The sequence below is a fragment of the Leguminivora glycinivorella genome, chromosome 1 (genome assembly GCF_023078275.1).
Source record: "Leguminivora glycinivorella isolate SPB_JAAS2020 chromosome 1, LegGlyc_1.1, whole genome shotgun sequence".
In the NCBI taxonomy this organism is placed as follows: Eukaryota; Metazoa; Arthropoda; class Insecta; order Lepidoptera; family Tortricidae; genus Leguminivora; species Leguminivora glycinivorella.
The window spans coordinates 17,125,235-17,269,413 of record NC_062971.1 but is presented as its reverse complement, the minus strand read 5'-3'; the positions used below and the strand labels follow the sequence as shown (position 1 = coordinate 17,269,413).

Genomic DNA, 144,179 nt, shown 5'->3' with positions numbered 1-144,179 from the left:
AAATTTCATGGCTTAGTCTATGGTTCGTAGTCATTCACTATAGGTTGACAGTGACATATGACAGTCAGACATACCGGACTGTTTGAGCTGACAGTTAAAACTATTTTTTTTAGAAATGATTTTGTCGTTTTCTTAGGTGTATGAAAAATTGTAGATGAGAACACAAAAGAAAATTGCTCGAGTGAAATCAAATGTAGACTAGCTGCGGTACCGCTTCGGCCACGGTCAATTAGCTGAATTTAATGTCGATGATTGATGAATGCTTGATGATGATGAACTTCAAAGATTTATCGTTATACTACCGAGTCTAGCGAACCGCTCCGGCTTCGTACGGGTAGCGGGTAGTAAAGCACATAAAAATGGGTATTCCCATTTCATATGGGTTAGTTGTCCTTCAGATTCAGATGATTTATTTGGGTCTATATTAATTCGCATAACTGAATACTCCTAATATGAATTGGCATACCGTTTATTACGCATAACGTTTAATACGCATATCATTATTTCGCATAACAGATTTCGTATAATGCTAATGCGCATAATGTTAATTGTTATAACGATGAATTGGTATAAGTATAATAAGCATAACTTTGTTTCGTAGAATGTTTAAATGGCATACAAGAAAATTATATTTTCACCAGACTAACGGGTAACGGCTTACTTTTCTGTTCGAAAACAGATAGCCAAATTGCATTTTAAGAGTGCAAAGTAATTTCATACAAATTTTAACTTGATGTCTTAAGCTAGCTGATAGAATACCTATAAATGATGATTTTGAATCATAAATATTGAAGAAATCGATGGATCTGATTTAGTTTGATGTTTTATAGTCAGTATTTTGTTCGTGTTGGGGTGGTGAAAAATTTGGTTTTCAAACTCGGTGGCAATGTTTAACGTGCCGTACGAAGGTTAATGTGCCTTGAAACCCTCGCAACGCTCAAGATTCCACTTGGAATCTTCCGCTTGCTCGGGTATCAGTATTGGCACGTGCGATCTGCGAAAATCTGTACGATGAAATAATATTATTTAAATACTATCCATTTTCAATTTCCTTAGTAAGGTACAGCGGGGCAAATCTAGACTAAAAGGCAATTGTAACTAATCCATTTTTTCCATTATTACCCTATTTCCATTATTACATGTACCCACTGAACACGTTTACTACATAACTGGTAGACACTCTATTTTCTGAAAAACACTTATGAAAAACGAAAAAACTTAATAAGTAATGTATAAATAAAATAAAGACTCCTTAACTCAAATAATCTTTTTAATTTAAGATTCAGAGAGAAGGTGGGGCTCAGTCAATCTGTGTAAGAATGTCCTATATAATATTTATTTATATTTATTTATATTAGCAGATAAGTTCATAAATGCAAGTATGTTTCTTAAAAATAAACAGTTTTTTTTTAATAATGCACACATTGTAAAACATGGAAGAAATTGACCAGTTACATTTGCCCCCCACTCGAGATTTGCCCCGCTGTACCTACCTTACTTAACCCTATTTTTTTCATGCTTAATAAGTGAGACAGTATAAAATTAAACACTCAAAATTGAGCGCTCGAAATTGGAAAATCAGCCCCTGATTGATCCAATCGCTTACTCCATACAGTTAGTAAGTATGGCAATTCATTTTAGGATAATTAAAGATATACGAAATAATAGTATGCAAATTTCAATTATGCAGATTCATTGTTATGCGAAATAAGAATTATGCATTTTTAATATTATGCTTATTCAATGTTATGAACAATTATGTTATGCCAAATCTGTTATGCGAATTCAAATTATGCGAATTAATGATAGGCGAAATAGAGGGCACCCGATTTATTTGCCATTACAAGTATAAATACATGCAAATATAGTTACAAATCATACTCTAAGTCCTTACGTGCTAGGATTACTTATTCTACTTATGCTGATGTACAAGATCATGAAGGTGTCCATTAAAATATTGAAATTATTACATATAATGTCATGTTACAACTAAATAATTACAAAAAAAGTCAATAAAGATTAATTAAGAGCATTAGCAAAATATTCATTAATTGAATAGTATGGCCTATTAGTAAAATAATCATTTAATTTTCTATTAAATATTCTGAAATTTGTGCAATCTTTGATGTCATTACTTAGTTTATTAAAAATTTTGATTGTCATTTTATTAAAACTGCGATCAAAGTGACAAAGCTTGATTTGGTTCGGGCTAGTCTATTGCTGTTCCTCAAATTGAAATTATGACTTTCACCATAATATAGACATACCATCGCTAACGTTTTATAGGTCAATAAAAGAGAGAAAACTTTACCATACACTGTGCTATATTGTTTTTATATCAAAAACGGATTAGCATCGTTTTCGTTTTTAGGGTTCCGTACCAAAAAGGTACAAAAGGAACCCTAATGGCGCCGCTCTGTCCGTCTGTCTGTCTGTCTGTCTGTCACATTATTAAATATCTCGAGGACTACCTATGCTATCGCTTTGAAATTTGGAATACTTATGAAAATCGTTAACCTCTACAAATTGAAAGTATTACTTTTTTTAATTTATTAATATTAATTACAGAAAATGCCCAAAATGAAAGGGGGGACAAGTAACTAGGTTAGGTATCGTTTCAAAAAATTATTTTTTTTGTTTAGGAAAAAAAGGAAAATGTAAAAAAAATACCCCCCCCCCTTATCTCCGAAGTTTATCAACATAAAGTTATGAAATTTTCACCAAACATGCCTATTATAATGAATATTACAGGTAAAATAAAATCGTACACGTGTCTTGAAAACTTTTTTTATTTATAAAAAACCTTTCAGATTTACGTTTTCAATTTCAACACCCTTGCGGGTGTTTATTGTACCTTTTTTTTTAACAAAATAACAATGAAATTACCTGCTTTCAAATAGAGGTAAAATGGTTACAATCGGTTCACGCAATAAACAAATTATCCCATAAAAATCATCTTCCATACTAGCTCGCGCGCATTAGTTTACTCAATTTGCCGATAGATGTCGCTGTACGTTGAACGCTCATTTCCTACATCGCGTTTTTCCTGATATAATGAGGTCGGTTCAGGAGCGTCCTTGCGACATGTCGTAAATTATTGAAGTCGAATAGTCTTGATTTTATTTGGACGTTGTCTAACAATAAAATTGTATATTAAAATATTACTCGTTATGTGGGAAATTGAGTCTTGAGGGATTTAGTCAAGTTTGTAGAGTTCTATGAATAACATTTTGATGATTCAACTATTGAAAGTTTGTACGGAACCCTCGGTGAGCGAGTCCGACTCGCACTTGACCGGTTTTTTTTTATATCGTTTTTATGTCATAGAAGGTAAATAGAGTCGCCTAATAATAAGTAATTGCTGTCGCACGTAGACATCCGGAATCCCCGAATGGTTATGTGTTGCCGGCATTTAAGAGTTCTTTTCTTAAGTCGAGTAGGTTCCAAAGGGTTTACGTATTAGCTGCGTGCGGTTGCGACGTATGTCAGACGGGTTTTGGGAGCACTTGTTGCAGCGACCCGGGAATGGCTAAGTGGGGCATCGAGCGACCCGGCCCCTACAGGTTGCAGGGCGCCATTGCACAGTTGCAGACTGCGCGGCAACCAAAACGTTACCGATTGCGTGTGTGTCACGCATGTGCGATGCTTACGAAGCTAGTGCATCTTTTGTTGATAACTTTTGAAATGTAATTAGGGGCAAAAAAATGTTGATTTATTTAACATTTAGTAGTAACTTATTAAGTAAGAAATGTAATTCACTATAACTTGCTATACCCTCATTAAGGTCCATGAGAGACTGTAACATTATTTATAAAAACTGTATGAATACCATGGTTGCAATAAAGAATATTATATGTATGTCTTTCCCATCACGGAACAATGGTATTCCGGACCTTTGGGAGGCGTGCGCGGGGCCGAAGCCAACACGTAGAGGCCCTTTCGACACTTTAATGAAATGTAAGGGGTACACCGAGCGGATGTTGCCCTTGCCCGTATCATGGGACACACGCAGAGGCAACACCCGCCAGGGTATAAGGACTATTTGAGAGTTAATGGAATCTAAAATGAACTGGTCTATTTTGATGAAAGTGATGGACTAAATACTGGGCTATGGATAAAAAACCGGACGCCTGCCTAATAAAACGGTATTCAATTATAAAAAACCTAACTTCTCGGCTTTCACGAGATTCTCATCATGGGGGATGGTGATGTCGACGAGCACGGCCCGGCGTTGCGATCAATCTATTATGACAATGTCAGGCTTATTGGCTACAATAGTCCTGTCAGTGATAATAGATCGATCCCAATAGAGCGTGGCACGACCATTTTCGAGAACTGGCGCAGGTATGTACTTGTAGTACGGTACTTCGCGGTCCACAAGACCGTATTGAAGAGCAAGCTGCTGGTGAATGATCCTGGCTACGAGATTATGCCTGTGCAAGTATTCACCGTTAGCTAGATGAGAACAACCGGAGATGATATGCCTGAGTGACTCTCCGGGACGGCGGCATGCCCGACAAATGTCGACCGTACCGTCCTTCAGGATATATTTCCGGTAGTTGTTCGTCATCATAACTTCGTCGGCAATTGCACAGGCAAAACCCTCGGTTTCTCCGAAGAGGTCCCCGAATCGTAACCAGTTCACCGATACGAGCAGATCTACATCGGGTCCCGTGAGGGCCTTGTAGAACCGCCCGTGTAGCTGCTTGCTCTCCCATATCGCCCTGCGGTCCGCAGTACTTAGTACCACAGGTTTGCGCCAGTTCTCTTTCGCCAAGGAGAGCGGCGTGAGGTTTCCGTCCACTGCCACCACATCACGATGCATCCCACACTCGTTGTTAAGGAAGTAATTCCTGAGATTGTACACCTCACGGTGGAGATCTTTGGCGTTTAGGAAGCCTCGACCTCCGCACCTCCGTGGGATGTACAATCTCATAACAGACGAGCGCGGGTGTAACATACGGTGTGTGGTAAGCAGTGAGCGGACCCTCCGATCCAGGGCGTCCAGCTCAGTCTGGGTCCACCGTAGTATGCCAAAGGAGTATGTGAGTAGAGGCATTACCCAGGCGTTAAAGGCGCGCAACAAAGTGCCTCCTGACAAAAGACTGTTAAGGACTTTTGTGAGCCGACTGAAAAAGCGCTCCTTCACCGACCGTCTAATGCCAACATTATATTATTATTATTATATTGATAGGTATAATATTGGTCGCATCGATAACAATTAGTGTCTCAGCAGCAATACTATTTTATTTTGCCATAACATTTTTAAAATTAACTTGAGAACATTCTCAATTTAAAGTCTTACCAGGAGGTTATTAGACTTGGGAGCAATGCAATATGTATTGTTACTATAGCGCAACCCTTATTAAAGTAGGTAATTGTCTGTATACATGGCCAAATAATATGCCATACTGCCTTGGAGGTTTAAACTAAAGCTACAGCCCTTTAATATTCGCCCCCAGGGCTTGACTCCCGGATGATTGAAACCTGAGTAGGAAGAGCTCCGGGCTAAGCAGAGGATCAAACCGAAACAAATGTTGTACGAGTAAATACCCAAAATGAAAAAAAGAAGCTTGAGTAAAAGGAAATTACTTTCTCAATAAATCAATATCATTCTCGCTTTACTTATTTCTACAAAGGGAAATGTTATTGCCAATTCGACATTTTCAAATTTGAATATTGTCCTAATTGTATCTCGCGTCACAGGGATACGTTTTTCACCACTGCTTGTAAAGATTTAAGGGCTGAAATCGAGTAGTCCGACTGGTAAGTGGGCAAGTCAATATTTGCTGACGGAATTGATTTCAGGACTACTCGAGAACTTTGAATAGTATTTCTCCGGTAAATTGATGCTGAAATCTGAGATGAAAAACCTGCACAAATAATAGCCAATATGAAGATACTGTTATAAATTAGTAAATGCATTTATGTAATCATGTCGGCGTTAACTAATACCCTGTCTTCGTCTATTATGTTATGATATGATAGTATATCGATTTGGACTCTTTCCGCAAATTTTGATAGAGAAATTGGTTAGATAGCGATCAGTTCCTTTGTCTACATCTGATTTCATTGATTCTTGCCAACTCTACTTGCAGGCTGTAGACAAAACTTATTTAAAACTGCTATAAAAATATCTAAAAATAACTCCCAAGATTTCGAATTAATTGAATTGGCCCGCCTCGAAGTTTTCTTTTGAAGAACGTACCGGCGAAGTTTTTGACCTTTGCCATTTCGACGCTGACGTAGTTACACACGAGATTTGAAATCGTGTCTAAGTTAGATAATCTGCACAAGTTAGATACATAATGTGCTGTTTAAGCACATAAAAAGTTCTGTGCTTAATAGTTTGGGATAGGTAACTGATGGGACTTTTGATATAGGTTTTTTTTACTTAGCCTATTTGAGTATCCCACTGCTGGGTAAAGGCTTCTCCACTGACTCTTAATGACTCCCTATTCTCCGTTTCTTTCGGCCAGCTGTTCAGGAAGGCGTCAAGGTCGTCCCGCCATCTTTGTCTGGGCCTACCACATGTATAAAACATTTGTATATGTCACAGAGTGACATGCTTAGACAGAAATTTCAAACTTTGTCATTGCAAACTCCATTCAAAGTTAGTTTGGTTCGTCTCGAATATATTACGCGCATAGTAATTGAAGTTGGCAGCATTATTCGCGGGTAATCCGCGGGTTACATCGCACCATCGCGTGCGGCACGAGCCGCTATGTTTACGAGCTCGGCTCCTCCGAGATTCCTATCTTCTAAGGTATTAGCTTTTTAATGGCTAAATAGAAGCTGTTTTAGTGCACTTTTACACGCTTACCTTAAGGTAACGTAGTGAAATATACTTAGTTAAGTACTTAAATACTTTATGAAGTATAGTTCATTGCAAACTGTATCACTATGTACTATGTACTTACAAGACCCAATTCATCATGATCCTCTTTGCGTTATCCCGGCATTTACCCCGACTCATTCCCATGATTTGGAGTATGCACTAATAGTTTTATGAAAGTGACTGCCATCATGACCTTCCAACCCGAAGGGTAACTAGGCCTTATTGGAATAAGTCTGGTTTTCTCACGATGTTTTTCTTCACCGAAAAGCGACTAGCAAATATCAAATGACATTTCGCACATAAGTTCCGAAAAACTCATTAGTACGATCCGGGGTTTGAACCCGCGACCTTCCGGATCGAAAGTCGCACGCTGTTACCGTTAAGACTTCCAGCGCTTTTTTTTCTATGAGACCCAATTAAACATCCGAATTGCTTGGCATGTATTATGAATGGATGGGATTACGTACGGGTAGAAAAGAGGAAAATTATGTCTAGATCGTAAACATAGCTTTTTAGAACGCTAAACTGCTACGTAAAGTGGCACTATTTAAACAATTGTAGTCGTAGCAACTGTACCTTTAAAAAAATGGTCTGTTCTTTAAGTTTTCCATGTTTATGACACTATCACATTACCAAGCTTAATAACAAAAATACATAAAACGCACACATATACAAATCTTGTAATTTGAAGAAAACTGGAGATTTTTACGAATTCAAAAACATTCAACGCTCGTTCAAGATAAATAAAATCTTGAAAACTCAAGTTTTCTTATTACGCGTCGACGTTTTATTATTTTCCCAAGCGCTTGTTTATCCAGTTTCATCGGACAAGAATAAAGTTTTACAAAGAAAAACCGTTATCATAATTCCCCGTAGAGACCGAGGTGAGGAGTGGCGGTCGTTAAGTTGTAACTTACTGTAGCGGGACAAAACTGTTTGTTATTTTTATTTTAATAAACAATTTTTAGTCATTTTATATAAAATTATAAAAAAAATATGAAGGTGATATATATGTTTACCTTTAGATTGTGTCATTCACGAAGAAACGCGTATTTTAAAATATAATTCTCTAATGAGATTTTATCAACCTATTCTGTGCTAATCACGACACTTGGTCGTTCTGCCTCTACGACGCATTTTCGCTACGTACGGGGAATTCATCGGCTACGACTTTGTGCTACGACCGTAGCTCAGCGGTGAATGTGTTAAGTGTTAACTAGCAGGGGGTTACCATGATGTACCAAAGTCGTTCAGTTTAGTTCGAGAAAAAGCGACACAGCTATACCAGTTATATGTATAGCCCCGTCCCTCTCTCTCAACCTATACTGAACAGCTTTAGTACTTCATGGTATCCCGCCAGTTCTTGATTTTAGAAGCTAGCTAGGCTAAGCGCCCAGAAAGTTATCACACGTGTTTTCATATATCCGAGCTAGCGTCGCGTGTGGCACGAACGTTTATACATAATTTCATGCTCGACATACGTCATACGTACCTAAAATTACGAAATAACGAATATGAATATTAAATATGTACATGGAAGCTTAAGGGCATGATGTAACAACAAAATGTAGTATTTTCTGTGAGTTCTGTGACCCTTCCGTATGAGGAGTAATTCGGTGTATTGTGAATAAATGAGCCCAGATTTCTCTCTTATATTATAGAATATCTCATATATTATGAATATTATGATATATGGAAGTGTTGTTCATCGCAGACTCTCAAGTAATTATTAAGTGCTCAAATTTCACTTGGTGAAGACAGCTTTATGATAATAAATGGGTAGAAATGTTTGTTTCTCTGTTTTAAGCAAACTACATGCGTAATAATACCTAACCTACTTACTTAGATCACTGTGCTGTGCTGTTTTGTAAATAATTATTTAAGTTTTTAATATTTTATTCCTAGTCCTATGTCTTCGGAATGGTGTCAATATTACATTATAAATGGCAACCCCGATTTATCGAGAGTTTACTGGTGAAACCCGATAAATCGAGTAATTTTTCTTTGAAATGAGAACATTGTGGAAATTGCACATAGTTCGAATTTCAAAAACCAGTTTGCTCAACTTATCGGGTTTCACCAGTAAACCCTCGTTATATGTAATACCTACCAAAGCTAGTAACTTAAACAATAGGTAATAGATAACAAGATGACGTTACGTTCTATATCTCCACTTCTTATCCCGCCTAATGGAACCTTTGGTTCACGATACTCTTATTCTCATCTGATTGAATCTCGTGTTGCCACCAACCACTATTGGAAATCTGCTTTTACGTATCCAACAGTTGTCACGGTGGCGTGTGATATGTTATTATGACGCTAAAGTAAATGCATTAACAAGACCTTTTCGTGGCATGTGGTTTTCGGCGTGTCTTCAATTACTCAGTAACTGCCGGGCCAAGGTGAAGAGTTGCCGAGCAACAGGCTGCCAACAAACCGACTTTTAAATTAATAACGCTGCATAATTATACCCTTTCGTTAAGACGAGAACCTCTTGACTGTGTAAAATCTTTATTTGATTGAGAATTTTTCTCTCTTTACACTTCACTACAACCTCAACAACCTCGGCCTTGTCGTCACTTTCCAATCAGGGATGTAACGGATGTGGTTTTAACGGAACCGGAAGCGGAAGCGGAAGTTTTGAATTTAGTTTAACGGAAGCAGAAGCGGAACCGGAACCAGAAGCGGAAGTTATAGATGTTAAAAACGAAATGAAAAAATACCACATAGTTATAACATAAACCAAAACTAATTAAATTACCTAGAACTTTTAGGTGTTTACTGTTCAGCCTGTAATCAGCAGTTTGTAATCAGCCTTTAGGCCCACTTAGGTTTTAAAAACGAAAAGAAAAGTTACCTGATATTTTATCTTAAGTATATCATTCATTACAATCCAAAAATTTAAATCACCTTGAACTTTAAGATTGTTGTTTAGGTAATCACTAAAAATCACATAAGAATCCTTTTAAACCTTTATTATGCCGTAAAAGGTTTTAGAAACGAAAAGAAAACTTAGCACACAATTAAATTTTTAAATTAAATGGAGTGATTGTAAAAGAAGTAAACTGTATTTAATAAACAAATCTAACTGCACCACTGAATAGTTGTTCACTCGCTACTAACTAGGTGGACAGGACAAATATTGGCGCGCAATGGAATGAAGCGATTAATGTTTAGTATCGCAGCACGTGGCAAGCGGAGAGATGAGCGAATGATAGGTATAGACCTGTTGGTCTTTGATGTACGCCGCTCATGTCCCACCGTCGCGCTAGGTTCCGACATCCGTTATAACTTCCGTTTGAAAAATAACAGAACCGGAACAGAAGCGGATGTGTAAAACAAAACGGAAGTTCCGCAGTAACGGAAGCAGAAGCAGAACTCCGTTACATCCCTGCTTTCCATCAGGTGCGACTAAGGTCAATCACTGGCCAGTTTATAATAAAAAAAAAAACTTGACTTGATTTTTATGTCGTATGTGTCTACTATCGTATGTGTGAACGCATGTGTGTAATAAATGGTAATAATATGCGCTTCATGGCATGATGTACTATTCAAGTAATCGCATAAGACCACAAATAAGGGATAACACAAAATGTTTATCGGTTTTTGATGTTTAAGCAGCTGCTATTATAGTTACTTAATATGGAGCGTTTCTCGTAAAATTAACGTACATTGAATTATTTTATAACTTTTATATTAAGTAAGTAAAATAAATCTTAAGGCACAGTAACACCCATAGGTAATCATATTCCCAGCCACAATATCCCAAACAAAACAGAACGAGTATTTGTTTTTAGACTCATATATCAACTTATTATTGTCAACTTTTACAACGCCACAGCTCTTTGCGCTTTAACAAAGAAACCGCAATGGCTTTGAAGAAATTTAACGACGAAAGAGCGTGTTCGCTTATAATTTTGATAAATTTGTGCTTTTCATAGAAATTTCCTTTGAATAGTTTGACTATAAATATCTTTCTTCTTCTGTATATGTATACGCCCTCTGAAGAGTCTGAAGTAAAGTTGTGCTATTTCATAATTTCAGATGTGGTAAAGTGACAATTTCTATGGTAGTAATGAATGTTTCCAACGGCATTATAAGTTATTATTCTGCTAAGTGGACAACAGGCGCCCCCAGTTAAATCCGCCTGACAGCATCGGCCTATCAGTGCTTCAGCACTGTCACTTTCTACTTCTAACTGAACCGCTGTTCGGAGCGGACTGATCAGCGCACGTGAGTAGTGGCAAACTGCCGGAGCGATGCTGATATCCAATTATCCACAAATTCTCATTTGTTGCAGGCATATCCACACTGTCCGGCTGCGGGTCTCCGGAGCAGTTCGAGCGGCTGCCGGAGTTGCCGGCGGCGGAGGAGCGGCGCCTGCGCCGCGCCGCCCAGGTGCTGCAGCAGCGGCTTGTGCTGCGCCAGTGGCTGGCCACGCACCGCCTCCAGCATGCATATACCAAGTATGTACAGTGGCCCTTACAGATGTAAGAAGCGTTTGGCATCCGTTGCCTCGTTGTGTGGACGACATCCGGAAAATTGCAGGCTCGCTAGCTCAGGACCGGGGCAAGAGGGGTACTAGAAGAGAGGCCTATGTTCAGCAGTGGGCGATAAAGGACTAATATGATGATGATTTTGATAGTATTCTCTAATAATCGAAGCGTTTCCAGTCGGCATCCTTAAGTCACTCCAGTCCTTGCCAACTGGATAAATCAATAGGTGAATATTGTAAATGTGTAGATTCAGGCGAATATTCCGCTGTGGTGCCCGGGGCTTGTGTTGGATCGGCATGACGGCACAAGATTCAATCGCGGGAGGAAATGACGGAAATTGCTGAGAATGCAGCAAAAGAATAAATGTACGGTCGAATTCAAATGTATAATATACGCATACATATGCGCTCCAATACAAAAATAAATATTGGACCCGATGTAACTATTGTGTGTAACTATTTGTATTTCCCGACGTTGTTGAAAAATGTAGGTACAAAGGTGTTCGGCAGGATAGCGATTCAATATGTATGCAAATGTAGCCTTTAGAATAGTTCTTTTCCCCTCACTAGCTCGGAAACACGTGTTTTGTCCTTTAATACCAGCTAGTAAAAACGTATTTTATCCACTAGTGGGTAAAGTAATTTGACCTTGAATAAAGTCAAATTAACTGGTTTAAAATTGACAAAAATAGGTGAATCTAGTAATTAAGATGATTTACTCGTACCACCTGCGGAACTACTGGAAGCAGTGATAAACGCATTTTTTGCTTGTAGTTTCCTCGCTACGTAGTGAGGGGAAAAGTTTTGTGTTACACTCGGGTGCAAATGTATTTTACTTCTCGTGTGTTAAAAAACTCGCAAGATCAGGATTCTATTCTCGAACCACTCGCTTCGCTCGTGGTTCAACTATAGAATCCTTTCACTTGCTCGTTTTTCAATTCCACACTCGGCGTTAAAATACAACTTTGCCCCCTTGTATAACAAATAACTATTACTTCTCGTGTGTTAAAAAACTCGCAAGTTCAGGATTCTATTCTCGAACCATTCGCTTCGCTCGTGGTTCAACTATAGAATCCTTTCGCTTGCTCGTTTTTCAATTCCACACTCGGCGTTTACAATTGCCCCCTTGTATAACACATTACGATACAAGTGCGTAAAAAGGAAGTTCGAAACGAGTGGCGAAATAAAACACGACGAAGGGAGTGTTTTTGACACGAGTTCCCCTTTTCGCACGTTTATGACGTTTTTCAGTACAGATGAGCCTCCGAAGTTTTGACCTGGCATATAATGAACCACTTCTCGCACTAGTGCGTAAAAAAAAACAACATCTGTACTGAAAATAACTATTGTACGAACTTGCGAAGGTAAAATAAGTCTAATCAGAAATATTATTATACTGTTGATAAATCTCAAACTCGTAATAATTATCATTAGTATCATTACTACACAAAGTACTCGAATTTTCATAAATGTAATCCCACAGCGGGTCGGGGTTCAAATCCGGGCCATGTTTAAAAATTGAATCGCCGCGCCAACTGGCCCGAGGAGGCTATTAAATGTAAATAGGAGGATAACCAGTCAAGAGCGAGCTGGGCATAAGAGCAGCGTTCCGTATATTACGTATAATAACATTGTAAGTACCTAAAATTTTTCATCCACATCCATGTGCAAGCATTTTGTACTCCTACATAAAATATCATGCATGTGTCACGGACGCAGTATCGCCCGCCATAAGCCAAAATGTTATTACACGGTGAAATTTATTCATCCATCCTCCTTGCGTTATCCCTGCATTTGCCACGGCTCATTGGAGCAGGTCTGGGGTCCGCTTTTGACAACTACTCTCATCTCAAACGGCAAAATTTATACAGAAGTTGACATAGAAATTTCCAACCCTTAAAGTAATAATTATATAAGTACATACCTCTGGCTTGCCTTGGCTGGCCGTCCAGAGTGGGGTCGTTAGGGCTACATGCCCCAGGGGTGGAAGTGAAAATTTGCATAAGACGCGAGTTGGTACAGTGGCTTAACGGCCACTGGGCAGAAAGCGGTGTACACCTCTCGACACCCTTGAGTTCTCACATCGGTGTTGCCCTTGAGCCATCTTGGATGTCGCTTTTTGTGGGGGCCCATCTTGTGGGGACGAGTCACCGTCTGCCGGAAATAAAATTGGATACCGTTTTATTAGGCAGGCGTCTGGTTTTTTATCCATAGCCCAGTATTTAGTCCATCACTTTCATCAAAATAGACCAGTTCATTTTAGATTCCATTAACTCTCAAATAGTCCTTAATACAGTAATAATTTACATAATCGCGCCAATCTGAAGAAAGCACGACACGTCTTACAGTGTTGCTTCCATTTGCTGTCAGGCGCCAGAACTGCCACCATTAACTATTACGAGGTGGTCTGACCTCGGTTGGCTGTGTATGTTAATGGTGCCTAGACAGGCGAGCTGCCAGTCACTATTCATAATAGTATTTACCTGTTGTTACCTGCTTCTTAATATGTTTTGTTTTTGTACTGAATCTCATTGTCAATAAGTGGTGTACAATAAAGTATATATTATTATTATTATTATTATTATTATTTTATGCAACTGGCGTTTAAGTGAGGTCAAAAAAGACGAGTGGCGTGAGTAACAATTTGAGGCGAAGCCGAAAATTGTTAATAAAGATGCCATGGGTATTTTTTGACTCAGTTAAACACCGTTGCATACAATACTTTTTCTACGACCATGCACTTACTTTTTAATAGTTTTTCTAGAATAACTTTCGTGAAATTCGCACTATTTCCTGTATTTTGACTTGTCGGCCTCCCCTCTGTTCCTGCCTCACCCTGTCGCTCGCACTCGCACCCCGCGCCGCCGCCCAGCACTCCCCCGCGCCGCCGCCAGCCCCGGCGCCCCGCGCACCCACGCCATATCCCTTAAAGGCTTCCTAACAATGCTTTTAAGGACGGGTACACCGCTCGTAGAAGCGTAGCCGATTACATGGGCGTAGCGAAAATGTCGTAGCGCCGCGTAGAGCCCGGTTTCGAAAGTGTTAAGGACTATATCGTATGCGTGGGTGCGCGGGGCGCGGGGCGGGGGCGGGGCATCTTTTATGTAGGGTTTTAACGATCTATGCACGACACTGTAAATGAAGAATAACAACACGGGAGTAGAAAAAATATATTTCATGTAGCTTAAGTTTTTAGTCTAACAATATTAGACCCTTCGTAACCACTGTTAAAATGCAGAAAGCAGCTATACTGGTTTTCAAACGTAGCAGTCATCATCAAGAATCGTGAATACCCATGCGAATGGCTGTAAATCTACCACCCTCTATTATTACCTACCGTGAAAACAAATTAAAGAACTAAAATAGAAAAGGTGTAACTTTCATCGCCCGATATTATTTGGTACATAAATACGACCTATCTATATATCGAGTAGCGATCGAGTTAGATATATTCTCTTGTTCTCTGAACGAAGTTACTAAGGCTACGCTATATGTTTCGTGCTACGGCAATGTATAAAATGTTGTGTAAATTTCCATACTATCGTATTAGGATGCTCTGTTATTGATAGTTTATGTGTATGTAATAAATAAATAAAATAAAAACTACTGTATCTTTGGATTTGATTCTCATCGTATCTTTTGCGCAAAGGGGTGAATTGTGATTTTTGCATACAACTTATGTACTTAACGGCTCGTTTATGTTTGTTAGTAGTACTTACCTACTCAATTAAGTCAATTAAATATACTTAACCATGAATCTAAAAACGAATACTTACATAAATATTTTAGATGGAGGTAATTAAGATTTTTTGTGACCTGTTTTATATCAATATTAGGTACGTGATATATCCCTCGCCGCGGATCCTTGAAAAAGAAACAATCCGCTTCACGTTGCTTTTATGACCTCCGAGCGGCGTTCTCGTATTCATTGGTTTTCTCCCTTCTTTATTGCTATCGTTGCATTGCTATTCTTTTCTAACTTACTCGCACTCGCTAATGACTATTCACTTTAAGGTTACATTACAGTTAACTTCACATTTGCAGGAACTAAGTTTACGCTAATTATGGGCTTGACTATCACTTCAATATATTATATTCAAATAGACAAAAGCATAATAGTTATTTGTTATACAAGGGGGCAAAGTTGTATTTTAACGCCGAGTGTGGAATTGAAAAACGAGCAAGTGAAAGGATTCTATAGTTGAACCACGAGCGAAGCGAGTGGTTCGAGAATAGAATCCTGAACTTGCGAGTTTTTTAACACACGAGAAGTAAAATACATTTGCCCCCGAGTGTAACACAAAACTTTTCCCCTTACTATAGCGAGGAAACTACAACGCAAAAAATGCGTTTATCACTGCTTCCACTATTTCCACAGGTGGTAAATCATCTTTATTACTAGATTCACTTACTTTTATCAATTTTAAAGCAGTTAATTTGACTTTATTCAAGGTCAAATTACTTTACCCACTAGTGGATAAAATGCGTTTTTACCCGCTGGTATTAAAGGACAAAACACGTGTTTCCGAGCCAGTGAGGGGAAAATGAACATTTTTAAATTGAATTATGCCCAAAAATATGACTGAACCACCTCTAGGTACGTACATATATGAACTAACTAAATTAAAACAAATATAATCTATTTTTGTGCAGCTAGTGGCCATTTAACTTAATGTTGTTACAACATAAAGCAACCTCTTATAAAGACTAGGTTGTACAAAGTTACTGGATCTCGTTAATAGGATTTTAAAGTTTAATTTATTAATGTACAAAGTTCGGCGTTGGTCGTTAAAGGCTATCCCGTTACGCGGGCTTTTTAAGTAGGTTTGGGTAAGTAGTTACTACTTTACCATCAGTTCATTTAAATTCAGGTTGCGATAAGATCACACAAATTACGTAAAAGTCACTTGAGACACTGAAGCTAAAAACAACTTATTTAATACACCTAAATATTATAATTTATGATACTTATGAAATACAATCAATAGTTGAATATTATAATAATGCTTTTTTATGCTACGCCGTAGCCTGTTGCAAAACTGTAATAGGGTATTATTATTTTATTATAATTAGCAAAAAAGAGGATTATAAATACATACACATAAGCCTCTTTGTGACAATTATGTTTCTATGATTTGTTAGGATCGGTCTTGTATTGATAACAACCTTTGAACATGTATGAAATTATGACGTTTACTTATCTCTTGTAAAGGTGGGGCTATCAAAATCGCTGCTAACTGAGTTCGTGTGGCAATAGCAGTATCTTGCTATCCTGGCTTAAAAACTAACCTCGTGTATTCCAAGCATAACAAATAGGTACTTTGGTACATTCACAGATATGTAGATAGGAATACCTCTATAGGTAGGCTAATTAGTGCATAAATACAGCTTTGTTTGTGTTTACGCCGTAATGAAGTGGCATCGACGCGGCTCGGCATCGATGACGTTGCCTAGGTTACCTGTAACTGGGTCAACCTGGGACAAGAATCACATAAAAGAGAGTTTTGGTACTATGAATCTCATCTCATTTTGTGTGGTTGGGCACAGCACAGTGGATGTCATTCCAGTAGGCCTAGCACATGATGGCCTCGAGAGTATGTCGCCGCGAGATAGATGACACGTCTTCTTCTAACTGTATTAATGACATAAGGATGGGTAAGTCTATCTCGCGGCGACATACTCTCGCGGCAATCATGTGCTAACCCTGCTTAACCCTGCTTATCTTAGAGGAGCACCCAACTGGGGACGTACGCAACTATCTCCCTGCACCTTACAGAAAACTGCAGTCAAATAACACTTGATCATACGCGAAGTGTCATACCTACTGCTGTGTTTCTTTTCTACCGAGTGAGATTGCTAGACCTCAAAGTTGTGTCCAAACCGAAGATATCATTGTAAGTCCCCGATGTGTGTAACTCTTTTTGTAAAAATAGGTGGTTCATGCACGTTCAGCGAGAATACCGCAGTTTCATTCGCACTACACCGCGGGTAATGAATCGCCGGAGCATCGCGCCCATCAATAACGTTACCTGCAGCGAAATGGGTCAGCTCCGGACAGTGCTGGGACATCGCACATCCTGCTGAAAGTACTCAATACAAATAGTATAGGTTATATTTAAAGGTGACCATTCACGACTGTTCATACAGCAATGTAATGTACATAGCCTCAGTTTCATTCGCACCGCACCATGCGCGGATATCGACCTAGGATAGCCAATGACCACACCTGGGACCTAGAGTATGTATTATGAGTTTTTGAGCGCAAACGTCACGAAAAATGACATTCATTGCATGAAGAAAGTGAACATTCGCTCGCAAACGGTTACTTACAAGAACCAAAAATTACGTTCAAAGTCAAAACGTCAACCTCATTTTTAGGGTTCCGTACCAAAAAGGTATTTTTCTGTAAGTATAAATAACAAGTCTGATGAAAACCACATTTATTTAGTCACATGTAGTCATACCTCAGCGCATGAATATAAAGCTAAAAGGGACAGAAATGTAAATAAGCCAGACATTCTGGCCGCTGTGTTGCGCAACTTCGCGGCACCGACATCCGACCACGAAAAGCCGGAAATTCGCCCTCCTACAGCGAAAAATCTCGTTGTGTCGAGTACAAAGAATATTAAGAATTGTACTTACGTATATGAGCATTGTTGATATGATTCATATGTCTAAAGTCTCTTCTGATGAATAAATAATATAAATTGCTCAACTGGAACAAAATAGGCTACTTACTTACATATTACTTTTCGTCCATAATATTTTATTTATGTAGTTAGTGAGATTTACATATCCATATTTGTATCAAGTCGGTATACCTACTTTCATAGCAAGTCAGGCTCGTTAATACGAGTAGCTATTGTATCGATATTCGCTGGACATTATTTGAAGACGCTGGACTGGCTGGCTAGCACTGAAAGTGTTATACTTTGTAAGTAGTCCCTAATCTGAGAGAAGCAGTCCTTATCGACCTAGTTGAGAAGACAAGGTTTCTAAATGCTCACTAAATTATGATACTGTCTTAAAAGCGCTGCCCACCAAGCGCGGTGTTGTAGGTGTTATTAATGTACTTACAGCCAAATAGTTGATGTGCAATCCCCAAAAGGAAACCACGGCATTTGCATTCATCAATAATGCTACCTGGCGCTTGGAATCTGGGTCACCCGGTCCGATATTCGGACATTCGCATGAAGGAAACTGTATTTCATGGGTGCAAGTGTTATGAGAGCTTTTACTCAGGTACACTACTTTGCTACAGTTCGTAGAAGTAAACTATATCGGACACCACTGACGGCACTGACTGCCGTGTACTTACCATTTTTTTGACGTGAAATTTGAAACTCTGCAAATTACTCACAAATAAATTCACTTATAGGTATATACCGAGATTTGAACCTAAGACCATCGGCTTCGTAGTCAGGGTCTCTACCACTAGTCATTCCGGTCCGGTCGTCAAATTAATACAGTAAACGAATTTGGAAGTCTCCGATTAGGCAGCATAGAGTAATCCATACTCGTATTAGCTATTACCGTAATGCATTGGTCTGGCAAAGCTCTTCTCTTATCTACTTAGATACTTGTCTATTCTACCCCGTTTGCATCTCGAACTAATTTCATGAAGTAGGGTTTGAGTAACGAGTTTTATATAACCACGCGCAATTTCATAACAGCTTTGTTTCTAGTTTTGGTGTAAGGTCCATAGTCCATACCATATCACTTAAAATAAATCAAACTAATGGTTTAAAGGATGAGTTAACGATAGGCTAGATATATACGAGTACACTTAAATTATATAGTACGTACACTTAAATTAGTTATATAACAAAAGTACAGGTATTATAAAAAGTACATCAAACATTCTGCCAATTTAGTGGCTGCATCATTGTCCGTCGCCGCTCCATGAAGCAATAACGCGCGACACATTTATTATGGCCGTGGCCAAACGACTGTTTTTTATCGTGTCATTTTTGTTTCTGTTATGTAGCTTGATTTAATTTTGTTTTGTCGCTCTCATTAAGTTTAAATACAGAAGCTTTTATACATATGTGCAGTCTACCGAGAAGTGTGTGGCTACAAGAAGGCAGAGAAAAGAAGAAAGTTGGTTAAATAAATGCACACTGGTATTGGCTACTCTTAGCAGCAACACGGACGACGCAGCTGCATGTGTCCCGTCTACTTTACGAAGGTCGATGACATCGTAAAAGGAAATACGAGTAAAGCCCAGAATGCCCAGATTCATCCCGAGGGTTGCGAGGTTGGAATTTCAACATAATGTGAATTATAATTATTTTGTGGTCAGTGTTCCGAGTGTTCCGACTGAATGTCTGTAGCGGCTCAGTTACGCAAGCTTACACAAGTATTAGTACTTTTAGTAAGATGTATATGAATATAATTAACCATTAACACATTTTTAGAGATATCGCTTGTTTTAAACGCACGCCAAGTCGGACTCGTCAAATTAAAGCCGCAATGGAAAACTAGTTTGACGGCCGTACGTCAGCTAATGTTTTGATGATAAAAATAGGAAAATCGTGTTTTTTATTTAATAAAAAATATTTTAGGACAAATGGTACTTACCGATGATAGGAAACACTTTGTTTAACACTCTTGCTTTTATTGGTGGTGTTTGAACAGTTAATTATCGAATACCGACCCATTTTGTATTTTTCACTGTATGTCACTCGCGGGCAGCGGTCGGGAGCAGACTGACTTGCGCGGCGAACAATGTCGCTCGCTATTTAACTTTTCCGCACGCGAAGTAGATACACTTTTTCCTTCTATCTTGATTTAGTTCTGTGAGGTAAACACAGGCTCTACTGAGTCAGGTCAGAGCTGATAACGAGTATAGTCGTATGTTGGCTGAAGGTAATAATGGTTATCTTTCCGCTCGCGCGGCTGGGCGCCGGCGTCGGCCATAAATTACGACCTGCACGCCAGCTTATCTGATCACCCTGTTACCTTGCAGACCTAGTAGGTATAGAATATTTTTTACTTCTTATTGTCGAATACAGCTTTTATTGTCTAATGTAATTAGGTACGTACGTGTACAGTCAGCCAAAAAAGTGGTTTACCACTTTTCGACCTTATATGTTTAAAACAGAGTCGAAAAGTGGTAAACCACTTTCTTGGCTGACTGTACACGTACATACCTGACTGGCTAGAGCAAAAATGGATTTTGGTTCACATCATCTCTTGAAATAAGTTTTCTTACCTGATAATAGAACAGGACTGAATTTTAGTGTCTGTTAGATGAATACTTTTTCTTTGGGTTTTAGGTTTAAAGATGTTACAAAAATAAAATATTATTTCGTGAAAAATACACAAACAGCTAAATGCTAAGTCCTCCGTAATTCTTAAAAAAAAGACATATCTGGCAAACGTTCTACGAGCTACGGCCTACGGCGTAGCACTCCCGTATAAACATATAAACCACAAAATTAAAATTTTGAAAAAACCCCCGACCGCGACATGGTGGACCGATTTTCATGAAACATGGCTAAGAACACTCCCGACTAACACTTTACTTTTTTTTGTCAGCTTTCAGACAAAAAAAACTAAATCAAAATCGGTTCATCCGTTCGGGAGCTACGATGCCACAGACAGACACACATACAGACAGACAGACAGACAGACAGACAGACAGACAGACAGACAGACAGACAGACAGACAGACACGTCAAACTTATAACACCCCTTCGTTTTTGCGTCGGGGGTTAAAAATTTATTTTCGCTATATTCTTTCTTTTATTAGGAAATGCACTACTAGTACTATGTAGTGACTAATACATTCAAAAACAAATTCCCCAACTTAAACACAAAAAAAAATGTAAATGCGGATTATAAAACGCCCACCAAATGCTTTCAGAATTTTCAGATAGTTTTAAGCGCGGTAAGAATGACAAAAAGGCGGGCGGTCCATTAAATCTGGCGGATGCTGGCAAGAGATTCCCATTGGTTACGTGAGAGCGGTGACTCCAATTCTTGGTCCAAGGAGCCAGCATAATGTGACCTCTAGATCCGTAACAGCGGTATAACGCAGCAGGCGCTGTTGTACCTACTGGTTTATTCTATCAATTCGCCCAACGATTGAAATAACACCTGGGTTGCTCTAACGCCTCTAACTACGGCATTGTTTCGGAACGTACAATGATTCTCATTTGTTCTGTTTCATTGGAGAAAATATATTGAGAAAATAATTCACATTTTGTAACTATTATTCTATGTAACAAATGAGATGGACCCACGAAAGAATAATGTTGAGTTGTTATTACTGTCTTATTTTGCTTTTATTTACTTACATTTCGAGTCGAAGTTGTTAAAAAAAATGCATGGGCTATAAGAATAATCTATGAATAAAAGGACTGATTATTCATGGAATACCGATATTTAAAGATTCTCATAGCGGTCTCCTTTAGATAAGAAAACAAAAGCTGGTGAAACTCTCTCACACGAGATCTGGTATTGTCAGTAAACGTAAGGTGAAAGCCTCCACTCGGCCGACAAGCGTTTTGGAACGCCGCCAGGTTCGCGCCCCGCCATTCGCCTTTGTATGTCTACAACTATTGCACTTCGGCGCCTGATGTATACCTACATTTGATATTCCAATGAATACATATCTGTGCTCGTTTCTTTAATATGTTACTTGATATTAGATGGGTGTCCGAAGGATTATGCCGATGAGGGTCGGTTCGAAACCTCCATTGACCATGACTTGTTAAATATGTCTTTTGATATTTACTCACTGGCTTTTTATCGGAAAATAAACCAATATGTAAAGACGATTCGAAAGGATATTTATGAGCAATCTGTTTTCTACACCCAGCTCCAAAGTTGACAAAGATAATAATTTAAACTTATGTGCCCACAAGGTTGAAAAGTCCACGAAACACACCGTTATTGATATATATGAAACTCTAAAAACTAGCCAGGGTTTACTGGTGAAACCCGATAAGTTGAGCAAACTCGTTTTTGAAATAGTACGGATATAAACGATTTATTCATTCTCCAAAAAACTTGTATAAGAATATTAGCGAACATTAAATTTCCCGATAGCTGCCACCCTCATTTCATAAATATGAAAATCTTAACCCTAACTTCAATCTATATCTTTGAGCTCTGTAAGTTTGTACGAAAATACCCCGAATTATTCAAAAAAATCGGTGACCAGCCTAGACGATACGAATCGAGATATAAAAATAACCTCGTACAAACATCAAACTCAAAACTAAAACTGCATAGCACAAGCCCACAAAATATGGCAATTAAAGTGTATAACCAGTTACCGAATGACATGAAAGATATCCAATCGAATAAAATATTTAACAAAACCCTGAAACAATATTTAATCGAAACATGTTATTACAGCTTACAAGACTTTTTTAACGATAATGAATAAACAAAAAAAAAAAAATAAGCGAAATACCTCCTACCTACCTACATTAATTATTGCTGCGCCCCGCAAAACCTGTAATGTGTCATTTGTGTACCTACCTATACTTTTAAGTACTTGTAAAACCTGTAATGTAAGGGCTTCATGTGTCATGTACCTACCTATACTTTTAAGTACTTGTAAAACCTGTAATGTACATGTGAATTGCAATAAATAAATACAATACAATACAAATTCGAACAATTGTGCAATTTCCACAATGTTGTTATTTCAAGGGACAAATTATCTCAATTTATCGGATTTCACCAGTAAACCCTCGATATTTTCCGTATGCACGAGTATACGAGTAAGAATCTACTTATAAGAAACGGTATTGTTGGTGAAACGTTTAAGGTGAAAGCTTTCCTTGGGCAAGCGTTCTGTTCTGGAACTCCGCCAGTTTCGCGCGTCGTCGCCACACGACTGAAAGCATTTTGAATGTCCTTATGTCATTAATACAATGTTGATAAAAGACGTGGTGGCATCTATCTCGCGGCGACATCCGTTAGCTCGCTGGGTGAACGACATTTGAAAGACTGCGGGACACCTCTGGATGAGATTAGCCTAGGACCGGGATAAGTGGCGTACACGAAAGGAGGCTTATGCTCAGCAGTGGGCGATTAACTGCTGAAATGATGATAATAATCATGATAATTTCATACTTCGGGCTTAAACTTTGTTAGTGCCTACCTTGACAGAATCATGCAAAAATGTTGAGGCTACCCTACGAAGATAATCTACTTGTCATTTATTTATTTCTTACTTCATTAGAAGGTGATAGTATGAAGATACTAATTAACACTTCGCTGTTCAGATTAAGGCTACTAACATTGTCGAATGTTCTGTTGGAATAATCATTTCCACTATAAAGTCAAAGGGCTTCGGTTAACGATTATCCTATCTATACCACAGTCGTTGACAAAGCCTATGATAAAGCTGAACTTGGATGGGATAACCGGATGGCATTGACGAGGCTTAGATACCTGCATTGAATGCCGATGTAATTGTATAAGGGGCCGGGCTTTGGCGGCGCGCCTTTGTTCTGGTTGAATGAGATGCACACTTAAGAGCTTTGAAAATGGATAACATTGTATGTTGTATGGCAACCACAAGGTGACCATTTTGCTCCGAGTTGACTGATATTTATCTGTTCGAAACTTCGGGATAGGCCCCTGAGGCATTGTGCCAATTGTTGCTGGCGGCATTTCGTCGCCGTTCCCTTATTTTTATATTTTCATAAGTAGGCAAGTATCGCGGTATTTCATGTCTGTCATAACTCAATAAGACGGTGTACTTTATAAGTTATTTTTAATATAAGGCAACTGAAGAATGACAGTGTCGGGATAAGGGTTAGCCAACATCGCTAGCTAACGCCGTGTCTTGCGTGGGCGACGGTCGCCGTCGCGTCTCATACTTCCATATCGATAAGGTTTGATTTCGTATGAGTCGCATCGCCGTCCGAGTCCGACCGTCGCCCACGCAAGCCACGGCGTAAGACAATACGCAATGTACATTAAGGAATAAATCAAACGAATCTTTCGGCTCATTTGCTAAAAACCCTTGCTAATGGATATCTCGGGCACGATAAAACCAACATACTTGTAGGAAGTCAGTATTCAACGCAGCTAAACGAGGCACAACCTCGGGTCAATGGTAATGGAGCGGACGCGAATAGACTAGGAGTCCTACCTAATACTTAGTATTCAACTTAGGATATTCCAGGTTGAGATTGCCACAGGAATTTGCAGCCGATTTTATAAGCCTTTGTGTTAGGACTGCGCCGTAAACATCAAAACCACAAATTAGATCACTACATCGTCTTACATCATACCTTCAATCACCATGACACGGAAACACCGGCAATTATCAGGGTCGCCGATTAGAATCCCAATGACTTCCCTCAAATAAGTATTCTTCACATCCTTTTATCTAATAAAAATCTTGCAGTCTACTGCGTGTGACTAATGATGCTCGATAATAATACACTCGTAGACTCCTACCAGTCGTACCTCATCAATAGTAAAATTTCGTAATTGCGGATACGATCAATGTACCTAGTCGGTATTCAATGAGCATGGCTTAACAAGAATTACGAGGGTCACGGGGTAATGGAGTGGACGGCTTTACATAGGCTCCCATCTCGCATTGGTCACAGGTGCTTCAGAAGAGGCTTACGTGAACAATGTTACATATAGTCTATGTAGGTAGGATAATGTTGTCTTTAAAATTAGGGCGCTCGCATCATTACATTGATTTTGTCTCAAGTTTTCAATTTTATTGTCTGTCGCTGAATATGTGTTTTTTGTAATTAATAATTAATATGCATGTTATCTATGTACATTTTATGAAAATAGGTAGGTATTTAATACGTCTTTGTAACACTCATAGTAATATTATACGGTTAATGAATACATACCTAAATATATTATTTCTAGAATTTTTTTTTCACATTTAATTTTCAACTTGTAAAAGGTCAATATTGAATGGCTTAGTTCATATTTTTTTGTTTAGATATTGCATGCGTTTATTTAATAAGCCTACGAGAGAGTTTTGTACACGTGCATAGTATCTAGTATCAAATCTATTTATGTACCTAATCGCTATGTTTAAGAACATAAATAATAGAAATTGAAGTTGTTCAATGCTGCTCTACCTCTCGGTCTATACCATGAAGCTACTACAAAAAGAAACGTTTTTGTGACACGGGATGATAAATGGCCCGCAAAAGCGCGTTTCCGGCCGATATTAAATACACGAGGGACGCAGGCTTTGGCGGAGCTTCGGACAGTTGGGACGCGCTCAATGCCAATTATAATATCACGCTATGATACCTACATTTACTAGATACCTCCTATAATTAGAAGCAAATACTAACGTACCTACTCGTACATAACTACATAATTATAGCTAAATTTGCTTTATATTGGTTATTATTTACTATCTTTTTCGTAATACATATAAGTGAATCTGAAGTGGAAATATATTAAACTTCATCAACGGGGCGCGTCATTTTGTACGAGGACTGCTTTCATATCTTCATAATATCCATAAACAACAATACCTTCTATCTAAATATTGCGTAAATTAGATATTAAAACATGCCTATTTACAGTTAATTAAAATAAAAAGAAACTAATTTACAATTTTACAAAAACCTATAATTATCATATAGGTACATTATTCACAATACACTTACATAATAATTACATATTCATATTGCTTCGTATAACTAAACGACATGCGACCTTCAGGCCCTTCAAGAAAAGGGCGTCAACACACCTCCAACTCCTCCGGTATTGCAGGTGTCCATGGGAGGAGAAGATGGCTTATTAGTCTGCTGGTTTTCCTCCTATATCATTAAAAAATACTATTATTTTACGAATGCATGCCATATCACGCCAGCTGTCATTAAACACGTCCAATTGAACCCCGAGCCCACCTCCCCGGCCCACTTGTCCCTTATTGCGGAGTGTAAAGTCCCACTTGCGCTGAATAACCATTGTTGCTAAATTACACGCGAGTTTAGTTTAACTTCGTAAGTTGTTCCGTGATTGTGAATCTGGGGTAAACCCGCACACTCTGTTCGTAGTTTAGATATGTGTAGGTGTATGGGGCGGAATTTCCTACTATTCTAGTGATATAGACCATATAGATAAAACTGGCTAGTCTCTTGTATGTGTTGGATTGTTACAACGAATGGATGGATACCTTAATAGGGATAAGGTATATTGATGTTTTATCAGCAAATAAAAATTTGATTGATTGATTGATTGATTGAGATGCACACCATATTTTAATTATGTAAATGGCGATGAACTTGCATGATGAAATAAAATTTATACTTACTATCGAACATGTGTCTACTTAATTTCTGTAAGAAATATGGATGTCACTACCGAAAGTTAATAAATTAAAATACCTCTTTTCTAGATTGCTGAGCCTAGACGTGTCTTCCCTTGAAGACGTATACTGGCTAGAAGACAGCACTGCACGGCATGTGTTGGACCCCAAGGACTTCGGCGCGTGGTCAGCGGCGCGCCAGAGCCTGCCCACCGGCAAAGACCAGCTGCAGACCCTCAAATCTGATCTTTGGAGCGCAGTCGTTAAGAATAGTAAACATCAGGATGCATGGACTTGGGGTTAGTACGCACCAGAATACCTACATTAGCTTAACGGCCACTTGTTAAGTAGATAGTTCGAAGGCAGCATCGGGCTCTTTGCTGTCTTTCGACTACTTAACAAGTAAGTAGCTGTTGTATCAAAATGTTAGTAAAACATGTCACCTTAGTGCCCTTGAGACCCTGTAACATTATGTGAATTCTTTATTTTTCTGTCAAGTCACGTGCATGGAGTCTGCCTGTACTAAATTACATGTGTATTTTAGGCGGCATGCTGGTCGTATCTGTGTCGGTGTGTGGACTGGTCACGCTGGCCGCCATGACGCAGCCTTCACTGGCGCCTGAGGCCAAGCATTCCCTGCTGCAGTACGTCACTGGGAAGTACTTGCATCCGCCCAGTTGCAAGGTAAGTTACTTTATCCTGCTGAGTGCTGCCTCTTGCAAGGAACAATAGCCTTCACGGTATGAACTTAAAATGCAAATGCTAAATGCTCATCGCCACTTGTCTAATACCTTGTTCTTCGATTTAAATAGGTGGAGTGGGGCTGGGAGGAGCCTCATCCTGTCGGAGATACGATGTGTTTCACAGTCCAGTGCTACCAGCGCAACGGACAACCCTACCCAGTGTGTGATACCGATGAGCTGGCGGTCACCATTTCACTCGGGACCAGAAAGGTATGCCTAGAGACAGTGGTTTTGGGTATAAATAATTTTAGGCCGTCAGACCACCTCATATAGTGTTTCGTGGTCTATTGTTTCAAACGCAACAGGGTCACTGGGTGTTGTGAATGAAACTAGTGTGTAGTTTTGGATTCAGTGGAATGAAGAGTACTTATTACTTGTGAGCGTAGAATTCATCTCTAAATTATAGATGTATTTGTATAAAATTCTGTCGACAGTACACAAAATTGTACAAATAATAAATAGGAATTTGATGTCAAGAGATTTGAAGATGAACTTTTAAAAGAGACATCTAACGCCATTTTCAGATGACAGCAGTCATCGAGTTGGGGTCCGGCGACCCCGCTCAAGCGCACACAGCGCGCGTCAAATTCACCGTCCGGACCGCCGGGGTTTACATCATCGCTGTCACCATCGGTGAGACCGTCTTCCATTAGTACATCGTAGATGAAATTTGGAATCCAGTTGCGAATCACCTAGGTTAGGCGCGTGAAGTTCGGCTAGAAGCACACAGGTATAATCCATAATCAGCTGCTAATTTTAACGGTTTCACCTATGATACTAAAACTCATTTTGGGTTATCGCGCCAGCCAAGTACCTATAAGTAAGTAAGTAAGTAATTTTAACTGCCACGATCTGACTTTGGTGTGAATATATTACTTAAGTGTTCATATCTTGCTTTGATTGGCAGGCGGAGTAAACATTAGCGGTAGCCCCTTCCGGCGCTGGTTCACGGCGGGGCGTGTCGAAGCCCGGAGGTCACGCGTGGCGCGCGCCGGCGCCGCGCTCGTGTGGTGCGCCGGCCACGCGCGCGCGCTGCACGTGCACCCGCGCGACCAGTTCGACAACCCCACTCACCCGCAGCCGGCGGTGAGTATCTACTATAGCGTCAAATCACACCTCGGACACTGGCGAACAAATATATGAAAGAAGCGTGTTCCTACACACACAGTCTAAGCTCGCGTAGGCGAACGCGTACGCATGTTCTTAAGCGTCAACGTCATAGGTACTTAATGACCTATTAACGAGTAACATGATTACAGTTTCAACCACTCTTAATGTTCAAGACTCAAGTTCGTGGTGTTTGCAGGAAGGTTTCTCCATTCGCATCAGTCCGCTGGGTGGTGCGGTGGACGAGCAGCTCTCCTCATCGGCTGCCTTCCAGTACGATGCAGTCAACCAGCGCGTCTCCATGACTCTGTGCTTCCCGCAGGTAATTTGATGTCATATCATCCAAATTGGTTGTGAGGGCAAAGCCAAATGCCACGCGCCACGCCTTATTATGTAAGACGTTTTACCGCAACTGCTGAATAATTGAACTCTTTACCTTACTTTACTCTAGAATACATTACTTTAACAGATTATCATTGTCATAAATACGTGTAAAGTTTCATTAGCGTAGTTTTAGAAAGGCTTCACCGCCTTGTGAATTTGCAAAGTACGAGCAGTTTTTGAGAAAAACATATACTTGGAAGGAAATCTCCTGAGTTCATCACTGAGATTGATTTAGAAACTCACTATTTAAATAACACCACATATTTATGTATCTATTATATTTTTTACAGGCGGGACTGTACAGAGCTGGCATCTATTATGAATCAGTTTTGCTGCATAACGGGGAATTCGACTGCATCGTCCTAACTGGTAAAGCAATTTTCACCTCACTAGCTCGCAAAAGAACTTTTTATTCTTTAAAAACAGATAGCAAAATCGCATTTTATCCCCAAGAGTGCAAAGAATATTTGAAATCGGAACGTGTCATTAGTTACTTTTTAAATATAATTTCTTGTAAAGGCATGTCCCAGACAGGACAATTTTCTCCCTGTGCTTAAATTGTCTTAACAAATCATGTAATGCGAACGTAAAAATAATTTCATATCGAATTGTATCCGACTAAAAACATTAAATTCAAACAATTTTATAACATGATTTTACCATAAAACACTTGAAATCGTACAAGAAATTGTATTTTTGACTCTTCCATTGTACTTATTCAGAACGCACCTTAAGTAACATTGCAATCGTGAAACGGAACGCTCCCAAATAGATTTTTCTTTTTGATTCTTAATTTGAAACTTTTGTGGTGCCGGTCGGTGCATCGTGGAAATTGTAATAAACGCAAATTGACTTATTTCTGTGCAATTGTGTTCCAGTTGTTTTTATTGCGTGTTTCCTCGCGTCAGTGAGGTGAAAAGTTATGTGTTACACACGGGATGCAAAGTTATTTTACCTCGTGTGTATTGCAACACTCTCTACGCTCAGGATTCTATTTTTGAACTACTCGCTTCGCTCAGGATTCTATTTTCGAACCACTCGCTTCGCTCGTGGTTCAACCATAGAATCCATTCGCTAGTTCGTGTTGCAATTCCACACTCGGTTAAAATACAACTTTGCTCCCTTGTATAAAAATAACTATTACTATCGCTTACGCTTGTGTTCTAAATGCGCATGGAGTGTAATTTGGTAGTCTATTTACCTTAAAGAATTAGCGTATGCAGTCGTTTTTCGAGTTGTTGTTTACTAGTCGGGGCACATTAGGACATGAGATTCGTCCAATTTTCACATGGTTCATTCCTAAATCGAGGAACTTTACTTTCCAAAATGTTCAATTCAACCCAGTTGGAGTCGGAATTCGAACCTATGGTTTGAAATCCACAATCCTGCGCTATGTCTGGTTGTAAGTAATTGTGCACAGGGACCGTTTCCATCACAAAAGGGTCCTTGTATAAGTGAAGCATACGGACGCTTCTCTAAGCCACTCGCTTATATTTTACATTACGATTGCAGCATCAGACACCGCAACACTTCAACGCAACATGTCATCTAAACGTCACATGTGGTGCTACGCATGTCGCGCGCCACCACCAGCCAAGCCACGTAGAGTACTGTGCTGCCTCAGCCGTAAGCAGCTCGTCGTGAAGGACTACATACTCGGCTTCATCCCGCGCCGCTCCACGGCCTTCCGGCTGTGCCCATCCACCAAGGTTGGTGACGTGTAATTAGATCACCGGCATATAGCTGAATGCATGATAGCGAAGCCAGTCTTATCATTAGTGCAATTTTAAAAAATGCCTCCAGGCGGGCAATTATGGTCGCGCGATAAGTGATAAAATAGCAGGCCGTCCCTATTGCACTATTTGTAAGTGCGATAGGGACGGCCTGATATTTTATCGTCTATCGCGCGACCATGCTTCCCGTGCAGGACACCAAAATAGAATTTTTTTTATTCTATAGCAGAATCATCATTGTATTTTTTTATTATTTCCAGTTAATACTCAAACCAAGTGAAGACAGTGCGGACGAAGGCGCGTTCGCGATAGACGATGGAGTTCAACCGCGAGTTGAACTAGTGTCAGCCCAACGCGACCTCATCGCTGCCACCTTCGCGCAGCTGCTCGTTGCCAACTGCGGCGGCGAGGACACCTTTAAGGTGAGAAAAAGTCGTCCTGAAATGAGGTGGAGTCGCGTGTAGAACCAGTGCTACAGCGATTTCGTCGTTGCTTACCAGACAGAATGATAGAAACAAGAATTAGTCATAGGGCTTACGGAAAAAAACTGCATTTTATGCAGAAAGCAAGCCACTTTGCACAGTGATACTAGGGACCAATACAAATGATTTCATCCGAGGAAACACGATTTTCATCCACTAGAATTCAAGATGGCGGACATTTTCCAAAATGGCGGCCGCATATTTTTAAAAATTTATAGAATCGTAACGGCTGCACCGATTTTGATGGTTGGGGTGTCTATCGTATCGTATTGAAGCGTTTATTAATATAAAAAATTAAAGTCATAAAAAAATTTAAGATGGCGGCCGAATAATAAGAAAAATATGAAAATATCAAACTTTTTTTTTATTCTCGTGCAATTTACCAATAAATTTTCTATGATATGGCTACATTTATATGTATTTAAATTAAACCTGATAATATTATCTACATAATAAAATAAAAATCATGAAAATCCGTTGAGTAGTTTTTGAACTATACCCATTTCAAATGGAGCGCGCGGATTTGAAAGACGTTTTCGCACGTGATGTTTACATTTTAGAATCATAACGGCTGCACCGATTTTAATGGTTCGGGTAGCTATCAGTTTGTATTAAAACATTTATTTATATAAAAATTAAAATCATTTAAAAAATAAAGATGGCGGCCGAATAATAAAAAAAATATGAAATTTTAAATTTTTTTTTATTCTCACGAAATTTACAAATAGTTTTTCTACCATATGGACACATTTTTATTTATTTAAATAAAATCTGATATTAACATCTGCAAAATAAAACAAAAAACATTAAAATCCGTTCAGTAGTTTTTGAACTATACGCATTGAAAATGAAGCGCGCGGGTTTGAAAGACGTCTTTGCACTTGATATGTGATGCATCGTATCGTTTGGTACCGCTATACAGGCAAGACTGATTATTTATTTTGGTCACAACTTACTATATTACTATTCAGAATCAATGTTTTTAGTATTTATATACATTATTCGTTTTTTATTTCGAGTTTAGGTATATTTAGATAACCCCCGTAAACTTGACCATCACATAATTTTTATTTTAATATGTAAAAGAACTTAAATGCACATAACATAACATCTGTATTAATAGCAATTGTCCTTTCCGAGGACTCCAGAGATAATTTTCGACAACTTCTGTAGGGGGCTACAGAAATATCTATGTATAAAATAACTTGTTTTCTGCGACAAGGAGCGTATGTTTTTGTAGTGCTGGCGATATTGGTGGAATGCTGGTTATTAATTTTGGTTGGAAACAGTTCCTTGCGCACCAAGTTAACCGATAAATTTTGAGTCTGCGGATCAACTTTTCAAGCTTGGCCATTATTCCTCCAGGAAGACACTGTTCAGTATGACAACCAACAAGACTTTTTCCAGAAACTGTAGCCTGTTGATGTTATAAGTGTGGTGACTTTTTTTTCTAAACCATTTACTTCCTCAGAGAACATTTAACTACTCCGCTATTTCAGGGTAAACCATAGGAACCTAACCGGAAGAAGCTGATAGCCTCATTGTACCTCACGCAAAAGATATAGCGGAACAGAGACTCACGCGTATCATCACATCTTCCGATACAGATGTCTTGGTATTTAAATAAAAACCACTGGAGTCTTCGGGTGAAGGATAGACGTAAAGTCAGTGGCCAGATTCGGGTTTGGACCTAGCTTAGAGCCTCGAAAGGACTTTGCCTCATGAGAGGCCTCGAGTGAGTTCAGGGTGGTAACGGATGCTAGAGTGTCCCATGCCCTTCGTTGAGTTTATCTCGCAGTTTGTAGCCGTGGAGGCTTTCAGGGCGTTACGTGCGAGATCGGACGTGATGTAAATGGAGGCAGGAATTTCAGCAAAACGACACTTTACGAGTGCCTAAGCCGCCAAACTATACCGGTAAACAGGCCTGAGTCCATGCTTGCTCACTAAAATATGTGTTAAGAACGGTCCCAATTTGGCATTTAAGCATGTGATCTATGGAGCTAATTATATTGGGAAATTTCCAATTCTTATCTAGTATATTTTCTTAATACTTCAAATGAGAATAACCTACCGGAGTATAAGTTATAAAGTAGCTAACACTTTGGATCTTAGAAGACCGACTGCTATTCATGGTTTTTACACTTTTTACGCCTTTACGTCTGACACCACTTCTTTTTTCAATACAAAAGGAAAAAATCATGTTCTAAAACATTGTTTGCACACACACTGAAGTTATACCAGCTTTGATAGAAACATCGCAGTAACTACAAAGTCTTCCTGGAGGAATAATCGCCATGCTTGAAAAGTTCACCTGAACTTGGGGAGCAAGAAACTGTTTACCACCAAAAATTAATTAGTACCTAACCAACATCGGCAGCACTCCGTGTCGTATAACAACGCCCCATATTCTGGATATTACTTCTGTGCCTATGCCATCATCCTGGGGTTGGAAGACGTACAATGATAGTTGGGTACTGCAGTGGTCTGAAAACAGGGAGATATGGTATGAATATGTACCTATACTTGGACAATTGCGGTTGTGAAAAAGGCTGCGAAACAATACGCTGTACGTGTTGTGGGTCTACCCTGCGCGGCGCAATTCAAATAATGCAATGTATTAATAATGTTATATTTGCAAAGGCATCTGCCAAAATAAAAACTATTTGGCAATTATTATGTTATCATTATTTCCTTGTATTTTGATATTATTTTGTATGACTCTTTTATCTTTCAGTATAACCTAGACGAGAAGCAAAAAGTATGTTTTGTATTAATATATGTTTCCGTAGCCCCCTACAGAAGTTGTCGAAAATTATTTCTTGAGTCTTCGGAAAGGACAATTGCTATTAATACAAATGTTATGATTGTTATGTTATGTGCATTTAAGTTATTTTACGTATTAAAATCAAAATTATGTGATGGTCAAGTTAACGGGGGTTATATAAATATACCTAAACTCGGAATAAAAAACTAATAATGTATATAAATACTAAAAACATTGATTCTGAATAGTAATATAGTAAGTTGTGACCAAAATAAATAATCAGTCTTGCCTGTATAGCGGTACCAAACGATACGATGCATCACATATCAAGTGCAAAGACGTCTTTCAAACCCGCGCGCTTCATTTTCAATGCGTATAGTTCAAAAACTACTGAACGGATTTTAATGTTTTTTGTTTTATTTTGCAGATGTTAATATAAGATTTTATTTAAATAAATAAAAATGTGTCCATATGGTAGAAAAACTATTTGTAAATTTCGTGAGAATAAAAAAAAAATTGATATTTTTTTATTATTCGGCCGCCATCTTTATTTTTTAAATGATTTTAATTTTTATATAAATAAATGTTTTAATACAAACTGATAGCTACCCCAACCATTAAAATCGGTGCAGCCGTTATGATTCCAAAATTGTTTACATCACGTGCGAAAACGCCTTTCAAATCCGCGCGCTCCATTTGAAATGGGTATAGTTCAAAAACTACTCAATAGATTTTCATGATTTTTATTTTATTATGTAGATAATATTATCAGGTTTAATTTAAATACATATAAATGTAGCCATATCATAGAAAATTTATTGGTAAATTGCACGAGAATGAAAAAAAAAGTTTGATATTTTCATATTTTTCTTATTATTCGGCCGCCATCTTAAATTTTTTTATGACTTAAATTTTAATATTAATAAACGCTTCAGTGCGATACGATAGACACACCAACCATCAAAATCGGTGCAGCCGTTACGATTCTATAAATTTTTAAAAATATGCGGCCGCCATTTTGGAAAATGTCCGCCATCTTGAATTCTAGTGGATGAAAATCGTGTTTCCTCGGATGAAAACGTTTGTATTGGTCCCTAGTATCACTGTGCAAAGTGGCTTGCTTTCTGCATAAAGTGCAGCTTTTGACCATAATTTCGCCGTAAGCCCTATGACTAAATGGAATCTTAAAACCTTCAAAGGCTTAATCAATCGCGTTGTTTATTTCCAACAGAACAAGCAAGATTTCTTCTACAGCGAAGTCCGCAAAGCGCATTCGCGGCATCCGCACGATAAGCTGGCCATCCGAGTGCTGAGAGCAGATCTTGTCGCCACCAGCCTTAAAGCCACCCGACACTTCACCGTCGCAGACTGGTGCAAAAACTTCGACGTCACCTTCCAAGGGGAACAAGGTACATAAAATCTTTCTTCGACTTTCGAACCACTAGGGCTTCTTTAAAGAGGTCTGTAAGGCGCACGCGCGGCATCCGCATGACAAACTTGCCATCCGAGTATTCAGGGCGACAGTCGCTGACTGGTGCAAAAATTTTGACGTCACCTTCCAAGGGGAACAAGGTAGCTTACAATTTCCACTTTTCAAGCAAAAGTCCGTCAGGCGCATTCGACCTTTACCTACCAAGGGAACAATATAATTGATTTTATATCTTGTAACATTGTTACAATTAAAAACATATATTATACAATAAACTTATATTATATCGACGCTTCGAGGACGGCGTTGGTCCCGTGGTCTCGGAGAAGACTGACCAACATCAATTTCATCGAGCCACGCCAGTTCTTCGAACGTTTTTAACAATTTGCGCACTAGAGATGTTACTCCGTCATTACAATATTGTCCTTACTTATTGTTCAGGCGTGGACTGGGGTGGAGTGAGGCGGGAGTGGTTCTCTCTACTGTGCGGCACACTGTTCGACGCGCGGTTCGGTCTGTTCGCGCCCTTCCACGACTCACCCACCGGCCTAGTGCACCCGAATCCAGAGCGACCTAAGCACCTCAAGGTAATTGTACCTACTCAAAATACTAGTAACCCGTCAAAATTCATTCATCTTTTTGAGGGGCTTAAATCTGACCGCAAAACAATAAGTCATAATCATAAAAAATCATAAATCATTTATTTGCTTACCATGGTACGTACAGGATGTTACAATAATATTATTTTAATATGAACACATGGCACCCTGTGAAGGGTATGGCAAGATTCTTAAAACTATGTACATAGTTACTTATAATTAGGATGTCTATTTTGTACTTACGAGTAGGTAACGTATGCGGAATGAAATCTGGACAAAGTTTTGATATCGTACAGAGTAAGTAAATAAATAAACTAAAATAATGTATAAATGCCAGATTAAAGTTTACATATCTGTCATTTAAACTGGTAAGTTTCATGAGTATTGGATTCCTTTTCTCGAAATGATGGTCAAGCGAGAAGGACGACCTAGCGAAACTGTTTGTAATTTCTACATACCAATTTTCTGTGACCGAATGCAAAAGCCCGAGGAAAGTTTTGTAGGAAGGGTTAGAAGCTAACAGTCAATTTATAATATTTTTGCGTCCTTTTTCTTTACAAAAACTACCGCAACAAAGCGTGGTTCAAGAAAACATTACAGCATTGGCAAGTTTTCTGGGAGAGATTTGATTAAAAGAAATGTCGGCCCCCTAAGGTACAAAATCTTACAGAGAGCTCGAGACAGCATTCGAATGGGGCAGCGAGAGTGATAAAAATTATCTTGAAGACATGAGTATCGATACACATTCAAAAAAAGTTAGACCTATAGTCTTCAAAAATAAAATAAAAAACTTTGAAAATGCTGCTACGCCGTTAAGTCAAAAAAATGTAAAAAACAGCTGTTTTTGCATTTCTGGGTTTATGAATGACTAATAATATGTCGAGTAAATGGAATTTCATGACTAGAAAACTATTATTTTGAGAACACTAATGATCCTACGGACAAGAATGTAAAAAATGTCGAGCATACGAAGCTTCTTTAAAAAGTTATCACATGGAAGATAAATTTGGACCTTAAAAAATGCTAACATTGGTTTTGTCGACACCGATGGACATAAAGTATCACAAGTTCTGTTAGAAGCTTCACATTGGCGAAAACAACAACAACAACAACATACAATCACGCCTGTATCCCATGAAGGGGTAGGCAGAGCACATGAAACTACTCAAGTTTCAGTGCCACTCTTAGCATATAAGGGGTCGATAGAAAACGAAAGTGTGACATTGCAGTGATAGGTTGCCAGCCTCTCGCCTACGCCACACTTTAACCCATATCCCACAGTCGCCTTCTACGACACCCACGGGAAGAAACTCTTTTATTTATCGATATTCAATACATAATTAAAATCACGAAAGATATCAAAAATAAACTATGTTATATTAATTTTATAAGACATTGAATTTTGTCCAGATTTCATTCCGCATACGTTAACTTACTTAAAATTGTCTTCCACGAATTCTTGGGTGGAGTAGTAGGCTTTGTCTATTAATACTGCTTGCAGCTTTGAAGTAAAGGCGTTCCTTTTTTGAGTATTCGTAATTCTGTTAGGCAATTTGTTGTAAATCTGGATTGCTCGAAAGTATGGACCTTTTCTGTATAGTTCTAAAATGGGTTCGGGAGGGATGAGTTTGTTATTACGACGTTCGCTTTTACAGACATTGAATAATTGGGTGTTCTTTCTAACAAATATGGATATTTCCAGTAAGTAGAGGAAGGGTAGAGTTAGAATTTGAAGGCTTTTGAAATATGGTTTGGTCTGGGTGTTTAATATTGGCAAGGATTCGAACACATTTTTTTGAGCTACGAACAAATCATGCACATCACTGCTATGCCCCCAAAGGATAATGCCGTATCGTAATCGGGCTTGCGCATAAGAATGGTATGCTGATAAGGCGCACTCGGTGTGGGTGTTAGACTTTCGAATGTATAGGGCAAAAATAAAAGAAGACAGTTTAGATTTCATTCTGGCTACATGACTTTTCCAGGTCAGGTGAGAGTCTATTGTGATTCCTAGTAGAGTGCATTCAGATTCCTCTTCTATATTGAGATCTTGTAGAAGTGGTGTCAAATTGGTGGGTAATAGACAGTAGACAATAGTAATAAGACATTCAAAGCCCTAACTTTCTAATCTAATATTATGCAGAATCTGTGTACATTGGAAGTACGATTTCTTGGTAACTCCAGAAACATTTCGAATAACGCCATAGACACTCATACCCTGAAAAAAGTTGACTCCGCCACTTATCGCTGTGTAAGTGTGTTGGGCCTTAGATAAAACAGCCTGTATACAGCCGTGAATGCCGTGATTGTTGCAGCTAAAGCACTTCGAGCTGGCGGGCAAGCTGGTGGGCAAGTGTCTGTACGAGAGCGCGCTCGGCGGCAGCTACCGGCAACTAGTCCGCGCGCGTCTTTCGCGCTCCTTCCTTGCGCAGATTATCGGCCTGCGTGTGCACTATAAGGTAATCTTACAGCTCAATATGTTCAATTTTTACTTCGCCATTGCATCTCTAACTTTTAACTGTAGCCTTTCATTTGAAATGATCCATGGTCCTACCAGAAACGACTAAGTGATGAGCTATCGGTGATGAAAACGAACAAGATTGTTCCGATCTTGCGTATTTGTGTATAAACATGGTATACATTAGGTGGTACATTATTATTTTTGAGTAGCAATACATGTTGTGTAATTTATCCTATATATTTAATAAATCAATTCATAACATATTGAGTAACACCACATTTTTACAAGCTTTTATTCAACTTGCTTTGTTAGAATGTTAGTGTGCGTCAAACGTAGAATCAAATTTCCAATTCCCGGTTTCCGATTTCCTTCAAGAAAAAGACAAGCTGTTACTGGAAGGGGCGATGGATGCGGCAGCTGCTTTCCGGATGTCCGTACGATCCGGATAACGTCGACGTTCGCAGCTTGTTTAGGGAAATCGTGGCCCTAAAAACAAGTTTAGCCGCAGTTATCTCGAAGTTTGAAGCTAGCATGGAAACGATTACCGAGTTACGCAACGAAATCAAATGTTTGCGTTATGCTCCAGCTCGGTCAGCTGTTTCAGACTTGGAGTGCGATCATCGACCTACGGACACTCGTGTCGTGTCGGTTAGTTTGCACGCTGCTGACGCTGTAAAAAGTGCTGCACGTGCCGCCGCCCCGCGCGCGCCCCTCCCTCCGCGCGCGCGGCCGACTCCTATTTCGTCGAAATCACGGTGTCAGCGTGCATACGCTGACGTCACCGCCGGCCAGTCTACTGCAACTGGCCGGGTCAATGCACCAACTACAAAGGGATGTGAAGTACGGGCACCTGCCAAGAAAATACTTCCCGCACCAATGTGGATGAAGAGGGGTTCACATTGGTGGAAAAGAAGAGCAAGGCGCGCAGAGCGATCACGGAGCTGATATGATGATGGACCAGAAAGGTGGTCATAGGAACCGTATGCCCATCGAGTAAGGGGTTTTTAGAAACGTCTCGGAGAGCAGTAGATGACTGTTGAAAGAAAGGTACAGTCGGCGATAAAGCTTGTGCCAAAAATGAAATTTTTGCAAAAAAACTTATTATATATTTATACATTTCCCAACAGTATTTCGAGCAAGACGACCCCGAACTGTACCTGTCCAAAATCAAGTATCTATTGGAGACAGACCTGGACTCAGCCGAGTCTGTGCCTGAGATATACTTTTCAGAAGACGTGTACGACTCGTCCGGGCACTTGGTGGAGACGCACGACTTGATACCCAACGGATCGACGATACGGGTGAGTTCACATTCAGTTATAAGTACCTACCTGTAAAGACCCGTTAGGAACATCAAATGCTCCTTCTGTTTTCTTACCTACCGACCTTGTCCTTCAGAATTTTATTCAACACTTAGTATTAACTTTCTTCGTCATTTTGCCTCGTAAAGTAAAAAAGATGGAGATTTTATCTCTTGGTTTTTAGTCACCTTAACTTTTTATTTGTTCGGCAGGTGACGAACAACACGAAAATGAAATACTTGGACGCGCTAGCGCAGTGGCGGCTGGCGACGCGCTGCAGACTCGAAACCGACGCGTTTCTGCGCGGCCTCACGCTACTTGTGCCAGACAACCTGCTCGCCATATTCGACGAGAATGAACTAGAGGTAACTATTCCACAAGCGTTCAAGCACTGTATCAAGCAAGGTGGTGAGTTTCATGCAGGACGAAACAGATGCGGTTCTACGTGGCCTTGACATTTTCGACGAACTCGATGTAATCAATCCACGAATGGCACAAGCACTTGGTTGTGAATCAGATTGGTAGGCTCGAAACTTCGACGAAAATTCCCTTGAGGTGATCAGTATGTCCTACCTACAAATGGATAGGTACTATTGGCTCGAGATAGATGCATAAACACCTTAGTATATACATTTCTGATTATATGACAGAACACAACAGACGCGTTCTTGCGAGGCCTCACGCTCTTCAATGATCGCTCATTGGATTATGCAGTCTACCCTCATCAAAATACTTCCTCACATGCTGCACGTATTATCTGCAGATGTTGTCGGTTAGGATGCCCACCAGTTATAATTTGCAGCTGCTGGTGTGCGGCACGGGCGAGGTGTCGGTGGCGGACTGGCGCGCGCACGCGCTGGTGGCGGGCTCGGGGCGCGGCTGGGAGCGGCTGCTGGGCTGGTTCTGGGCCGCCGTCGCCAACTTCAGCGCCGAGGAGCGCGCGCGCCTGCTGCAGTTCACCACGGGCTGCTCGCAGCTGCCTCCTGCCGGCAGGTACATCTGCTCTCTCTATTCGTGCTACGAGCGTAGCCGATAACACGGGAAATTACGTGTGACTGTGTAGTCAAAAGGGCCTACGAACAGAGATCCTGATATGTGTGACAAATTCTTATGTTACATTTCATAAATCATACTACACGGAATGGTGGGAATTAACTCAGGAGCTAATAAAAAAAATTAAGCATGTCGACACGTCTATTAGTGTGCGTCACATACGCATACATTTAGCGTTGTTATAGTTTTTTGCGTCTTCCAACTGCGTCTGGAAAGCAACTACTTTCCTAGAACTAGCTTACAGAAATCCCTTATTGCAATTCCCCGCTCTTCCATTCCTTTCGAATTCGATTCCTTTCTATATTTATTATGACGAAATACATTTATTTTTCCGCAGGAGCTGAACCCCCGCTTCCAGATAACGGCAGCACCGACGTTACCCACGGCGCACACGTGCTTCAACCAGCTGTGCACGTGCTTCAACCAGCTGTGGCTGCCCGACTACGACTCGTACGAGCAGCTGGTGCACGCGCTGCTGTGGGCCATCACGAGGGAGGAGAGGGCTTCGGCATGATCTGAGCAAGCCCGAGCAGTGTGTAACAACCAGCTGTCTGCCCGACTACGACTCGTACGAACAGCTGGTGCACGCGCTGCTGTGGGCCATCAACGAGGGAGGAGAGGGCTTCGGCATGATCTGAGCGAGCCAGGTACGATACAGTAGGGATGTAACAACCAGCTGTGTCTGCCGGACTACGACTCGTACCAGCAGCTGGTGCACGCGCTGCTGTGGGCCATCAACGAGGGTGGCGAGGGCTTCGGCATAATCGGAGCGAGCCAGGTACAATAGTAGAACGATATACGAACAATACACTGGGAAAAGGATATAAAGTGAACCCATGTCTTCCGAGGCAATTTTTCGGTCCGATAGTAAGCGAGGACCACTACCGAGTCGAAGATAACACAGTTTAATACAATTGTAAGGAAAATATACAAAAATATCCAATATTTTGTTGTTTAATGGTGCTGATTTTAGACTTTAATATTAAGTCAATAGGGTCGTAATGGCAAACTTTAATAACGGTTAATATTGTTTTTGAGTCGTAATAGCAAACTTTAATAACGGTGAATATTGTTTTTGTGCTGTGGACCGGAAGTATGTGATAACATTTAAACTGAAGTATATTTTTTGTATTTCCAGGATAAGTTTGAGGATAAACAGCTGAATATTATGGCAGTTAGGCCAGTTAGTAGATATTGAGAAGAACGAACGCAGCTGGGAGCAGTGCTGCCTTCCCACCTTGTATTCACTTCTAGTCACGTCTCAAAGACTTTTATTTTTGCAATCTTATTATATAATTGGCACCAAAGGTAACCTAAGTCGCTTAAGATTATTTTATTTATAGTTAATGATTTCCTTTTTAACTTACTATTTACTTTATATATATATTATATATTATTAAATGTTCTTTATAGGTATGTTACGCAGAAAATCATTTGCACTGTCATAAAAATAATGTAGGTTGTGACAATGTAATAAAAATTGTGTCTCTGAAAGATATGAAATGAGCGATTGTTACATGAACGATTTCAAACGGCACAAACTTCCCGTCTAATGTTACAGCCTGATTTATTTTTTATATTGTCCCGAATGTAAAAAGTCGTAGATTCCAGCTTCTGGAGTATACAATTAGACCAATTATTTAAGGAAACGGGAAATCAAACATACATAATTATGTATGTTCAAACCAAAATATTATGCTACTAATATTTTATCTGTAGTACTTAATGTTGTTGTCTACATGATGGTCTCGATTGCGTCTCTTAAGACCTAAGTGCAATATTAAATTATAAGACATGGTGGGTTGTTACTACCGCCTATAATCGTAAGTTTTTTTGTACTTTATGCTTTTATCACTTGTTAGCACTTTTATGTAGTCAGCTAATTATTTTGTCTAGTGTAGGTAGTGCTGCCTAAAGAAACCAAATGTTTGTGTAATATTTATTTTTATTATCTTTAAGAAGTCGAGAGGCAAACCCCAATTTAATATAAGGTACATAACGCGAGTCCTGCCTAAAGCATAGTCCATAAGGACGAGGAATTGATAAGTAAGTGACAATAAAAGTAACCACGCCATATTGTCAACTATCATGGAATGTATAATGTTCTGGATATGAACAGTAATTGTTGTAAAATTACACTTTAGAAGAGGATAATCTTAGAATAAAATGTTTCTTGACTGTCCGTGAAATACGATATAACTGGTAATAAGTATGTAATCGTCTAACGTTATGTAAAAATGCAAAAAAATCCGTCTGAACCTAACCTGTTAAGTTTCTGCTCTCCGAGAAATGTAGATACCGTTCTGTAGCTTTAGTGTGTTAGACATTTGATGGATTACGTATTGTTACTTACGTAGTCATTAATACGTATTAAGTAAGGTGAGGGAAGATTGAAGGGTTTTTCTTAGGGATAAGACGAAATATGTTCAGTATAACCGAGCATTGCAAGGGCGGTTTTCCATATTACCTCGCATGAAAAACCCTTCAATCTTCGCCCACCTTACCTTATCAATTGTATAGACAAACAAATTGTGGGCCCAGTCAGACCTTATATTATTTCCTATGCGATCTCATTAGGTACTTTATTTATTATGACGATCACATGCATGATCTCAAATATTGTATACGCATTTTATAGAATGTATTTTAAAATGCAAAGGAGTATGAATTTTGTTATAATATATAGGTACTTTCCTATGTAACATTTAATTTTTTTTCGAAGTATGTACTAGAATGAAAATTATTAGTTAATTTTGATTTTTTGGTAAATGCAGCGTGGAAATTTTAGTGCTGCTTGTAATTTCATTAAGAGGTAATAATTTTGTGAAGAATGTTCTATGTATTTAATATATGTAGTTTGTAAATTAAATAGTAAATACCTAACTCAACAACTAACAAGTTTTACGGTAAAGTATTTGTGTTAAAAACTCTTCAAAAGCGAAGTTGTTAAATTCTCTCTCAGGGGGTTAAAACAAATAGCATTTTACGCCCAATTTCTACGGTCCACGGACTTCGTATTATCAAATGTACCATGAATGGTGTGCGACACAATAATCTCCACAAAAGTCTAGCTTTTTACCCCCGACGCAAAAACGACGGGGTGTTATAAGTTTGACGTGTCTGTCTGTCTGTCTGTTTGTTTGTCTGTGTGTGTCTGTCTGTGACATCGTAGGTCCCGAACGGATGAACCGATTTAGATTTAGTTTTTTTTGTTTGAAAGCTGAATTAGTCGGGAGTGTTCTTAGTCATGTTTCATGAAAATCGGTGCACTATGTCGCGGTCGGGAGTTTTATCAAAATTTTAATTTTATTTGAAGTATTAGGCGCAGTTCGGATTATGTGTCGTGCACTGTTTATAATGGTGTTTATATGTACCTACAGCACTGAGGCTTATTATGGCTATTTAGGGCGAAGTTAGTTTATTATCTTTACCTTTAAATCAGCCCTTCGTTTCAATAATGTGTAACTTTGTTTCTTATTGTGTTCGATTCTACGGACTACAGATTTTATTTAGAAATGTAATTTGAAAGTCATTACTATACACTATTAGGCGCAAAGCTTAGCGAAAGCGCGACTAGGATTCATTTCATTTTGTATTAATTAGTACAAATGACAAGAGGCCTAAAGAAAACTGTAAACTCCATTTTCAGAAATTATATCTAGTCTAAAATATGGATTATATAACAGATTATTATTTACATTAAAGTCCTTCGTTATTGTTCTTGCGTTTCTGCTAGGCAAGTAGTTTTTTTCCAATAAATACAATCTATCACTGTCGAGATCCTCAGAAAATCGCAAGAAGTTTACTTTTGTTTGATTATCTTTGTTATAGGTAGGGTAATATTACTGTTTTTAATTTTCTATTATTTCTCTTTGTGTGCAATAATTATTGTAGTATAGTACTATTAGTACCTAGTGATTATTTATTTTAATTTATTTAAATACATAATGTATAGGAAGCGCTGGTAGCCTAGCGGTAAGTTCGTGCTACTTTCGTTCCGGAGGTCGCGGGTTCGAACCCCGGCTCGCACCAATGAGTTTTTCGGAATTTATGTGCGAAATGTCATTTGATATTTGCCAGTCGCTTTTCGGTGAAGGAAAACATCGTGAGGAAACCGGACTAATTCCAATAAGGTCAGTTTACCCTTCGGGTTGGAAGGTCAGATGGCAGTCGCTTTCGTAAAAACTAATGCCTGCGCCAAATCTTGGGATTAGTTGTCAAAGCCGACCCCAGGCTCCCATGAGCCGTGGCAAATGCCGGGATAACGTAAGGAGGATGATGATGAAATACATAATTTATAACAAAGTACAAGTGGCGGCACATAAGTTTAGCGCTGAGTGAAATGTGGAGGGGATATCTGCGCATGGGGACGCATGTTACCCTTCGTCCCCTGGAATCCCCCAGCGCTAAAGTTATGTGCCGCCACTTGAATTGACATTAATTTGTCAGTGAAGTAGTTACCTACCTCTAGTATTTAATCGACCAATGATTTTTAGTACAGTCACTACTGGACTACATGGTAGTACACTAGTGACTGTACTTTAAGTGTCTATGTGAAACCATGCAAGTATGCGCTTTCAAACTATCCTTAACATGTGAACTGTCCCGTTCTGCATTGTAAACCTTACGGCTTTGTAATAAAAAACTTGCCATCGCTTATCACTCTTATCAGTTACTTTTCTGTTCATTTTATCCATTAGCCTTTCAAAACTTGATCTTATTGCAAGAAGTATTAATTCGATATGTGACCGTTATTTATATTGTAAATACAAAACCTAGCAAAATTGTCAGTAGTGTTCAGAAATTTTATTTTTTAGTCATGTCCAAATTTCAGATGTTATTATACCTAATTAATTCTATAAATTATTAAAGATACCCCGGGATAGTCCAAAATGTTGATATTTTGTAGACATTGTTGCTTAGAAATGTAAGACTGAAATAAACAATTGAAATCTATTTCCTGTTTCATTTAGTCTGATCAAGGTAACATTGCAGCCTTTGTAAGGAGTGGAAGTCGCAAAATTTAAGCCTTGTTCGTATCGTATCTATTTCCAATGACTAATATTACCTACTTATACGAGAGTGTCCTGTCCTGCCGTCTGCGCTTAGGAACGGGGTATCAAGACATTCTGTTTTGCCCAGTGGTTCATGTCCGTCAGGATGGCGTGAGAGATGTCTGAACAGTCACAAAATTTGCACCAAATAACTGTACCTAAACTGTACTAAACTGTACCTATAGCGAAGAAAACTGCACCTTAAGCAATCAAGCATTAAATAGATTCTATAGTTACATAGACACGCCGTTCTGACGTCAGCTTGGCGCGCATAGCCGTGTATCGCCCCAACGTTTCGGAACTATGTTCTGGAACATATATCAATAAACTGTACCTCACTAAACTGCCAATAATAACATTTTCACCACACCAACCGGTAAAGGCTCTCTTTGTTATTCGAAAACAGATAGCAAAATTGCATTTTATCCACAAGAGTGCAAAGTAATTTCATACAAATTTTAACTTAATATCTTGAGGTGGCTGTTGCAATTTACTTATAAATGATGATTTGGAATCCTAAATATTGAATAAATTGATGAATTTGATTTAGTTTGATGTTTTATAGTCAGTATTTTGTTCGTGTTGGTGTGGTGAAAAATGTTGTGTTTCACTCGGGGGCAAAGTTTGTTTAACCTTCGTGCCTTGAAACCCTCGCAACGCTCAAGATTCCACATTTTGAACCTCTCGCTACGCTCGCGGTTCAATATTGGAATCTTTCGCTTGCTCGTGTATCAATATTGGCACGTGCGGTTAAACAACAACTTTGCCCCCTTGTAAAACAAATAACTATTAAATTACACGTGATATCGGTCAAATCAACAATTTTTTTTAGTGCTCTCATATAATTAAATGAATGACATGTATGTTTGCCGATCAATTTGCAACAGGCGCTTGTTTTCACGTAACATTATGTGGTAGATTATGCCGATCACGAATTGGATTATATGGCCACAAGCGGCGCTGTCGCTCGATCAGAGATACTTCTTAAATCATCTGTAAAGATGCACAAGGCCTACTGATGATGATTATATTGTGATAATATTATTATGCATTACGAGAAAAACAAGCGCCTGTTGCAAATTGATCGGAAAACATACAGGTCATTTAAATAAAAGAGCAGTAAAAAAAATTTTTGATTTGACCGATATCACGTGTGATTTAAATGTTGGCAGTTTAGTGAGATACAGTTTATTGATATGTTCCAGAACATAGTTCTTACACGTTGGGGCGATACACGGCTATTGCACGCCAAGTTGAAGTCAGAACGGCGGCGTGTCTATGTAACTATCTATTTAATGTTTAACCCTTTGTCCAGGTCATGCATTTAAGATTTAATTGCTTGAGGTATAGTTTTCTTTACTATAGGTACAGTTTAGGTACAGTTATTTGGTGCAAATGTTGTGACTATTCAGACATCTCTCACGCCATCCTGACGGACACAGTCGTTCACTGTTAGAATGCCTCAAGGCATTAAGTCCGCATTTAAGCTTTTGTTTTTGATCTAGTGTTTAAAGAAATAAATGTTGAAGAATTATTCTATATCCTAATTCGTCCCTTTTTATGAACAAACTTAACTAAAGACGGGTAAACTAATGGGGTGTCAAATAATTACAATAAAAGCTTTAAATTAGAGTTATATTCAATAAATTACATCATTTAAATACTTACAAATATTTCAGTAATAATAAAACCTACCAACAAATCTTGTCTGAAAAATCTTACAAAATACGTGTAAACATAACCCGCGAAATAACGAATTAACATTTAAGTAGTAATAATTAACAAGTACAAGTTTCTTACTCACCTTTCTCTTTGATAATTTTCTTCTGGGTTTAGCTAAAACTGTATTTAAGGTTTTACATGTAGGTATTGTATATTCTAACATTATCATTATCAAGGTACAAAAATCGCCAGTCTTTTTTGGTTCGTTCTCTCCGCGGTAGATACCATTCACCCCGGCCTACTCCACAACAGATTCAGATGTCCTATGGACTGGCTGTTCTACATAATTATGTCCCATCGAATGAATTTAAAAATGGCACTAAGTACACAGTAAGACGTGCACAGCTATCAATGGAGCTGTTATCAGCTTGGATATTATTAATACGATTAAGGACCTCCCTTACAGCAGAAAAGCAGGATCAACAGCCGTGTCGTGCTGGCACCAGCGCCCACACGATGGCTTCGGGAACAGACAGCGGGTAGCGCAGCAGGGAGCGCGCGGCGCCCATCATCCTGTAAGAATGTATAGGAATTCAAAATGTGCATAGGTGAAAATACTAAAGGCAAATTGGTCAGTCAGTCTTAGTTGCCAGATTTGAGCCAAAAAAACAAAGTAGCGACCGCAATCAATAACTATTGTCTCAGATTTGTAAGAACCTCTTTTTGACACATGACAGCGTCCACAAAACGTAAACTCGCGCAACCTAATGAAATTTTAAATATCCTGTAATAATATTTAAAAAAATCAAGTACTTAAAAACAATATATCGCTTACTTTAAGCATATAATCTAACACATTTTACATTTTTGCGGATCTTCGTTAATGAGTATTTTACGATAATAATTTATCACGCAGGATTTACTTATTATGTCATTTATCATTCATTGTTATTTTTACACTAGTGCTGCGGCAGGGTCTGTCATTTCGATTCAAATGACATTTCAGTAAGTTGATAGAAATCGTATATTTGTTTAAGCGCCTCCTTGTAGGTACATAGGGCCTAATCGATTTAACCAATTCGAAATTAATCGTTAGATTTGGCAAACGATACGTCTTAGCCACATCGCAACATACTTCAAAACAAATGTGTCAAAAATGTGAACTTACAAATCTGGGACAATACTGTCCATATTTTTCTTCTAATTATGAGGTGCTTTATTTCGTGTACTGCATAAAATATTTGAAGTATAGGAAACTAGCCTATTCCCTCGTCTCATTAACGGCTCTAAGGATACACCGTAAATTTTATTCCTTTACCTTGTTAGAGGACGTGGCCACCACGCCAGCTGTTCACGCGTGACACGCAGCTCGGCGTCAAGCCGGGCCAGCTCCGCGCGTAGCTCGCTCACCACGCCCCTCAGTTCATTCGTCTCGTCCGCGGCTAGCGCCACACGCGCCGCCAGCGCTGAACAATCGCGTGCACAGCGCTCTCTACCACTGTTGACATCACAAATGTAGGAATTCAATATTCCTGTGAGATTGTCTTCCCTATTGGGTATAAATCTGTGGCTTTGAGCGGTGGGTACTCACTCTTTCTCCAGCTTTAGCTGCTCGCTGGTGAGCTGCAGTAGGGCTTGCTTCTCGTCAGCCTCGCGTCTGAGCGCTGCTGCTTCGGCCTCGGCCGCCGCCAGCAGTGCCTCATGCTGCGATAAATCTGCCTCCAGTTGAGATAGCTGGAGAGTAAAGGAGTAATTATAATTATGTTGCCAATGTAAAATAAGCTGCTTAGAATACGGCTATTCGTCGCTGATGATCAGCTCAGCAATAGGCTACTTGACCCTTTTTTAAAGTCTATCTTATATTATTAATTACTGTCCAATTAACCGAAAGAAATATTACCATATTTTATTACGACTTGAAAACCGCAAAAAAACATTTTTAAAGTATACTTTCACTTTAATCAGGCAAAAACAACTATAGCCATGTTAATCTATAGATTGTCTGTGCATGACGTCAATTAATCACAAAACTCTATTGACATTTAAGTATGAGGCATAAAGTTCATTATGTCAGTGATTGACTTGACATGAAGTTAAGTTAGGTTCTATGACGTCACTACATCGCTGACAGCGTTTTCGGTGGCCAAAGTTAGAAAAAATATTACACACATTTTTTTAAATCGAAAATATGTAGTCATCATTCATTTTTAATACTCAAAATCTATAAATATCAATTGGTTTATTATGTCATATACTACAGAAAATAATCATTTCTTGTGCCAAATTCGATATGAGTCTAGTAGCCTATTCCCGAAAAGTTTGTACATTTGGATCACGTCTCCGATTACTCCGATTAGGTACCTATGATAAAAATTGGTAGGCTGACAGAGTCCATGATGCTGAGCAAGATTTACTATTAGGTTTCCCAAATATCCTAGGTTGTTTGAACGAAACTTTTTCCTTTTTTGTTACCGAAAATGTATAGAAATCTGGTAACAAAAAAGAAAGGTTTCATACAAACTAGCTAACTATTCATAACAGCAGCACAACTAATATAATAGTACATTACTACAGAGGCCGGGACAAAGGGGGTTGCCGGCCGAAGACATATAGACGGATAGGTCTGAGGCGGGCAACCCCATTTCCCGCCGAGGTATGTATAGTGCTTTTCTCAAACATGGTATGAAATAAATAAAGTCTACTGAAAATAGTAACTTTGGATGGCTGTATCTCCTAAACGGTGCGTCGTAGCGCAAAAATAATCGAATTTTCGTTCCCCTTTGATACCCCGTATACGCTTATAAAAAAACAAAAAGTTAAAAAATAATTTAAAAATTTTTTTTTTGTATGAAAACGCACCCAAAATCAAATATTGTCTAGGGCCCGTACCAGTTGCAGTCGGCACGTCTATAAAGCCCCTTATAGTTTTTTTTTTAATTGGCTAAATACCTGGATGTTATGTCACAATTATCTGTGTTTGGAAATTAAAAAAGAAGACTTTGCCGGCCTTGACCTGCAAGGTTTGTATGAAATTCCATTATCTATCAATCGTCCTAGCCGCACCTGCAACGTCATACTTCGCTGCCAATTATAAGGCACATAACATCAATATTTCATACCATGTTTGAGAAAAATTACAATCCTCAGCCGTTCAAAATCGACAGAGGCGTAAAACAGGGAGACCCGTTATCCCCGAAACTTTTCACTTGTCCCTTGAACCGGTATTCAGAAGTTTGGCGGTTTCATGGGAAAACAAAGGCATTGTCATCGACGACCGAAGACTAATAAATCTCCGCTTCGCCGATGATATTGTCCTGTTTTCTTCATCAGCCCGAGAACTCCAAGCAATGCTCCAAGATCTAAGCTCAGCAAGCCTTCAAGTTGGCTTTACAATGAACAGGACCAAAACGCAGTTAATGACCAACATCAACATCACAAAACGTAGGGTCGAGGTATCCATCCTAATAGGAGTATAAAACGGATTGACCGAATCCGCAACTCCACGCTGCGCTCAAAAACACGCATTACAGATGTTGGGGTTAAGACCGCGAAACTGAAATGGGACTGGGCAGGCCATGTCTGCTGTATGCACCCACAGAGGTGGGCTAAAATAGCCACGGTATGGGTGCCGCAAGACGGGCGGGGATCTGGCAGGCCTAGGCGGAGATGGCGGGACGACCTGGACGTGTATCTCAGCGACTGGCCGGAGATCGCTCATAACCGGGACGAGTGGAAACCGAAGGGGGAGGCCTTTGCCCAGCAGTGGGACACGGTAGTAGGCTTTAAATAAAATTCATACAAATTAGGACATTTTGGGAAACCTAGTGGATCTTGCTGAGCATCATGGACTCTATCTATAAATATCTATATCTATAAATTTGAAATTCATGATGTAAATAATGTAAATAATTGTAAATACCCTAATACCTGTATTTGCATGTACATGTACTTTATGCAAATAAACAACCTGAATTTGAATCTGAATCTATCAGTCTACCAATTTTTATCAAAACCGGAGACGTGATCCAAATGTACAAGTCGGACTACGTGGCTACAGGGAAAATTTTCGGAAATTGCTCAGCTAGGGGTATAAATGTATTATAGGAAACGGTAAGCTCGGCAATATTAATTTTAGCTTAGATTTCGTACTCGTGAAATAATAAAGCAGTTGGTAATGTCATTTGCTAACCCTTGCGTAGGCTCGATCACGCTGAGAGCGCGCCTCGGCGCTGGCGGCGCGTTCCAGCGACAGAGCATGCTCGCTCACCGCGGCAGCGGCTCGGACGCCTTCCACCTCGTTACGGCAGTTACGCCAACCTGAGGAAGTTACCATCATCAATTTCCTTTCTAACGCCGTGTCTTGCGTGAGCGACGGTCGCGCGACCGTCGCCGTCGCGTCTCATACTTCCATATCGATAAGGTTTGATTTCCGATGCGTCGCATCGCCGTCGCGTGACCATCGCGCGACCGTCGCCCACGCAAGCCACGGCGTAAGTTCAATCATGCACAGGAGTAAAAGAAGCGGCAATGTTTATATATGTATGTTTATATTTATTTATGTTGTTTGTTCTGCTACTTAATCAAATGCAATAACAACAACTTCAAGATCTTTTTAATGCTCCATACTTTCACCGTGTCCCGGTGGGTAGGTAAAAGGTGTCAAGATTATTCATTTTATTTACACTCACCGATACTCATCTCTGATGCTCGATCTTCCGCGTTAGTCAAATCTCTTTCCAAAGCGTTCTTCTCCTGAAAAGAAGCCAAGCTTAATGAGGATTTCTATTTAGATACTTAATACCGATTTAGAGTTTTCCGGTTAGCTTCAAGATGAAAGAGCTGAATATCCTGTATTAAATCTAGTAAGAATTCTATTATCGATATTATCTCCTGTCTGAGGGTTTCTGTGTCGACTAACCTTCTCTAAAACGCTTTTCTCCGCCTCCTTATCCCGCAGAAGTTGTTTGAGACGCTCAAGCTCGCGCATAGCGAGGCGGACCTTGCCATTATCAGAGTCCAGCAGACTCTTCAACGCGTGCACTTGGATCCGGAGACGTTCGGAACATGAAATCTGAAATCGGAGGCGAAATTGTATTCCTTACAATTTATAATCAATCAATACCCCTTCGAGGACTGTATTCTGGATAGGGATATTAGGCTCAGGAAAGAGTATCTTTCTCGAATTATGAAGCGGTGGCTTCGGTACGAAAATACGTCCCCTTCCAGAACCCCGGAAAGGGATACAGCGACGGTCCCATGTCGGCTAACCCTGGAACGCCAAAATATAAGGCTTAGAGCCTTTACCAGGAGCATACCTGGAACTCCAGCGTCTTGCGAAGGCACCGGACTTCGTCGCGCCGCCGTCGCCACGCGCACATCAGCATGAACCGACCAATCCGGGCCGCGGCCTGCTCCTCCGCTCCTCCCAGGGAATATTTCTGTATCTCCTTGCTGATAGTGCTGTCCGAACACAGGAAAGAGAAATTAATATTATCATAGTACTATTTATTAGGTAAGTATATGTGTATGTGTCTCAAAAACGATTAAGTATTGTAGGAGAAGGAAGGCAAGGTGCGAATGTTTGAGTTTTTACTTTCGCGCTGTTTCCATGATAAGTATCATTTGGGCTGACATATGGATGTCAGCGGTCGATTATTCGACACATATACAGGGTGTATTTTGATAGCGAGTCAGTAAGGACACCTATGAAATTCCGTGCTCCTATGCGAAAACGGTCTAAGGAGACCTTCCCTTTATTTCAAATTGATCAAAAATGGCATTTACACATTTTGGAAAAAACATACAGGGTGCGAGAAATAGGGCATTTTTGACAAACTTTTTTTGACGCCAATCGTCTCATTCATATCCAGGATCAAAAGCTTGTATGGGAATAAAAAAAAGTCACAAATCACAAAAAACTTTTTCACATGGTGTTTTTCTGATGCCAATCGATTCCATTCCTATTTAGTATATATCAATACTTGCTTCGGGGTCAACTCACGGCAATTCATAAAAAAATTTCGCGTAGGAGCACGGAATCTCACAGCTGCATGCCCTTAATACTGACCCGCTATCAAAATACACCCTGTATATAAAACATGAAGGAATCTAATTTTGGAACTAATTTCGTGAAGAAACTAGTAATCATTATCTTGATTGTCAGTTTGCTTACATACAGGTATACACCTGACTCCAACAAGGGCAGGGCACCCTATTTTTACGTAACTAACCCTTACTAAAATATAAGTACTAATATAGCACGCAACGCTAACCCTACGTACCTACCCCACCTGCGAAAGCCCTATTTCACATTGCCAGGCAAAACAAAAATATTAAGTAATTTTAACTTTTATTATGTAACTGTTTCATTATACATGTATAGTAAATGTAATGTAGGTATAACCTATGTTTTATTTTAGGTCGTAGATGCATTTATATTTTCAGACTTTTTTGTTCCTTTGCTACATAAAAATTGAAACTCGTAACTAGCAATTCGAATTATACGGGACATCGGTACAATTGTAATAACGCTCCAACAAAAGAAGTCCAAATACCTCTCTCGCTTTATCCTCTTCGTAGGTGTCAAGTCCTCCATAGACACCGCTTTGGGCCCTATCTTGACGGGCCTCACGGGCGTGGAGCGAAGCTCCTCGAGGCAGGAACGGATTCGAGCCAGATTAGGGCTCTGGCGTTGGCAGCGCGTCGTGAACTTGTTCACTGGGACCGAGAACAGTTTGTTCTTGTGCAGAGCGCGTTGGTGACGTCTAAAATGGAACATGATCAACTTTGAGTGTTGTTCAAGTAAGTGCTTATACTTATGCCTATACAGGTATAAACCTGTGTAGTACTAGCTTAATAAACTCACTGACTTGCAAAGTTAGCAGAATATATCATTTCCTAACCTTTACTATTTCCTAAAATCAATTACGCCACAGAATCATAGATCATTGTACCGAAATTATAGGTATATTAATCATAGAAAATCGGACAGCAAAATTAGTAACTAAGGTAGGTGTATCTACTTAGGTACCTACTTATAAGTAGCTATTCTGCTTATTATTTTCAAGAGGTATAAGTTAACTTACGCAGGCGGTGTGGTTTGCATAGTGCTTCGTTCCCTGGACAACTCCCGCTCGGAAATGTCCCCGGCCCCGGACCGGCTCACCGGAGCTGGCGTCTCCACCTTAGGACTCTGCATTTTAACAAGCCTTCGTACTCTCCAACTTCCAATAATTCGAGAAACTATAAATAAGTTGTGTTTAATATTATAGGTAAAAATTCGCAGGAAGTATGTAGCAAAAAGGAAGTTTGAGTTATGTCTATTGACAAATTGACAGGTTGGCTATGTGATTTAAATTACTGTTTTTGAAATTGGAATCTTTTATTTTTTGGTAAACCCAGAAAGGTTCGCTTATATTCTATGTCTAAATCCCAATGAGGTTTATGTCTCCAAATTGCATGGTTGAATCCAAAGAAACTATCTGTAAAACACTCGGGTAGATAAATAAATCTTTATCCGTGCTTGCAAAAATTAGCAAAGCCAAGTCAACACGACCACAATTGTAGAGTCCAATAATTATATTGTATCTAAATACCATGACATCTTGGTACACATGTAAAACCTACATCATCATGCAATATATGAGTAATTTTGTAAGCTCTGCTTAGATGGTCTAAAAGCCTGAAACTGCACTGTCTGCTGCAGTGGGTGGTCCATACTCATTTTAACGCCATGCGGTTTTGATTTCGAGCAGCCGAAGTTACATAGGCTGCAGACTGGGGTAAAACCTAGGAGACATTCGAAGTAGTTTTTAATTCCGATTCCAGCAATTACACGTTACAATGACCCCACAATCCCTTCCCTATACTTTAGCAGCCCTCACAAAGACATGCCTACTAGCCCCGAGTAATGAGTGGACCTCGCGTGTGGCGCCGGCCGCGGGCGCGTCCGTGCGTCGCCGAAATACTATCGTCCCTGGGTACGTAGCCAAATGCACTAAACGCTTACCTTATTGCGACGACTGAGAACCTATTCATAGTAAGTTAGTATTCTGTTAGTACACGTGCGTAAGAGACTAGTGCATACCTGCGGGTTTGTTTGGCGTAAAATAAAATAAATGGTTTATTTTATCAGGGATTACGTTCAACTTGCTAAAAGTAACTGGATTTGTTAGACCTGTACCCCAAAAGCATAAAATTGTTGTAGTAATTCACCGAATCGCATTTCACCTTGAATGAAAAAGATATCACTAAGTAGATTTTTTTACTTGACGCACTTTTTCGTGTAGCTTTTGACATTAGTAGAATTAAATTGTAGTATTACATTTTTTGTATAGTATGTTACCGTAGACGCATTTCGCCGTGATTGACTTTTTCGCGTAGCTTTTGACATTAGTATAATTAAATTGTAGAATTAAATTTTTTGTGTAGTATGTTACCGTAGACGCATTTCGCCGCGATCGATGTTTGTTTGGGACTCTAATTAAATTGATACGTTAATTTACGTTTAATACGTTTTCTGTTGTGTTTTAGTTTAAGTAGTAACAAAGCAGATTTGTATTAGTTTAAGAAGATAATTAGGTTTCTTTTAAGGAGTAATAAAGCAGCTTTGTGTTTTAGATCATTTGTTTTGCTTTCTTTAACGCCAAGTATCCGAAATTAAGAATTACACCCAAGTCTACAGAATCATCAATCTACTCAATCTTCATACTGTTGCGTTGAATCACGTCGCCAATACAATACACGATCGAGGTGAAATGCGACTAAAGTAATTAACGATTGAGTCATAACGCGAAAGTTAAATGCACGGTCGAGGTGAAATGCGACTAAAACTAATAACGACTAAAATAATAAACGATTGAGTCACAACGCGATATTTAAATGCACGATCGAGGTGAAATGCGACTAAAACTTACAGCCACTTGAAAAAAAAACTATTAAGACACAATGCGAAAATTAAATATGAGATCGAGGTGAAATGCGATTCGGTGAATTATTACAACAATTTTATGCTTTTGGGGTACAGGTCTAACAAATCGATTTTCTCGTTCAGTTTACAGTATTTAGATATCATGGACGAGATTTTTTTCTCCGTCGGGCGATATTTGAATTTTGAATCTCGCATACGGGATTTTGTCACTAATAAAATACCGCTTGAAAACGGTGACTTGCTTATTATTTTCAGTGACAATTTTCTGAATTCGAACGCGTGAGACTCAAAAATCGGCCCGCAGCAATCGAAGTTACCGTGGCACCTAGCTTACTCGTAGTATGAGTCACAAAAGTAAGAATATATCTATAACCAACTAGGTGTTTACAAGCAGGAAACAGGGGACTAACACAAGGGTAAAAATTGTGAATTTATTGCGTAATTTTTATTAGCGAAGGGGTTGCTGTTCGATTATAGGCACCTCTTTATTTTTGCATTTCGTAACAATGCATGCCATGTAATGTATTACGTCAATTTTATCACAACAAGAATGTTTTAGAACTAGTATAAATTAACAAAAACAAATTCTTGAAAATTCTCCATTTTACGTACTTACTTACATTGTTGGCGCGACGACCCAAAGTGAGTCTTGGCCTCCAACACAAGAGCACGCCACTTAAAGCTAGGAACATACTACGCGGACGTCCGCCGTCGCGCAACCGCGGACGCGGATCTAGACAATGAATATACACTAAAGCTAGGAACATACTACGCGGACGTCCGTCGTAAATCGACCGCGGACGGGAATCTGGACAATGAAATTACATATAACCGTGCAAACTATCGGTCGACGGACGTGGACGTGGCCTTGAGCGCATGGACGTCCGATCGAAATCTGGCTCGCTGGATGTTTTGTTCCGTGTACACTGATCGGTCGCGGTCGCGGTCGATTTACGACGGACGTCCGCGTAGTATGTTCCTAGCTTTAACCGTGCAAACTATCGGTCGTCGGTCGTGGACGTGGCCTTGAGCGCACGGACGTCCGATCGAAATCTGGCTCGCTGGATGTTTTGGTCAACCGAAGCCACGTCCCGAAGACCGTGCACACTGATCGGTCGCGGTCGCGCTCGCTCACCGCGGACGTCCGCGTAGTATGTTCCTAGCTTTACGCGGTCCAGAGCGACCTCTCGCCAGCCCTCACTGACGCCGAGTTCATGGAGATCTGCCTCCACTCTATCTGCCCATTTTACGTGCATTTTGGTTTAGCAACATAAACAAAATAATTAGATGCCTACATATTTATTTAATAAAATAGAGATGGAATAGACACTTAGACAGGTACCTACTCGGTTACGAATTAGGGCGCTTTTCCTGGTTACAGGTGCTACGCCGCGCCGTAGCGCCACGTGGCGCGTAGCAACAGTAACGTTAGCCCGCTGAGTGCCGCTGATGAGCGATATAGGCGTTCGAAGGAACTTTGCCCGGGGAGGACTCAGCCGAAAGCCTACTTCGGACAACGTTAAAGTGATTTCTAGTCGTGTGGCGAGTTTTTGTGACTTTGCATGCCTAAAGGGTCCCTATACTACATAAGCACCCTATTCACATGTAAAATTACAAATAAAATAATGCCACTCGACTAAATTACTGAAGGGTGGCGGATTTTGCTAGGTCCCTTTGAAATAATTATTTTTTAAGCATATTTTAAGTATTAATTAGTATTTAAAGCGTGAAATTAGTATATTTAACATTAAGTTTTGTATAAATATAAGTAGTGAAGTGCTTTAGTGACGTTTACAAGTGTCTTTGATGTCTCAGGTTTGTAGCCGTTATAGGTTATAAATTTGAAATATCTGTTCGCCTTTGTACACTTTCTGAGTCTTATTATCACTAGTTAGTACCGATTGTGTTTCTTTTTCAGTGTTAATCATTGTACAAGGCTAGAACAAGTGTAGGCATAGTGAAACGTCACTATTTCATGTAAGTAACCGCTGAGCTTGAGTAGGCAATTCCTTGCTTTGTTTTGTTTTTAATTCTTTTAAAAACCCATTTACAATGCAAACACGCAGAGCAGCTGCCGCCGCTGCAGCAGCGGCTCTCCAGCAGGAGCCTGAGAAGTGTGATAAGCTCCAACTTACCTTGCTGGAATTAAAACAATCCAAGGAGTTTAGTGCTCAATTGCTCAGTGAAAGAGAAGACAGTGAGAAGGAGCTATTATTGATAATTGATAAAAACGATAAGTTAAAAAAGGAACTGTGTACACTAGAGAGTGATTTTAATAATGTGAACTCGGAGCGGGCCCGGCTTCAGGAGACGGTTGACAGGTTAATGGAGTGTAATGCTGCATATGAACAGGCCCTGAAAGACATCGACTCATTGGAGAGAGCACTGCACGACGCCCACGAACACATCTACGAGCTACGGGAGGCCCAAAACCAAGCAGCTGCGGCACACACTCAGACCTTGTTCGAGGAACTGGTCCGGCCTGCATCTCAGTTGGTTACCGCAGCAATTGAAAACCCTTCAGTAACTACAGACTTAACCAATGATGCCACTACACCAAGGTTAGTAAATTGCAGCGGAAACAAACTAAAGAAGTATATAAAATTAAATAAACTGATCAAAAAAAATCAAAAGATGTCAAAAATTAATAAATTGTTTTTTAAAAAATTGAGATTTTGTAAAGTTAATATAAGTTTAGTAGATAAGTTAGATTTGTATACAGCTCAGTTAGAACACAGTAGATTACAGTATGAAACTGACACACAGGCATTAAAGTTAAAAATTCAAAGCCTAGAGGATTCAATAAAATCTTTAGATGTGATAAATGAGAGTTCAAAAAAAGTTATTAGTGAATATTCTTTAGCCATGGATGATTTAATATCCCAGATTAAGCATAATTCAGAGCGGTTTGAGTCGTTGACAAATGCCCAGGCATGTGCATGTAAGCAAGTGACTGGAGATTTGTCGACCAGTGCGCTTGACCCAAGCCTGTGTGACAGTTTACCGCAGGGGCAAATGAATGATAATGGCCCCTTCCACACTTCACAACAAAGCACACCTAAACCTAATGTTGTTATGTACTGTGATGAGATTGGGAGCAATATGAGCTCATTTTTAAATTTTTACTTAAAGGGACTTAGTACAATCAATAACTGTCTGCCTCATAGCAGCTTTGAAAATATCATGAAACAAATTTTAAACGACAGTAATATCAATAGTAAGACAACACTGCTTATCTTTATGGGGAATAGGGGTAATGTAAACAAAAATAATTTAGTAAAATATTATGAACAATTAAACTCATTGGCAGTGCATGAAATTATTTTCTTTACATTCCCCTATTGTAACCAGATGTCAGAGGCAGAAAAAAAGAAAATAACACTAGACATAAGTTGAATGTAGCTTTATATAATCTTTGTACATATAGTAGTAAGGTTAGCATAATTGACACTAACAAATTTGTTAGTAACTACCATATACCTATGGTGTTTTTGACTAAAGGTAAATGTTACCTTTCAAATTATTATAAAAGACAAATAGCTTTATCGCTATCCTATTTATTTGACATTTCTGCCAAGAATTTGGCAGACAACTCTGCTCCTATTGAGCAGCAAAGTATGAACTTGGAATTGGTTCCAGTCATAACCAATGATTTAAACTAGCTTCTAAGACAAAAGATTCTGTCTCTGGCAATTTAATTTTAAGTAACTATAAGAATCAATACTGTGAGCAAGGAAAGTATATCCACCTGGTGCATCAAAATATTCAATGTATTAGAGGAAAAGATTTACAAATTGAACTATTCATGAACGAATTTTATGTAGACATTTTATGCATTACTGAACACTGGTTAAAAAACAATGAATTAATGCCTCAATTTAATAATCACCAGGTGGCAAGTTCGTTCACCAGACATAGTTCCATACATGGTGGGTCGTTAATTATAATAAATAGCCAGTTAAAATTTAAGGAACGTAAGGATATCGTTTCCATGTCTGTTGAACGGACTATAGAACTAAGTGCTGTAGAATTGGAGCAATTTATTGTTGTCTGTGTGTATAGGCCGCCATTAAGTAATTTTGAAACTTTTGAAAAAATTATGGAATCTGTGCTACTTAAAATATCATCTTCTAGTAAAAAAATACTTATATGCGGCGACTTTAATGTAAATATCTTGGAAAATTCAACAATAAGTATCAGATTGTTGAATCTTTTCAAATCATGTAATCTCAATCATATTTTTATGGAGCCTACTAGAGTGACTGCCACTAGTGCCACCTGTATAGATAATATTTTCACTGATATTTTTCCTACTACTAAAGATGTAATTAGCAACTTAGAATCAGACCATTTAGGCCAATTGATAGTATTTGAGACATTAAGGAAAAATACTTTGAGAAAACAAATAACTTTTGTACCAGTAACCTCCGACCGCGTGGAACGAATGAAGCAAAGTTTGGTTCAGGCGCTACCCTCCCTGTCTTCCGATATGAGTCCTAATAGTATGTATAATTCATTCTTTCACACTTTTCTGCAACATTATAATGCAATATTTACTTCAAAATCGGTCGTAGTTAGTGGTGCATCAGTTTTTAGTGAGTGGGCTACTGCAGAGTTACATCAACGAAGACGTGCATTGTATGCCTTGTATGAAGAACGGCGGTTTAATACGAGTGATGAATTTAAAGAACATGTTAAGCAATATTCGAAGAAGTTCAAGATAGATTGTCATATCGCTAAGCGAAATTATCTTAGTAATAAAATAAAAAATAGCTCTGACATTATTAAAGCAACGTGGAAAGTAATTAATGTGGAAACTGGTCGCTCGAAACACGCAGTAAAAGATATTAAACTGAATATTGATAACAAAATTATAGATTCCAATTTTGAAGTAGCAACAGAGTTCGAAAAATTTTTCACCGAGATACCAGCATTCACAACTAAGGATTTAAATTCATCACCCTTATCTGCCGTCACATTATTAGAGGAAAACGTTCCTGAGTGTTGTAGAGACCTTTATTTTGAACATGTTTGTACCTCAGATATAGTAAAGGCATTTAAATCAATTAATGTCAAAAAAACTAGTGACCTCTGGGGGTCTCCGTCCATGCCGTAAAATCCTTAGTTGAGGTTGTAGCGCCTGACTTAGCAGTTATATTCAACAACAGTGTTGACTGCGGCGAGTTTCCTGATCTAATGAAACATAGCAAAATAACTCCTTTATTTAAATCCGGCAGCCACTCTGACCCCACTAACTTTAGACCAATATCTGTGCTGCCAACTTTCAGTAAAATATTTGAAAAATTAGTTCTTTCTCAATTAGTACGACATTTTAACGTTAATAATTTAATGCATAATAAGCAATTTGGCTTCACACGGGGTCGCTCGACAACCGATGCTGGTGTTGAGCTAATTAAGCATATTTTCGATGCCTGGGAGGAGTCACAAGATGCTTTAGGTATCTTTTGTGATTTATCTAAGGCCTTCGACTGTGTTTGTCATGAAACATTGATCAGGAAACTACATTATTATGGAGTCAGAGGATCAGCACTAGATTTACTCAAGTCCTACTTAAATGGTAGAATACAAAGGGTAGATGTCAATGGACAGAGATCAACTGGGTCATTGGTCTCTATGGGTGTACCACAGGGATCAATATTGGGGCCTTTCCTGTTCCTTATCTACATAAATGACTTGCCATTCCTTGTAAAGACCCACCATGATATAGTATTGTTTGCAGACGACACCTCACTTATTTTCAAACTCAAACGACAGCAACAAGCTCACAGTGATGTAAACAATGCTATCTCTAAAGTAGTGAACTGGTTCAATGCTAATAATTTATTATTAAATGAAAAAAAGACTAAATGTATTAAGTTTGTCACTAATAGTAACGTAAGGAATGAGCAAACAAGTGTCGTTGTGAAGGATGAGGAATTAGAACTGGTAGATAGTACAGTTTTTCTTGGTATAACTTTAGATTCTAAACTTCAGTGGGGTCCCCATATTGTTAACCTCTCGAATAGACTTAGTTCTGCAGCTTTTGCAGTGAGCAAGATCCGTCAGTTAACAGACGTGAAAACAGCTCGATTAGTTTATTTTAGTTACTTTCACAGCATTATGTCATATGGTATTTTACTTTGGGGCAGTGCTTCAGAGATAAATACCATATTTATTCTGCAGAAGAGGGCTATTCGAGCAATATATAAAATGAACCATAGAGACTCACTTAGAGATAAATTTAAGGACATTAATATAATGACAGTGCATTGTCAATATATTTATGAGAATATTATGTATGTACATAAAAACATTTGTAATTTTAAGAAAAACTGTGATGTACATAATATAAATACTAGAAATAAACATAAACTCGCGGTGCCCTTCACACGGCTCTGTAAAATTAAAAAATCATTCATGGGTAATTGTGTTCGATTTTATAATAAACTTCCGAATCATATTACTGACTTGTCAATTAATAAATTTAAGAATCATGTAAAGCGTGTACTCATTTCCAAAGCTTATTATACAACACAAGACTACATGAATGATAAAACAACGTGGGATTAATTGTTATTCGAAATGATTTCTTATTTTTACGTTTATTATTATTATTATTGTTGATGAAATTAATATTGTATTTTTTTGGACATTGGATTTTTCCTAGAAATATTCTAGACATGTATTTTTATATATACATATACCTAATTATATATTTTTTGTTTAACGATTATTTTTATATGAAATTGTATATTATAGACTCAATATTATTATGAACAATAATTTACAACAATAAATTGCTCTGATAATTAGGTTAGATTAAGATCATAATATATATGTAATGAACTATTCATAAGAGCTTGTAACTAGGCCTACATGAATAAAGATATTTTGAATTGAATTGAATTGAATTTGAATTGATACTGGGGACGCTATTGCTATGTCTTGTATGGGAACCCTGCATTTTATGATTAAGCACTGAGACTTGGCACAGTTGTTCATTGGGTGGCCCTGAGTAGATAAAGATCGGGAGGCATCGAGAGCCCCCCTTAATTTAGGAGGGAGGAGGGGGGGAAGGCTGGCGCCTCCGCGCTTCCTTTGAAACCATATTTCTCTAAAACTATACAAAATAGGGCATGCGATATATCATTTTCGGATAAATGAAGGACGAGGAATTCATTTTTGGAACAAAAAAAATGTATTTTGGAACAAAAACACAAAATAAAATAGGAAAATTTAAAAACGAAATTTTTTTTTATACACATTATTGCACATTTTATGAAAACTGTAATGGTTTTTTTTAAATAAAAAATATTATTTAATAGCTACATTTATCTAGTTTTAGAAAATGTATAATTTGTTATAGAAATATATTATAGGACGAGTGATAAAAAATAATTTACATCGCCCGATAGGGTGATTTGAATGATCATTTCAATAAGTTTTGTCAATGATTTCAGGTATAATCACTATTTTTAACACACGAAAGCCGTAATCATTGTAGTTTATGGCTATTTTAGTGATTAATGTACTTAAAATAATAAAAAATACAAAAATTAAAAAAAAAAATGAAAATGTGATAACTTTTTTATAACATTATCCTATTTTGTTCTTTCTATACAATATATATCTAAAAGCAATAAATATCAATGAAACGCCACATTTATGTAGTTTATAAAAATATATAGTTTGTTTTATAAATATATTACGAAACGCGAGATAAAAAATAATGAAAGTGACGTGGCAGGGCGATCGTGATGTACGGTACGGGTCAGCTTGTATGATTCGATGAGGTGAGGTAAAGGCACTCAAAGCTCTCAAAAAGTGTAGTTATTTAGAGTACTTCAAAGTAAACAACATACTCCTATATAGTCTGAATTTAACTATTGATATCACATGAAATGATCGATTGATATGATAGGTCAGATATATACATCTCATCCTAATACATCTTGTGAAATAGTAGATATCTATATGATTTGCATAATTTATGGATAATTCTTACTTGACATATTTATTATTCCAGATCTGCGTCCTGTACTTTGGTTAACGAGTGCCGAAAATAGTTATTAACCAAAAAAGACCGCCAAATTAACAGCATTTCACCGACAAAAGCTGCCTTACACCATTTTTGTAAGGGTTATAGGTATATCAAGGTGTCCATGTATGGGGTCAACTAAACCCAATTCAAAATTTGCCATTATTTGCTACTTGTGGCTGGACGAAAGTCTGTAACAATTGGGATTTGGGAGCCTACTTGCCCGCAACGTTGCCTGTTGCTGCAGAAACATGCCTCGAAATTGTCGGATGCAGGTGTAAAAAACAGTGCCGCGTAAGGTGCAACCGTAAAAAAAGACTTTTTAAATTAAATGTTCGGAGCTGATGTCCTTATGCAGTGGATGTTGTGATATATACATAATTAAATTCAGACTATTCATGTTGTTTTATTTGAATAACTCAAAATAGCTACACTTTTTGAGAGCCTTGAGGACTAGCCCCGATACACATGTTTTCGTCTAGTCGGACCATTTTTTGAGGTTCTACTTTGTACAAAAGCAATGTCTTAGTTCAAAAATCATTAATGTTTAATGCTAATACGAATCTAGTTTATTTTTTATGGCACTATTGCGCAATAACTAACTATCATTGATACTGAAAGGAAGAATATGACGATTTTTATTTTACCTTTTATGGATGGGTAAAACCGATTTAAGGGGGCCCAAAGGAAGTAACTAAGTAATCTGCTAGTAAACTAAAAAATCTTCAAGCCTATGCATGCAGAACTGCTTTAGGAGAGGAGAACGTGATTAAGACAATTTTTCTTTTACATTATAAGTCACATGCAATTTTATTTTACAATCAAAATAAACTATATTATAGGACTTTTACAATTTTCTGTACTGGGTCGTGTGCAAACGTTATTAGAATAAGTATATTTCTGTATTACTAGACGAACTCCACTGCACAGCGGGTAGTACCTTTACCTCACCTCATCGAATAATGCAAGCTGACCCGTACATTAAAATTTTCATTTTCATTATTTTTTATCTCGCGTTTCGTAATATATTTATATAACAAACTATATATTTTTATAAACTGCATAAATGTGGCTTTTTATTGATATTTATTGCTTTTAGATATATATTGTGTAGAAAGAACAAAATAGGATAATGTTAAAAAAAATTATCGCATTTTTAATATTTTTTAAATTTTTTGTATTTTTTTTAATTTTAAGTACATTAATCACTAAAATAGCGATAAAATACAATGATTACGGCTTTCGTGTGTTAAAAATAGTGATTTTACCTGAAATCATTGACAAAACTTATTGAAATGAGCATTCAAATCACCCTATCGGGCGATGTAAATTATTTTTTATCACTCGTCCTATAATATATTTCTATAACAAATTATACATTTTCTAAAAGTACATAAATGTAGCTATTAAATAGTATTTTTTATTTTAAAATAACTATTACGGTTTATATAAAACGTGCAATAATATGTATAAAAAAAAAATCTCGTTTTAAGATTTTCCCATTTTTTTTGTATTTTTGTTCTAAAGTACATTTGTTTTGTTCCAAAAATGAATTCCTCGTCCTTTATTTATCCGAAAATGATATATCGCATGCCCTATTTTGTATAGTTTTAGAGAAATATGGTTTCAAAGGAAGCGCGGAGGCGCCAGCCTTCCCCCCCTCCTCCCTCCTAAATTAAGGGGGGCTCTCGATGCCTCCCGATCTTTATCTACTCAGGGCCACCCAAGGAACAACCTGTGCTAAGTCTCAGTGCTTAATCATAAAATGCAGGGTGTTGTGCAATAGCGTCCCAGCTATGATGAAGACTCGTGAAATTATTTTCACAGAGTTATTTTTCTTGCATCGTTGAAAATGCATATATTTTATACCACGTTACTGTCAAACTAGCATACGGTCCGCCAGATGGTAAGCAGTTACAGTAGCCTATGGACGCCTGCAACACCAGCGGTGTTATTATTACCTGAGCGTTACACACCACACCCTTTAAAGACCACACTTCTTTTCTAACTGAAAACCTAGTTATAAAGCGTAATTGGCTGATATTTTATGCACCACTTGTAAGGGTGGGAATGGCGGGAAAGGCGCCACACGCGAAAGTTTTCCAACTGACGTTGGCGCGACAACGAGCCAAGTAGTCGGGCGCCAGGAATGTCGTGTCGTGACGCGCTCGATCGTTAGACTCGTCAGTATTTTACATAGTCTAGCTATAAATTGTGCAACTATTTACCATATAGGCTATTTACATTAATTTTATATAGCACCAGAAAATACAGTAAAAACATAGATACGTAACTTTATGTTTGTTAAAATACCTACTCTAATGTCCACTAAGACAGAAGGGAGAGGACTCGCTTCGAGTTTTAGATCCCGACATTTAAGAACCATATATACGAAAATAAATCAATTGGTAAGTTGAACATATCCTTAAAGCCACTGAAATTCTGCGTCACGCATGGTGACTCATTCCTGAAGCCTCAACCTACTGAAATATTATACGCCCACGGCAACAAGAATGACTCACCTTACTTTCGGGTGTTTCGGTTCTAACGAACGTGCTAGAAATTGCGGTCAAAGTTTAATGTTAAATTTAAATTATTTAAATCGATTTTTATTGGCAAATTTAAAAAGCCCCTGCATGGGCTGTTATAGCTTAGTTACACTTCCGTGGTTATAGCGAACACCGTAATTCGCGTCATTCTTTCTCTGTCACACTAATTACACATTAATGGGGGTAAAAGAAAAACATGCCGGCAAATTGCGAATTTTAGTTCCAAGCAAGGATTATTTATATACTACTTTTGCCCACGGCAAAGAGACAAAAAGTAGCCTATGTCACTCTCCATCCCTTCAACTATCACCACCTACAAAATCACGTCAATTCGTCGCTCCGTTTTGCCGTGAAAAACGGACAAACAAACAGACACACACACTTTTCCATTTTGGATTTACATACTCCATACCAACTTTTCATACTAAGAATCGTACCTCAATTTTTTAGCGCCACCTATTAAATACTATCATAACTACCTACACTGATGATAGTGATGATGCATAATAATTGCCTACAAATTTATTTATTTTTTTCAAAATGTGTATTGACGTGATTTATCATGATTTTAAAATATAGAAATATGTCATTTGTTCTTATAAAAAATATTCGGGGAAAATATGATTTTGGCCCATTTTTGGCCCCTTTCAGGCTGCGATTCAGCGCCATCTAGTTTTAAGCCTTGACCTCTCAAGCGCCTTATTCCAGATCTGTCCCAGGCAATTTAAACTGTAATGAACAGATTGAAAGTTATTAATTCTGTAGCAAATTTTTGGCAACGGCGTTCCAGGGCCCATACATTTCAGGGGTACGGTACGCTTTTTTGTATGGGCTTTGTCGGTCCAGTATTAAATCATTCTTGGTTCCATTTAGGACTTTAGGCATTCAAATCTTAGCGGTCAATAATTTTTAGATTATTGAAAATGAGTAAATTGAGTAACGACACCTGTAGCTTCAAAATTTGAAAACTTGAAAGGGCGGGAAATAGTCTGTAGAGAAGTCTCACTATAGTCTCACTCATCTCTTTTGCGCATGCGTAAAATTTCGTCACAAGAACGTGAGGCGTTTTTAATTTGCCTTAATTGTTTGTATTATTCTTTTTCTCAAACATGCAATGAAATATTGTCTTTACGTTCCTTAAAATGGGCTGGGAAGTATCGCTTTTTGGGCGCAACAACTCGAGAGGACTGTAAAGGGATTTCATATTATTTTTCAGGCCTAGGCCTGCAAAGTAACTTTTTTTTATAAAATATTGTCCTTTAGAGCATTTTTTTTTATTTCATTGTATGTTTGAGAAAAGCACTATACATGCCTCGGCGTGAAAACGGATTCCCGGCCTCATTTTCCCGGCCTCTGATGTAATGTACTATTACAATGGTTCTGCAGTAAAGTTGTTCGTAGGTGGTTCGTAGTATATTTGAACATGATTTGAAGAAATTGGTACATTACGATACAAGAGCGAAAAATAGGAAACTCGAAACGTGTAGCGATTAATTAAAACACGAACCAAGAGAGTACTTTAAATCCACATGGACCACATGAGTTGCGAATTACCTATTCGCACATCTATCCTAAAATATTATTAGTAGGCTGTATGTAACATACGGCCATTTAAATATTTGACATAATAATTACGAGCTAACTATAGAAAGAGGAGGTTCGAAACGAGTGGCGATAAATTAAAACATTTAAAACACTACCGAAGGGACATAAATAATGTATATGCATACAGATTGGTCCCATTTTTCTCAGAACCCAGTTCTGATGATGGGATCCTGGAGAAATCGAGGGAACTCCTCAAATCTGAAAGGCACATTATGGTGATTTTTGTGTTTTTTAAGGAACAACATGCATTTACGTACGGAACAGTGACATTTGGTGCAGTGGAACTGCTGATGATGGTCAGAACGGAACTCCTCAAATCTGAACGGCACGCTTATAGTGACTTTGGTATTTTTATAAGAACAGCATGCACTTCCGTCCAGAACAGTGACATTTGGTGCAGTGGAACTGCTGATGATGGTCAGAACCGAACTCCTCAAATCTGAACGGCACGCTTATAGTGACTTTGGTATTTTTATAAGAACAGCATGCACTTACGTCCAGAACAGTGACATTTGGTGCAGTGGAACTGCTGATGATGGTCAGAACCGAACTCCTGAAATCTGAACGGCACACTTATAGTGACTATGGTATTTTTATAAGAATAGCATGCAATTATGTCCAGAACAGTGACATTTGGTGCAGTGGAACTGCTGATGATGGTCAGAACCGAACTCCTCAAATCTGAACGGCACGCTTGTAGTGACTTTGGTATTTTTATAAGAACAGCATGCACTTACGTCCAGAACAGTGACATTTGGTGCAGTGGAACTGCTGATGAAGATCAGAACGGAACACCTTAAATCTGAACGGCACACTTATAGTGACTTGCATTTTTATAAGAATAGCATGCATTTAAGTTCAGAACAGTGACATTTATTTAGTTATGTTTGTTATTAAGAATTGGTTAAGAATATTGAGTTTTCAAGTCAAATTTTGTTAAGCTTCGATTTCTTATAATCGGATTCATGAGGGATTGAGGAAACTCCTCAAACCTTAACGGTATGCGTAACATATTTATTTGTGTTGCCATCAAATAATTAAAGCATTAAAAGCAGTTTTAAAAAATACCTACACATTTCTACATAATCCAATATTCGCAAGTAGCTTTCACCAGAACCCCAAAGGTGGCGGGTTTTTTTTTCTTAAAAATTATTGGTAAGTACCGAAGCCTACATTTTCGCAAGTAGGTAAAGATCAGGATTCAATGCTCTTTGGGTACATGATACTTGTTTTCAAAGAAGTTACAAGACATCACGGATTTCTGATTTTTACATTAGTTTGATATTGTTGAACGTGATAATTGAACAAAAATTACCAAATTGATTACTGAGCAAAACTAATTTTCACACATGCAAACCATATCGATACCTTTGGGTTCAATTGGCGTAAAGGACAAAATGCAGGTTTTCAGGAGAAGCAAAAAACAACTTTTTTTTTAGAAAAATGTTTATATCTTTTTTGTTTTTTGACCTATATTTGTGACGTATATAGAAAAATATGTAGATTTTTAGTATCCTTAACCTAGTGTAGCAACCGTAGTGATAATCTAAACGGTTTAGAAGTTAGATGGTTGTAAAGGACACGTCAAAATGCTATGAACGTCCTTTACACCCACGATTTTTTTGAACAATTAGAGTTGATAGGGTCGTAAATGACGGTCGTAGATGATTTTTATACAAATTCGGGGCGTAAATGTAACCGGAATGGTACAAATGGCAACTGTTTTTAGCTTAGTTTACAATTGAGAAACTTGAAAAATGTATCAAAACGTAGTTAATATGGCATAGAATAGCCACAATAGTGTTACAGTGTATATTTATCTAAATATTTTGCAAAGACAAAGAACAAGACTATTTTATATCCAGTTTTGCAATAAAGAAACAACATTTGCTTAAAAACTATCTAATATTTTGGAAAGTTATTATTTTAGTACGCGTCGCTGTCTCAGTAAGTTACGCATTCGGTATTTAATTATAGCAGGGAAACGCTTTCGTAGTTTAAGTAAATATAAAAACACTAATGGTAATCACGTAAACTTTAATCAGCAACTGTGAACAGTATACTATATTAATACGACAGTAATTTTAAGTCTAAAGTAGAAAGAAGTTCTAAGAATAACTAAAGAGTTAAGTACCTAGTTATAAACGCAAGTTAGGACGCGTATACAAACTGTGACCAACTAATAAATAATAGTAACTGTAGTCAAGACTACCTACTATGTTGATTCATATTTTTGATAATTTTAAAACAGAAGATTGTTATTTAGTCTAAAACCTGTTAAATAAGAATAATCTTAATTATGAGTTCAATCCTAGAAATATTATAGTCAATGCTTGTAAGTTGTTGTTAAGTACCTGGGTACATAGCCAAGTCACCAAACGCTAACGCTCATTCGCTAGCGAAACGCACCTGTTATTGTCGCACTAAATGTTAGTATAGTCTACTGTTAAAGTTTACTGCCGGCGTAGCTGAATGGCAATCGTCGACGCCAGACGCCGACAAAAATGCAGTCTGGTGCAATACGCAAGAGCGATAAAGATATATAGCTACGAAATAGATATTATCGTGAGCGTTTGTGCATTTGGGTACGTACCCTGATTACCATAGTGTTTTTTTTATTACCTACATCTCGCCGCAGTATAATAATACTACGAAAGCGTTTCCCTGCTAGAATTAAAGACTGAATGCGTAACCTACTGACTATTCAGACAGCGGCGAATACTAAAAAAGATACTTTGAATTTGTTGCCAAAGTATTAGATAGTTTTTAAGCAAATATTGTTTCTTTATTACAAAACTGGATATAAAATAGTCTTGTTCTTTTTTGTTGCTAATCTTAGCGTACTTAATATGGCATAGAATAGTTACATTAGTTTAATGCAGTGTATTATTTATCTAAGCTATCTAGCTTAGATAAATAATACACTGCATTAAACTAATGTAGCTATTCTATGCCATATTAAGTACGTTTTGATACATTTTTCCAGTTTTTAATTGTAAACTTAGCACAACATTTGTAGTACCATTTCGGTTACAATTACGCCCCGACTTTGTATAAAAATCATCTAAGACTGTCATTTACGACCCTATCAAATCATGGGTGTAAAGGACGTTATAGCATTTTGACGTGTCCTTTACAACCATCTATCTTCTAAATCGTTTAGTTTATCACTACGGTTGCTACACTAGGTTAAAGATACTCGTAATCTGCATATTTTTCTTATACACGTCACAAATATAGGTAAAAAAAACAAAGCAAGTGGGTTTATCTTTCTCTTGGAAACCTGCATTATATGTCCTTTACGACAATTGAACCCAAAGATATCGATCACAGTTGCGGATAAAATATTTTTAGTGCTGGTCGTAAAGGACGAAGAACAAAAAAACTTGTCCTTTACGCCCAACTTTACCACACTACTATAGAATGTGATCCTTAAAAAGTAAGGGCTTAAAGGGCAACAATATATATCAAGGTGACTTACGACTATATTTTTATTTGTAGATTTCCTTTACGACACAAATAATTATTTATAATTAATGACTTGATATTTACGCCCCTTCAGAAAAGCTATTTTTGCAAGTCCATAGTAGAAAATCTTGGTCGTAAAGGCAACTTTTTAAGAGATATCGAAATTTTAACTACACAGATCGATAGCGCTTGAAATTCTGAACAAAACTGTATATATAACTCATTTTCGCCAAAATGTCCTTTACGCCAATTGAACCCAGAGGTATCGATATGCAAACTTTTACAAACTTTGCAGTGCGCCACTCGAACATGCTTGCGTTTGCAGTCCAACAAAACGCTCCATGAAATTTGCTCAACTATGGCCAATTGCGATCAGTCTTCCGTAGTGTGCGGGTGTGACGTCTGATGTTAAAGTTTCTTACGCACACTAACGCGCCAGCATTATTTTTGTCGTGACGCTCACTTCTTCCTTCTTTGTAAAGGCGTTTAAACTAATATTTTCACCCAATCTGTTAAAGTCTCCAATTGTATTAGCATATCAGCGGTTTACTTATTAACTTTGTAGTGTTTTTATTGTGATAATCATCTAAAAGTGTCAGTTGTCAAGACATAACCTCTGATTAATTTCTTGGAACCGTTCGTGCTACGTTCGAGACGAGACCTTGATAACTAGTTCCTTGGACAAACGAAGAGACAGTTATTATTATAGGATGCTCATGGAGGTACGTCTTTAGCTTACATCGGTATTGTGTTGTGGCGGTCGATCGTGTGCGTTAGTTTTAATCAGAAAAGTTTGATCAGTGAGGTGGTGTGTTCGAGATTACAGTTTTTACATTTTGCTGTTAATAGTGCGTAGCGGTCAGTGATATGTCGAATTTCATTAAATGTGCGATCTGATTATCGAGTGCGACCGCCAAGGAGCGCTGTGTGGCGTCGACAACGCATTTTTAATCGTATTAAAGTGCGATGGACGACATCGGAGGTAAACGATGCATGCCTGTCCTAAATTGCTTTGGATGCAAGGACACGGTCACGCTCATGGCACTTGTTTTATGGCATGTAGTTTTTAGTGGCTTAGGCACACACGTAATGCATCTAGGTGTTTTATTTGTAGTAGAAATTGCATTGGTAGCTTTTGGTAGATGTAGTGTGCTGTGGTGGAGTGTTCTATAAATAACTCGAAAGCTGGCCGCGCACTAGAAAGTGGTTGCTTCCAACAGGTGTTTAACAGTTATTTTAATGTTATTTCCTTTATCATAACCAATTATTTTGATGTTGGTGCACTTATCAAATCATTCTCATGTTGTTGAATTATTATTACTGACAGGATTCGTTTTATATTTATTTTTTAATGTAACATAATGCACTTGCTAATATTGCACCAATGATCATATCATAACAATAATGACTCAACATTTTCAAACATCAACATTTTTCTTGTCTGACATTAAGTGCCAAGCTGTGCTTTTTATAATATTGATCCGATAATCTGCCTCTGTTTGGATTTAAATGCAATTAATCAATCACTAAACCAAGGTGTGGCAGACTAGCAGGCTACATTAGTTGTTTGAATTAGCATTTGCTAATGTTTATTTTGAATAACCTATTCACATAGGCACCTTTAGTGTGCTTTGGTTAGGGCACTATTATATTAAATGATTTAGATTAATGAGATAATATTTTCAATGATTTATTAATATTAATTACAAATAGATTTTTTAATAAATATTACTTTCTTACATGACAAAGAAAATTTACGATTTGAGTGAATGATGTTGATACCATGACTCTATATGTACATATTTTGATACCTAAATTCTTGCTTTTTTTTATGTCATCTAATTTAATTTATGTGTGTGTTGTGTTGTTATTATTTTTATATTTACTAAATGGAATATGATAATACAAAAACGAAAAAGAATTAGTTTTCACGATATCACAATCACATTATTGACAATCTACTTGCTATTACTTACTGCTTCCTGCTAGCCATTCTCCACAGAAGTTTTGTCTGGTTGCCTTTGGCATAGGTCTCAACCAGACTTGCTATTACATACTAGTGAATGTACGAGTTGTGCAGTTGTGTATGTTCAACGTGGTGACAACCAACAAGGCCATAAATATCCCAACACATTATTTTTAGCACACAAAATTATAGGTCTGTCCGAATATAAAATGCAAACTCCGATAAATTCCATTCTAAGAACAAATTAAATTATTTACAGTAGTCACACTACTATTATACTTCATAAACATGAAATTAATGTCACAGATAAAGAAAAAGTGACCAAGGCCTCCAAGTGTCCCGAGCTGGAATCGAACTAGCGTCCTCCGTTTACCGGACGGATACTTAAACCGCTCAGCTGGTCACGAAGGCAAGGGTCGAAAATTCCAAGATATGACTTTTCCGAAGGCTCGTGGCGCCTGAGGCGCCTTCTAACCATCCCTAAGGTAGAACAGTTTGGTTCAACCTCCTAGCTGAATCAGAATAGAGGTTTAACAGTTGGCAGTATGCAGGTATATAGGGTGGTTCAAAAAATATGTTTTTTTAATTTTTTTTCTTCCACAGGGCTTTTTTTCTCGATTTGATCCCAAACCAAATGTCTGTATACAAAATTTCAGCATGATAAAGTAGTGTTTAGGGGTCGCTATGATTTGACGATTTTTCAGTTTTCATATAAAATTTCAACATTTTGGTACACAATAGTAAAAAAGCTAGAGCATATAGAAAATAGGCATTTTATCTTAGATTATAACAATATTATTGGACTTCATTTTTTGTGCGATGTTGATGAACTAGGTTGAACCTGTAGCCTTAAAAGTCAACAATAAACTGGTTAGCATTTTGATGTCTAAAAACACTAAATGTGACTTGGTACGTACATACAGACACCAGAATACGAATTCCAAAATGAGTCTTGCTTGCATTGCGCCGGTCATATTCGCTGATTTTACAATTTGAAGATTTTCGACTTCCATACTAATGGGCTCCTACATGCAAATCATAGCAACCTCTAAATGTGCCAATAAGAAGCAAATTTTTGGTACATATCATTTTTTATCATAATGGAACAAGAAAGACCTGTAGAGCGAAAATAAAAAACCCTTTTTTTTCTCCATACATTCGTGAACCTCCCTAGCAGGTAAGGTAACTTTTTTGAAGATGACAAAACGTGTTATCCGAAAGGGCCTGTAATGAATTTGAACCTTATTCATCATCCTCCTTGCGATATCCCGGCATTTGCCACGGCTCATGGGAGCCTGGGGTCCGCTTTGACAACTAATCCCAAGATTTGGCGTAGGCACTAGTTTTTACGAAAGCGACTGCCATCTGACCTTCCAACCCGACGGGTAACTAGGCCTTATTGGAATTAGTCCGGTTTCCTCACGATGTTTTCCTTCACCGAAAAGCGACTGGCAAATATCAAATGACATTTCGCACATAAGTTTCGAAAAACTCATTGGTACGAGCCGGGGTTCGAACCCGCGACCTCCGGATCGTAAGTCGCACGCTCTTACCGCTAGGCCACCAGCGCTTCGAATTTGAACCTTATTACTATCATGATAGTTGCTTTTTAACTACACTGAGACTATAACACGTGCCGTGGAGACGGAAGCTAGCCGCCGCCGTGAATAAGACAAACAAAGGCTTTTGTTTAACAGATTACGGCAAAAGCCAAAAAAAACATCTCAGAAGATTCGTACTATACACAAGTCGCGTAAATTAGTTAGCGAATTCGCCGAGCGATGGCGCTAAACGCAATAAATTTCATTAGAGTACTTATACTTCTAGCCCAGTCTTTTGATTCATGACTTTTATAGTAACATGGGATTATTTTAAGTTTAACCATTGAAAGTTTTTACGGAACCGAACCCTCGGTGGGCGAGTCCGATTAGCACTTGGCCGGGTTTTTTTATTATTCTTATGGCACGGCTTGGCTTGGTGTCAAAGTCGTGGTAGCCCCACTTAAAAATTACATTAGGTGCTTTAGTCTATGTTGACAACATTCATTTTTTCATGATCATATTCGATAATGATATCAGGCACCGTAGCCGAATGGCATTTCTACGACGCGAAACGAAAACGAAACGCCGCGAAAGGTAGTCTGGCTCTGTCGCGCCAATATACAAGAGCGCTAGAGATAGATATCTACGAGCGTTTCGTTTCGTGAGCCGAAGTGACAATCGTTAACGCTCCATAGTGAACGAAACGCAAGTGGCTCTGTAGCAGTGTCCCGCGAATACGAAAGTGCGATCGAGAGAGATGAACGACATCACTTCGGCTAGGCCGGGAGATCAGTGTCAACTAAATAACCTAACCTAACCACAAAATTAAAATTTTGAAAAAACCCCCGACCGTGACATAGTGGACCGATTTTCATGAAACATGGCTAAGAACCACAGACCAACCCCTATAGACATCTATTACAAGACGACTCGCGGTCGCCAGCCTTCCTAGTATTTGCACTGATATAAGCGCGGGCGCTCGCCGTGCCCGATCAGTATCGACCAAGTAACAGACCCGAAAGCAGCGCGTGTTTTTCGCACAAAAAAATTGGAAAAGGGTATTCTGATGCCTTAAAGATGTCTACCTGTAGTGTGAAATGGTGTGGAAAGGTAACAAGAAGCTCAAATTTAAAAACAGACGGCATTACATTCCACAAATAAGTCATATTTATAATTTATTCAGAGCCGGCATAGGTCAACTTACATTGGCCACTTACGCGTCAGTAGAGGGACAGTCATACTTCTGTCCCTTTTCATCTGGCGCGACTGCCCGCCGTCCTTGAAACGGCCAATCACAGCGCGCTTAACACATTCCCCGCCCGCTCCTCGCACCCCAAACACTGGTGACTCGTATCGCGAACCAAATATACAAGACTGCCACTCTATAGGAGGTTCTCTGTGCTAAGAACACTCCCGACTAACTCAGCTTTCAGACAAAAAAAACTAAATCAAAATCGGTTCATCCGTTCGGGAGCTACGATGCCACAGACAGACACACACACAGACAGACAGACAGACAGACGGACAGACAGACAGACACGTCAAACTTATAACACCCCTTCGTTTTTGCGTCGGGGGTTAATAAAACCAACACTAAATGAAATAATTAAAGTTTATGTTAGTATAATTTTAATGAGATTAAACCTCGTATCGGACCAGGTGGAGTGGCTATTTATCATGATTTTGCTAAGTGACTTCGACATGTCCAAGATCGATGTACACGCAGTTCTTATCGTACTATTGTTCTGAGGAAATCTACTTTTACTTACACTCACCTAGTCTAGATAATATTGTCCAATACAATGTTACGTTATATCTAACTCTTTGTAAACGAACTACCTCTGACTAATATAATCATATTATACGAAGTCGAATATCCCAGAGGTTCCAAGTCTCCCGTTACTTCCGTTGTCCGTGACATATCAAAAGCTATCCAGTTAAATTATAAATACAGTGCATAAAAGTTGGGATATAAAAAATTTGGTACCCTTGATGTTGCTCATGTCCATGGGGTGCGATGACTGCTTCTCATCAGGCAGCTCGTCTGCTCGTTTCCCTCCCGCATCCATCCCAATAGGGCTCGATTTTATTTCTCAAATCGACACAATTCGATACATCGATGCACCGAGTAAAACACATTTTTTTTGTGAAATTTGCAATTAAAATTACTCTTGTGGATAAAATGCTACTAAGTATTATGTCATTTCATTTGTTTTTGAAGTATCAAGAGAGCCTTTACATGTGTCACACGGCGGCAAAATAATTTCCAAATGAGGCGTCAACACTAGAATTCCTCACTACGCTAAGGATTCTATTTTACAAAATCTACTACTGTATTTATGTGTGCATAACCCACTTAATTATCTTTACCCATACAGGAAAAGTTACTTCAATCACTCTTCTATCAGTGTAGTATTTAAGAGTAGGTAAAATGTAAACTTAATGTGTACTTGCGTAGGTGGTAAATTGAAAATTATAAGGTAACAGCAGGATAAGGAAAATCTAGTGACAAATTGTTCAGTTTACTCACCTCATATAAATTAATTTGAAATATTAAAAAATCTGACCGTTTGGTAATTGAGTAATGTTTGCAGTTTTAGCATTTGCATCCACGATCTTTGGATGAAACCTCTCAAAATGATTCTAAAATTCCATAATCCGGGAAAAGATGCCGAGGTTACTGAATTGTTATATCCCATACATTTATTTTGGTTATGTATTTTCTCGACAGACGCGGGTTCGAACCTCGGCTCGTACCAATGAAGTTTTCGAAACTATGTACTTACTTGATTTTTTTCAGTCGCTTTTCGGTGAAGGAAAACCTGAGGATACCGGACTATTCCCAATAAGGCCTAATAGTTACCTCTTTCTTCTTTACGTCAGACGACAGGCGCTTTGCTAGTGCCTACACCAAATCTTGGGATTAGTTATCAAAGCTAATCCCAATCCCTGGGGTCGGCTGCCATGAGCCGAGGCATAGACTAAACTAAATAAAGGAAGACGTGTAACTCAGTACATCGTTTTATATGTTTGACTCGTAAAACAATAGATGGCATTACTATACTCTCGCGACAAATGGTATTGTTCAATTCACGAAATAATTTCATTTAAATGACCTAAGTCGTATTATTTCAAAATTTGGAACATGATCGTACAACATTATCACTATATAACACCGAAATTAACAAAAACAATTAAGTCATTTTTTACCAATCGGGTACTTGAATCAGATTCAATTCATGGGAAGTGTTTTGTACGTTTGATGACTAATAGCAAACATTATAATCCGGTAGATGGCGCGTATGCAAGATGCACAACACTGCATGCTAAACAAAGTTGGCATATTGAAGATAAGTTTTAAATTCAGTTTATTTATTGTTCGAATGTGAGTAGTTAAAATCGCTGTCAATAGAAATTGCCAACAATGTAAACAAACCATTATACAAAATATCAATATTTTAGCACAATTTTATTATTTCAAAGGTTGGATTTAGCCAGTATCTGATGAGTTAGAATGAAAATTAAAGACATTTTGACAACGTACAAGGTTTGTTTACATTGTTCACAAATTCTATTGACGGCGACTTTATAAATGATGAATTGATGATAGGGTTAGTATTTTGTAACATCACAATCTGCCAGAATTTGGCGTACAATACTCTTGACTCTCAATATGCACATTCATTATCATTAGTATTTGTTTTTTTTTTTTTGCACAAGTTTTAACGATTATTCTAAATTATCTTGGACGTACATCCCAGAATAGGCAAAATATGCTACGTAAAATATTACAACCCTAAGTGCGGATGTCAGGAAGGATTTCAAAGGCGAAAATCAAAAATGGCGGCTTAAATATATGGGATATCGGTCCTGCATCCGATATCGGATCGTATAATGTGAAAACGCACTAAGACGGAAGTATTACTTTCAGATTATTTTATTTTTATTACTATAAAAATGTTTTACCACAAACAGCTACATATATCAGCACGACAGAGTCAGATGGCACTATTATCAGAATAGGACAGAAGTTGTACGATTTGCGGCTAATTTATGATCAACATTCATCATTTCATCATCGATTTTTTTAAATATATGAATGTGGAATAAAACAATATATTTATAAGTCAATTTTTAACCGACTTCAAAAAAGGAGGAGGTTCTCAATTCGACTGAATGTTTTTTTTTATTAATTAAATTCTTTGAAAAGTTTCTTAATTATCATGCTAAGTGTTGAAATGCATTGAAATATTTATTTTCAGTACAGATGGTGTTTTTTTTTACGCACTAGTGCGAGAAGTGGTTCATTACGAGTATATGTCAGGTCTAAACTTCGGAGGGCCATCTGTACTGAAAAACGTCGTACGATACACGTGCGAAAAGGAAATTCGTAACTCGTGTCGATTTTTACGCACTTGTATCGTAATGCACTATTTCCAAGTAGGCATATTACAATGATATGAACGTCAAATAAAGCTACGCCGGCTTTAACCCTACGCCTCAGCCACTTTTTTTCAAAATACACATGCAAAAGTATTCATAAAGAAAATATTAACAGACTGCTCTATGGAAATTAATTTCAATAAATTATACAAAGTACAAAGCTACTATGCTTAATAAGAGATGTTAGAGAGAGAGTCTCTAAGTGTCAAGGTATATCTAAAAAAATAAAAAATATATACATGATGAAGAAAAAAAAACGAACTGATACAAATAAAAAATAACTAAAATAACTTTAGAGTTTTAAAAGACTCTTGATGTCTCAACTAAAGAAAAAATATATATAATGCCGCCGCGGGGCGGAGCGGCGGCGGGGGCCGGCGGCCGAGGCTCAGGCTCGGCGATCAGCCACGACAGCGCCAGCTGCAGAAGGCTCGGCGGTCAGCCGCGACAGCGCCAGCTGCAGGAGGCTCGGCGGCCAGCCGCGACAGCGCCAGCTGCAGAAGGCTCGACGGCGACGGAGCCGGCGCGACGGCGCACGGGCGCGGGCTCGTGGGAGCGGGGCTAAGCCGGCTCGGGCGCGGCTCGAACAAGCGGGCGCAGGCGAGTCCATGCACACAGGGTACACGCTCGATGGATCTAGAACGTTATTCACAAAAGATGTACTCGTGTAATGCTTTACTTGTCAGTTCATACCTATTATTCAGGTCTTTTAGTTTCAATTCTAATTTGTGAAATTCATCGGAGCGATGGTTCAACTCCTGTGCTGTCAGGTCAAGTTGGTATTGACAGTTTAGAAGCTCATCGCTTAAGGCAGCTGTTACATTTTGATGTATTTTGAATTTGCTTAGCTTTAGATATTTTTTAATTTTATTTGACCCTTTCAACGTCACTCTGGGATCACTGCCGCCCTCTATGTGCACAGACTGTTTTAAATCTACAGGGTCTTTCATTGGGGAGCATGATGCACTGTCATGAACCACATCTAAATCAAATATATTATATTCAGCAAATATACTTAAATTGTTTTCAGCCAGAGCGGAGTTCCCGGAGCAATACTTGCAATACCATTTTGAATCCGACTCCTGCAGTTGCTGCTCGAGGTCCCGGATGCGTTGTAATGCCTGCTCATGTATCTCTTGGCATTGCTGGAACCGATCAATGACTGCCTAGAGGTCATCCCGTTGTCCTTGCAGGTCTTCATACTTGACATCTTGGTTGGCTGATTGCTGATTTTTGAGGCTTGTGTTACTTGACATCTTGGTTGGCTGATTGCTGATTTTTGAGGCTTGTGTTTGTTTCATTCTAGCCACCATCACATCCCGGTGTGTTGTAACCTTGCTAGTTTGTTCTGTAACATTATTCATCATGTGAGATATTGAAGCCTAAATGTATTGTTAAAATATATTAAATAGGGCTTATAACAGGATATAATGTGATTAAGATACAAGAATATGGAACCACAGCCTTGATTTTGTTAACAAGATTTCATATAACAAACTTTGTAATTCACTTTGTTGCAAGTTACATGGGATAGCAGTGAGTAAGGTTTTATTATCTCGAGTTGGTTTAACAAAGAAAATGTAAATATGGAAGTTAAAATACTATTATGTACTTCAAATGTTTACAAACAGAAAACACAAAAATAACCTATGACAGTTACTAGTTCTAGACAAATAATCTGAAAAACTACACTTAAATATTAAGTAAGCTATACCCATCTGTAAAAAACGCTAATTAATTATAATTTTAAATCTTGAACGCTACTCCGTTGACGGTTGGCGTAGTTTTTTCGTCAATATTTGGCTTCTTAGGCTGCATGAAAACTTATGATAACACTTTCTCATTTTAATTAAAATACGATACATAACTGTAATTCCTTATATTTTACATTTTTAATATTTATAACACATTATTGAAATGATATACGCACGAAGCTTGAATTTGACGTTTAACCCGGTCGGTGTTGCCAGTCCAGGCGTTGGTATCTCCTGCGAATTGCAAAGTATGCGTTAGGGCCCGCACAGACGGGTGACTCAATTTTTTTGTCTGCGGAGATCGGTCTATGGGCTAGTATAAAAGTGCGCACACGTTGCGACGCAACCTTTTTGTCTGCGGGTTCGACGAGTGACGACAAGCCTGCGACGTAACTGTCTCATTCTCTATATGTTTCAATGCAAGTGCGCACACGGTGACAAAATAGTCGCCGGTCGGTTGTCATTTTGACAGTTATCACTCAACCGCCTGGGCGAACGTATGTTATTATTCGAAAAAAATATAATTTTAAATGCCGATTGTTGAAGTCGACATTGATACCTGTCGTTTAATTTCAATTCTTCAGAAGTAGAGGTAAGACCGACTTTATATGACAAGAATTTAAAAGAATAGTCCTACAATATTGAGGAAAACGATGCCGGGTTGTAAAATTCTAACGAGTTCATCAAAACTTTTAAACACTTATTCTGAAGTACCAAAAATGTTTTTTGGGTAGGCTCTTAATTTCATGAAAAAAGAAAAAGTTGCGTCCGTAGTATCTTCATAGTAGTCTGTGGTTGCATCGCTGTCGTTCCCGTGTGCGCACCTTTGAAATTGTCGCAAGGAGTTACGACAGAGACAAAAAAGTCGTCGAGTGACTTTGTCGCCCGTCTGCGCGGGCCCTTATAACAAATAGTTTAATGTTTTGTGAAGATTAAAGAAATATTGTTTGTTGATAACAATGATAACTATGACGGGAACTATTCCTCTCACTTCTTGTCACAGACAAAATTATGACGCGCCTTGGCTAGCTATCAATAGTGAAACAAAAACGAAAAGAGATATAAGGCTTACGGCGAAACGAAATTGTGGTCAAAAAAGCTGCACTTTATGCAAAAAGCAAGCAACTTTGTACAGTGATATTAGGGACCAATATAAATGATTTCTTCCGAGGAAACACAATTTTCATCCACTAGAATTCAAGATGGCGGACATTTTCTATATTTCGTATTTTTAAAAATTTATAGAATCACAACGGCTGCACCGATTTTGATGGTTGGGGTGTCAATCAGTTTGTATTAAAACGCTTATTTTTTTTTATACTACGTCGGTGGCAAACAAGCGTACGACTCGCTTGATGGAAAGCGGTCACCGTAACCTATGGACGCCTGCAACTCAAAGAGTGTCACATGAGCGTTGCCACCCCATTAGAAACTTGTACATTCCCTTTTCCTGTTTTAAGTACACAGTAAAAAGGAGTGTACAAGCTCTAAGGAGGGTTCGGTTTGCCGACGACTCAAAGGACAATAGACGAAATAAGTCAGTTCCGTAAGTCCTCCCGTCATCAGCACACCGCACCCTCATTAAGCTCTGTCAGCCTTACTCACCGACAGGAACACAACACTAAAAAAAAAATTAAAGATGGCGGGCGAATAATAAGAAAAATATAAAATTTTCAAACTTTTTTTTCTTTCTAGTGAAATTTTCATTTTCTATGATATGGCCACATTTTTATATATTCAAATAATAATGAAAATCCGTTAAGTAGTTTTTGATCTATATATACTCGTTTCAAAGGAACGCGCGGATTTGAAAGACGTTTTTGCACGTGATGTAAAAATTTATGGAATCACAACGGCTGCACTGATTTTAATGATTGGGATGTCTATCAGTTGTCATTGAAAAGTTTATTCATATAAAAATCAAAATCATTGAAAAAATAAAAGACGGCGGCCGAAAAATGTGAAACTTAAAAAAATCAATCTCGTGAAATTGACTAGTTAATTTTCTAAGATATAGTCACATTTTTATTTATTAAAATAAAACCTGATAATGTCATCTGCAAAATAAAACAAAAATCATTTAAATCCGTTGAGTAGTTTTTGAACTATACGCAATGCAGATGAAGCGCGCGGGTTTGAAAGACGTCTTTGCACTTGATGTGATGCATCGCGTGTGATGTATCGTGGTGTTGGCTACGCAAGACGGTTTATTTATTTTGGTCACAGCTCACTGTATTGGTGTTTTTAGTATTTATACTAGTTTTTTAAAGGTGAGCGGGGCCCGAGGGCCCCGCGGTGTTCTTTTTGGGCTTTTGTGCTTTGCTTTTTTGTTTTTGTGCTTTGCTTTTTTGCTTTTGCTTTTTGTTTTTGAGCTATGCTTTTTTGTTTTTTTGCTTTGCTTTTTTGCTTTAGCCTTTGAGTGCTTGGGAGCACTCTCTGCCCGCAGCTCGGCCTGCGGCCTCGCGTGCTTGGGAGCTTGGAAGACACGCTCCGGGCCTTCGGCCCTCCGCGTAGTTACTGTGGGGGTTGTAGGGAAGTTGGAGCTTAAACACGACCCAATCCCGTCGTTCCGCTTCTCTAAGACACTTTTACTATTGGGTCGTGTTTAAACTCCAACTTCCCGATCCGCCGGCGAGCCGATCAGCACTTTTAAGCTTTTTCCTACCGTTACGGATCTATGGGGATTAAAAAAAAAGACCTCCATACAAATTTCAATTGGCCTTCAAAGGGCGCCATTTTGAATTTTTCAAAAATTCCTTATTGTATACTAATCTAAGGGCGGCTGTCCACCCGTGTGCAAAATTTCAGCGCGCTCAGACCGTTTTGAAATTTTTCAAAAAAAAAGTCGGCCATTTTGATTTTTTTTAAATGCCATGCTATGGACCTTGGATGACGGTATAACATTTGTTCGAGCACTTTTCACTTCTTTGTACAGTTACGGAGCTATGGCGATTAAAAAAAAAACTTCCATACAAATTTCAATTGGCCCTCAAAAGCCGCCATTTTGAGTTTTTCAAAATTTTCTTTTTGAATATAAATCTTGGGACTACTTTCCACCCGTGTGCCAAATCTCAGCGCGCTAGGACCATTTTGAAATTAAAAAAAAAAGTCGGCCATTTTGAATTTTTTTTAATGCAACTTTTTTCTACTCGGATACTTGTATGACATTTGGTCGAGCACCCCCCCGGCTATCTCTTACGGTTTAAAAGTTGCCATACAAAATAAAAGTGGCCAGTTTTCCCACATTTGTAGCATTTTTCAATTTTTTTTTATTTCATTCGAATCAAGGCCACTTGGAGATTCTATGACCAAAATTTGAGCTCTCTACGACAAACTTGAAAAATCATCAAAAAAAAAGTCGGCCATTTTGAAAAAAAAAATGGCGGCGTCAAAAACTGCCCAGGGTCCTCTATGACATTTGGTCGAACACTCCCCGGCTAACTCCAGCCGTTTGGCCAGGCCGTCCAACATTTTTTTACCCGGAACCGGTAGACCGACGGTCTGATCTATCCGGGGTCGCAGGACCAACCTCTATACGACCACACCAAACACTGCCACCTGCGAAAACTCCTTCTGCCCATTTTTTGAAAAATGTCAGTCGGGTTGTAGCTTTATATTATATATTGGGTTGGTAAGAAAGTAATGAGCCAATCATAACTAATATTGAAATTTTTATTTAATTTATTATTTTAATCATTTATCAAAAATATAACGGCCTTCGTTATCTACTACTTGTCTCCATCGTTCTGGTAAAGAATGAATAGCATCGGCGAAGAAGTTCTTAGGTTTAGATTCAAAAAACTCAGCTATGTACTGTCGTAGATGGGCTTGATCATCGAACTTTTTTTCATTCAAGGCATTGCTTAGCGATCTGAACAATGCGTAATCCGTAGGTGCCAAGTCTGGAGAGTACGGTGGATGAGGTATCACTTTCCAACCTAGCTCCAATAGCTTTAGCCGAGTCACTTTTGCAATGTGTGGGCGAGCATTGTCGTGTAAGAAAAAAACTTTAGCATGCTGTGGACGATTCTGACAGATTTTTTGGTTTAAATTTTCAAGCTGATTACAGTAATTGATGCGGTAACAGTCATTTCACTTGGTAGGAGTTCCCAGTGAATAATACCACGAATATCCCACCAAACGGACAGCATAACTTTTTTCGGGTGAGGCTCTGTTTTTGGTGCCTCTATTCCTTTTTCGTTTGGAGCTAGCCACTGACGTTTGCGTGTGTGATTTATATATAAGACCCATTTTTCATCTCCAGTGATAAGATGGTCCAACCAGTTGAATGTGCGGCGAAAAGACAGAAGTTGTATGCAGATATCGGCACGGCGGTTTAGTTGATCTCTATCAAGTTCGTGCGGTATCCAAACACTGTATTTGTAGTTTTTTCCCAACTCGTGTAAATGTGTTTCTATGGTGACATGAGAGCAGCCTAACTCGGTAGCAATAGTACGACTCGTTAGCCTCGGATCTCCTTCAATTAAGGTTTTTAATTTGGCTACATCAATCTTCACCGGTCGACCAGACTTAGGTTGATCTGATAATGAAAAGTCGCCACTACGAAACCGCTGGAACCATCGTTTCGCCGTGGCCTCAGACACAACTTCAGGAGCAAGACGCTGACATATATTACGCACTGCTTCGGCGGCTGAATGGCCAGACTGAAATTCATATAGTAAGCAATGCCTTACATGCACTTTAATACCATTCTCGGTCGAGGTCAAGTATCTAGGGGTCACTTTCGACCAAAAGCTAACTTGGAACCCTCACCTGAGAAACATCACTCATAAAGCAAAGATGGCCCTGTGGTCATGCTGTCGAATGGCAGGAGCAAGATGGGGCTTAAGACCCAACATTGCTATGTGGTTATATACAGCGGTAGTGAGGCCCATAATCACCTACGCCTCCGCAGTATGGTGGGACAAAACCAACCAAACGACAGCAATACAAGCTTTAAACAGCCTGCAACGCACTGCTTGCATTACAGCAACAGGCGCCTTCTCCTCGACACCGGGGCGGCCCTCGATGCACTGCTTGACATTTTACCACTCCCCCTGCAAGTGCAAAAGGAGTCCAAGCAGTGTGTCTACAGGATATGCACTCTAAATAGGCCAAAATGGCGCTCCCAAGCACTAGCCAAACTCAAGGCCTGGGTATTTGCAAATAAAACACTTAGCATGCCCACCGATGACACATACACAGAGTGCAACTTTACCAAACTGTACACGGTGGAAATACCTCCTCGAGACAAATGGACTAACGACCAAATGTACGTCGAAGAGGGAAGCCACATATGGTACACGGATGGTTCCAAAAAGGAAATGATGTAGGATGTGGGATCTATGGTGAGAGACCCAAGCTCAGGGCCAGCGTCAGCATGGGCAGACAGGCCTCAATCTTCCAGGCAGAAGTCTTCGCCATTAACAAATGTGTGGAGATTAACCTGGATAGAAACCTAAGACACCAACATATCTACATCAACTCAGACAGCCAAGCTGCTCTGCTGGCACTAGATTCTCTAGAGTCCAACTCAAAGCTAGTCCAGAACTGTAAAACAAACCTAAACGCACTGGCCAACTCCAACAAAGTCACACTTAGATGGGTACCAGGGCACTCCGACATTACCGGAAACGACGAAGCAGACGAACTCGCTAGAAAGGGCGCAGACACACCCCTGATCGGCCCCGAACCGTTTTGTGGATTCACAAAACGAGAAGCATATTCTCTGCTAAATAACCTGGAAAAAAGAAGGGCAATCGATGGGTGGAAGTTCGTGAGAGGACAAGAACACTCGAAAGCCCTAATAAAACCGTTCAACAGCAGATATGCTAAAGAGCTCATAGGGCTCAAAAGACACAAAATCTGCGCGGTATCCAGAATATTGACTGGACACTGCAAGCTGAACAAACACATGTTTCAATTGGGGTTGAAACAAGAGGCGACATGCAGGTTCTGCCAGGAAACGGAGGAGACTGCAATGCACATCCTTTGTTCCTGCGGTCCACTAATGTCAAAGAGAAGTATCTACCTAGGGCGGCAGGTACTGCAACCCTATGAGGTACAAGACCTTACAGCCCAAAGAATCTGGAATTTCCTGGATTCAACGGGCATAAGTAAGGTTATCTAACCACAAAGGGCCGTCACAATAGATCTCTCTTGGTCGACGTGACACACAAAGGCCCACTAAAACTAACAATAATAATACATGCACTTTTAATTCGTCCATTTTCTTCCTTATATTAGCTCGGCGACAGCTAGTGAATGACTGACGAGAAACTGTGCGACTCGCCCTTTATATACTTTCGACCATAGAAGATTCTAGAACTCTCTCAAAAATTTTATGTGGAATTCAATCGATCGCTCATTACTTTCTTACCAACCCAATAGATATAGATAGATAGAATAGATAGATATATATAGAATACATTTCAGGAGGAGGTAGGGCATAGCGAATGATATTCCGCTTTGTGTCTCTAGAGCAGAGCCCAACTGGGGTAGTACCTCCGCCTTACAGAAGACCGCAGCCAAATAGCACTAGACCCTACTCGTAGTGTTGTGTTCCTGCCGGTGAGTAAGGCTGCCAAAGCTCAACGAGGGTGCGGTGTGCTGGTGACGGGACGACTTACGGAACTAACTTAACATCATTAGCCTTAACAGTCAAGTAATCAAGTGTATTTTTCTGCATACTATGCATTAATGACATTATAAACTTACACACAAATTTATTTATATATTCTAGCGTCTTTGTCTTTTTTAGGTGACATTTTAGCATATTTTTGGCATCAGTCAGACATCAGTCTATCTTCAAAATCGCGGTGGCAACACTGCATGTTACGCTTTACTTCAAAATTATGACATAATCTCTGTCAACCAAGTCTGTCAGTAAATAAGAACAAAATAAAACTATATGCATCCTTTTCTTTAGGGTGCTAGAGAAAAGGATACCTATAGTTTTCTTAGTTCTTATTTACTGATAGACTTGTTTCACTTGTTTGACAGTGCGAAGTGTTGAAGTGTGTTTTCCCATTATCCGATCCGATATCAGATTTCGGACCGATATCCCATACATTACAGTCATCTTGGATTTTTTCCATTGAAATCCTTCCGACATCCAATATCGGATCGGATAACGTGAAAACGGATTAAGGTTTAATATATGTAGTACAATAAGATCTAGCTAGATGAAGACGTTGCTTTGATGATGTTGATGCATAAAACATTAGCAACGCTACTAAATTAGAAACACGTGTTTAGTTTCGGACGACACGCCTATAAGCAACCTACATAATTTGGTCGAGTTAATTTGAAATGTCAAAAACAGTGCTAAGTAATTTGACATTTCAATACTAGGTAAGTATAACCAAAGATATATATGGAATAAAATAAAATATTATATACGTATTTCTTTAAATGGGCAGGGAATCAAATTCCTTGACTGTATAGCTGTAGGTGCCTAAATAAAGATTTTTAATACTTATGGGTACCGATAAATTTATATAAATACAGTAAAGGGCGATAAAACTTGCACATCGGTCTTTGGAAAGAGACAACGTCACATAAGTGATTGGAGAGTAGAGTAGGTAGATAGGTACCTCCCTATGGGCCTATGGGTTTTATAAACACACAACAAGTAGGCGCGAACAATTCATACTTACTTTTCTATGATTCAAACACACAACAAGTAGGCGCGAACAATTCAAAAAAACCGGAGCTGGGTCTCGAACCTGAGATCTCAAAAATGCAAGTCAGATACTCTAACCCCTAAGCCAAAAAACGAGGTGCCGCCGGCTCAAAATATTGAATCATATTCAGATGTGGTTACTCGGCAATGTAATTAATTATTATCTCACTAGGTGGCACTTTTCAACATTGAAAACAGCGCCATCTGTAAATAACTCGAAAACTAAGAGGTACCAGCGACGATAACTCGCGTTAAGTAGGTCGCTACACGATGTACTGAGTTACCAATCTTTCTTTATTTAATTAATCTATGGCCGAGGCAAATCCCGGGATAACGCAAAGGCGATGATTTATACTCTCGAAAAAGCAAGACAAAAATAACACATTTATATCCATTTCACTATCAGTTACTACCAGTCTTTGTTATATTATATCCGAATATTCCGAATTTCAATAGACTAATAACCGTAATGACACAATACTTACCTAATATGCGTTATATTTTTATAACGTAAACAAACAGGATGTCCCTGGCGCGAACGTCTAGTGACTAAACTAAGCGGTATATGGTTAAATGACCATAACTAATAGTACAAGTAGCTACACGATTTGTTTACAATGTTCGTTTATTTATGTACACAAAAATATACGTTTAACTTAACGGGTTGATATTTTTTGTCTGATCCAGAGATCGGATTTTTGTGCGTCATCTCATACTAAAAGTCATTTAAATGACGTAAGTCACTAAGAATGTCGCAAATCCGTCGGATCTCTGCTGATCATATTTTGAGGGGCGGATATCAACGTCACAACTTATAATTATTGTCGTACAAACTGAACTTTTTGTTAATCCTAAAATCGCGAAAAAACAACTTGGCCGCCGTAGGTTAATTGAAATAAATATACTTGAATAATAAATAACCAGGTACTCGTAAAGTTATATCGGTTGTTATTCCCGGTAAGGGCATTTATTTGTGTGATGAGCACAGATATTTGTTCCCGAGTCGTGGATGTTTTCTTTGTACGAGTATATAAGTATGTATATCTAAATTAAGATGTAAGGAGATGTATGGAGTTGATTTATGTGGTGTCCCCTCAATATTTATTTATTTATTAGTAATAAGTACGCCGGTACTTGCCCAACGTAAAAGTACAAATTGGGCCATTTTTTTTTTCAAAGTTGTCCACCCCACTTTTTTTGTAACATAGGTATATTTTACGGGATTCATACTCAGAATCGCGAGGTCTTTCGATCCTGATAGGAGAAAAAAATTGTCCCAAGATTTCCATACAATTTTCAAACCTTCCATTCCGTTACCGCCATACAAAATGTATGAAAAAGTGGTAACGGAATTGGAAAAAAACCTTGGACACTTTTTTCTCCTATTAGGATTGAATGAGCTCGCGATTCTGAGTAGAAACCACATAAAAAAAACCGGTCAAGTGCGAGTCGGACTCGCTCACCGAGGGTTCCGTACAAACTTTCAATAGTTGAATCATCAAAATATTATTCATAGAACTCTACAGACTTGACTAAATCCCTCAAGACTCAATTTCCCACATAACAAGTAATATTTTAATATACAATTTTATTGTTATTTTATTAGACAACCTCCAAATAAAGTCAAGACTATTCGAGTTCAATAGCTTACGACTTACGACATGTCGCAAGGACGCTCGCTCCTGAACCGACGTCATTATATCAGGAAAATCGCGATATAGGACATGAGCGTTCAACGTACAGCGACATCTATCGGCAAATTGAGTAAACTAATGCGCGTGAATTTTGTTAAAAAATACAGGTACAGTAAACACCCGCAAGGGTGTTGAAATTGAAAATGTAAATCTGAAAGGTTTTTTATAAATTAAAAAAAAGTAAGCACTGTAATATTCATTATAATAGCAATGTTTGGTGAAAATTTCATAAATGTATGTTGGTAAACTTCGGAGATAAAGAGAGGGGGGGGGGGGGTATCTTTTTTTACCTTTTCCTTCAAAAAACATTTTTTTTCTACAACCAAAAAATGATAAAAAATAGTTTCGATATGTACAGTTTGAGCTCTTTCTAACGATACCCCACTTGACCTAGTTACTTTGGTATTTACAGTTTGCCCCCCTTTTAATTTCGGCCATTTTCTGTAATTAATATTAATACATTTAAAATTAATACTTTCAATTTGTAGAGGTTAACGATGTTCATAAGTATTCCAAATTTCAAAGCGATAGCATAAGTAGTTCTCGAGATATTTAATAATGACATTAGACAGACAGACAGAGCGGCGCCATAAGGGTTCCTTTTGTACCTTTTTGGTACGGAACCCTAAAAACCAAATCCAAAAAAAGTGGGGTGGACAACTTTGTAAAAAATGGCCCAATTACATTCGAGTGAATTCTTATAGAAAAATAATAATAAAAGAAGGTACCAAATTCAAACTCGGAAAAATTATCTTGCTTCCTTGGTTTGTACGCATGGTTTGTTGTTACGAAATTTATAATTATCAAGGACGATATATACCGGGACTGACAAAGCCTATATAATAAAGTGCACCCCTGAAATGTATGGGCCTTTAAAAAACTAGATGGTGCTGTTTCGCAGCCTGGAAATGGCAACAAATCATATTTTCCCCAAATATTTTAGCGTGTTTTTATATGTTTATAAGAACAAATGACATATATTTCTTTATTTTAATATCATATATCATGATATCATGTCAATAGACGTTTTGAAAAAAGAAATTAGTAGGCATCATCAGTGTAGTTACGATAGTATTTAATAGGTGGCGCTAAAAAAATGAGGTGTGATTCTTAGTATGAACAAAGCCCATACAAAAAAGCGTACTCTTGAAATGTATGGGCCTTTTAGGCTTAAAACTAGATGGCGCTGTTTCGCAGCCTGGAAGTTGCCTAAATCATGTTTTCCTCAAATATTTTTGCGTGTTTTTATTTTTTATAAGAACACCATTTTAATACCATGATATATCACGTCAATACACATTATCATAAAAAAAAATCAATTTGTAGGCCTCATAGTGTAGTTATTATGATAGTACATATATATATGATAGTATATATAAACGAGCAATTGATTGTATATTTATTTATTTATTTATTTATTTATTTATATATTTATTTATATATACCGACGATCTCGGAAACCGCTCTAACGATTTCGCTGAAATTTGTTATGTGGGGGTTTTCGGGGGTGAAAAATCGATCTAGCGTAGCCTTAGATCCCGGAAAACGCGAATTTTCGAGTTTTCATGAGTTTTTCTTTCGCATTTGTAAACGTAAAATATGGTCCTTAATTTCGCCGCGCGCGCATCGATTCCGCTTAGCTCAGTCGCACGAGGTCGGTCTAATGTACGCAGATAGATCGTAGGTGTCAGGGTTTCGAATCCCGGTCAGAAATTAAGTTTTTGTTTTTTGTCTTTTTTTTTGAGATATTGATATAAATTAGAGATGGGCCGAATATTCGGTAAATATTCGGTATTCGGCAAATTCGGCAAGTTTTTCAATGTTCGTATTCGGCCGAATAATGCGGTTGCATTGCCGAATATTTACCGAATAAACAAAGTAAATAACTAATGAAGATCATACGTATTCCATTGGGTTATAAGCTCCTATTTTAGTAGCTTTCTAAGGAACTACTAAAAAGACATAATTGATACGTCAAAATATGTAAAAAAAACCGTAGTTTAAGAGTTGAGAAGAGTTCAGAGTTGTTTTAACTAAGTTATCCACTAAATCATAAGAACATAGTTGTAGACTTGTAGTAACATATGTAACCATTATCAATCATTTAATAGTTTTAATCTCAACACCCGCTTTAAAAACATGGCGTAACCGAATATTCGGCCGAATGTTCGGTTCGGTAAGAGCTGAACCGAATGTTCGGCCGAATATTCGTATTCGGCAAAGTCCATATTCGGCCCATCTCTATTATAAATTGAGGTACGATTCTTAGTATGAAGATTGTCAATCCTATATAAATTATCCTTGATAATATTATAGATGTGTGTTATTAAAATAATACAAGAACAATCTGCAGAGTTTTTGAGAACTAATTTTAGACAGCAACATTTAGCTGCAAGTTTGTTGACCTTTTTGCAATGCATGCGCGGTGTGCGTGGGTTTTATATTGCCTTAGATTTTCCGCTTCGAGAATATATAGATGTTATTAATGGAAAAACTGTTTGCTATTCAATTAAATTATTTGTATTGATTGTAGAACTGTCGCATCACTGCATTACATTTAATGATCGAACAGGGGCCCATTTCTCAAAACTGAAAGTTACAAGTTACAAGCGGAAGTCTCTTTCCTACTAGTCATATTAGACATTGACAACCACTTGTAAATTGTAACTTATAGCTTTGAGAAATGGGTCCCAGGACTCTATATCATTCAACCCCCATTCAACCAAATTTGACAATCGGTCTGGCCTAGCGCGTAGTGACTAGAGACCTGCCTGCTAACTTGCTAAGCCGCGGTCCTGGGTTCGAATCCCGGTAAGGGCATTTATTTGTGTGATGAGCACAGATATTTGTTCCTGAATCATGGATTTTTTCTATGTATATAAGTATTTGTATATTATATATATCGTTGTCTGAGTACCCGCAACACAAGCCTTCTTGAGCTTACCGTGCGACTCAGCTAATCTGTGTAAAAATGTCCTATAATATGTATTTAAAAAAACAATGCTTAAAATAATTAACAAATCTGTTCTTCATTCAACATTTAAGCCTCCGCCACACATAAAGCGTTTTGATAGCGTAGCGTTAGCGGAGCGCAATGATAGCGGTGCGCCGGCGGCTCGCAATCCGCGCTCGTTAGTTCCCGTCGGCGTCCGCTGGGCGCAACGCCAGCGTTCGTCCGGCGCACCGCTATCGTTGCGCTCCGCTGACGCTCCGCTACCGCTCCGACTACGCTATCAAAACGCGCATGTGTGGCCGAGCTTTTAGCAGGCAGCAAATTTTACTGTAAAAATGAACCCTTCTCCAAAATCCTCCACCAGCAATTATTGCCAGGCTGTACGATTGTGACGTTGTCATATTTCTCCAATGTGAAGTTCAGCACGCTGCATGCTTTATTCTCTGTTGGATTCTGTCCGTACAACACCTGCACTATGAAGTCAAGTTATTGTAAATTTGTCTCGACATAGTAGTTTAATTCTATAGGGTCTGGGAGACCGTATGTAGACTTAGCCACGGTATTTCTGACACATTGATTAGCACATTACGCCTCTGATGACTGTACAAATCATATAACATATATAACAGCCAGTGTGGGAACACCATTAACGTCTTATAGAATTACTTAATTCATTCACTTTCATATTACACTCCTCTACATTTTTGGTCTTTATGGAATATTTTTACTTAAATTTTTACGGCACCTAATTATATGTCAATATAATAGGAGAAATAAGAGAAAACCCAAACTAGGTAAACAAAGTTTAGTAAGAGTGATTCTGTTTTCTTCACAGACGCCCTGCAGGGTGTAGCGCACAATGACGAAGAGGCTCCCCCCGACCTGAACATAAGTGAAGTGTGTAAGTATTGTTTTGTAAAACCAGTATTAGGATTCATTGAGTCGAAACCTAGTCAAAGGTCTTACTTTCTCGTTTACCAGAAAAACTAGGTTTTCTTGTATCTTTATATATGAATAACCTGTCAAAAAGTCCTTATTGCAAGCACCAATGTGGGACATTTTACTTTTGACTCAATTTTCCTATACGTAAAGAACAGACCATAAAAACTAGATTTATTTAGCATGTATGTAGCTGCATCCCCGGTGCATGCCAACCAAGCGTGTCGAATTTTGCATACCTACCTAACGACGACGCGACGTCACGAAAACTACAATCAGTCACAGTTAGAATTAGAACGCATTAGGGGAGCACGTTACGGAAAGTAGATTGCCGGCTTAAAAATTACAAGCGGAATGCTGGTGTGTTCCCATTTGTCCGCCCAACGAGTAGGTACAGGCTCGGATGGTAAGGATATTTAAATTCCCATTTGTTCATTCTGGGAGCATATGTATATGATTATTGATTTGTTCAAATTCAATCTGTCCTCACGTCTGGCATAAAGATGAAGGATTCATTTTCCTTTGTCCCTGATGCCGGAACCAACGCCGCAGTGGTCAAATGGAAATGCATCTCTTCGATCTGTGACCGACGTTTTTGTACTATTTATAACATGTCAAATATCTATCAATTCCATCATTGAATTGAATAGAAATTAAAAAAAAAAACAATTGTCGCGGTCGAATACGTAGATGTTTACTTTAAAGCGCGAAACACACAGACTGCGGGCGCGGGACCTAGCAGGCGGGCGCGTTTTTCAAACCCTTCACACAGAGCGCGGGCACGGCGGCGGCCGCGGCGGGCCCGACGCGGGTTCTCACCGCCATCGACCGTCGGCAGCAATTTTTTTTTTTTTATTAAAGTACTAAATCTTAAGTTATGCGCAGAGTTTCGTGTTACTTAACTGCTAAGCCAGAAATGGCTTGTTTACAGCTAGAGTTCGGACTTATCTATCCCCCCGACCCGCGCACGCCCGCTGTGTGTGAGCTCATACGCAAACCAAGGAATAACGAAAAAAGCGACCGCCCGTTACCCGCTCTCGGTCTGTGGCGCGGGCGCGTGCGACGACGGGCGCGTGTGGCTGATACACGCACCCGCCCGCGCATTGGGTGCGTAACGATCGATATAACTTTTTTTGATATATTTTTAGACGTAATAACGATCATTTGATATAATAATTGAATCATATAACAACAAATAATATACCAACAAATTGTATAATTCTTATTTGATATAATGATCATTTTTTCGAATAACATTTATTATAACATACTTTGAGTATAACACTTATTTCCAATAATAAATTAATTGTATAACACTAATTTCTTCTAAAACACAGTTAGAATAAAAAAATAGATCCATCATTTACCAGAAAAGTAGATTAGGTTAGAAGTGTTGGAACTGTGACCCCAACACACAACGAGCTTCTACCAGAAAAATAGGTTAGGTTAGGTTAGAACTGTGACCCTTAATTTTATGTACTGCTATCATCAGAAAAGTAGGTTAGGTTAGGTTAGAACTATGGTCCCTTCAAAAAAGAATAAAATGAATTCATGAAATGTTTTATACTGTTTGCTAGTTATATATTATATAATACATACTAGTAGTATATCAATAGATAATTATACCATATAACGGTTATTGTAAATAAGTGTTATACGAAATAATGATTATACAAAATAAAATTAGATATTTTGTTGTTATACCAAATGTTAATTATGTCTAATGAGTGATTATATCCTTTAAATATATACCAAATGTTGTTATATCAAATGTTACTATACCAAAAAAAGTTATACCAATCATTACACACCCCCGCGCTCTGTGTGTGGATGTACATTATAAACTGGCTAACACAACGCGCGGCGGGCCCGCAGACGCACGCACCCGCCCGCGCCCGCGGTCTGTGTGTTTCGTGCTTAAAGGATCGGCCACACGTTTTGATAGCGTAATAGGCTACTAGACTCATATTTAATTTGGCACAATAAATGATTGTCTTCTGTAATATTTGACATAAGAAACCAATATTTAATGATTTTGGGTATTAAATGTTTACGGTGACTACGTATTTTTAATTCAAAAACGTGAGTAATTTTTTTTTCCCCTCACTAGCTCGGAAACACGTGTTTTGTCCTTTAATACTAGCGGGTAAAAACGCATTTTATCCACTAGTGGGTAAAGTAATTTGACCTTGAATAAAGTCGAATTAACTGCTTTATCATTGATAAAAGTAGGTGAATCTAGTAATAAAGATGATTTACCACCTGTGGAACTACTACTGGAAGCAGCGATAAACGCATTTTTTTGGTTGTAGTTTCCTCGCTATAGTGAGGGGAAAAGTTTTGTGTTACACTCGGGTGCAAATGTATTTACTTTCGTCGTGTTCAGGATTCCGAACACTCGGCTCGTGGTTCAAAATACAACTTTCACCCCGTTTTTCAATTTGTTATAACAAATAACAAATAAGTATTATGGCTCGTACTTAAAGTCTCAGAAAGTGTTGTTTTCGCACTGAATTACTTCATTCACAGAAAATCTATAGATGACATGGCTGATGTTGTTTTTGCCTGATTACGTAAATGTATTTAAATAGTACATTACATTTTATACAGAGGCTTCGAAATTGATAAAAGTAGGGACAAAGGCGGGCAACCCCATTTCCCGCCGAGGTATGTATAGTGCTTTTTCAAACATCGGCGTTAAAATACAACTTTATGAAATAAATAGTAAAGTCTCCTGAAAATAGTAACTTTGGATGGCTGTATCTCCTAAACGGTGCGTCGTAGCGCAAAAATAATCGAATTTTCGTTCCCCTTTGATACCCGTATACGCTTATAAAAAAACAAAAAGTTAAAAAAAATTCAAAAAAAAACGAAAAAAATTTTTTTTTGTATGAAAACGCACCCAAAATCAAATATTGTCTAGGGCCCGTACCAGTTGCAGTCGGCACGTCTATAAAGCCCCTTATAGTTTTTTTTTAAATTGGCTAAATACCTGGATGTTATGTCACAATTATCTGTGTTTGGAAATTAAAAAAACCGGCCAAGAGCGTGTCGGGCCACGCTCAGTGTAGGGTTCCGTAGTTTTCCGTATTTTTCTCAAAAACTACTGAACCTATCAAGTTCAAAACAATTTTCCTAGAAAGTCTTTATAAAGTTCTACTTTTGTGATTTTTTTCATATTTTTTAAACATATGGTTCAAAAGTTAGAGGGGGGGGACGCACTTTTTTTTCCTTTAGGAGCGATTATTTCCGAGAATATTAATATTATCAAAAAATGATCTTAGCAAACCCTTATTAATTTTTAAATACCTATCCAACAATATATCACACGTTAGGGTTGGAATGAAAAAAAATTTCAGCCCCCACTTTACATGTAGGGGGGGTACCCTAATAAAACATTTTTTTCCATTTTTTATTTTTGCACTTTGTCGGCGTGATTCATATACATATTGGTACCAAATTTCAGCTTTCTAGTGCTAACGGTTACTGAGATTATCCGCGGACGGACGGACGGACGGACAGACAGACAGACATGGCGAAACTATAAGGCAGCGTTCCCACTTATACGTCGCGTGTCTCGGGGCGCGCAACGGGCGTCCGCGCCACGCCGCTTCAGTGTAATTCAAAAAACGTCTCCTCAGTACATTTTGTATAGGAAAGACGTAAGACGCGCCCCAGGTGGCGTGGCGGCGTGGCGGCGCGCCTTACGTCCTTCCTATACAAAATGTACTGAGGAGACGTTTTTTGAATTACACTGAAGCGGCGTGGCGCGGACGCCCGTTGCGCGCCCCGAGACACGCGACGTATAAGTGGGAACGCTGCCTAAGGGTTCCTAGTTGACTACGGAACCCTAAAAAGAGGACTTTGCCGGCCTTGGCCTGCAAGGTTTGTATGAAATTCCATTATCTATCAATCGTCCTAGCCGCACCTGCAACGTCATACTTCGCTGCCAATTATAAGGCACATAACATCAATATTTCATACCATGTTTGAAAAAAAAAATTTTTGCGGTTTATAAGTCATAATAAAATATAGTGATATTTTTTTTCGGTTAATTGGACAGTAAGTAATAATATAAGACAAACTGTAAAAAAGAGTCAAGTAGCCTATTGGCTTCGTGCGAAGTGCATGGAGGGGGTAAGCAAAGCGATCGCAGTGCTTGCGGTGGTCAAAATCGACACTGATTGTGGTTGTCATCTATCAAAACTCATAAAATATAATACAATGTGTAATGTTTGATATGGGGCATCAATGTTGTTTCGTTGTTAATTGTAAAAATAATGGCATAAATAGTCGTTGCACGTTCTATGCGTTTCTTAGAGCACACTGGAAATTGGATCAAAGAACTAAATGGATAGCTACAGTGAAAAGAAAACGTAAGTGACATGTCAAAACAAACCATTATAATAAATTATATTTAAGCTTTGTTTACCTAATATTGTTCAATACGCTGTTAGTATTTTTCCTACCGTAAAAGATTATGCTTAAAGATTCAGGCCTAGCCTGGGAATAGGCCCGTGTCGGATATTTCTGCGGCCGCGGACATGACTAGGTACTTACGTTTAGATTTGTTTTATATGGCATTAACGGGACGGAGGTTTAGCGAATACCATATCACTAGCTCGAAGAACTTGTACCATTACTCCTATGTTCTTCAAGATTCTTTATATGCCCTGCCAGCACCAATTTATTGACTCTTTCTGTAGTCTGGGGTTGGAAGTTTATACCGTGAGTAATGCTTTGGAAACTGATTTTTGGTATTATATCCATGTCTTTATAATCTATCTACCTAAATTACACTTGAAATAGTAGCTCTTGTTATTCGATTTATTTAAAATTAACGAAAAATCGTTAAAATATAATGTTTGTTTACATGTCATTTTTTGTCATTTTCCACTTCAAGTTCACATGGTAGTGGGCGTAATTGTCGTGCACGTAGCCAATAGCGTTAGCGGAGCACACACAGCGCGCATTGTGAGCGGACTTGTCTGAATATGGATTAATGTTAACCATTTAGCTAATTGTTTTATTCCAATATATTGTTTTGATTTCTTATGTGTCATTCAATACTTATTAGCAGTTTAACAGTTGCAAAATATAGGCTTAGAAGTTACCATGTGCAGAACGCGTGCGGATCGGCGGCGCCTTTGAAAACGTTCGCAATCTGCTCCGTCCGGCGCACCGCTATCATTGCGCTACGCTAACGCTGCTCTTTCAAAACGCGTATGTGTGGCCGAGCTTTAATGCTATTTTAAAAAGGAAATGTCCTGTGAAAAGATTTTCTGTGTCATTTCCACAAACGTTGTCTCATGCATGGCTGTGACGAATAAGGCTTGACGAATGAATGATCTACAAAATCATTGAAGCCAACTGATGACGCTATATGCTGGTGAACACTAACGTATTGTATGTCAAATGACCATTGCTCCCTGTCCCTGTCTCAATAAAGTCTCATCTAGTCTCTCTACACGATGGCCCCGCGCTGGAATAGCGAGATGGCATGGCCATGCATGGTTCAAAGGCTTACACGAGTAATAAGGAGAGCACATGAGTGATATACACCAAAATTGAATCCATATCCCCCATAGTCGACTTCAAGACATCCACGGGAGGATGGGGGTGGTGATATTCTTATTTCTTAACCCATCACCACAGGGGCGACATTCAGTTGTAATTTGTAATCAATTCGTTTTCCAACGAAAAAAATGTAAATTAATAATTCAAGATATCTAAAAGGCTTATGTTTAACTGAGCACCTAATTTAGTAACATTTCACACCAAATAAAATCCATTCTAGCACCAATTTTAGTAAATGAGCACCAAAATCAGTGTACCAATTTAATGAAAAATGATAACCAAATATTGTAACTTTTGTTAAAGAAATAATAACTAATTACCCAAAAATTGTAAAATGATCACCAACATTAAAACACCATTTTAATGTAAATGGAAACCAAAATTGTAAGATTTTGCCGTGCTATTAAAGTACATAACACCCAAAATAATCGTTGTCATCCCAAAAATAATTAATGAGCACCAATGTTGTTACCGCATTTTATTACAACATGATACTCAAATACTATTGGCCTAAAAGTAGTCTGTGTGGGGGGGTCGCAGTTCTGCCCTAACCAATCCCACTTATTGTAGCAGTTTATCTGTATACGGGTCGCAGTTCTAAACTAACCTAACCCACTTTTTGGTAGCAGTTCGTCTGTGTATGGGTCGCAGTTCAAACCTAACCTAACCTACTTTTTGGTAGCAGTTCGTCTGTGTGGGGGTCGCAGTTCTAACCTAACCCACTTTTTGGTAGCAGTTCGTCTGTGTAGGGGTCTCAGTTCTATTCTAACCTAACCTAACCCAGTTTTTGGTAGCAGTTCGTCTGAGTAGGGGTCGCAGTTCTTACCTAACCTAAACCTAACCCACTTTTTGGTAGCAGTTCGTCAGTGTGGGGGTCGCAGTTCTAACCTAACCTAACCCACTTTTTGGTAGCAGTTCGTCTGTGTAGCGGTCGCAGTTCTAACCTAACCCAACCCAGTTTTTGGTAGCAGTTCGTCTGTGTAGGGGTCGCAGTTCTAACCTAACCTAACCCACTTTTTGGTAGCAGTTCGTCTGTGTGCGGGTCGCAGTTCTAACCTAACCTAACCCACTTTTTGTTGCAGTTCGTCTGTGTAGGGGTCGCAGTTCTGACCTAACCTTACCCACTTCTTGGTAGCAGTTCGTCTGTATAGGGGTCGCAGTTCTAACCTAACCTAACCCAGTTTTTGGTAGCAGTTCGTCTGTGTAGGGGTCACAGTTCTAACCTAACCTAACCCATTTTTTGGTAGCAGTTTGTCTTTGTGGGGGGTCGAAGTTCTAACCTAATCGACTTTTTGGTAGCAGTTCGTCTGTGTGTGGGTCACAGTTCTAACCTAACCTAACCCACTTTTTGGTAGCAGTTCGTCTGTGTATGGATCGCAGTTCTAATCTAACCTAACCCACTTTTTCGTAGCAGTTCGTCTGTGTAGGGGTCGCAGTTCTAACCTAACCTAACCCACTTTTTGGTAGCAGTTTGTCTTTGTGGGGGGTCGCAGTTCTAACCTAACCTAACCGACTTTTTGGTAGCAGTCCGTCTGTGTGTGGGTCACAGTTCTAACCTAACCTAACCCACTTTTTGGTAGCAGTTCGTCTGTGTATGGATCGCAGTTTTAATCTAACCTAACCCACTTTTTGGTAGCAGTTCGTCTGTGTAGAGGTCGCAGTTCTAACCTAACCCAACCCACTTTTTAGTAGCAGTTCGTCTGTGTAGGGGTCGCTGTTCTAACCTAACCTAACCACTTTTTGGTAGCAGTTCGTTTGTATGCTGGTCGCAGTTCTAACCTAACCTAACCCACTTTTTAGGAGCAGTTCGTCTATTTATGGATCGCTTCGCTGTCTCATGAGACTGGTCAAAAGCGCTGTGCATGAGGTGCGGTGTGCAGGGGGTTTATCGTGAGGAGCTACTAAATTTGGTGTTATTATATTTGGTAATATACCTATATGCATATTTTTTGGTAATCCATTATTTATTTAGGTTACAAAAGTGCATTAATTTGGGGCTCAAAATCTGGTGCTCATTTACTATTTTTGGTGCTACTTTACTATTTAATGTAAACGGTTTACTAAAACTGGTGGCAGTTGTATAATTTTAAGTAACATTATTTTGGTGCTCAACTACTTTTTTTGGTCGCAATGGTTGGGGTACCAAAACTTTTTTTGGTGCTCATTTAAATAGTTGCCTATCTAAAATTCCAGAGGAGGCTACGAAGTCGTCAACTTTAAGTAAATAAAATATAAACGTAAAATGATACAAAACACGGCTTACGTCCACACTATGAATGGGTCTCGTGCACGAGTACGGTCTTCGCTGGCTCAAGGCTTACGTTTGCGGATGACAGACCGACACCGAGGCAACTGGCAATCCCTTTGCAAACTAGTTCCTCCACATACTCAAGCCAGACCTTGTGCAATGAGCACTATCAATAACCGTAATGAGGCGCACCGGCAGTAACCTAGCAATCTGAAATAGTAATTTAATAATCCAAGATATCTAAAATTCAAGAGGAGGGCTACGAAGTCGTCAACTTTAAGTAAATAAAATATAAACGTAAAATGATACAAAACACGTCTTACGTCCACACTATGAATGGGTCTCGTGCACGCGTACGGTCTTCGCTGGCTCAAGGCTTACGTTTGCGGATGACAGACCGACACGACACCGAGGCAACTGGCAATCCCTTTGCAACCTAGTTCCTCCACATACTCAAGCCAGACCTTGTGCAATGAGCACTATCAATAACCGTAATGAGGCGCACCGGCAGTAACCTAGCAATCTGAAGCTGTTAGTATCAATTCCAATGATATTCTACTTATATGACAGATGAAGTGTGTGGTAGGATTGGGAAAATATATAAATACGTATCAGCGCCAATTTTAGTTACTTATAGAAAAACTGCGGGGCACTTCTGGATGAGATTAGCCCAGGACCGGGATATGTGGCGTACACGAAGGGAGGCCTATGCTCAGCAGTGGGCGATTAATGGCTGAAATGATGATGATGATGATGAGAAAATATTAGCATAAACAAGCCATTTATTCGTGCGGGAAATAAATATGCAAATTATCTTTTATTATAGTAAGTTTATTACGTAGGCACGCGCAGTCGATCACTGGGTATTGAATATTACGTGGATTTTGTAACATTTTCCCATTCAACCGGTCGGGGAAAACCCGCGGTTTGTCCAAGAGGCGTAAGCGACCACTATGATGGTTTTTATACTTTGTTGTTACTATCATTGATTCAGTATTATGTTGATCGACTGGTTGGATGGTCCGTTGGTGTGAGAGTGCAAAAATGTGACAATAAGTTATTCCGTAATAATTTTAGTGACACAAAGTTTACCGTGCGTCATGGTTAGTTTCTATGTGATATCTATTGTTTGTGTGAAATGGGTTATTATTACTGGTACATTGACTCCATACGTGAGTATTATCATTAAATAAAACACTAATTTGTGTCGGTTATAGTTTGTGCCGGTTTACTGTTCAAGTCAAGTATATAAAAATAAAAAAAATGCTAAACATATCGAAAAATTGTAAATAATATGTATACAACATTGACAACTAAAGCTGCACTTATATCTTAACACTCCAGTGTGCGTAGCCGAATGCACAAACGCTCACGAAACGCTCACGTCACGATAATATCTCTTTCGTAGCTGTCTATCTCTATCGCTCTTGCGTATTGGCGCGACAAAGCCAGACTACATTTTCTGCAGCGTTTTTGTGGCGTTTCGTGTCGCAGAAATGCCATTCGGCTACGGGGCCTGGGTCGAGTTTAACAAAGTTACCAAAGTTACAAGTTTGATGTGCATTTGTGAGAATGTGACCCAGCAATAGTCTATTTTATACCTACCCTTTGCAGCAATTGCAGCACAGTCGCTATCACATATATCGGAGCGGTCAAAACTCTCATAATATCTCAACTCACATCTATTGCTCAGATATGTCTGATGGCGAAAGTACGAATCGATAAAGAATTCTCACGTAAATTTTTTTGTTGCCCAGTACATGCCATCTCGATAGCGGACCCGACGTTCGGCGTCGGCGTGGAGGAGATGTACCGGCAGCCGGCAGTGGCACCGCCGACGGCGCCGCAGCCTACCGGGGCTCCCAAGATGCCCTACGTGCGTATCATCGAGCAGCCGGCCGGCAAATCGTTGCGGTAAGTTTAAGTTAATACAATCAAATGCTGTGTGTGCGAGGTTCAATCCGAACGTCACCAATGAGTTTTCGGAGCATATGTACGAAATGTCATTTGATATTTGCCAGTCCGCTATTCTAAGAAAGTAAATTTTTAAGTCATTAACAAAGTTTACGTTCGATCTTAATTTCTAATATGTTCACTTATCCGAACTCCTCAAGTAATCAGTGAGATTAATCCTAAGTAAAATTAATTAAACATGCTCCAGTTTGGAGTGCTTACTATTAACATAACAAATCTCATGAGGAAGTTATAAAGGATTACGTATCATGTTTTATCAGTACGCATGACGCGACGGCTCGTGCATTCATCATTGCCGCGCTTCGGTCGTCGGACTAGACGCGACGTCCCTCAGTGACGTACCGCAGTATTTATACACCCTGCCGTCATACAACTATTTCACGTCTCGGATATTTCAGAGGCGATTATGTCAGCGGCGTCATTGAGACTGCAAATTGTAGAGAAAGGGTACACTAAAAGTCTGAAACCCTATGTATAATTGTTTATATTAATGTCGTTTATTAATTTGTTGCGATATGCACACATTTAATTATTTGGCTTCGCTATAAGGGGCAATCTCGCCAATCTCAAGTTAACATTTCCAAAATATTTGGTAAATAATGATGAACAACGGTATTAAGTTCATGTACATAATATGTAGATACCTATGAAATCATATTGACATAACTGTTGCTAACTTGCTAACTTTCTGGCTCCGATACCTACTTTCACAATATGTTTAGATTTGGAGGCCCATTGTGATTTAACATTTTGTTTTTGTTATGATACTACTTTGTCACGGTTCTGGGTTTGATCTGGGTTTAATCACTGAACCAACCAACCCATGACATAATCATAATCAAAACTGCAATATTGATAGTATTGATACCAGCGAGTACTTATCTACATTAGGTAGGTACCTACCTATAAGCATAATCTGAAGATAAAGTAGGCAATGCACGTTTCAGTTATCTCTAAATTTGACATAGATATCCCCAGGGATCTCAACAACGACCTTGCACTGCTATCATACATCTGGTCCTTGCGTCCTCCTTAACCAGATCGTGAGAACGTGTTTTTGTGGGTTTTCTTTTGCTGGTGGGTGGGTTTGGTTGGGTAGTGGGTTTTCCTGTTCGCGCCTTCTCAGTCTATCTGTCCCATCGGCTATCGGTCATACGAACTATTTGCGCGCCCACTGCCACTTTAGGCTCCTTAATACTTCTCTGAGGTAGGTATGTAAACAACTTTGGTTCATTCAGTCTTGTAGAGAAACCCTGAGCATAATTCGCTCCATTGATTTTAAGCTTTTTATGAAACCTAGCGTCAAGCGTGTGAGCGACCACATTTTTACTTCCGTAAGTAATCAGACTGACCTAAAACTAAAACCTACGTTTTTTTTTACAATATACAATAAAAAGGTTTTATTGGCCTTTAATTTTCGTTTGTTAGCTTAAAAGTGGTAGATCGTTTCCAGATGGCTGAGGCTTGACGTTTCATTTTACGACATCACATCGGTACGTATTGATCGGATCTGCACTGGTTATTTTGGGATAATTTCGGAATTACAGAAAAATCTCATAAATGAAGCAATCTTTCTTTACTAATAAATAGATACCTACTTGAACATTAGTTATAATAAATAGCCTGGGGGATTATCAGGCCTATACCTTTGTCGCCAGATGTAATGATTAGTGACTGACTCTTATAATGTGGAAACTAGTAACTACTCGTAGTCTTAGACCGTTTTCACATTATCCGATCCGATATCGGATGTCGGAAGGATTTCAATAGAAAAAATCCAAGATGGCGCCTGTAATGTATGGGATATCGGTCCGACATCCGATATCGGATCGGATAATGTGAAAACGCACTTAGGGCCCATTTAGACGGTACGAGAACTCGCATACGAGTTTTATTACATTGCGGTATTTGATGGCTGCGCACAATTGAATGTAATTGTTATATATTGAAACAAGTAATTAATTAATAAACTTTATTCAATATTATTTTGTAAGCTACATGACAACTGTGTATAAATACAAATGAGTTCGATTGACAGTTCGCATCGTTCTGGAAAGTCTAGAACCAGACCCAAGAAAAGAGTTCCGTTCCTGACAGTAACCTCAATGTAACTAAAATCGCATGCAAGTTCGCACGCCGTCTAAATCGGGCCTAAAAGCTCGGCCACACACGCGCGTTTTGAGAGCGCAGCGTTAGCGGAGCGCAATGATGGCGGTGCGCCGGACGGAGCAGGTTGCGAGCGTATTCAAAGCAGATCGGCGGCGCATTGCAACTGTAAACTTCTAATAAGTTTTGAATGACACATAAGAAATTAAAACAACATTTTGGAATAAAACAATTAGCGAAATGCTTAACATTTAATTCATATTCAAACAAGTCTGCTCACAATGCGCGCTGTGTGTGTGTGTGCATGTTATGTGTGACGGCGCGAGCGTATCGCTCGCATTCGCTCCGCTAACGCTACGCTATCAAAGCGCCCTATGAGTGGCCAATGAAATGAAATGAAATATTTATTTTCCAAGTATTTACTTGGAAAAAATAAATACTTGGAAAATAAATATTTCATTTCATTTCATTTCGAACCTTTAATGTGTCCTACATCTCACGGCGCGCAGATTTACATTCGACCACAGACATTGCAGCAGATGGTATTCGTACATTCGGGCTTACATCAAATTATTAGTTGGTAGTTCTGTTATTTATATTTTGGTAGTGATGATAATGTCAATTCAAAGTTTTCAACCTTGAAATACCTTGGGGTTTGGGGTCAATGTAAAGTACGTGTATAATAAATGAATTCTCATACAATTAATTATACGACCACCATTACTCAGAACAAATTTCTATGCTCATCATACAAATAAATTCCTTACCGGGATCCAAACCCAGGACCATCGACGTAGCAAGCAAGCAGGATCACTAACCTCTAGGCTAGGTAGACTGGTCGTCAATTAATTGTTATCAATGATTCTTTAATTAATAACAAACTACCTTGGGTTCGTTAGCCGATACGCCGCTTAATAGTGCTAAATACTGATGGCAACACACATTACGCGTTATCTGATTTTATTAAGGTCTACAAACGGTCAGCTAACTTTGCTGATGTCAGTACAAAGTAAAAAAAAAATGAGTAGGTATATAGCTAATACGCGTCAGCCATGCAGTGCCGCGGGTATTAAGCTAGCAAACAGGAAAAATATAGGAAGTATCGGAAGGCAAGCGATAGAAAAAAGCGATAATTTACCTGTAATGGCAGTAATAAAGGCTTCTGTCAATGGCTGGTAATTGGCGCGCCTATCTCACTCTGTCGATGATTGTATGTTTACTACAGTTTTGACTTGTCACGACTTTGTTCCACGGTACAAATAGAATAGTAGTTTGAAGTATTTTGCCGACAAAAGGTTAAGTTTCTGTTGCTGATTTTAACACAGGCACACATCATTGAAGCAGGTTATCTATCTGTTTGACTGTTAGGTACTACTTACTAAGAACAGTGAACTAGGAACGTTAGGAATGATCATCAGATATTTAACTGTGTTTGTATACGTTTCCTTTGTTTAGTGATGTTGGCACGGTCACGGATTTTAATTGTTTATCCTCTTTTAGTTCGTTTTATATTGGACACGTCATATCTTAGCTATTAAAATAACAAAAGTAGTGTGACACCTAAATGGCTCAACAATAGTCCTTGAGTGTACTTTTTTTTATACTACGTCGGTGGCAAACAAGCATACGTTCCGCCTGATGGAAACTGAACTACCACTGTTGGTAACTCAACTTTTAAATTCATTACGAAAAGCGAATCCTTGGTGTATATGTATGTAAATGATTAAAAGCCGCATCCGCCCAGTTGCTGAGAAATGTGTCCTGCCTGGTTGTCCCGGCAGTCCCGGCATCTCTCCGCCAAAATCTCATGGCATTTTAGATGTGACAAATATTACTATTAACTCCAATAATAAGTATTACAGCATTTAATTAATTGTTAGGTATTGTGTACAGGTTTCGATATGAGTGTGAAGGACGGTCAGCAGGCTCCATTCCCGGCGTGCACAGTACGCCGGAGAAGAAGACATACCCCACCATTGAGGTGGTCGGCTACACGGGCCGCTTCGTCGTGCTCGTGTCGTGCGTCACCAGAGATAAACCTTACAGGTAACATCTGACTGGGCTTTACACCAGAATAACCTATCTAAGCTTCCCACCAAAATTTTTAATGTTCAAGGCTTGGGAAAACGCCCGCCTTTTTGAAATCATAGCCATAATTTAAGACCCATTTATATGTCGTTAGACTGTTCGTACACAGTAGAGATGTTATAGGGATTAACTATTTAAACGCTGATATAGATAAATAGGAATCTAATTTTTAATTTGTAAAGAACTGGTTAGAAACATCTAAAGGACAGGCGTTTTTCCGGGCTTTATTAATGTTACTAGCTTTTACCCGCGGCTTCGCCCGCGTAATAAAAGTATTCTTATTGAAACGTTTACAAAAAATAAGATTTTCATTTGGATCCGTAGGTTTCTTTGTAGGTACATCTGTCCGCGATTATTTCCATTAAGGTAAAGCGGGGCAATTCTCGACGGGGGGGGGGGGGGGGGGGATTGTAACTGATCTATTTGCTGTACGGTCAGCCAAGAAAGTGGTTTACCAGTTTTCGACTCTATTGATTGAAAAGTGGTAAACCACTTTTTGGCTGACTGTACCTTACACATATTACTATTGTTTTAAAAGAAATTCTTGCAATGATTGTAGAATTGTTACACAGCGACCACAGCGTAGGTAGTAAGTACGAATATGTATGTATAAATATTTATACTGGGGAAACTTCATACAACCCACATAGCCAGTATCTCGACGCTATGTTCGTTAGGGTAAAAAGTACTTCCTTGCATTATCGCTTACAATTTTTTCCATTTTGCTTATACTTTATTGCAAACGTAAATATATAAACCGGCCAAGTTCGTGTCGGGCCACGCTCAGTGTAGGGTTCCGTAGTTTTCCGTATTTTTCTCAAAAACTACGGAACCTATCAAGTTCAAAACAATTTTCCTAGAAAGTCTTTATAAAGTTCTACTTTTGTGATTTTTTTCATATTTTTTAAACATATGGTTCAAAAGTTAGAGAGGGGGGGGACGCACTTTTTTTCCTTTAGGAGCGATTATTTCCGATAATATTAATATTATCAAAAAACGATCTTAGTAAACCCTTATTCATTTTTATATACCTATCCAACAATATATCACACGTTGGGGTTGTAATGAAAAAAAAAATATCAGCCCCCACTTTACATGTAGGGGGGGTACCATACTAAAACATTTTTTCCCATTTTTTATTTTTGCACTTTGTCGGCGTGATTGATATACATATTGGTACCAAATTTCAGCTTTCTAGTGCTAAGTTACTGAGATTATCCGCGGACGGACGGACAGACAGACATGGCGGAACTATAAGGGTTCCTAGTTGACTACGGAACCCTAAAAAGGCAAGCAAACAACGATCTTCTTGCAGCACATTGAATTTAATAGTTATTACGGATGCAGGATACTCGCCGATGCCTACTTAATCCCTTCCCACTGAGCCACCTGCATTCCCTATCCCTATCCCTATCCCTATCCCTATCCCTATCCCTATCCCTAACCCTGACCCTATCCCTAACCCTGACCCTATCCCGTTCCTGTCCCTGTCCCTGTCCCTAACCCTGGCTGTCTCTGTCCCTGTCCCTGTCCCTGTCCGTCCCCGTCCCTGTCCCTGTCCCTGTCCCTGTCCCTGTCCTTGCCCCTGTCAAATTATCATGCTAGGAGGTGAACTTTGAAAAATCCTTTCTTAGTGCTCCTCTAAGGAACTTCCGTGTCAATTTGAAATCTCTTGAACCAGAAGTAAAGATAAAAACTAAATCTATACTTATGGCTATTTTGGATATTTTAACCCCATTGCACAACAACAGGGGAGAAAATTCCTTTTGCACCTCATTAGATTTTAAAATCGTTGTATTTATCGTGATCAGCGACCCGATAAACCATAAAAACGATACCCATATTGTGTTTTTGACTTTACCCCCTTTGCACCCCTTTAGGGGTCAAATTTTCAAAAAAAACCTGAAACATGTATTTAGTCATATGTCTTTAGGAATCCTCCTGTGAAGTTTCGAATAAAATAGTCAAACTAATCTTGTTTCCCCATACAAACTTTGAACCCCCATTTCACCCTTTAAAAGGATAATTTTGAAAAATCCTTTCTTAGTGCTCCTCTACGCCATATAAGGAACGTATGTGCCAAATTTGACATCTCTAGGACCAGCGGTTTCGGCTGTGCGTTGATATGTCAGTCAGTCAGTCAATATCTTCTTTTATATATTTTTTTGATATTTAAACCCCATTGCACCACAACAGGGGAGAAGGTATTTCACTTCCGCCTCGTTAGATTTTACAAAACGTTGTATTTATCGTGATCAGCGACCCGATAAACCATAAAAACGATACCCATATTGATTTTTTGACTTTATCACCCCCTTTTCACCCTTTTGGGGGTTAAATTTTCAAAAAACCTGAAACACGTATTCAGTCATATGTCTTAAGGAATCTTCCTGTGAAGTTTCGAATAAAATAGTCAAACTAATCTTGTTTCCCCATACAAACTTTGAACCCCCATTTGACCCCCTTAGGAGGTGAATTTTGGAAAATCCTTTCTTAGTGCTCCTCTACACTATATAAGAAACCTACGTACCAAATTTGAAATCTCTAGGACCAGCGGTTTCGGCTGTGCGTTGATATGTCAGTCAGTCAGTCAGTCAGTCAGTCAGTCAGTCAGTCAGTCAGCTTCTTCTTTTATATATTTAGATATCGAGCGTGGATTACGAATTGTAGTTGTCCGAGCTGTATTGACGGATGAGATTCTATTTTCGTGGTGAAATAAACTGAACAAGCGCGATTTCGGACACGATACGAACACCTAATGAATATCTGTGTGAGTTAGTCAGTTGAGCAACTTTTCAGGATCAGGTTGGCTATAGTTCATCTAAAGTGTCCGTTTATTGCTTACTATAAGAGCTCGTAGTTATAAACGGCGACTTTAAAAAAAGGTTAGTTGTTAGTTTGTTTTATTCGGGGCAAGAACACAACATGACAAGTGTTAGGCCGGTTGCATCAAACCGTCTGTCACCGGTGAAGCGTTTTCAATATTGAATTACATTAGAAGTTCCAAAGAGTTGTGCTGCATGACGTTGATGTGTCTGTTAACTGTGGCCCTTAGTATTACTCCAGTTTTTGTCTTAACCCGTCTTCATTTTAATGTCTGTGGTGATTTCCCAGGCCGCACCCCCACAACCTGGTGGGCCGCGAGCCGCTGTGCAACCGCGGCGTGTGCACCGTGGAGTGCAACGCGGACACCTCCGTCGTGCAGTTCAGCAACCTCGGCATCCAGTGCGTCAAGCGCAAAGACATCGCGGAGGCTCTGCGCGTCAGGGAGGAGATCAAAGTGGACCCTTTCAAAAGTGAGTTTATCCTTACTGCATATTAAACGTATTCTAATGTGTATAGGTTTGACAATATTTCCACTTTTACTCAAACGGTACTATAAAATAGAACAAATTAACTGGGTTTGTGCATCATCACTGGAACTATAAAACTACAAATAAATAGCGGTGGTTCTACGCGTCAGAGAGGAGATCCAAGGCACACATTCAAGTGAATTTATCCTTACTCGTCATACTTATTCTTACGTGTATTGGTGCCTTGGTGCCTACATCAGTATTTCTACTTACACTCAAACGATTGGTCAACAATAAAACAGATTAAATACGCTATGTACTGTACGCGCATCAATAATGTCTTTGTGCTGTGTTTAGTAGGTATTTAATTTAACTGTGAGATCGTGGAAGGAAGGTAGCCGTCAAGAGACAAAAAATTATTAGTTGTTTTCCATTCCATTCTAATTCTATCTTGTAACAACTGCGAGTAGATATTCATTGTCTTTATACTAGGTATCAGGGTAGTTCGATGATTAATATTTTTTTAATATTTAAAGCTTAATCAGAAATAGTCGGTTGTTGCGTAATAAGCAGCATGAGTAGACCTACGCCAATGTAGGTATCCGCTTTGTCAAAACATAGTGACACACAGAGCTGAATCAGAGATTTACACAAACTAAAACCACAAACATACTTCGATAAAACACTTATACATTGACCTTAGAAAAGTAGTATAAATGTCTTCATGGATTTCGCGCGATATTTATAACGTTAAAAATGAAAATAATCGTCGACCCACAGGGCATTCCTCGACGATAGCGATAAAGGTCACTGATCTGTCTCGTCGCAGTCCGCGGGGCGAGTAGGTATATATTATGTTTACTCAATTTATATGATCAAACGCGTTTGTGCCGATATGTCACATGACTTTATGATTGACACATCTATGGTATTTTTATAACTGCAAATCCCACATCTAGTAAATTATCACATTCAAAGACGTGAATATAAAGCCAGTAACGGTGTAATATCAACCTTCCTGCAGTCTGACACAATTTACGACGGCACTTTGTACCAGCGTGGCGTTTAAAAGGTTCACAATAAAATATAAATCAATTCGTCGATTCTGCATGATGCGCCCAAACTATGTGAAACAACTACATATTTAAAAGGAAATATTAAAATATGATATCACACCATGCAAAGAACATATCGCATAGCTTGACTCATGTAAAAACAGTTAAAACCGCATAATTGAGTCGTTTTAACCGGTATCATCATTATAATTTCTGTTATATTTAATCTAATTTTCGTTACGCTCATGAAAGTCATAAAATAGATCTAGTTTAATCTTTGGTTACGATTTCTGGATTGCTGTAACAAACCCGCACACAATCCATCAATCAACAAAGCCCGACCAGATTAGATTCACTGCCAGTGGCGAATCGCGTTATTCTATCAATGTCCGTGGCGAGAACAACCGCTTCTATAACTGCTTTATGACCATTTTACTGTCCCACTTGGCTCGCGTGTACTGAGGGATTATGCACTACAGCAACGCACGATTTACCAGAAATACGTAAATAAGAGAAAACACTTAGCAATTCTGCGTATACCATACCTATAAACTAAATACTTTTCTATTCATACTCGGTCGCGGGAACACATGTTGCAACTTGCAAGTATTGCAGCCAAAATGCTTTTAGTAGGTACATAGGTAAGGGTACTTCATGCATAAGCATAATAAACGAGTAGCGTAGACATCAAGATATCGTAGAGATAGATAAAAGCAAATTTCTGTAGTCATAAAAACGATGCTTGTTTCTTAGTATAATTTTATTGCTACATTTGTTATGGTATCAAATCCCATTCTGCCGATCTGGTATAAGGCTGGCAATTAATAACCGAACTAAATAGATGGGTGCAGGTCATAGTTGAAAATAACACGATTGGCCGCAGCGCGTCATAGCTGAGAATAGCGGGACGAAAATACTTCTTTTGTAGCTCCAGCCGGCCCGAATGCCATTATCGGCCTAAGCCCTAATACCCCTGACTAATATATTAAACAAACATTTTTACTTCCTTCAATATTTTTTTGAACAGTCTTCGGTCAAGGACAGTTAGACCTTGATCAAAATTTCGGGTTTATATTGACATTACATGATTCTTAAATGAAATTTTAATTCGAACTATAATTTTTGGTACCTACTTATACGCACAAAACACCTTACAGACATTGTTACAACCATATGTTTAATGAAATAATCAAAATTTCATACCACATAGCAGAATATTTTGTTATAAAATAACTATAATTATTTTTGATAGGTATAGGCTACAAATCCAAGGGAAACTTTTAAACAAAGTTATATTTTTAGAGTAATTGAGATTTAAGATGTAAACCTGCGCGGTGGTCATATCCTATGTCGCAAGTTTTGCGAGCTACACCGTGACTTTTGTTCTTTCTAATAATCTGGCTTTATGCTCCCCCTTAAACAGATTTTATAGGTAATAATATAACTTTTACTATCCATAAATCTATTTTAAGATATTAAACTAACATCGACGAAATAAACCCGATCGTTAAGTAACGATTAATGGTTAACGATTTTTTCATACGAGTAATATATCCAAAACATCCATGAAAATGAAATGAATTATCAAATTATTTTATTATAGCATCTGCGCACAACTGTCTACAATTCTGCATACAATAATTATTAATATCCTTAATTAAATATCGTTTATATATTTTGGAATCTCTAATGGGACCGTCTTGACGTAGTGTAATGTACGTACCTAAAGTTAAAACATCTGTTTTATTCCAGCTGGCTTCAGCCACAAGAACCAACCCCAAAACATCGATCTGAACGCCGTCCGGCTGTGCTTCCAAGTGTACATCCCCGGCGGCAACACCAGCAAGATCAAGCAGGCGCTGGCCCCAGTGGTCTCTGACGTCATCTACGACAAGAAGGCCATGTGCGAGCTGCAGATCAACCGGCTCAGCACGTGCGCGGCCAGCGTGCGTGGCGGCACCGAGCTCATACTGCTCTGTGAGAAGGTAAAACTGCATACTATACAGACCAGTAGATATCTCGTTCAAGTGCTGCCAACAAATCCTATATAGAATCCACGACCTGACAAGGACAATAATTACTGAACTTCATTTTTAACGAATACATATATGTATAAAGAGAGCCATCTTCAATTCAACAGTCATCGATTGACGGTTAAAATTGGATTCACAATCGTTTACTTAATTAAACACTTGTTTTGTTCAGGTGACTCGCGACGACGTGGACGTGGTGTTCAGCCAGGCGTTCGACGACGGCTCCGTGTGGGAGGCGTCCGCCAACATCGTGCTCGTGCACAAGCAGGTCGCCATCGCCTTCCAAGCGCCGCCCTACCGAGACCCCACCTGCATGGAGAACGTGAAGGTAACATAGCAAGCTCTAAGGCTCGTGTCTACGTGACGCTTGGCTTGTACTTTCCTCTCTATTAAATCTATCTTACACTGAAAATCCTCTCTCAGGTGAAGATATTTCTGAAACGAGTATCGGACGGCGCCCGCAGCGCGCCGGTGGACTTCGAGTACACGCCCGACTACGCAGGTACCTCGCGCAAGGCGCTCCCCGACCGCGCCGTGCTCTCGCTGCTGCTCGCCGACCGCACCGACTCCAACAACAACGACGACAAGCGCGCCAGCTGCTCCAGCGACAGCGTCAGCGCCAGCGACTCCGGCGACAGCGGCGAGGCCGACATCGCCGACCTCAACGGCACCGCCTCCGACCCGCCGCTCGAGACCGAGAAGGGGCTCGACGAGCTCCTCGACCAGGTCGCGGAGCTCGACGAGATCTACACCGAGAACCGCACGCGGCTGCAGAACGCCGCCAGCGCGGAGAGCGAGGACGCCGACGACTTTAATGACGCCGGCACTTACACTAGCCTCCAGCTCGCGTTCAGGAACCCCGTTCTGATCTCCGAACCGGAGCAGTACGAGGACGTTCAGGTGCAGACGTACCGCGGCCCCATTATAGAATTTGCGCCCCTCAAGCGGGACACGGATGACGAGCGCGCCCCCCCTTTGCCTCCCAAACGCGTGCGTAAAACTCCTTCGGTCGAGGGTTTTAAAACGTCTCAGACGTCCGTGAACAGCTTCCTGAAGCCGGGTCGACAGTTACCTATAACTCGTAACTTAGATTCGAGCCGAACTGAACTGACCATGGCTAGAAGCGAGCCGGCGTTGCCGCCTGCGCCCAAGAAGCGTTCCTTCCTCTCCCGTCTCTTTAGACGAAGGAAAAATCGCCCGCCCCTAGTATTAAATCTGAAGGGAAAACGAGCAAGAAGAGTAAACCGGTGGGCCGCTCTGTCAGCAGCGTGTCCGGAGTGCGACCTTCCAAATTCAAATCCTCCGTGTCTCACACGTCCCTAAAAGATAACGCGTCCGGTACAGGTCTTAGCTATGCCGACAGCGTCACCCACATTTCGCTCCACGGGGATGACAATGAGAAGACGGCTTCTCAGACTCGTCTCTCCCGACCCGCGAGCCTACACCCCTTGCCGCCGACAGATGGTGATACCATCCTTGTAGCTGAAAGCGTTTTAGCCCTGGATGCCTCTCAGTTTAAAAAGCTCCAGGACGACTTGGATTTAACTGATGCCGAACATTATGCATTATACATGGCGGTCGCTCCGCATGCTACTGTGTCCGAGTTTGACGAAACTAGTTGTTACTATTCGCCGGTAGATGGAAGCAAATTTCAAAATTAACCGGCAGTAAGGGAGCTGAAACATGAACACGGGCTTTCAATTATTTTCTGACTATATTTAATACACTAGTCTGCAACTTGACAAATCTAGTCAGCCCCGTACTTAGCCAAATTTTTCTAGTATTTTTTCTTAGAATTAGTACCTTATTAGGTCTCTGCGCCAACTTTAAATTAGAATTACCATACACAATACAATACGTCAGTGCTACACTTAACGTATTTTAGACAGCTGCTAAGTAATTGTTTCCGTCCGATTATATTTCAAGTCTCGACGATTTGATAGGGCGCCATAAAACTTTGTTTGATAATATTACTCAAGTTCTCAAAATATGTCCGCTGATTTAATAATCGTTATATTCTGAATTCTGACATATCGATACCTATTTTTTCAATGGCGTGAGAGCTGCATGTTGCTGTTGAACATGGTACTTTTATTGTAATGTGTGTTAATATTTTTTTCTTGCTATGTTCTAGATTCGGATTATTTAAGTAATAAAAAGCGGAAGACGGCGCAGAATATAGATTCGTTCTTAGCTTCGTACAAGCAAGACAGTAAGTTTTGTATTGTATTTATAGTACTTAAACTACGTTACTTAGTAAGGGTGTTGGATTATACGATAAACAACTCATTAGTTGGCACTTCACTCATTTGTTTATTCATATGTGTGCTGCAGATAATATAATTATCAATAATTGTGGGACTTACGAATTGCCAATTAATGAGATGTTTTACTTTAAGGTATATTTTAAGAGTGGCTACAAAATAATCAATCATTTCGGACATGTGGAGATGTTTGCTTATTTCCTTATTAATGAAGCCAGTAAATAGTTAGCGTTATGGGAGCATGGACATTTATTTTTCCCCTCACTAGCTCGGAAACACGTGTTTTGTCCTTTAATACCAGCGGGTAAAAACGCATTTTATCCACTAGTGGGTAAAGTAATTTGACCTTGAATAAAGTCAAATTAACTGCTTTAAAATTGATAAAAGTAGGCGAATCTAGTAATAAAGATGATTTACCACCTGTGGAACTACTGGAAGCAGTGATAAACGCATTTTTTGCGTTGTAGTTTCCTCGCTATATTGAGGGGAAAAGTTTTGTGTTACACTCGGGTGCAAATGTATTTTACTTCTCGTGTGTTAAAAAACTCGCAAGTTCAGGATTCTATTCTCGAACCACTCGCTTCGCTCGTGGTTCAACTATAGAATCCTTTCACTTGCTCGTTTTTCAATTCCACACTCGGCGTTAAAATACAACTTTGCCCCCTTGTATAACAAATAACCATTATTCATTTATATATTTGCCACCTTTAAAGTAACCTGGCTGGGAGATCTAGTTGTACGTGTCTCAGGCAAATTTTGATAAGCAATACCTCAATATTGCCAAGACAATCACGATTTAATGTTTCAAATGCAGAACTTCAACTTATGATAAGTAGGGCGGAGTCTTTAATTCAGGAATTTCACTTAATTATTAGGAATCTCAGTTTATTATTAACATTAACTCGCGTATTGTTGAATATGGGTAACGGTGATATTGCCTTATCTCTCGATTTGCCTCGTATATTTTATTATTTTTATACAATGTTTACCAAGTGTAATTTTCGACAAAGCCACTATTATAACTGGCGCTTATATTCGCGTGCCCGCACGGTATCATACTCAACTCACACTACACAAAACGTGATAAGAGGACGTCTATCCTGCCATTCGTTCACTGTTTTATGTCGTTGCGTTAAACTTATTATACATATTTTACTTATAAGTCGTAATAATTAGTGCAGTATACTGCACATAGTCTAGATAATGTTTAATCAATGGTGGTGGTGTTACTAACCAATATGTACATTATACTATTAAGTATTTATTGTCGTGATTGTTTTTATTTATTTGTTGTTAATGTTAGGATAATTTTATTACTTATATTTACATTGAGTTCGGGTTCGATTCCCGGCTGGTTACGTTGATTTTTGGTTTTGGGACAAGAGTGTTGTTTGTGCATTTGGTTAAAGATAACTTATATAAAAAGAAGTTAGTTATTTTAAACGTTGAACTTTTGATTTATATTTTATTTAGTTTCGTTTTTTCTTGGGATATTTAATACGAGTTAAATGTATTTTTTTCGTGACTAAGTATGTATATTATGTCTGCGTTTTATCTTCGAAGAAAATCTGTAGGTATAGAAATTTACTGATACAGCATCACCGTTATACGCCTTTTTTTACATGTAACATAATAATTAATATCTGAGCGACCGAGCTTCGCTCGGTTCTGTTTCGTATCCTTGACATGTGTCGCCATCTAGTTCAAAAATGAATAGTACCTACATCGAGCGAAAGAATTCTCAGCCTTAACAACACAACTACTCCACACGAGATGGCGCGCGATTCGCCACAAAAACTCAGTGTATTTTTCTATTCATTTTAGCCTTGACCTGTGTCGCCATCTAGTGTTAGCAATAAATAGTACTTACATCGACCGAAAGAATTCTATCTTAACAGTACAACTACTGCACACGAGATGGCGCGCGAAGAAAAACACATGAAAACTCGAAAAGTCGCGTTTTCCGGGACCTAAGGATAAGTTAGACCGATTTTTCACCCCCAAAAACCCCCACATAACAAATTTCAGCGAAATCGTTAGAGCGATTAATTTCCGAGATCGTCAGTATAAATAAATATATAAATAAATAAATAAATAAATATACAAGAATTGCTCGTTTAAAGATATAAGATTATACACATCTCAAATAATGTCACGAAGAAAATAGTCGTCATACAGAATCAGTGTAATACTATGAAATATTAATATACTTTATTGTCATGCTTTTAAGCCTTAATTTTATGCATATATCCCTGTACTTGCAGTATCGTAACCATTATAGGGCATAATTTCAATATTCTGTATGAGACATAAAATAACCTAAAGGGTCTGTTGTAACAGAATCCTAAGTTAGAGCTAAGAGCCACTATGATCGCATAGTGTTGCACTCTGCAGTTCGGTGTTACAACTGTTACAAGTACAAAGTTTATTTCACTTTACTATTTGTATGCTAATGTGGATATGTGTGCTATTCTCAACGCCGTGTATTTTAGTTTCTCTATAATAAGCTAGTTTCCTATACATAAAATAAAATATTTTATGAAGTGCACGTAATAAAGCACCAAATAATTAGAAGAAGAATATGGACAGTAGTTATTTTGTAACATAATTTCTATTTAATAAGTCAAAGAGAAAGATATTAAGTAAATGAATTGACCGTGACGTCACTCCTCAGTATTTAATATTAATTCGTAGGAAACTAGCCTATTGTGTCGGTGGTGGCTGTGTATCACGCCTTCATACATGTAAATTAAATTTATATGTAACATTATTCAATCTTCATTTTGCCAACTTAGCAGTACACAATACAGCTTAGAAGTTATTAAGAAGCTTGAATTAGAGTCCAAATTGTACAAAGGTTCCAAATATATTTATATAAAATATTATAAAAGTATTCACCAATATTTTATAATACTTTGATACACGCAAAGTTAACGGTACTAATGGTGCGGGTGTGCTATGTGTGTAGGTGTTGAACGGTTATACAAATAAAACCCGAGGCAAGCAAGACATCTACACACCTGAATGCACTTTAAAGTAAGGTGAATCGAACATACCAGTATTGGTGCCAAATTTCCCAATTTTTATATGAAAAGGTACCTTCGCAGTGTGCGCGAACCTACATTTACGTATTGCAACAACACCACTAAAATATACATGTACGAAGTACAAATATACTAAGTAAAACATATCTACAATGAAATTTATTTGTATTGTTAGAAATTTTAGACGAATGTACAATATGCATAGACTCAATGTTTAGACCAGGCTGCAAAGCGATATAAGTACGAATACTATCATTTTGTAGTCGTTTAAATAGTCCTAGTTTTTACACTTTTATAACAATATATTTTTGGTACACGAGCTTGAGTGACATGGAAACTATTAATATGCTAATAAAATATAAAGTGTTTTTTATTCATCGCACAGCCAAATTTCCTAAATCTCAAAAGGTACGATGTTGTTTTGTGGCATGGTTGTGTTTGAATATCCCAATAAATATTCATTACATAAAGAAGAACCAGAGAAGTGAAATATGTAACTTAACATAATTGTTATATATTACCCATGTGTTTCTTTATGTAACGATGTACTCAATTAGTTGTGTATAATTATTTTTATTTTACATAGTATTTATGGTAGATTTTAGTAATCATTGAGTTCGACGTTTAAAATGCATGTCTTATATCATTAAGTTTTTAACATTTACTAACCTGATGGTTTTAGCCTGATATTTTATTTTGCGTCTAGCTCTTATTTTATGATATTCACTACAATCTGCATGGTTGTTGTAATAATCACTTTTCATTGGTTTTATGTTAACTACACAAAAACGACAAGCACATCGTGTACATCTACTTTTTTACATACCTATTGTTTATTTACCTCTTATCATATCAGTCTCTAACTCATTATAAGTTTACGCATTGTGCTTGCCGTCCAAAGCGTTGAGAGTGTATTTTTTATTAATGTATGTTTACCATAATTATAACATGCAAGAATAATGCTTACAGATATTTTATTTTGCAGTGGGATTTCACGAATCTGCCATCAAAAAGGAACCGAGAGGTAAGTAAAAACTGAAATAATATCAGCATATTAAACAATTATTCTAACTCTTCCAATACTAAATACGTCCCGCGTGGATGACAGATCCTAACACCCTGTCCACGACATTGGTCTAAGACGACAGCGGTGAACGGCGAACGGAAGGTCCTATAGCTGCGTCTCGCTTCAAGCTATAACCGCCGCTTGCCGCTGTTGCCTTAGACCAATGTTGCAGGGCCGTTGAAGTTCATTGAGTTGCATTCTTTTTGCTTATTGTAGACATGCAATTTATTTATTATATATTTCCCAGACGCCAGTCCGGCGCTGCAGATCCACAGTCCGCCGATGGCGGCCGTGAGCCCGCACTACCCCAGCGCAGCGCAGTACCGTGACCCCGCTGAGCAGTACCAGGTATCCACACCTATTCTTGGATCTACGTACTTCACTCTAATCAGGCCTAGCCTAGCTGCATTATTTTTCAAATCTTCATTCTAGTATTGCATTGACAACCCGAAAGTTCCTGTAATTGCAAGATAACTGAGCCAATCTACATATTATAGCCTGTTGTATCCATGCCCAAACTCAATAATTTTTACTACATTTTCATCCATTCCGTACTTCTCTCTTTACCTATTATTATTTGTACTGCCTGATTCATGAAAGCTGCCATTAATATAGTATCGAAACTGCATCGGTATGCAGTCACATCCACCATAGGTATTATTGGTGTATAGATATACGTTTATAGATAGATATACGTTTATTTGTTTGTCACAATACACACAGAATACACAAAAGAAATAAGTTACAAAAAAGAATTAGAATACATAATAAGCAAATTGGAAAACAGGAAATTACACAGATTTTTACCATAGCGTACTATGATACTGTGCGCGTCGCAACAAGTGTATGAATGTGTTACACATATATGGACATTATCTTTCACTAATTAATTCCATACATGCCAGCTCTTGTGAATCAAATATCCGTAAATATTATATAGATTATCAGTTGTAATATTTTGTTACAGCCGTGGATGCCACCGGATCCGTCGCTATGCGTGCCGAACACGAACCCGTTTCTGCCGCACGCGGGCGACCCGCGCGGCTACTGGAGCCCGCAGAACTTCGCGCAGGCCCCGTCGCCCAACCACGCCGTGTCGCCCAACATGCTGGGATTAGGAGATGTATGACAATATTTAAGTTATAAGTTTGTACGGAACCCTCGGTGGGCCCCCTAGTCGCTTTCGGCCGGTTTTTTATTTGTACATATTATTGGAATATTTGCAACCTTTGAGAGGAAGTAGGGTATACATATACAGAGTACGGTATATATAGTGTTATGATAGCGGGTTAGCGATGCTACCAGATCTCATGCTGCCCCGTGAAAATGGTTTTAAAAGACCTTCCCTGGATTTCAAATTAATGAGAAAAGGGTCATTTTGACAAACTGTTTTTTATGCCAATCGATCCCATTCCAGTCCAGGATGAAAAATTTGTATAGGACCAAAAACGATAATGCAGTTATGAGTCACAATTACGGAAAACTTCTCCATAAGTATGTATTGTTGTTCCAATACAGGCAATGTCACCGCAACACCGGTTGTCGCCGAACATGCAAAACATGGCGGGCCCCGGCATGGCGATGAACCCGGGCATGGTGCAGATGTCGCCGCTGCAGGGCGGCGTGTCGCCCGCGCACCAGCCCGCGCCCATGCTGCACACGTCGCCGCCGCACATGCAGCCCATGGTAGGTCACTGTGGGAGTGCAACTCCTCCCTCACACTGCTTCACCTCAACCTATATAATAAGAAAAAATCCAAAACAAATCCTGGCAGGGTCGCCATGTGATGTTGGGGACTAAAGGAGAACTCGCTTGTATTGTTACATAGTAGCTTCTTATTACTATATAGGGTGAGGTGAAGCAGTGTGAGTGAGGAGTTGCACTCACACTACAACTGCAGCGTAACATGATAGACCCGAGAGCGCACCAATCGGCCCCAATCCTGCACTGTTAGAATTTGATGGCACCTCAGATGTTACAGCTAAAACAGCACCTTCCCTTTTTTATATTTTGTTTTGTTATAATTAGCGTAAGTTATTAACTTATTAACAAAAATTAACTCACTGTCAGTTTTGTGACGATACTTAAGCATGAAATTTCTATACAAATATTGTTTTTGTATTAATTACATAAACTTTAAGCGATAATCTACATTCAGAATGTGAAAAAAGTAAATTTTTACACAGATTTTATGCTTGATTGTTGTCACAAAACTGACGATTTTTGTTAACAACTTACGCTAATTGAGGGGCCCCAAATTCTGAAAATGCCCATGTACCCAACCAAGAGGTACAAGTAAATTAAGGACTTCAAGTCATGATTGTCATGAGGACTAATTCAAGTAGATTGTTGTCTCGAAATGTCAGCTAAATAATTTACACTCGTGCGCGAGTGGTGAGACGAGGTGGGAGTCTAAATCAACTTCAACTGTCCGGCCCATAAAACAAAAGCCAGCCTCTGTCTGTCATTTAGACGACCATCTCCAGTGGTGCCAATAGCTCATAGATTTATCTTCCCGTTGCAGATGTCGCCGCTGCAGGGCGCCGTGTCACCCGGGCACCAGGCCTCCCCCATGCTGCACGCGTCACCGCCGCACATGCAACCCATGGCATGTGTACGTATCACTAGCTATACACATTCCTTCTGGCTTTTCTCATAGCTTAAAATATGATACGTATTTTTTTTACGTAATCTAATACTGAATACAAATTAAGAATGTGCTGTGTTTTTCAGCAACCTACTGGACAGCCGCCAGACCTAGGGACGGCGCCTTCTCTGGACAGCGACATGCAGTTCAACTCGGCCGACCTCTCCGGCATCATCGCCACCCTCGGCCCGCCCGAGCTGTCCGACAGCCTGCGCGCGCTGTCCACCGGCGAGCTCATACCCACCATGTAAGCACTCGAGACTGTTCCACTGCACGGTCTGACAACATCGCCACCCTCGGCCTCCGACAGCCTACGGATGCTGTCTGTAACTGATAATAGTGATAATTGACGCAGAACTCGCAGAAGTGCTCTTCGATGATAGCGCATATTTTTAACCGCCGCCTCAAATCTCTCAAAAGAAGGTGGTTCTCTATTCGTCCGTATTTTTTTTTAATGTTTGTTCCTCGATGTCTCCGTCGTTACTGGACCGATTTTAAAAATATTTTTTTTTTGATTCAATGTATATGCATACAGATTGGTCCCATTTTTCTCAGAACCCAGTTCTAATGATGGGATCCTGGAGAAATCGAGGGAACTCCTCAAATCTGAAAGGCACACATATGGTGATTTTTGTGTTTTTTAAGGAACAGCATGCATTTACGTACGAAACAGTGACATTTGGTGCAGTGGAACTGCTGATGATGGTCAGAACGGAACTCCTCAAATCTGAACGGCACGCTTATAGTGACTATGGTATTTTTATAAGAACAGCATGCACTTACGTCCAGGACAGTGACATTTGGTGCAGTGGAACTCCTGATGATGGTCAGAACGGAACTCCTCAAATCTGAACGGCACGCTTATAGTGACTTTGGTATTTTTATAAGAACAGCATGCACTTACGTCCAGAATAGTGACATTTGGTGCAGTGGAACTCCTGATGATGGTCAGAACGGAACTCCTCAAAATCTGAACGGCACGCTTATAGTGACTTTGGTATTTTTATAAGAACAGCATGCACTTACGTCCAGAATAGTGACATTTGGTGCAGTGGAACTGCAGATGATGGTCAGAACCGAACTCCTCAAATCTGAACGGCACACTTATAGTGACTTTGGTATAAGAACAGCATGCATTTAAGTTCAGAACAGTAACATTTATTTAGTTATATTTGTTAAGCATAATAGACTTTTCAAGTCAAATTTTGTCAAGCTTCGATTTCTTATAATCGGATTCACGAGGAATTGAGGAAACTCCTCAAACCTTAACGGTATACGTATATTGATGTTTGTTGCCATCAAATAATTAAAGCATTCAAAGCAGTTTAAAAAAAATACCTACATATTTCTACATAATCCAACATTCGCAGTAGGGTGGAGCGAATTTAAAAATTTTGGAAATATACAATACAATACCACTCAAAGAATGCCTAATTTTATGAAGATTACGAGAAAAATAATTTCAAAAATCTAGCTATAATATAATTTTTGGCTCTCTACCATTGATTTAATAAAAAAATATTAATATTTTTTTGTAAAATTAAATTTTTTTTTTCTACATATTTTTATTAAATTTATATATTAAACAGAGTCTTTGGTATCTGAAATGATTTTAATTAATTTTTTTTGTACTTTACAACAATTTTTCTGAGACCTAAATTTATAGCAAAATTGGAATTTTCCAAAAATTCCTATTTACATGTATCTCGTGCTTAAAAAAATATTCTTAGCATGTGACAGAAAAGCTATCAATCAAAATAAACTCATAGCATATTAAAAAACATATCAGTCTAACCAAAAATTTTAGTTATATCGCTTCAAAGTATGCCTAAATTGCCTAATAACGCCTAAAATGTCACTTTTGGTCATCATGTAAAAATAGGAAAAATCAAGAAAAATGCAAAAACCCAAAACTTTAAATTTATCTCTAAAGATGTTCTTTCATATAAAATACAACCCAAAAAATATACTGCACGTGTTACTTCGTTTATCGTATTTCGCATGATAACGTGATTATTGAGTTAAAAATGAAATTTTAAAGTATCATTATTTACTACTTTTTAATAAATTAAAAAATTATTATGGTTAAATTCACTTAATTACAGCTTCTTTTATAATATTAATTAATAATAAAAAATAAAAATTTACGTCAGACATATTTAATTTATTTCTTAATTTTACCTTATTTTTTTTTTCTTTTACTGCTGGTAGAGGGCCAAAAGTAGGACCTTATTTTAAATTTGATGCCAGAAATATAATCTGCAAATTTTTCCGCATCTTTTGACACCTATTCCGTTATGAATTTCTAATTTTTATTTTTCTCCATACAACCACGCTCCACCCTAATTCGCAGGCTTTCACCAGAACCCCAAAGGCGGCGGTTTTTTTTTTTCTTAAAAATTATATTATTTATATTTCAACCTTTAACCGCCACAAATAAAAATTCTAAAATATTTCTATTTTCAGGCAACCAATGTAAAACTAACCAAATATTGGCGAGCTGAAGGGTTTTCTGGAGCTGGCAGCCGGGATGAAGACCAAAGACATCTGTGACCAGTTCTAGCTGAACTGGACCAGAGTACCGCGAGTGTCTAGCCTGGTTAATTTCCGCAATCTTGTGAAATAGTCGTCACACGACACGACGAATTAAAGTTATTGCGAGGAAAAAGAAGTTTTCGACTTATGAGTATGACATGTAAGATAATACGAGAGTCTTACGTTTATGACTATTGCTTCTCGAAGTTGGACTCAGGCATTAGTGAAAAAACTTATCGTGCTTTTCATAATATTCGGGAAGCAATTCTTCCAGGGCTATGGAACGATGGAAAGTTAATAATATGTGACAGTAGTGTATGAAAATTAAGTGCTATGTATTTTTCTTAATTAGTAATATATATCTAAAAGTCCAATCAAATTGTGCTCTAGATAAGGATAACTTAGATGGCCTGCGATATTTTTTATATTTCCATGTGCCTGAATTTTGAGTGTGTGACTGACGCTGTCTGTGACTTCTTCGTCGAATGGGCTTTATGAATGAATTAAGAGTTATAAGACTATAGATCTAAAATGTTGTTATTTGTTTTATGCGGCATCATATTGTTCGATAAACTTTTAGAATATTTAATATATGACTAGCAAAGAGGTTTAAGTCTGTAAATCTCCCAAATTTTTCTGTGTCTTGGTCGACAATGTAGTGAACCGTTTTATACAAAACCAGAGTACAGCATTATCACAATTATTAGAGATTAAACGAACTTACCTGTAAGTGAAGTTCTATCCTAATTATGCGAAGGTTTCGTCCGAAGATATTAGCATAATAGACACATGTAGTATCGCGTAGCGCATGCCATTTCACACTTTTTTGAGAATTTTATTTGATTTTTTTTTTTTTTTTTGAAGGTAGGTTACTTACCCGCTCCCAACTATCTACCCGTACTTCATTTCTTTGAGAGTAGCTACCAGCAGGTTCTTCATATTTTTACGATCAATGGGGTGTAATGCTATTTACACGATGCGGAGGGAGGGTTGCTAATATCTTCGGACGAAACCTTCGCATAATTAGGATAGAACTTCACTTACAGGTAAGTTCGTTTAATCTCTAATTATACTCGGTTTCGTCCTCTATATTAGCATAATAGACACATGTAGACTTTTAGAGACAATGATCGTAAAAGTATGAGTATAATGAAATGAGATACCTTAAGGTACTTTAAATCATCTTTTATTGATTTACTTTATATGTACGTTTTACACATTGATAGGTAGGTACATATAAATATGTAAATTTTTTACTCAACATGTATTCTAATTATTGATTAAACATGTTAATAGTTATACTTAGGTGAATACTTAACTTCTCATGATTGTTAAGCCAAAGCAATCATCATGATTCGGATCAATAACAGGGCGATTATAAAATCTAGCAAATGTTTCTGAGGTAGAACTCCAGCCCGCAGTTTTGCGTATTAAGTCTAAACTGACCCCGGACCTGTGCGCAGCAGAAGAGGCAGCATGCCGAGTGCTATGCGCAGTGAACGATGACGTATCAATTCCGCTTAAGGTTAAAACATTTTTAATCCATCTACTTAATGTTTGCGTGCCGACTTGCTTATGAGGTTTTTTAAAACTGATAAAAAGACATTCCGCCTGATTTCTAATATTTTTAGTCTTTTGTAAATAAGAGTTGATTGTTCTTGCCGGGCAAATCTCTGGTTTCTCATTAAAAAAGGGCAAGATCAGTACTGGTTGTGTAGAACCAATTCGCGACGTCTTAATGAGGTCTGGGATTTTAATTTTAATTTTATCGGAGCAATTTTCGATGTTACATATTTTAATATTAGCTAGTGTTTGTGCTCTATGTGATGTTACGAGAGCCAAAAGTGTTATTAATTTTTTAGATATCTGTTCGAGAGATAAATCTTCATTGGGATACCATTTTCCCAAATAATCTAAAACGACTGACGGATCCCAGGTTTCGGTGTATTTAGGAAGTGGAGGTCTAGAACGAAACACTCCTTTAAAAAATCTTTTCAAGTCATCATTATCGGAAAGTTTTTCATTAGCAATCAACGAAAGCGCGGATCTACAAGAATTCAATGTTCCGTATTGGGCACCTTTATTAAACATTATTGTTAAAAATCTTATGATTTCTGGAATTGATACATCATAAATGTTCAATTTATTTTCTATACAATAAATGAACCACTTTTTATAACACCCTTCATACTGTTTGTATGAGTTATTAGATAATGAATCCAACAGTATGTGTGTGGAAGATGGTGGGACACCTCTTCTTATCATCGCTTCGCGGATAATATTCCGGCCACCAGGGTAGTCTGTGAGCGCACCTGCCGTCGGCTGGAAGTGGCAGATAAAATTAGATTATTATTTGCTTCTAGTACCAAAAGTTTTGAAACCAGTAAACTTTTGAAAAGAGGGTACCACGGTTGCGTGGGCCATTGTGGTACCACCATTATGCCACTGGCTTTATCATTAATAATCTTTCTTAACGATTTTAATATCATACTAAAAGGAGGAAAGGCATAGAAGTAATATTTGGACCAGGAGACTGTAAATGCATTTATTGCATACGCGTCGGGGTCTCTGTGCCATGATACATAAATCGAACATTTATTATTTATTCTACTAGCAAATAAATCAATATTAGGGCATCCAAATTCATTAACAATTCTTTGGAATGCGTAGTCAGCAAGTTCCCACTCGATATCCGGATGAGTGCGTCGCGACTCCTGATCCGCTATACAATTATCCGCAGAGCGAATGTATGAAGCATATACAAATAGTTCTCTCGTTTCGCAATATTGCCAAAGTTGCCTTGTGATTTCTGTCAAATGGGGGAACTGAATACCTCCCATTCTATTAATGTAGGAGATAGCGGTGGTATTATCGATGCGAAGAAGGATTTGTTTATTGTACAAGTTTCTTGTAAATATTTTGAGGCCGATAAATGCAGCCATAATTTCTAGTTGGTTTATATGGCTTTTGCGTTCCTCTGCATTCCAAGGACCACTGGCCTTCTGGTCTCCACACGCTACTCCCCACCCAGTAGTTGAGGCGTCAGAGAAAATTTCTAATGCGTAATAATCTGCTTTGATTTTACAGTTACAATTTTCTATTATATTTTTCCACCATTCAAAGTCTTTTTGCAAGTTGTTTGGGATAGTCATAAATCTATCGTAATTTTCTTCATCTTTTAAATTTAGAAATTTGCATCTTTCGAAAAGTTTCGTGTAAAGCCAGCCGTATTCGACGGCTGGACATGCAGATGTAAGGAGACCTACGAAACTTGCGAAATCTCTTATCTTGCATCGTTTAATTGAAGAGAATTTTTTAATTTCATTTTTTATTTTTAATGTTTTTTCTTTTGGTAGGGTAACTTCCAATTTATTTGAATTTATTACATATCCCAAAAACTTGCATGACTTGGAAGGGTTGAGATTACTCTTTTCTTTATTTATAATAAAGCCTAACGAGGTAAGTAGCTTTTTGGTATTTTCTATATTTTGAACACATTCATTATAATTTTTTCCGATAAGTAATAAATCATCGAGATATATGGTGGATATATAACCACATGACCTTAGCAACTTCACTACTGGTTTCATAACTTTTGTAAATACAAAAGGGGCGGTATTTAATCCGAACGGAAGGACATTAAATTCAAAAATATTATTTTCGAACTGAAATCTGAGGTATTTCCTGTCGGTTTCATGTATCTTAATCAGGAAATAAGCGTCCTTTAAATCTAATGTACTGAGATAACAGTCTTTGGAGATTAACTTTACGGCAGTGCGCAAGTCCTCTAATTTGAAATGAGATGTATCTATGAATTGGTTTAATGATTTAAGATTTAAAATAAATCTCATTTTTCCATTCGGCTTGGGTATTAGAAAAATAGGCGACAAAAATTGATCGTCTCGCGCCTCACATTGTGAAATAGCTCCAATGGACAGTAAATCTAAAATAGATTCACGTATGTGTATTTTTTCTTGACTGGAGTAGTTTCTTGTACTTGGTGGTACTAATTGAGAAACTGGTTTGGAAAATGGAATTTTATAACCCTCGATATATGATAATACCAGAGGATCATTTGTAAGCATTTGCCATTGAGTATAAAATTTAGCTAGTCTACCTCCTGGTATTACCGTGGCTAACGATGTCTGTAGCTCGTCCTGTAGTGCTGCTGATGCTGCGATGGCCTCGAGGTGTGCCTGGGCCGATGACTCGTCGAGGTCGCAGGCTCCTTCGCTCGTGACGGTCCTGGCTGCCTGCGCGCTGGACCCGGCTTCCAGTTTAAATTTTTATTTGTACTGGGATTAGGCTTTTTAGCCTGAGGTTTAGGTGCCGGAATTTTTAGGTCTGCTCCAGATTTGGTAATGGCTTTAGCCGATTTTAAAGTGTCTGCCAAGTTTTCACTAAATAAAAACTTGTCGATTTTTGTATTTTGAAGCTGATCCTTCATTTCTTTCTTCATGGCATTTAATAAGAAATTTCGCCTTGTAATAGTGTCAGCATGTTGACAATCGCATAAGATTCTAGTTGAATCAATGAGAAGTTTCAACAAAGGTGTATTTTTCTCTTTGTTTTGCATAAGGATCGTTATAGCCTCGCTAAGGCAACTAATAGCAGAGGTAAGTTGCTTTTGTTTATTCTCAATAGCTTTGTCGCGTTTAATTACAACATCCGATACCGCGGCCTTGACTTCAGCGTTCATTTCAGGAGGATCTATTAATTTGCAGTTATCAGGTGTCAAATATCTCTCCTTGAATTCTTTGCGCAACTCTTTCGTCAATCCGTTTGTTGCGCAATGTTCTAATCTAATTGACAAGTCTTTTTGTATATCTTTTCCGTATTGCTTAACCGAATTGGGATCAGTACCCAGTATTTCCATCAAATCAGCATCTAATGTTTCTTCTGGTTCAGGTATCTGTTGTTCAGTATTCTCGATGGCGGGGGAGGCTTGAGACTCCAAAGGTGGGCTGGCAGGAGCAGCCGGAGCAGCAGGATTAGCTGTCGCGCCAGGAGCCGGCTGTGGCTGTGCTGTAGGCACGGTGACGGCAGGCTTCGATGTGATGAGCACAGGCTGAGAAACTTCATCGGATAACGAACCATCTGTTTGGTTCGGTTCCGGTAACGCACCATTGGCATCATCCTCAGGAATCGCCCATGCGTCTAAAAGGTCCGTGTCTGAAAAGGAGACACAGCCTTATGACCACCTTGTAGTATACAATAACTGTGTAAGTGGCAGTCGCAAGTTTATTTAACAAGAACTGCCCCCAAACTGTTATTCCACACTTTTTAGTGTACTACGGTCACTATACGTCATACGTAACAAACACGTATTCTAAAAAATGCAATGCATTTTTATTTACACTTTACGTAAATAGTCGGCAGAACAGTCCCAATGCATAGCAAGTACTGCCCGGTGCCGAGAACTGTATTGTTTACAATTACGTATTACATTCCTACACTATAGGTACCTACGTATAGTTTTAATTACGGTATTATATTCATTAACTATAAATAAAGTAATATAACCTACTTTGTTCAAGAAGAAACAGTCCCACCGTACTGTCCGCAGCTCAAACATAAGTAGTTAGGTACCATGTACGAAAACAGGATAAGTAAGTAGCAGAATTACCTATAGTGACTACTAAACGTTGGTATTAAGTTATTTTTATTTTGCAATTAGTCCGTTGCAAAATACAATTTGCTATTTAAAAGCAAATAAATTTACCGAACGATGTTTACATAGAACTTGTTACAATTAAACAAGGTTGTATATGGCATACCTGATTCATCCTGCGAGATCGATGAGTCACGATGTTTGTCCCGATCAGGTGCTCGTAATTTCTTCTCGAGTCGTTTTATTTTCTTTAAAAGATAGTCGTAACTATCCTTATCCTTTTCACGTTTCCGTTTAGGCATTGTAACAACTTTAATCACTGATTTATCACTTTAACACGGGAGCGCGATGTGAAACGGCGGGGCACTAAAAAGCGAATGAAGTACGGGTAGATAGTTGGGAGCGGGTAAGTAACCTACCTTCAAAAAAAAAAAAAAAAAAATCAAATAAAATTCTCAAAAAAGTGTGAAATGGCATGCGCTACGCGATACTACATGTGTCTATTATGCTAATATAGAGGACGAAACCGAGTATAATACGTATTTTTTATTCCGGGTTAGAAAAACTGTGCAATAATCTGAACAAAATAAGACGGTTGTTATATTTATACAAAGTTAATGGCGAACAGGCTGAATGCTTGAGATTTAATTGTAGTTACTAAGTTCGAAAGTACCGAAGCATCACATTACATACCGCCTGGGTTAAGTGGTAAACCTAAATATCGAGTACGTTTATTTTTGATATCAAATATACATGCAATTCTAGGGATATGTAAAAAGGAGTTAAACATACTAGCATATAGCAAACAAACATTGCATTGAATTACGCATTACGCATGAGAAAATGATATATCTGTACCGTTTCTTTGACTATAGAAGTGTGTATCATGTTATTTTTATTTTCCAAAAAAGAATTAATTTGCTGCATGGTATGGACGAGTGGGACTTGTGGATGTATATATCCAATGCAATGTGAATGTGAATAAGTTGACGATCTCAAACAGGTGTATTAAAAATTGTTATACATATTATATAGTTTGAAAAATTCTTACCTCTTTATTTAAACTTCGAAATCTAAAATAGGTATATTAAACACTAGCAGGATGATTGATCAAAACAGAAGGCATCTCATGATCGTATTTACTCGTATCTTTGTAACATGCATTGCCAAATGGAGGCGGGTATCGTGTCTCTCTGTAACTCGACGAATGCGATCAAGAGGTGCGAGTTTATGCGATATACCTGTACAATACACGGCGTAGTACTAGGACCTGAAATGTTTTAACAGTATCGTACAAACTAGAATTTGCCCAGCTTACCAAAAGTTCGAGATCCCATTATCCCGAGATTATGAAAATGACATTATGAAATTCTTACACAAACTTGAAATGGTCATGACATTGTTTCTACTTCATGTCTCGAAATGCATGTTTAAATTATTTCTGGTTCCCCGTTTTACACTGTGTATTGTCGTCAAGTGGTCGTGTATATTGATGAAAGTTTTTAAATCTGGTGTTATTTTACTAAGTAATTGTTATAGTAAATGATATAACTTGTACCAAAAAAAATGGAAATACCTGTGCTGTTCAGTAATAATGATTGTACTACATGGCTAGTTTCCCTTAATGGTTTACGGCTTATTTCACGTTTTGTACTGAATAGCATTCTTTATTAATAATTGATATGTCTACCCGTGACCACGGACGTAATGTCATGTCCGAAACGTCGGGTTAAATATAAAACGTAAGTTTTACGCGATTAAGTCCCGTTTTAATTTAATAATATGAGTGAAGATCGTGTTAGTTTAAATCAATATAATTGATATTATGGTTCTCAGTAGTCAAAGCTTTGTTAAAACCATCACACTAGATATAAATTTTGCATTATCCGTACTAAGATATATGCTCGTAATTGTGCAATGTAAGTAATGTAATGTAACCATCACATTAAATGTGGGATTCTGTTGTATTTGTAACTTGTACATATTGAACACTAGATTTTTTGTGAGCGTCAGAATGGCGGGTGTACATCAAGCAATCCTGGTGTGGTATACGTCAGGAGTTAGTGCTAGCAATGTGCCAAATGTGCGCCAAAATTCGAGCAATGTGCTCTTTGAACTCCAGAGATATTTAAGAAATTAATGACACCCGCCATTCTGATGTCAGGTTGGCGGGTGCACTTCCAGTTCTAGCTAATGGATGCTTACTCAAGGGTGAAAGTACTGCCTAAGGTTAGTGCTCGCAATGTGCTTCCACATGTATGAAACAAACACTAATTCAGAGAGCCGTTGAAGAGTAATATGGGATTGAATAAATATATCTATAACGCCTGCTATAATAAAATAGCAATGTTCATTGCCTGCAATGCAGCATTAACATGCAGGCGCTTTTCACAAAAAAAGTGATACTTATAGATATATTTATTCAATCCCATATTACTCTTCAACGGCTCTCTGAATTAGTTTGTGTTTCATACATGTGGAAGCACATTGCGAGCACTAACCTTAGGCAGTACTTTCACCCTTGAGTAGGCAGCCATTAGCTAGAACTGGAAGTGCACCCGCCAACCTGACGTCAGAATGGCGGGTGTCATTAATTTCTTAAATATCTCTGGAGTTCAAAGAGCACATTGCTCGAATTTTGGCGCACATTTGGCACATTGCTAGCACTAACTCCTGACGTATACCACACCAGGATTGCTTGATGTACACCCGCCATTCTGACGCTCACGATTTTTTATATATATTTATGTTATGAGAATAAACTTAATGCTATGTGACTGATATATTTCTTTTATTTCCTCTACTACTGAAGTATTGATCGAGACGGGCCGCCGATTTTTCAATTCTACGTGTACCTAAGCCGTAAGGTACAGGAAATCATGTAGGGTAATGTAACTATAAAAGAGCCACAAATGAAAGGTAAAGTTTTCCATACATTTATTAAGGAAAAGCCGTGAAATTTTGTAGATATCCTTTTATTGCTGGTTGAAACCGTGATTTACCGACCAAGTAATGTGGCGATAAGGAGAAGACTGATATTAACGACCGAGCGCGGTCGCTGGTGCTGACCTCTGGCCTGTTGGTACAGCGTGACCGGCAGGGTTCCCTGAATAAATACCCGTCGCCAAACACTTTGTGCTCAGAAGGAGAGAAAAGTGGTACCTGTCTTCTCCAAAACTTAACCTTTCGTAACGACATTTGGGAATTTAAATTTTATAAACGGAAATTATCTGTGTCTGACTGTAATTATCATTATCAAAGAGGAAACAATAAAATTGCCCCTTCTGTCGGAACTAATAAATCAATGACAGAATATTTGATTCCCATAGCTTCGGTAAGGTCAATAAGGGGATGTGTGTGTGAAGCACAGAAAACCTCAGGGGGTGTCCTGTGGTGTGAAGATAGATATACTTATTTGCTTCCAAGTACCTACACATCAAATGGTACCTAACATGAAATAGGGTGATAGATATATGTATATTTTACAAGGCTTTTATTAACTTGCCGTGTATGTATGTGACTACGTTTAATACCTACGAGTGTAATCTTCACCGACTTCCCGTATGCAGGTGGAGCTGAAATTGATTCGATGAAAGATTCAAGATATAGCAGTAGGAACTCCGAGATAAAACAACGTAATGTATTTGTATTAGGATTATAGAAGTTGTCTTGATGAGTGCAGTGTTAGATTTGTAAAAAAAGTAGGTATAATCAAACGATGAAAGCTTCTACCTAATTTTTTTTTAATGATTGACGATTGAATTTTGACGGCCGGTCTGGCTCGGTCGGTAGTGACCTGCTAAGCCGCGGCCCTGCATGAGCTCCTGAGTCCTACAGGTAGTTCCTTAGTCATGGACGTTTTCCATGTACATATATATACATGGACGTTTTCCATGTACATATATACATGGACGTTTTCCATGTACATATATAAGTATTTGTATATCGTCACTGAAAAAATCTCGTATCTCACGCTGCTCCTCAAAGTTAAAACGCAGTAAGCATTCCATACATACCTACTACAATTTTCTTTTCATTGACAGACGAAGATACAAGTTTTTTGAAAGTAGTACGATATTATATACCGTATATCGTTGTCTGAGTACCTGCAACACAAGCTAACTTGAGCTTACTGTGGGACTCAGTCAGTCTGTGTAAGAATGTCCTATAATATTTATTATTTATAATTCAGCAATTCCCGTCAACTTTGTACAATGCCACGTCAGCAAATTTTAATTGATCCTATTTTGTTACCAACATTTAGTAATATAATTCGACTTTCGTAAGATATATACAGGATAATTGTTATAATTAAGAAAATATAGATACTAGAGAACCTTAATGACGAAATAAAACTTAATAAAATCTCAATTCATCAACAAAATCTTGGTAACAAAATAGGAATTAATAAAAACAAATTTAACTTTTCCCTTAATTTTTGTACAAAGTTGACGGGAATTGCTGAATTAAACACCTTAATGGAGTTTAGTGGAGAAGGAGGCTGGCGCAAGTGGACTAGGCTGGAAGGATTTTGAAGCAGTCGCCCTGGATCGTGAAAAGTGGAAGATTCTTCTAAGAGCCCTATGTCCCTAGTGAGGGATAACAGGAACACATCATCATCATCATCAAACACCATAGTAATTATAAAGTCTTTTGATTATCTTTGACAAAAAATCTCTGTGCATTCAATTAATAGTAGTGCCCAGTGTATTCCTAATCAGTAACTTAATCGTTATTTACAAAACCTGAGAGATTAACATACGGTAAACAATGTTAGTACGGAAGCCGTGGGCTGCGAGTCCGAATCACACTTGGCCGGTATTTTCTTAAAATAAACTTGTTATTTATTGATAAATCCCCGCGCAATAATAGATAACAGAGACCGGGTCCCAACACGACCCTCGCAAAACACAGGACTATAATCTTACATCTCTATTTAAATGTCTATGTAAGAAAGAGAAGCCGTTCATATATAGACATGAGTCTTTGTAAGTGGAATATGTTCATTTAAAACGATAAGAACTAACTGACATAATTATCAGTAGCCTATGACCTGTTAGTTAAAGTATACCTAAGTAGATTCTTGTATCTATAGTGTTGTGTCGAATTTCATGAAAAATACCCGCCGCCGTACATTGTGGGAGAACGATAAATTTCTAATTCAGGTATGTGCTCCTATTTATGTACTGTGTAGGTATATAATAATAATACGTCGGCTAAAGCTCCAGTGGACTTCCACTACGTTAGTCATATGTAATGTTAAAATGAAGTGCCCTTGATAATGTGAAACGACTTTCATCACTTTCATAAATATAAGATAATGTATTCAACGGTGTGTTTGTGTCATTTACTTTTTCTTAAATTTCTAACGATGTTCTAATAATTTTTCAGGAAGTAAACATGTACAGTCAACCAACCAACCCTAGGCCACTGTAGAACTATGTCATAGTGACGCTATAAAACATATTGTAAGAAATCTCTTACTGCTTGTCATTTTGACATGTTTGTAGAGTGGCCTAGGGTTCCAATTGGTTGACTGTACTATCAGCTGCAAAAGTGCATGGAGAAATTATGAATGAATTCATTGATAAATTCGCCATGCACTTTTGCAGCTGATAGTACATATATTTCTGCAAAATAATATGTTAGTTGAACAGTAGATAGCGTAATACTACGCATCTCGCTTACTACGAATATGTCAATAGGACAGTGCAAAATGCGTTCGTGGTAGAGTAAATATTTCATTTAAAATTTCTAATGCCTAATTAGTAGTACTGACAACCAGGTGCCGTAGCCGAATGGCAAATGGAAAACGAAACGCCGCGAAAGGTACATAGTCTGGCTTTGTCGCGCCAATATGCAAGAGCGATAGAGATAGATATCTTCGAGCGTTTCGTTTCGTGAGCGTTTAACGTTTGTTCCATTGGCTACGGGGCCAGAGCCTCTAGCCTCGTAACGCCCACCGTACAAAAATTTTGCTAGAGAATTCTGATTCTAGTTGCATTTTAAATTAAGTTGAGTTTCATTTGTTCGAAAAATTTTAGAGACAAAAGAAATGCTACTTTATTTATTCACATAAAAGTTAAAATTCCAAATGAACTGAATTGCACATTGGGCGGCGAGAGGCTAGAGTCATACCTACCAAGATAAGTTAGCAACGATTTTTATAGTCCCACCTCGACAAGGGTTAAGTAATAACTTAAAATATCGAGAACATGTCAAGTTCTTGTGTACAAATGGCTTTAGTTATTTATCTCCATTGCCCTGGAATCAAGACAAGCGTAAAGATTAAAACTATGGACAAAAATAACTACAGGATATTTGATATTGTTTAGGTATGGGCCGAGAAATCACTCGTTAGTATGAAGACTTACGAGTCGGAAAGCTGAAAGCATGCGTACGCAAGTTTATACTAACGAGCGATGTCACATACCTATCTAACATGCGGCTCGATTCTTATAGATTGATGTTTCCACCCTTATTCACCAACAAATGTATTAAGCTGAAAACCTAGCCCACCAAACCACACCTCGGACACTGGCGATCAAATGTATATGAAAGAGGCGCGTTCCTAGCACACATTCTAAGCTCGTGTACGTGAACGCGTACCATGCTTGTATGAGTGAGATATGACAGGTCGACTGTTCGCGTTTTTGACAGGCGGTAACTGTGAGGTAACCGAGAGGGGGTGGGCGGCACTTTCAGCGGGGAGCGGTTGTAGCTATACTGTACGATAGTATTCTTTATTATACTGTGCCCAAACTAAGCAAAGCCTGTACTACAGGTGCTAGGCGACGATATACATATGTACTTCTAAATATCGGGTTAAATTTTAATTTAAATATCCATAATAATATTATAAATGGGAAAGTGTGTGTGTCTGTTTGTTTGTCCGTCTTTCACGGCAAAACAGGGCGATGAATTGACGTGATTTTTTAAGTGGAGATAGTTGAAGGGATGGAGAGTGACATAGCCTACTTTCTAACGCCAGCGAAGCCGCGGGCAAAAGCCAGTTTGCATATAAATACAACTACGGAAAGGGATTAATTATGATTTTATGATGTACCTAATTAATACGTTTCTATATATTTATAAATTAACGGAAAAATTGAAAAATTCACACCTTAAGGCAGGACTTGCACCTACGACCTAGTTGGTTTTAAATTTATTCTAGTGTTTAAAACTAAAACACCAAACATCATCAAACACAAGTAGGTGCTTATTTACAATAAACAGTGAATAAACCATTCCGTGGCAGACATAATTTGGGAAACTACAATACGACGCGATCAATGTTAGGAATATCACCGGGTATAATATGATTAGGTCCCACGTTGGGCGCCAGGGGTGTAGGGTGTACCTAAGTACTATTTTTTTGTTTTTATTTTTATTGAAACACTGTTTGTAATACTACTAAATACTAAATAATAATGGTATTGGATTTAAAACTTGGTGAAAAATAGAGGTAAGACGAGACGGTCCTAGAAACATATGTTTTTACATGTCTGGAATAAGAAATATACGGGTAAGATTATTAAATTGCAATTGATGCCAAAATATAGTAATTTTATTAATATTGGAATTAAATATAACTTATGAAAAAAATTGCTCAAGTCGTAAGTCATCGTGTTTTCTGGGGTTTACCCAGGAGTGGCAAAGACGGGTTATCATGTCCTTATTGTTGACGCAGACTGACTTAATTCTAAACACAAGTCATTAAACTTTTATTCCTATAATTAACAAAAAGCCTGGCAGCCTGACTAATTAGGTAAGTAGGCGTTGTGGGTGTTGCAGATATACATACATATGTATAGTATTTAGGTATTGATTTGTTTTACAATGGGGCAACGTTGTTGTTTAACCGCTTGTGCCAATATTGATACCCGATCAAGTGAAAGATTTAAGTGGAATCTAGAGTGTTGCGAGGGTTAAACAGAGTTTGCCACCGAGAGAAACACACATTTTTTCACCACACAAACAGTAGGCAAATACTGACATAAAACTTAATTAAATCCATCAATTTATTCAACATTTATGATTATAAAAATCTAAACCATTTAAATTAAAACTAATTTAAAGGCTAATTATACAAGTCAGGGTATGACATCATTCATCACATCAAGTTAAATTTTGTATGAAATTACTTTTCACTCTTGTGAATAAAATGCAAAATGCCTCATATTATCCTGTTCCTTATATTATTACTTTTTTGATGACATACATTTTCTTTTGGGCCAAAATTCTAAAACCCGAAGAAAGATCTCAAAAGTCCGTTTTTCACCAAGAATAATGAATTCATACCTGTCTGATCAAATTGCCACGAGCAATATACCATTTAATGATTAGGTATTTCTGTGAATACCACGATTTACAAAGGAAAGTACGAAGGAAATTATTATTAATTTTATCCTTATTGCAAGACATTTTGAGTCCACAGTACTTACACAGTAAGCATTTTTTTTGGGGAATGTCCTCAACCGGGCCCAACAGGGAAGGCTGGGCTGCAATGCCACCTGTTTTGAACAGTGCGTTTATCCTCATTTGAGGACAAGTAAATAAGTATTATATTCTTTGATATGAACATTCCTACATAATATTATAACTACATAACTACGTTGGTACCAATATAGGAACATAATATGTTTCAAATGTCTTACGAACCTTACCGAGCTCATTAGGTGCTGATACTCGCAGAAACAATACGGTCATAAATTCTAATAGGGTATTATACAAGAGTAAAATCAACAAGCAATGAAATAAGTAACAAATGCGCCATGTTACATGTCTGTGTGTCGCCTGGGTTTTTCCCCAGCGTTTTCCTTCTAGTGAGGCAAAGAGTACCTACTATCTACTGACCAGAGTGACCAGCGACGGCAGTGACGCAGTAAAAACAGCGCATATAGTGATTTGCGCGTTAGTTCTAGACTTGTCTAGTAGAACTGTATCTAAAGCCTGACCAGAAATATATGACTATTGTCTCCTGACAATAGTCAAATAGGGCGCTGTTATTCTGATGTATGGGTTGACAGTTCAGTATATAGTAGAGATGGGCCGAATATTCGGTAAATATTCGGTATTCGGCATATTCGGCAAGTTTTTCAATGTTCGTATTCGGCCGAATAATTCGGTTGCATTGCCGAATATTTACCGAATAAACAAAGTAAATAACTAATGAAGATTTTACGTATTCTATTGGATACGAAGCTCCTATTTTAGTAGCTTTCTAAGGTACTACTAAAGGAGATAATTATAATTACCAATGCGTCAAATAATAAATACAATTGTTTTGTAAAAAAGTTAAGAAACCGTAGTTTAAGAATGGAAAAGAGTACACAGTTGTTTTAACTAAGTTTTAGTTATCCACTAAATCATAAGAACATAGTTGTAGTAACACAATATATGTATTTATTTATTTATTTAAACTTTATTGCACAAAAGACAAACTTAATGTACAAAAGGCGAACTTAATGCCATGTGGCATTCTCTACCAGTCAACCTTAAGGCAAAGCAGAGAAGATTGTAGGCGGTGCATTGAAAGCAAAAGAACAGAAAAAGAAAATCAGAAATCTAAAACATACTTACATCAACCATGTATTAACCATTATCAATCATTTAATAGTTTTAATCTTAACATCCACGCCTTAAAAATATGGCGTAACCGAATATTCGGCCGAGTGTTCGGTTCGGTAAGAGTTGAACCGAATGTTCGGCCGAATATTCGTATTCGGCAAAGTCCATATTCGGCCCATCTCTAGTATATAGTATGAACAAAATAGTTCCAATGAAATTCCGCTGGCGCGTAGTCATTATTTCTGATCAGGCTTAATAAACTTGACCATAGATAGGGCCTAGCCAAGTGTTCTAGCGAATTAAATGGTTGTCAGATCTAGTATAGACTAGGCGTCGATGTCCCTTGCAATCGCATTTTTTTTATGTAAATAAAGTAAGTTATTTAAAAAAATAACAGTAGAGTATACGATCAATATATATGATAGTTTCCATATTTTAAGTGCCTATTTGTATTATGTATTAGAAATAAAATTAAATTTGCTAGTGGATCATAAGTTTAATAAAGACGAGTATAAATCGCGTGTAATTATTTCACTCTTTGGAGCCTTGGTCACATACCATACACACTAAATAATAACACAATATTAAAATGTTAAAATTTTATTTAATTATACCTAAGAACATTTATATTTGGACTATTATTCTGCAAAAATTACAAGGATAGTATTAATGTTATTATAACAATCATAAACTTATACTGTCATTTATGTATGTATGTCGCAGTAAGATAGATAAAGCCGTTATATAGTTATAACCCTAGGGATATAATTATATGTCGTGACATACTTAGTTAAACGAAAGCGATTAATTGCTATCTTACTAGGAATATAACTATAATACGTTACTAGTTTAGTGATATAATTATATGACTGGATTCAGTTTAGTGAAATGATTGTAGGCAGGAGTGCGGCCGTGCGGCGGAGGTATAGTTATAACCCTAGTGATATAATTATATGCCGTAACATAACGATATCACAGAAAAAGTGGCGAAAATTCAATAAATAATTATGCACGAAAACTCAACCGTGACGTGAACGACAACTGATGCCGAACGACTGCCTTGTGGTAGCGGGTAAGCTCCCGCCCCCGTCTCCACTGCATCCCCGCACTACACTGCTACAATTATACTACTGAACTTAATCCAGTAATGTAACTATATTACTTAACTAGAGACGTATTATAATTATAATATATTATTCCTAATATATTATCCCTAGTAAGATGGTAAGGAATCGCTTTCGTTTAGCTATGTTACGGCATATAATTATATCCCTAGGGTTAATACCTCCGCCGCACCGCCGTAATCCTGGCTACAATCATTTCACTAAACTGAATCCAGTCATATAATTATATCACTAAACTAGTAACGTATTATAGTTATATTCCTAGTAAGATAGCAATTAATCGCTTTCGTTTAACTATGTTACGACATATAACTATATCCCTAGGGTTATAACTATATAACGGCTTTATCTATCTTACTGCGACATGACATGTACATAAAAAGAGCTCTACTATTTTTACTATGCTAAAACATGTTACAACAGTTTTTTTAGAATTACCTACATTTTTAAGAAGTTAGAGAATGTTTTCAATGTTTTGTTAATTAACAACTGTCTAACTTGTTGAAATAGTATTTTATGCAACAGGCGTTTAAAGGAGGTCAAAAAAGACGAGTGGCGTGGGTAATAACAATTTGAGGCGAAGCCGAAAATTATATTAAGACGCCACGAGTATTTTTTGACTCAGTTAAACACCGTTGCATATAATAGTTTTTCTACGACCATGCACTTAGTTTCTAATATTTTTCTTGAATAACTTTCGTGAAATTCACAGTGTTTCCTGTATTTTGACGCAAAGGTTTGCACTGTTAGCTCAGCTGACCAAAGCCTTCCCGCGCACGCGCGCAGTATCGTTATAACAATGCGTTGCCGTGGTTAAAGTCGCCGTCAATAGAACTTGTGAACAATGTAAACAAACCTTGTAGTCAAAATGTCTTTAATTCCATTCTAACTCATCAGATACTGGCTAAATCCATGTGTTATTTAATCAATTCATATCACATTATGATCCTCAACAATTTTTTGTACAATGGTTTGTTTACATTGTTGACAATTTCTATTGACAGC

At 38.4% G+C, this 144,179-nt stretch overlaps 4 protein-coding genes across 6 annotated transcripts; 2 read left to right on the top strand and 2 right to left on the bottom strand.

Annotated features, from left to right (window-relative positions):
• The first annotated feature begins 11,140 nt into the window (after positions 1-11,140).
• LOC125231488 (apoptosis-resistant E3 ubiquitin protein ligase 1) lies at positions 11,141-41,640 on the top strand. Its single transcript, XM_048136980.1, has 18 exons — positions 11,141-11,304; positions 26,695-26,903; positions 27,149-27,288; positions 27,417-27,557; positions 27,872-27,980; positions 28,255-28,433; positions 28,654-28,776; positions 29,129-29,207; positions 30,351-30,547; positions 30,832-30,993; positions 35,049-35,226; positions 35,688-35,833; positions 38,161-38,304; positions 39,434-39,607; positions 39,820-39,972; positions 40,410-40,599; positions 40,993-41,068; positions 41,208-41,640. Exons 3-18 carry the CDS (start codon positions 27,154-27,156, stop codon positions 41,296-41,298), a joined length of 2,277 nt encoding a protein of 758 aa, XP_047992937.1. The 5' UTR covers positions 11,141-11,304; positions 26,695-26,903; positions 27,149-27,153; the 3' UTR covers positions 41,299-41,640.
• Positions 41,641-47,339: 5,699 nt separating this feature from the next.
• Positions 47,340-54,683, bottom strand: LOC125231910 (ELKS/Rab6-interacting/CAST family member 1-like). Its single transcript, XM_048137513.1, has 9 exons — positions 54,462-54,683; positions 53,931-54,140; positions 52,692-52,836; positions 52,295-52,447; positions 52,065-52,128; positions 51,566-51,693; positions 48,968-49,110; positions 48,695-48,874; positions 47,340-47,949 (listed from the first exon to the last, which is right to left on the bottom strand). The coding sequence occupies exons 1-9, from the start codon at positions 54,572-54,574 to the stop codon at positions 47,856-47,858; spliced, it is 1,230 nt and encodes a 409-aa protein (XP_047993470.1). The 5' UTR covers positions 54,575-54,683; the 3' UTR covers positions 47,340-47,855.
• A 17,670-nt stretch (positions 54,684-72,353) lies between these two features.
• LOC125232585 (transcription factor p65) lies at positions 72,354-127,570 on the top strand. 2 transcript variants are annotated; one of them, XM_048138314.1, is made up of 16 exons: positions 72,354-72,947; positions 94,836-94,901; positions 104,522-104,678; positions 108,738-108,890; positions 112,047-112,228; positions 115,033-115,265; positions 115,486-115,641; positions 115,737-115,815; positions 117,448-117,525; positions 121,607-121,645; positions 121,935-122,035; positions 122,655-122,810; positions 123,206-123,373; positions 124,212-124,301; positions 124,421-124,581; positions 126,801-127,570. In XM_048138314.1, the coding sequence occupies exons 1-16, from the start codon at positions 72,932-72,934 to the stop codon at positions 126,811-126,813; spliced, it is 1,848 nt and encodes a 615-aa protein (XP_047994271.1). In that variant the 5' UTR covers positions 72,354-72,931; the 3' UTR covers positions 126,814-127,570. The 2 variants fall into 2 exon arrangements, 1 of the variants encoding a protein (XP_047994271.1); XR_007177765.1 differs by lacking the exons at positions 122,655-122,810; positions 123,206-123,373; positions 124,212-124,301; positions 124,421-124,581; positions 126,801-127,570 and having other exon boundaries at positions 115,737-116,303; positions 121,935-122,034.
• A 469-nt stretch (positions 127,571-128,039) lies between these two features.
• Positions 128,040-132,889, bottom strand: LOC125232598. 2 transcript variants are annotated; one of them, XM_048138336.1, is made up of 3 exons: positions 132,647-132,889; positions 130,987-132,041; positions 128,040-129,191 (listed from the first exon to the last, which is right to left on the bottom strand). In XM_048138336.1, exons 1-2 carry the CDS (start codon positions 132,780-132,782, stop codon positions 131,005-131,007), a joined length of 1,173 nt encoding a protein of 390 aa, XP_047994293.1. In that variant the 5' UTR covers positions 132,783-132,889; the 3' UTR covers positions 128,040-129,191; positions 130,987-131,004. The 2 variants fall into 2 exon arrangements, with proteins under 2 accessions (XP_047994293.1, XP_047994283.1); XM_048138326.1 differs by having other exon boundaries at positions 131,000-132,041.
• Between the last annotated feature and the right edge of the window lie 11,290 nt (positions 132,890-144,179).

Bases quoted from the DNA above. Each gene is read 5' to 3' on its own strand.
- LOC125231910 (XM_048137513.1), bottom strand. From the start codon at position 54,574: ATGCAGAGTCCTAAGGTGGAGACGCCAGCTCCGGTGAGCCGGTCCGGG. The intron at 52,448-52,691 runs GTATGCTCCTGG...CTCCGATTTCAG, and splicing joins GCAAGACGCTGGAGTTCCAG to ATTTCATGTTCCGAACGTCT. The intron at 47,950-48,694 runs GTAAAGGAATAA...ACATTCTTACAG, and splicing joins TGGCCACGTCCTCTAACAAG to GATGATGGGCGCCGCGCGCT.
- LOC125232598 (XM_048138336.1), bottom strand. From the start codon at position 132,782: ATGCCTAAACGGAAACGTGAAAAGGATAAGGATAGTTACGACTATCTT. The intron at 132,042-132,646 runs GTATGCCATATA...TCTCCTTTTCAG, and splicing joins GATCTCGCAGGATGAATCAG to ACACGGACCTTTTAGACGCA.
- LOC125231488 (XM_048136980.1), top strand. From the start codon at position 27,154: ATGCTGGTCGTATCTGTGTCGGTGTGTGGACTGGTCACGCTGGCCGCC. The intron at 30,994-35,048 runs GTGAGAAAAAGT...TATTTCCAACAG, and splicing joins GCGGCGAGGACACCTTTAAG to AACAAGCAAGATTTCTTCTA. The intron at 35,227-35,687 runs GTACATAAAATC...CTTATTGTTCAG, and splicing joins CACCTTCCAAGGGGAACAAG to GCGTGGACTGGGGTGGAGTG.
- LOC125232585 (XM_048138314.1), top strand. The intron at 115,816-117,447 runs GTACCTCGCGCA...GCTATGTTCTAG, and splicing joins GTACACGCCCGACTACGCAG to ATTCGGATTATTTAAGTAAT. The intron at 122,811-123,205 runs GTATGACAATAT...GTTCCAATACAG, and splicing joins ACATGCTGGGATTAGGAGAT to GCAATGTCACCGCAACACCG.